The sequence below is a fragment of the Halichoeres trimaculatus genome, unplaced genomic scaffold (genome assembly GCF_033239565.1).
Source record: "Halichoeres trimaculatus isolate MK-OKI-2021-1 unplaced genomic scaffold, fHalTri1.1 fHalTri1_scaffold_23, whole genome shotgun sequence".
Classification (NCBI taxonomy): domain Eukaryota; kingdom Metazoa; phylum Chordata; class Actinopteri; order Labriformes; family Labridae; genus Halichoeres; species Halichoeres trimaculatus.
Genome location: NW_027437201.1, coordinates 142,501 through 247,500, shown reverse-complemented (window position 1 = coordinate 247,500; position 105,000 = coordinate 142,501). Strand labels below are relative to the sequence as shown.

Here is a 105,000-nt window from a genome sequence, read left to right as displayed (position 1 = left end):
AGAAAAAAAGACATAAAAGTTGCTGAGACCTCTTTTTCAATGACCTGGTGCTGGTGCTAGTTCCAGGCCATGGACTTTCACAGACTTCCACAGACCAAACTCTGGCTCCAGGTGCTCTTTGCTGGGCCTGAGCTAATGGTGCATTCCATTTGAACTCAGAATTTCAGAGTTCCTAGTGGGAACGCCCAAGGTCAGAATTTCTATCCTGAAAGTCAGAGCATCCACACCGCCCCTGACTTCCCGGTAGGAAATTCCAACTCTAGGGGTAAACAATTATTAGGCTCCTATTTGACTAGTGTTTGTTGCAATAAATCAGCTCTATACATAGTATAATTTGATGTTTATATACAGAAATACTGCTGGAAAACTTAAATTTGAAAATTACTTCATTCTCACCCTGACTTCCCAGTTCAGAGTAAAAATGGTACACACCATAAGCGTGTGTGCGTGCGTGTGTGCGTGCGTGCGTGCGTGTGTGTGTGTGTGTGTGTGTGTGTGTGTGTGTGTGTGTTGTGTCCAACTAAGCACTAGCACTAGCACCAACACCAAACAAGCAGTGGTAGGAAGGGGGTACGTGTGGTTCATTGGTTTATCGTATAAACATTCTCATTGTCATATCCTCTAAATTATCAGGATCAGTACCACATGTACCACACATATGGTCACATCCTATAATTATTCCAGATCAATAACATATATGGTCACATCCTCAAATTACTCAGGATCAAAACCATATATGGCCACATACCGTTTTAAATATTTGGGATCCTAACAGAGATTTTAACCAGATGACATTGATAACATGACCTACCATAGATCACAGCACTAGTATGTCATATTGAACTAACTGCCTGGTGTGCATATGCTTTTGAATTTGTGTTTGTGTGTGTGTATAGGAAAGAGAGAGAGAGTATCTGTGTGAGTGTGTTTGTGTGTGCGTGTGTGTTTGTGTGAGGGTGTATTTAAAGGGTCAGTCCTCCTAAGTGATTTGATGTAATGAATGGTATGGAAACACTGTCGCTGTTTCTCTTTTCCTTCTTTTCTGAGCAGGATGTGAACTTTGAACTGTCCCTGAGCAATAAAAGTCTTCATGTAAACATGTAAATGATGGGGAAGGGGGAAGTGTAATTATGTAAAATAAAACTTGAATTCTGAAAAATTATGTTTTTTTGCTGTTCTTCATCGGGGGAGCTGATTATATTGTTGGTTAATGGGTCCATTCCCTTAGTTCATTTTTTTCCCTTTAGCAAAACAATGAACCTCATACTGCTCCTCAAGGCATCACTATTGGTGTGTGAATATGAGGGTGGATGTGTGTGTCCTGACTGTTATTGTGTGTGAGAATGTGAGGTTAAATTAGACAATCCTCCTAATGTTTAATATGGAAAAGCTGTTGTTGACTCTTTTCCGTTTTCTCTTGAGAAGGGAGGGAACTTTGTATCGCAATAAAAGCATTCACACAGTGTGCAAGAAAGTAGCTCAAAAGTCCCACAGAGGGCCACAGCAGCCTCTGACCTTGTGTGTTAGATGTGGTGCTGGGAAAGGTGGGTGGAGTAAGAGATGATGCTAAAATTAAGGTAAGTATGGCAACTGATGTTACCAATGACTCTAACTGCCATTTCAACCGTACACGGGGTACCAGTTACTCTGACTATTCAAACATCCACTGGTTACCAATAGGATTGGGCATCGAGCATCGAACATCGATTGGAACCAGGAGTATCTTTCCGATTCTCCCGGACTCGTCCAAATGTTTTAATTTCGATTCCAAGTTTCGATTCCTAGTCCGATGACCGGGTGAAGAAACCACTGAACACCAACAAAGAAGAATCCTCTGGAAGTATTTAGGTTAGCGCAACAATGGACAGTGTACGGCGACAATTGAAAGTGTGGCTTCATTTCACTAAAACAAATGACAAGTCGGCTCAGTGCAACACTTATATCATGCACAGGAGGGTGTACGACAAATATGATCAAACACCTCCGGGTTCATGGTGTACAATTAACAGAGTGCCCCGTCTTTGACGCGCTGCGCCGGCCCTCCTCCACATCCTCCCCCCCCGGCTCCGACCCTCAGCCGAGTACAGCACTCCAGTCCAAAGCCGGTAAGTAAAATAATAAAATATGTCTAATGTCAACGCCCACAGGTAATAAGTTCTAATCGACCTGGTCAACTCAATGCAAATAACCCAGCTAACGTTAGCCCATGTATTTTTTCTTAGACAAACGAGCTGAGAATGCTAACGTTAGCCAGGGAGCTAACGAGACTCCACATTGTGCTACTCCCACCCCATTCACTATCCCAACCAAGGGAAAAATGACGGTGCAACAAATAGAAGAGTGCCACAGGAAGGTCACGGCTTACATTGTGAAGAAACTGCATCCCTTTTCAGATGTGGAATCACCAACATTTAGGTTAGTTTTGCACTAATGATTGAGCTAAGCAAAGTGATACTGAGCTTAAGTTACACTAACAGAGGCATAATATATTTGTGCTTGTTTGCAGGGACATGGTGAAAACCCTGAACCCCAAATACACACCACCTTCCCGAGACTGCTTGTCAAATAAATTAATTCCATCTTGGTACAAAGTTGAGAAGGTCAACGTAATAACAGAGCACAGTGAGGTCAGCTCCATTGCACTCACATGTGATGGCTGGAGCAGCATAACACAGGACCATTATCTCACCATCACAGCACACTATATTGTGAGGGGCAAAGTGCAGCAAAAAGTACTTAAAACAAAAGCTGTTTACAAAGCACAGATTGGCTGTGTTGTGGCAGAGGAAATCAGTGATGTTCTGTCAGAGTTTGGCTGATAAAATTGCAGCAATCACTGGAGACAATGCTGCCAATATGGATGTAGCTATTAAGCACCTGCAGTTTGTGAAATTATGCTGTTTTGCCCACACACTTGATCTAGCAGCACAAAGTCTGTACTCCCTAAATGCAGTCAGTCAGTGGGTGGCCAAAGTCTGAAGCATTGTCGTGTGGATGAAGAGGTGCTTGATGGTGTAACCGGCAGCCTTTTGGTCCCCTCTGGGCTTCCATAGGCTTTGTTATCATGCAGCCTGTGATGGTGCCTCCCTTCTACCTAATTAGGCACAGGTGTTTTCCAATATAAGCAGCCCTGTGCTGATACACAGCAGGCTGCAGATCTTGGTTGGGACTCACTCTGGCTTTGTGAACTGTTTTTTTCTGGGTATCTAGTGTTCTTTGTGACAGACGTGGGGTAAGTGCATGCTTTGATGCATGTGGTGACTGCTTGTTGTGGCAATATCACCTTACATTTGCCTTTGTTATTATAGATCCTGGTCCTGAGTAGCTGGAGCTGACTCACACTTGTTGCTGTCTTTTAAGGTACCCCAATCATGTTTTGTGTTGATTTTAAAATGTTGTAGTGAGCAGTGATTTAACCTTTTTTTTATTGGATATCTTTATAGGCTGACTGCCACTGCTGCTTTGTTTAGGTTTTGCTTTGTTTAGGTTTTGCTTTGTTTGGGCTTTGTTTTTCTTAGTTTGTTTGAGTGTTACTTTCTAAGCTTTAGTTGTAGTTAGGTTTTGGTTTGCTCTATTGCTCGCTTTGGTTTTTTAAAGTTATCAGTTGGTCTGATTATTTTCTTTTTCTTTGTTAAACTATCTCTTAACCTTGTTGTCTTTCTGTTTGAGTATTGCAGATCGAGTGGTTCGTGGTCTGACCGTCTTGAGGCTGTCCGCGGGTGTAAGCCTCACCACCTGCACCTCACTACCCCCATTAATTGTGTGTGAGTGGTTGTTGGCACTTTTTTTTCATTTTCTCACTGAGCACATTTTTCTTTTTCCTTAGTTGCTGTGTTTGAGTGAATGCAGGGCTTTTGGGCACGTGGGAATGGTAAGTCCTCTGCACCCCTTTTTTTTAGTCACAAGCGATCATATCGAAAGAAACTTAACCCTTAGTCTGCAATATTCCCTTTAATGATTGTGTTTGACATTAATTTGGTAGCGTTGTCATTTTACATTCTTTCTATTTTTAAAACAAGAGATTAAAATAAATATTTTTCTACAGCTTGAAATTATTTATTGCCCATTCTTCATATTTCTTTTTTTTAAATAAAGCAAATTATTTGAACATCAGTTTTTGTCTCTGTCTCTGATTATCTTGCTGCCAATTTGCTGTTCCTCCAAATTATCTTTGGAATTTTACTTTTGGGATGGTTTAAAGACGTTGTTTTTTTTCATTAGTTAAATGAAATAATTATTAAACCTGGCCCTCGGTTACAATGGCAAAGGTGGTTCTCCGAGAGAAGCAAAAACTTCTACGTAAGACATATGAAGTTCATTTAGTTTAACCGTTGCACATTGATATTAACATAATGATTTTATATTTCTCATGTTATTATGTAATATTATTAGTTTAGTTTAGTTTATTTCGGTCACATCAACATGAATCTCACCCACAAACACCAAAGTGAGAAGTGACACAGCAAACAAGTGTTACGTTTGTGCTTACCCGCATTAACCCCATACAATCAACAAAATAAAGCAAACTAACAAAACAAGACCGAAAAAGGTGTAGGTCGAAGCCTTTGCTTATTTTGCCTACCCTTTTCAAATTCATAATTTGCTCAGCTTCCTTTTGGTTGATGTGAAACAATCAGAAATTCACATGTATCTCATATCTGAGCTCATTTTTTACTCACATTATAGTTCTGTACTTTACAATCATTTTTTGTTTAAGAAACTTTTTGAACCTACCATGTGTTTGACATTCTTTCATTTCTCTGTCTAATCCATTCCACAGACTAACTCCATACACTGAAACACATCTTAGTTTAACATTTGTCCTGCTCTTTGTTTTTGTGAACATACAACTCCCCCTCAGTTCATACTCACACACTCTAATCTGGAACAATCTCTGGATACAGTCTGGCAACATTTTATGGTATGCCTTGTACATCAGTGAAGCTATCCTCAGATCCACAAGTTCACAGAATTTTAGAGCTTGCAGCTTTATAAATAATTTGTGTGTTGGTTTACAGTAATCAGCCCGGTTAATGAGCCTGATTACTTTCTTTTGAAGCAAAAAGATTGGATTTGTGATCGTTTTATATGTTCTTCCCCAAACTTCCACACAGTAATGTATGGAAGTATGAAAGAACAATACAACATATACAGTGAATCTGAGTTAATAATATCTTTGGTTTTATACAATATTGCAGCTGACTTTGATATTTTGGTTTTAATGTGATTAGCATGAGGTTTCCAACACAGTTTGTGGTCTATAATCACTCCTAAGAACTTATTCTCAAAAACACGCTCTATTTCCATGCCATCCATCATAAATTTTACCCTTGTATTATTTTTACAATTTCCAAATATCATGTATTTAGTTTTACTTACATTTAAAGATAATTTATTGATACTAAACCATCTTGCCAAGGCACTTAATTCTTTCACCACTGTACCCATAAGATGATCCAGGTTCTTACCAGAGTAAAACAGGTTGGTGTCATCAGCAAACAGAATAGAATTAAACAATTTTGACACATTACAAATATCATTGATATACAATATAAACAATTTAGGACCCAACACCGATCCCTGTGGAACCCTACATGTGACCTGTAGCATGTCAGACTTATTATTGTTTATTTGTACATACTGATGTCTGATATTATAGAATAGAATAGAATAGAATAGAATAGAATAGAATAGAATAGAATAGAATAGAAAATACTTTATTTATCCCCGAGGGGAAATTCAGGAGTCACCGCAGCATTTAAGAAAACAAAAGTAAGAAAGAGTATAGAAAGTGCAAAAAGGTCCTTAAGAAATTAGATGACGACACTCGTCCACCACTCTCCAGCCCAGCCAGTCTCCACCTCCACAGAGTCCAGGACTGAGCCTCCCCAGCAGTCTGTTCAGTCTCTGTCTCCTGGATCCTGTCTGCTCATAGCAGGCGAAGCTCCTCCAATGTGGCGCCAGCGTCCGATGTCAGCACCTTCAGCCACGTCTGTGAACAGCACGATGCTGCTGGGTTAGCATGGCTAGCTCGTCCATCCCACGGAGCTAGATCCCACGTTCCCAGCAACGATGGATGGAAGGACAGGTCCACGTCGTCACCTCCCAGCTCACATCCGGGAACAAGCACGTCGTCCTCACCTCCTCCTCCTCAGCTCGAGGGAAATCATCAAGCCCTACACTAGTTAGCATTGACATACTCTCCAGACAAACACAGGAGAAAAGTAGTAAAAAATATCGCTGAAGTCACAAAAAGTTTGGTGTCCGTGACCAACAGTGAACCATACAAATTAATGATCCACTCCAAATACAAAGATAAGGAAAAAGAGACGAAAAAAATTACAAGAAACGGACAAAGACGAGAGAGCTGCTGCAACAGGCAGCTACTTGGGCAGCGCCTAGCAACGGAATTACATTATTATTATTATTATCATATTTCTAATTTTCATGAAATGAGAAGTGCTGTAGTATTTAGGTCCAATTTAAATACAAGTATTGTTAGTCTCCTGGGATGAAAAGCATCTGCCAAATGACTTCAAATTAATGTTTTTATTTTTTATCAGAGCTGCCCTGACACTCACTCATCCTTGATGTGAGAACATGCAGGAACTCTCTGTACCTAATGATAGAGAGAGTCACAGAGCAGTACCCTGCAATTCAAGCAGCCAGCTTGGATCAGCGACTGAGAAAAAATATGGAAAGGGACAGGTAGAGATAGATGAGCTTAGACCCCCAAAAATACCAAAACACACTAAATATGAATTCAAAGAACAGTACAAGGGTGAATACATTGCATCATTGAATTGATTCTTGACTTACTACTACTACTACTATAGCTATGACTATTAGACTACGGCATACTGTAGGGAGTGCATAGCATATGCTAGCAATCTTTAACACTATTCTGTGTTCTTAATATTTTTTCATGCAGGCTTGCTCGTCTGGGAGGATTTTCAGAGGACTGAAGACTTCATCAATCTCACGAAAGTTCTCTACACATCAACACTCTGCGTGTCTTCAGAAAAAAGCACCACATGTGGACACCCATTCTCGACAAGCTCCAGGCACATCTGACTGTGAAAGAAGGAGACACAGTGTTTGTATCCAACCTTAAAAAACAGGTTTGGGCAAACCTATCGAAGCGCTACCAGGTAAGTGACTGAGGCAGGCAGCTGTAAAGAAGTTTGTGAAGATTATTAATATCTTTAATCCTGTGGCTTGTTAAAACGTTCAGAGAATATGTTTTGCAAAATGATGAGACCAGGCACTTTCTCCAAGTGGTCACTGTGTGGGATAAACTTAAAGTGAATGATGATGACACCGCCTGGGACCAGATCCAGAGGAAGCTGATTGAACAAGTGAAATGTCATTCATGCACAACTGTCTTTTTCAGCTATTAAAAACAGCTATTAGATTAAATAATCTAAATATTAGTTGGGTTCTTTGTTGTCAACAGAGGAAGACTGTGGAGTTGATGGGGGTGTCATGCAGTTGGAGAAAAGGCCTGAGAATGAGGCAGAGGAGGAGAGTGAGAAGGAAGAGAAGGAGAGTGTAAGTGTAGATCGCTGATGTTTTCTAAGTTCTCAATCTTAATAATGGTCATTGCTTAACTGGTAACTTTTTCCTTTTCAGTGACAATACTGATGAACCTTGTGTTTTTTTAGCAACCACCTCCCTGCAAGTTGTCAAAGAAGACTCCACTGGAGGAACTGTTTGCTGAGGATGAGGCACAGAGCTTAGTGTCACAGCAGAGCCCCATGACCATAAAGAAACGTGTGGAGAGAGCTGCAGATGTACAAGGACGTTCCACCGGCCACTATGTCTGAGGACCCTGCTGCATGGTGGTGGAACCAACGAAAGACTTATCCTTTGCTCTCAGATCTGGCTTTCTCACATTTATGTGTTCAAGCTTCTTCCGCGCCCAGTGAAAGCGTGTTCTCCACTGCAGGAGACACCATCTGCCCAGAACGCTCGAGAATACTACCTGAGAAGGCAGATATGATCATATTTCTCAACAAGAACTGTTTTTAGACTGTACCTGCTGCTAATGTGGGCTGGGTTGTACTGGTTGTTTTGTATTGTTCCTTTTTGATATTCTGCACCAGGTAAGCCCATCAGCAGGAGCACAGTAATATGTTTACATACCTGCAGCATCAGAAACTCAAGATAAGTGAAAATGTGGTTCCATCATGAGTTTTTCAAAAATAAAGCTCTGTTGTGAAAAGTGAACCCCTGTGGAAAGATTTTTTTTTTCAGTTCAGATGTGTATATAAAATCAGCCCTATGAGCAATTCATAGTATTAGTGGAGCAGATAAGTGAAAAAATCGTTCACATGATGATGCAAGCATGAAATTTGGTACAGATACTCTCTAAGGGACACTCTTTTGAATTGAAACGTGAGACATGCCAAAATTCAAGATGGCGGCCATTTTTAAAGATGGACGCCTTTTCTATCAGACGATTCTTATTTCAAAAGTTCTATTGGTGATGCAAGCATGAAATTTGGTACAGATACTCTCTAAGTGAGACTCTTTTGAAACAAAATGTTAGACATGCCAAAATTCAAGGTGGCGGCCATTTTTAAAGATGGCCGCCATTTTGTTGAACAGTTGTTATTTTAATATATTTCTATTGGTGATGCAAGCATGAATTTTAGCTCATACACTCTCTAACACTCACGAAAATTTTAATTTAGACACCCCAAAATACAAATTGGTGACCATTTTTCATGATCGGGGCCATTTTATTCAAGATGGCTACCATTTCAGTTGAACGCTCAGTATTCCAACTCAAACTCAAACTGTGATGCAAATGTAAAATTTGGCACAACTACTCTTTAAGGGACACAAAAACTATGCTAGACATACAAAAATTGAAGATTGCCGCCATTTTTCAAGATGGCCTCCATTTTGTTTTAAAAGCTCTGTTTTCAAGAACATTAATAATAATGACAATACTAATAATTTAATGGTAAAAACAATAATTACATGAATGCTAAAAAGAATACATGAAAAGATGTTAAATAATAATAACAATTGTTATTACTATTAAAATAATTTTAAGAAGAAAAATATTAATAACCTGAAAAAATTATATATGTTTTATGCTACAGAGGTAAGAGAATTAAAATACAGGCACTTATTTTGCAGAGAATTTTTTTTTTTTTTATCAAACAGCTTAAGTTGGAAGGTGCAAATGTTTCAGGTTGGGGTTCACCTGCACAGCTCTGTGCAGCTGCAAGTGTGAATAGAAGAGTAAGCAGCCAGCTCGAGTCTTTGGTATGGCTCAGTCTTTGTGAAGTTATCTTTTCTTTCTGTGTATCTCTCTGTCCCCCTCTCTCTCTTGCTCTTAAAAAATATATATATATATATATATATATATATATATATATATATATATATATATATATATATATATATATATATATATATGAAAGCATACAAAGCAAAAAAAAACAAAAAAAAAAAAAACAAAGCCTCCCTTGTGACTGTTACCTTGTTACGGTAAGGGAGCTTGTGTACTCTGATGAACTCTGTGAGCTATGCCGTTAGGGGGCAGTTCTGGCAGGTTTAACCAATTCGGACAGGTCAAGGGTAAGGAGTTAGACAAAACACAGTCAAATAAACACTCTAGCTCTCAGTTTTGAAGTTTCGAGTGGCTGTAAATGGTTCCTTGTAAATGGGACCTCACGAGCACTCTTAACACCAGTTTTCTAGTACGGTGGTGGTTATCCTGAAAAATGACAACCATTTTGAACATTCAAGTGTCGAATGTCCTTGTTCAAATGAGTGGCTCAGAAGGAGTATTTGTGCCATCTTTTAAGCTTGCATCACCATTAGAACCATTGAAAAAAGGTGCATACAATAAAAATAGCAGCCATCTTGAAATTTTGTTGTGTCTCACGTTTTGTTTCAAAAGAGTGTCCCTCAGAGAGTATCTGTAACAAATTTCATGCTTGCATCACCATTAGAACTTTTGAAATAAGAATCGTCTGATAGAAATGGCGGCTATCTATAAAAATGGCCGCCATCTTGAAATTGTGTCGTGTCTAACATTTTGTTTCAAAAGAGTGACCCTTAGAGAGTATCTGTACCAAATTTCATGCTTGCATCACCATTAGAACTTTTGAAATAAGAATCGTTTGATAGAAATGGCGTCCATCTTTAAAAATGGCCGCCATCTTGAATTTTGGTGTGTCTAACGTTTTAATACAAAAGAGTAACCCTTAGAGAGTATCTGTACCAAATTTCATGCTTGCATCACCATTTGAACGATTCTCTTGAAATTTTACAGTTGTCTGCTCCACTATATAGTTCATAGAAAGTGGTGAGTTCATAGCATTAAAATTCATGGTGAAGTACAGACTATTACTCAGAATCGAGAATCGATAGGAACCGGAACCGGAACCGGAACCGGAATCGGAACCGGAATCGGAACAGGAATCGTTCAAATTCAAGTGATGCCCAAACCTAGTTACCCACGACCCTGTGTCATTCTACAACTTTCCACAGGTTACCAAATACCTTGACTTTTCAACCACCTAATGATTACCAATGACTCTGATTCTACAACTTCCCACAGGTTTCCAGTGATCCTAACTCTTCAACCATCAGCAGGTCACTGATGACGATAAATCTTAATCTATCCTCAGTCAACCAATAGCTCTATCTGACTCTTCAACCATCCACAGGTTACAAATCCATAGGTTACCACTTGCTCTATCTGACTCTTCAGCTATCCCCATTTAATCAATGAATCTGTCTGACTCTTTAAACACCCACAGATCACTGATGACTCTGTATAAAACTTAAACCATCTACCTTTTTCCAGCTTTGTCTCCTGGCCAAAGTTAAAATATTTTTAAATCACCACAACCTTGAAATGGCCATCCATGCTCTTATAAGCTGAACACCTGCCTTAGGACAACGGATGAAATCTAGCTATTGTGCTAATTCCGGCATATTTACAATGGCGTGTTTAGCGAAATTGTTGATTGATGTGCAGTGTCCTACTCAAATAAATGAATAAATAAAATAAATAAATAAATAAGCTCGAGACTTGATTATTGCAATGCTCTCTATGTTGGTGTCTCCCAGGCTTCTCTTGGTCGCCTCCAGCTGGTGCAAAATGCTGCGGCCCGTCTTTTAACTAGCACTAAAAGACGAGAGCACATCACTCCTGTTCTTAAATACACCAAACTTTTTGTGGCTTCGGCAACATTTTTTATTACTTTTCTCCTGTGTTTGTCTGGAGATCCTACATGTAACCATGGCTGCATTGTTTACATGCAAAATTAGCTGTTAGCAGCCTGTAGCATGTCAATGCTAACTAGTGTAGGGCTTGATGATTTCCCTCGAGCTGAGGAGGAGGAGGTGAGGACGACGTGCTGGTTCTCGGATGTGAGCTGGGAGGCGATGACGTGGATCTATCCTTCCATCCATCGTTGTTGGGAACGTGGGCTTATCTAGCCCCGGGGGATGGACGAGCTAGCCGTGGCTGACGGAGCTGACATCGGACGCCAGCCCCACATTGGAGGAGCTTCGCCTGCTGTGGGCAGACAGGATCCAGGAAACAGAGACTGAACAGACTTCTGGGGAGGCTCAGTCCTGGACCCTGTGGAGGTGGAGACTGGCTGGGCTGGAAAGTGGTGGACGGGATGTCGTCATCTAATTTCTTAAGGACCTTTTTGCATTTCTATACTATTTCTTACTTTTGTTTTCTTAAATGCTGCAGTGACTCCTGAATTTCCCCTCGGGGATAAATAAAGTATTTTCTATTCTATTCTATTCTATTCTATTCTAAATCACTTCACTGGCTTCCCGTCCAGTACAGGATTGATTTTATTCCAATAACTCTAAAACTTAAATGTTTAACAGGTTAATAACTGCTCTCTCTGACTCTTCAACTATCCAAACAATACCAATGACTCTGAAACTTAAACTTTCTGAAGGTGTCCAATTGCTCTGTCCGACTCTTCAGCTATCCATACATTCCCAATGACTTTGGCTGACTCTTTAACCATCTACAAGCAACCAATAAACCTGTATGACCCCTGAACCATCCACAAGTCCCCAGTAACTATGTCTGACTCTAACAATTCATAGTTAACCACCATCTCTTTCTAACTTTTCAACAATCCACAGGTTAAAAACAAGTCTGTCTGACACTCGAACCATCTACAGGTTACCAATTATGCCGCGGCCACACCAAACGCGAACACGCGGATTTACTCGCGCGAATGGCCTGTCACGCACCGCGTGAACGCCCGAGTCTCGCTGCTGGACTTTTTTGACAAGCTGAGGCGCGAACACGCGAATGCGCGGTACTGCGCATGCGGAGTAGAGAGCTCGTTCATTTAAAGACCGAAAGTCCAAAAGAGCATCTGAAAAACAATGAGCTGTGGTTTCCAAAGCATGACAGGAGAGTGTGTGAAAGCTTTGGAGATCACAATCAAGGCCTGCTGCCTCTCCCTGGCAATCCACCAGCCCTGCTTGGCTGTTCCCTGCGATCTCATCCCCGATCCCCCGAACCTCCGACCCCCCGTACCCCCGACCACCCGAACCCCCAACCCATGTTCCCGGAGGTCTCCCTGGGGATAATGAAGGGGTGGAGGAAAGAGAGGAGCACAGAGAACTTCCATCTTTTCCCTCGCTCTGCCCCTGCCCCACTCCTCCCTCCTCTCTATCAGGCTTAAAACTCCGCTGAGGAAAACACAGTCGGACTCAGTGATAGCCCGTGCAGGCAGATCCAGCTGGGAACGAATGTTTTCAGAACTTACATTCAAAACCTGTCTCCTCAGAGACTTTCAACCAAGCCTGCTCCTGTTTTTTCCGGTCTCTGTAGAGTACACACGTCGTATCGTATAACTCTGGATGATGACACACCACACAGATTGTTTTCTCCTCCATCCTCCAGCAGAGTTGGAGCCGGAGCAGGCGGCAGTTGCCCCCCAACGTCGTCAAAACAATGACGTCGTGGGGGAATATTTTGAACTCGAGCGAATTCGCGTCTACCGCCCAAACGCGTGAACGCTCCAAACGCGCCGCGCCAAACGCACGAATCGCGCCGCCCGAGGCGAATCGGCGGCTAAACGCGTCTTTGCATTGACTTTGTATGTAATCGCGCCGCAAATTCGCGTTTGGTGTGGCCGCACCATTACACTGTCTAACTCTTCAGCCATCCATGGATAACCAAATGCTCTATCTGACTGTTCAGCTATCCTCAGATTACAAATGACTGTATGTGACACTTTAATCATCCGCATGAAACCAGTTACTCATTGACATCCTTCAACCATCCACAGGTTTACAGTAAGTCTGACTTTTCAACCATTTACAAGTAACCAATTACTCTGTCTGACTCTTTCACCATCCACAGTAAACTAATGACTCTGAAACTGTACCCTTCTACCAAGTGCTATATCTGACTCTTCGGCTATTTAAAGGTTACTATTGACACTGTCTGACTCTTGTATCATCTACAGGTAACCAATAAATCTGTATGACCCTTAAACCATGTATGGGTTCCAAATGACAATGATTGACCATTCATCCAAGCACAGGTAACCAATGACTTTTTCTGGCTCTTCAAACACCCAAATGTTGGCAATGACTCTTCAACACTTCAACAATAAACAGGTTCCCAATGACTTTCAAACTTCAACCATCCACTTGTGACCAATGATTCTGTGTGACTCTTTAACCATCCACAAGTAACTAACGACCCTTCACAACCTTTCAACCATCCACAGGTTACAAATATCTATGTTTCACAATTCAACTATCTACAGGTTACCAATGACTCTGGTACTCAAACCATTAACAGGTGACCAATTGTGCTCTCTGACACTGCAGCCATCCACAGGTTACCAATGACTCTGTCTGACTCTTCAGCCATCAGCAGGCTATCAATGACTCTGGCCAACCTGTGATGTTTGCCTTTTTAGTTCCTGTTTTGTTCACCTCTGGAGGCTGTTTTTGTGGAGTTTTCTGTCTTCCTCACAGAGTGGTGTGTGGTTTCCTGCTGCACAGGCTCTCTCCTGCACTCACACCCGTTCCAGATCACCACAATCACCACATTGCACCTACGCTCTGCTGTGAGAGGGATCCAGTGCCAGATTATCCCAACTCCTGCATTGGTATATGGTCGACTTGCCAAGCGTTCTTCAGAGATTTTGCAAGTTTCTTGTTTTGATCACCTAAGACTCATTCTCTTGTGTTTTCCCTTTTCCAGTGCCTCCACAAGCCTCCTTACAACTGCCCACCCTCTGTTATGCTCTCTTGACCGATATTCACCTCAAGCCACACAGTTCACCCCAGCGGATTGACTCCCCTGGACCTCTTCCCCTGCCTAACAATAAATTTCCCTTAAATGGCTTTCTCTGTCTCTAAGTTACTTTGTCTGAGTCTACAACCATTCACATGTTGAAATGACTCTGTTTGACACTATGGGCTCTAATTTTGTAGACCAGGTGCAAGCGCAGGTGCACCTGCCCTGTGCCGGCCTTCGCCGCGCAGGGCGTGACAGGCGCACTTTGCAAGTTTCCTGCAGTGCCAAGAGAGGCACAGTCAAGGCGCAGAGGAGTGCACGCCTCCCTCCGCGCAAATGGCAGAGAGGGAGGAGAAAAGCCGTCAGTGGGTTTAACACAGCCGATCGCTGTCTTCACCAATCAAATAAGCGCCTCTCCTCTCCTCGCCTTTAAATGCCCTGCGGCTGAGGCGCAGCGTCTGATTGGTCGGAGTGATCCCCAGCACCGCGGAAATAGTGCTGGTAGCGGAGACGGTCAGAGCCACTGTCCCTGCAGCAGGAGAATGGACAGCGGGGCGCATCGGAGGACACGAAGCACGTCACCTTGTGGGCCAGCTCCCGGGACAGATGTAATCTGTTCCTTTGTCATTTATTGGAGTACAAAATGAAGAGACAGTTACACAGCTGGCTTATCCATTCAGAATACTTTTGATCCACCTGCACTCCTGGTTTGTTATCCCCAAATAGCAGAACCTTTGGTGATATACTGTATACTCTCCTGGTGTCTCCGCCTCATCCTCCTCACAATAATGTACTCCATCTTTTTAGATCACGTTAAAAATAAAGACTTAAACACAGAAATATGGGAAATCACGGGTAAATCCTGAGTGATATACATTTATTTGATCTCTTTTTACTTCGCCTGTTCTCTCCCTCTATAAGTTGAATTAAATGAAATGAGAGAAGCCAAAAATATATTCAGTATTAGATGTTAAGGCTGTTTATTGTTTAATTGTAAGATGTGCATCAAACTCCCAGCTGCCGTCAGGTTAACTTTCCATTATGACAAACGGCTTTAATCTGACATCAGATGTGACGGGACAGTTAATATAGATACAAATGTATATGCTGGTTCAGACGGTTACATTAAATAGCGATTGCTGTGATTGTTTACTACATTACAATGTGCATGACACTCTGGAAACCTGCCTCTGAGGCTTTGTTGACTTGTGCGCAAAGCGGTGCGCCTGTCACCAAATTACAGCTGTGGAGAGTGCGCACCGCTTTGCGCCGAGAATAGACCAGGTTGGAGCTGGCGAGCTTTCAGTGCACTTTCTGGACTGTTTTTGGCACGAAATTGTCACTGCGCCAACATGAATCTGCTGACACCTCCCCCTGGTGCGCCATCAACTCCCCCTGGCATGCCGTCACGCCCATCTCTGCGCAGACGGTCTACCAAACTCTCAAATTGGCAGTGCACGGCGGTGTGCCGCATGAAATTAACACTGAGCAGGGTGCGCCAGGCTTGCGCCCCGTGTGCTGCGCCACGATATTAGAGCCCTAAATGTTTAAACAGAAATTTCTGGGTTGAGTCTCGCCCGACATACACAAGTTCCCAGCAAGGAAGGAACATTCCCACAACTTTTGCAATCATTTCCTAAAAGTTTATTTATATGTATTGTTAAAAGAACATTTAAAGAGTGTTTATCATTTAATATAAAATTGAAAGGAAAAACATTTTGGGTGCAAAATTCTGTGAATGTCTTGCGGACACATTTTTGAAGAAACATATAATAGAATATTACACTATAAAACATTTTTACAATGTTAATCTGTAACAAGGGAAAAATGCTCAAAGCAACATTCAAAAAATGTTATAGGGATGTACTTTAGGCATCACTTTAGGTAAGAAATTTCTACTCAGCCACGTCCTTACGGTTTTGTGGCATAGTTCAAGATTAGATAAGCGGCTGGTTTTTTCTGGCTCCATTGACAAGTAAAGCTGAGTATCATCTGCAAAGCAGTGAAATTTTATGGAATGTTTCCTCATTATAGTGCCAAGAGGAAGCATATACAAGATGAAAAGAACTAAACCATGCACTGAACCTCGAGGAACTCCATACTGCACCCTGGTGTGCAAAGAAGCTATATTGTTCACATGGACGAAATTATGTCGATTTGCAAGATACGACCCCAAGCCAAGCCATAAAGCAGTTCCTGCAGTACCAAGAAGACACTCTAATCTGCAGAAGGATGTGATGATCTCTCCCCATCTTTGTCAAACATTTAAACCGTTTCACACCTTACAAGCACCATATCTCTAACTTCAGTTCATTATAGTTTCAAAGTGTAAGTTCATATAATATAATATAATATAATATAATTTAATATAATATGCCAGTTTAATAAATCTGAATGAATTATTTAATTGGAACCAAAATTATGTGACTACACAAAGTTTGGTTTAAACTAAAATGTTCTGTTCAACTTTACCTGATTGAGATTTCCCCCTTTTTGCATTCAAATTTTAAAAATCAAACTAAAAGGTCTGCTTGAATCATTATACTGACGCCATTTTATGCATCAAAGGGTTGGATTTAACATTAATATAGTGATCTAGAGGAGAAACCAGAATATTGAGTTATATATCGTGTATCAAGGTATAGCCAAACAAATACCGACATATTAGATTTTGGCCATATCATGCAGCCCTAATTCATACCTTAAGGGATGTTTCTTATGATGCAGGCCTTCGCTCCTTTCAGGATCTGAAAGACTGTTATGACCTGCCAGGCTGATTTTCTTTTTCTGTCTTTTCTGCTTAGGGCAGCTCTCAAGGCCTATGGAGTGCCATGGGGCCAACCACTGAAGCAACACCCCTTTTACAAACTTGCAATGAGCAGAAAAATCTCCAGGGAGCTGCTCTTAGACAAACAGTGGAGAAGTGATGCTCCAGGACTTAGACCTGATTTTGATTGGGAGTAGGTCTGGTCTGATATTTTGTTGACTTCAAGTAATCTAAATCACCAACAAATTCACCTAAATTTTGCAAATAGAACTTATGTGACCCTACAAAGACTGCGCTTAAAGCTATGGTCTACGACTTGGAAGCTTGGTAATTATCAATAACACTGTTTTTGAGTCCGTTACAGTCTGATCTAGGCAATATAAAAGCAAAAAGAAAGAAAAAAAGTCCATTCAGTACATCAGCTGCAAAACGGCATAATTGCCTAAACCGAACCGCCATTCCCCTCATTTCAGATTTGTGCGCGAGTCCATCCAATCCCTGGTCTCCCCTGCTCCGCACCATCCCGCCCAACCCGCCCAACCCGCCTCGTCCTTTCCCACTACTCCTCTCACATCAGTGAGCTGCACAGCTACTGAAGCTGTTACTGTTGCCTTCCACAGCGAATGGAAGAAAAAAAAAAACAGTTGTGAGGAAAAGGCTGAAGCAAGGAAGAATTATGAGCGATACAGGTGCCAACAGAGACTGAATATTGGAGAAATGTACGACAGGTGGAAAAAGCTGCAGAGGGATTGGAGACTGAAGACTGACGCTGTGACAGCCAAATTTCTTTTGAACAGGTAAATTACTTTGTGTACTACAGTGGAAAGTGTCAGCTGAATAACTCTGGTTAGTCTGTGCCTATACTGGCTAATGACTGAACATTGCTGGTTGGAACAGGTCGGCTCTGTCAATGGATTTTAGCATAAGTTAGCCACACATCTTTAGCATTGTAAACTGAGCTGGTAAAAACACGCTGAGAAAGGTAAAGCCTTGCCCCACAGTCAGCTCTGCCCTGATCAGCTTGCAGTGGCAACGTCAGACCCGCTTTGCCCCGCTTATTTATGGTTTTGATCACGCTGGTCCAACTGAAAAAGCTACCACCATGTGTTACAAGGGGGATGACTGTCGTGTTTGTTACTTTCAGTTTTTCAGCCTTTTGAACTGCCGGCCGGCTTCTTGCTCTGTCAGATGGGGGTGTAAGGAGGCGAGGTAAGGCGATACGAGCTGGGAGAGCGTTTTTCAAATGTGTCTCATCGGCCAAACTGGCTGTTTCAGATCGTAGAACATAGATGTAATGGGTCTAGTGTCTGGCCACCAGTGCGCCTTGTGTTCCCTCCGGGCTCCTGGTACATTTCTTCACATGTTTTGGTTATGCCCACCTGTTACTAGTTTTTGGAATCGTGTGTGTTCTCACCTGTCAAATAGATTTTCTATGACAATTCCAGTGTCAATATCTACTTTACTCCTGAAAGATTTCTCTCAGTTCTCAACATCTGAGCAGCAGAAAAGGCTTATTTTTGCTGGCCTTACTGCAGCTTGGAAATTAGTAGCTATGAGATGGAAACACCCTGATAAGCTGTCAGTGAACAACTGGATCCTCACACTTCTTGACATAATTTACTTGGAGTTGTCCACTGCACGTGTGGTTGGAGTCAAGGAATCCAAGATTGAGCTGTGTGCCACCGTGGCAGGAAAACTAAAGGAGCAAATCTAGCCACCTAAGTTGCTAGTAGCTCTTGGTTCTTGGGGGGCCTGGGGTGGGAATTTCATGTGTTGCGTTTTTCTTTTTATTAATATAATTATTACTATTGTTATTATTTTTAATATTATTGTTGTTGTTATTACTATTTTTTCACATTGTTGTTCCTCTCACTTCACTGCCTTTTTTTTATGTCTCTCATTAGTTTTTGTATTTGGTGTTTGTTATTAAAATGTACTGCCTTTTTCAGAGGTTAGAAAATAAAATAAAAATTTGATCACTGGGATTTGGCCATCCTTTGAGGGTTCTACCCCAGTTGCAAGTAACATGTTACTAATTTTATCTCTAATCTTTAATATCTTATCTTTACAAAAGCTCATTAAGTCCTTACTGCTGAGCGGTAGAGGAATGCATGACTCAGTAGAGCTATGACTGTTTGACATCATGGCCTCGGTGCTGAAAAGAAATTTAGGATATTTTTGTTATTTAGGGACGAGTAATAATTAGTGTGCATGTAATAGGTACCGGGCTGGTGCCAAGTAGACAGATAATATCATTCTGTAAAAGAGTAATTGATCACAGACACAGTTTAACGTATTTTTCGTCTCAGCCTTGCTTGACATAATTCATTCTGTTTTTCACAGTAAAATAAACCATGTGTCTCAGTCCAAAAACATTACCTTCACAACAAACAGAACAAATCAGATTCACCACAATGTCAGGTTCTCACACAACCCACAGTATCATGAAATTGTGAATCATGAAATCACGTTCTCAAGCTTCCTTATGTCATTTAGGTTACTGCTTTTCATCATTTTTAACTTAAAACATGAGCTTATGGCTTTAACACTCTTTTTTTAACATTCTCAAAGAGTTTTAAACCTTTTTTAAACCCATAACCTGTTTTAACATATTTTAAGTACTCTTTACATTTTATCTTGAAACATATTTTTAACAATCACTTTTACTGTTTTTACCAATCTCAGAAAACTACAAAGCGTCACATTTACACATCAGAAAATACGTACAGTATTAACTAAAATGTACTGGAGCCCAAACTTAAAATAAAGACAAGCATGACTTTGAAAAAGTATACTGCGGCGCCATTTTCTAACAATTGCGGTACAACTGAAATCTAAAAGATCTGTTTTACTCTCACATACACGGCACAGATTCATACAACATTCTCTTTCATAAGCTAATTTTTTTCATACTTCACACACAGAAAAATTAAGGTAAAACTTTGTACCCAAAAGGTACTTTTATCAAGGATGTACCCTGCAAGTACAAAGATGGTCCTTAAGGTGATTTACTATGGACCTTTATTTAATTTCAGAGGTACAAAATCACAGCTCAGAGCAAATGGTACAAAATTGTACCAGTAGGAGTCAGTGTTCCGTGGGGTGTGTCCCCGCAGACAACAGAAAAGGCGCCAGAAGAAGTAAAATGGCGGACCGTCCGGCTTTACGGAGCTTGTCCACCAAAGAGCTAATTGGACAAATATCTGCGGCTGGGATCAAAATTAACGAAGAAGAGGCGAACAAATTCAGGGGTAAGTGATCTATTACATTTCTGTTTCGGGCCAAATTCAATTAACATTCATTTAGAGTTTAAGGATATAGTATTTTGTTCTTGAGTATTTTCGCAGCACCTTCCCCAAAGCCCCTTTCAGCTCAGCTAAACGTAGAGCTCGCTAAATTCACTTGAACTAGAAGCTCCATTTCTGGCTTTTGTGATTCAGCTTTAAATTTGTATAAGCTTCTGTAAGCGTTAAGCCTTAGTATTAAATGGTGACTTTGCTTTTTTCACTGTATGGACAGATAATTAATGTGAATTTGAAATTTTCTAAGTTAAACAAGCCCCGCAGAATGGGCTCTTTTACACATAACAAGCAAAATTTAACTGAAATATTATCATGTGTCTATTATTGGGCACTGTCCAAACTGTGTTGGGCACGCTATATTGCTAACGAGAGATACTGTTTTAAGCCGAGCTATTTTGACTGTGGGAAAGCAGGATGTGCTTGTGACATTATGTTGCTTTGGTGTGTACAGAAAGTGAACTGGGGTTGTGTGAGCGCGGAGACAAGCAGTCCAGGCGATATTGTACTATTTTCTGCTTAGCAGGCAAGGTGGGTGTTTTATGTTTATGCTGAAGGCCCACTTATTTGGCTGGTAAGCTGCACTGTTTTGTCCCGTGAGGCCGTGGCGTATTTAGCATATAGCGACCTAGCCCCGCGCGATAGCGGAGTGGGGGGGGGGGGGCGTTCGAAGGTGCAGACGTTGGGGGGCTGCACGGCGTGCGGCACACGTTCTCCAACACTGCTGTCCCCCATCCCCCGTTCCAGCAGCGTGACTGTTTGGAAGGTAGCTCCGGCTAGCTCCAGCCCAAATTAAGCACTGGCTGAGACTGAGAATTTGGGCAGCATTTATTGTTCCATGCGGTATTTATTTAGTGACTGACACAGTATGGCTGCCGTTTTGCCCCCTTTTTTCCGTGTGGATGTTCGCACAGTGTGATTTTTTTTTTCCAGCGTCTTTGACGCTGCGTGCCCCCCAATGAACTCCGGCTTCTGTGAGAGCCTCGTTAAAACCGAGCAGCTTACCAGCCACACTGCAATGCACATTATTTAATTATTGTGTTCTTAATCTGCCTATGTGTGCCTGTGTAACATTTCTTAGAAAATGATGTCGATGGAGAGACGGTGGATTGTGGACTGACAGAAGGCATGGTTGCATATCTCTTTGACGGTTCATTCAAAAAGCAAGTCAAGTTTCAGCAGTTCGTGCGCCAATACAAGGAAGGTGAGATCATTACCTTGGAGCCAGTGTCAGTGGAAGTCTACAGTCCGGCTACAGCTACAGCAGAGCTCCAATGTCTACCATCAACTGATACAAGGCAAGTGCTTCACCTTAAAGCTGAGATAAATTTTTCGGTGTTTTGTTACGTCACTCAATGTTCATGAAATGCTTCTGCAGGGCAACTTAAGCTTTAAAAAATATATATACATATATATATATATATATATATATATATATATATATATATATATATATATATATATATATATATATATATATATATATATATCTTAGCATAAATGTCAACAGGGCACTGTTAGGGATAGGAAGGGAGGTTTCAATATTTGAATTATTGATTGGTTTGCTGTTATATACCCAAAGTTAAGAAATGGTAACTTGTTTTTGTCTTTTTGCATTTCAGTGGAGAGGCGGCTCACAAGAAACTTCCAATTGTGACTTTCATCCCAATATTTCCCAAAGATGTCCAGATGAAACTGGATGCAAAAGAACCATGTCACAGAGTCCCCAAACTCCGCAACAACATAATAAGAGCATTGTACGAAATGATGGCAGAAAACACTCTGTAAGTAATTTTTCTTTACTATCTTTATGCTATTGTTGTACTACTTGTGTTGAAAAAAAACTGTCTTTGAAATAGGTATCCAACCAATGCAGAGTATACTCAAATTGCCAAGGCACTGATCGTGAAACACCCTTTCCTTAGAGACATGGAGGGGAATGGTTATGTAGGCATTTCTTGTTGTTGGCCAGCATAAATGTAATATTAACATAATATGTTATATTGCAAGTACAAAGACTTTGGTTACTTGATCTTTATTCGCTCGAATAGCCTAATAATCAAATGTCTCCTATATAATTTTCCTAGCACACCTGGCACATGTCCTTAAAGCGAAAATTTAAAGCGGAACGTGCACCACTTGTCAGTGACACTGAAGTCAGAAAACTGAAGGAGAAGTTTGGCCATACAAAGCAATCCAAAGCTACCCGTGTATCTCCAAGTGTGTCTCTTAAGCTGTCAAGTCAACCAGTTGTAAGCGCATTTCCATATATGCAGTGTATTAAGTCATTATTGGCCACTGACTGAGCAGCATCTTTTTTTTTTTTTTTTACCAAAAGACATATGTATTGGAGAGGATTCAACATCTGTGGAAGCCCATGTTGCTGTTCTACAGAGTGAGTTTCGGAAGATGTGTCCAGACATGACCACTGTCAAAGACCGCATGGTACGAACATTCTCCTGGAGACGACGTGAAATTTTGGAGGGGATGCCAGTAGAGGACGTTCTCAACAAATATCCTTTCTTAAAGATGCCATCCATTGTAAGTACAGCAAAACACTTGAACGTCATTTAGGCATGGGGCAATGATGTTTTTTTCCCTGATTACTGTCAAATAAACAGACTTTGAAAAAAACTTAATTACATCAGCCAATCTTCAAGAAATATAAAATATTACATTTAGAGAGTAAAGATTAGGTTAAAATAATCTAGAGTTTACCCACCTGGCCCTGCCCTGATGTACTTCCATTTGATTTGAAGTAAGTATCTGTGCCAAATCGAGTTCTACAGTTTGATTATGTCATATTAGAGAGGGCAGGACAAAATGCTGCTTGAATGAAGGCACAATTTTTTTAAATAAATCTCTAAACAGAAAATTGACCAATGTTGAACCTGATTATTATTTCTAAGGTATTTGGCCTCTGTAGCGCCTGGGAAAAAATAACATTCTTTGTAGTAATTCTTTCCACAATTTTCATGTTTTCTGTTAACTGTGTTTATAGGGATTCTTTAGATTAACCACTAGGTGGCAACATAGGCCCATTGTTAGAGCCAAAGCCCAAAATACTGAAGAGCATTTTTAGTGCCTGTGCAAGTAGATGAAGGTGATTGCGTGTGGCTTCTGGAAAAATGTTCCTTGTCGCTCTGCCTGCCCGCTGTGTTATAAACTCATTTTCAACACCATTGACGTTGCCTGCTGGATGGTGTAACACCTCCAAGCCTGCCATCTTATGGCACTTGTATCAAACACACGTTTCTGAACATTGTCACCACTTCTACACATGATTGTTGTAAAATAACTTTACCTTAATTTAAATAGAACATTCTTTGTTGTTTCATTTGGATAGGTCCAGTAGCACACAGCAGAATTCTTAACAGTCCATCACCTCAGTTTTAAACTATAGACTCTTTAAAATGTTGTGATTGAATGTGAATACGACCTATTGTTTTTTCTTCATTGTGCCAAAAATGATTGATTATTGTCCCATCCCAAATATCAGTGCATTTTTCAATGTAGCTTTAACCTATAGTTGCTTTTAACAATACCTAATGTAATGTGTTTATGTATATTCTACAGTGCATTGATGAGGTTGACAGAATTCATCCTTCAGCATTTGCCTTTGGTCATCGCTTCAGAGAAGGCTTTGCTAGTGTCTTGTAGGGGTGTAAATCACCAGTTTCATGACGATACGATACGATATCGATATTCTGGACAACGATACGATACTTGGCGATATCATAAAGTCTACCACGATACGATACGATACGATGCGATATAGTGGCCTTCGATCAATTTTAGAAGATATTTATGGACACATTCAACACCATCAGTTACATCAAAGTCATCTAAACCAAGAAAAAATACAAAGCAATTTTGATGCTTTGACAATTTTATTGCTGAAACATTTCAACAAACATTTTTTTTAACAAAAAGAAAATAGACCTGTTTCACTGTTATGTGCCACATTTTTCATGTCATCAGTTAACATTAAGGGTCACTTGCTAGTTGCAGTTATAAAGATAACTAATATACCATTCACCACCTTCAATTTATAAGTTTCTACAAAGGTGCTGTGCTCAGTAGTTATTGAGGGGTATTAAACCCTGCATTTTTTACATTCAACAGAACAAAATGTGAACAAAAAGCAGGAGTTCCTGTAAACAGTCACTCACTTTTACTGTCTTATGAACAATATTTTTTTGGCATTAACAAGTTTTAGAACTCAGGAATAAACCAAGGTTTATAGTTGACCAGTACTGAGAAGAAAGAAATGCAATACTTAAACCATATCCTGTGTTTGATGAGAACGTGTTGCCTTCAAGCAAAACATAGCATGTGATCTTGACAACAGTCAATCATGTCTCTCACTCATCTTCTTTGGGAGGTTTTTCTTTAAAAAAACCAACTGGTCAACATGTTCAGGAGACAAAACACTGCGTTCTGAACGGACAATGTCCCCTGCAGTGCTGAAAACACGCTCAGAAGGTACACTTGTACCAGGAATGCATAGGTATGTTTTGGCAAGGTTTGCCAGGAGAGGGAGCTCAGTCTGGTGACTTTTCCACCACTCTAACACATTACCTCCCAAGATCAAAGATGAAGAGTCCTTATACTTAGCAACTTCAACACCTGCTCGCTCTCTGGAAGTCCTGACAGCCTGGCTTGAGTCCATCTTGCAGAAGGTGTCACCAAAGAGATCTGCAAGTGCTTTTGACTTCTTGGAAACAGGAACATAATCTAAAAATGACAGGATTTCAAAATTTAAGTGAACAAATCTACCATGTGCACATAAAACATTTGATAGCTGACTCCAATTAATGATTTACTTGTCTAAATATTAAGTAAGTGACATTTTTCACAAAAAGAAAAACTCCTGTACACAAACCTTCAGTGGCTTGAGCCTGGGATGCAATCGGCGAGTCAGATGGAGCATCAGCAGTCTGGTCCCCTGATGAGTGAGGAGGTGTGTTCTCAACCTGCGCAACTGTGTCATTGCCTTTCTGTAGATTCAAAATAAAAAAAAAACACACACACGATAGCAGCTGGTAAGCATTTCAAAACTTAACAGAGCAATTCAATTTATCATTTATATTTACATTTATACAACTTAACTAAAAATAGAAAAAATAGTCTCTTACTTTCTTGTCCCAAAGCTCTGCAGCCTCATGTATGAGACACTGATATGTTGCATCTCTCTCCTCCTCGCTTAGGAAAGGCAGCTTCTTGAACCTTGCATCTAAGGCGGACGCATTGTGCAGGACTTGTTTCACATCAAGATAACGCTGTTTAAGCTCCCCAGCCATAGTCAGCTTCAGCTCTTTCAGTAAAGGGGAGTCCTCCTCTGATATGTTTTTTTTTCCTTTCTCTTTTTTGCATTTGAGGAATCGACTTGAGGGCTGGACTCCTCCTTTTACCATCAATCTTCAGAGAAAAGATTGAACACTTCATCACTTTGGGAGAAGTTTCCTACTTGTCCTACATTGCTGACTAGTAGATCTTGTTCAAATATGGGAATGGGAAAGGAAAATTGACAAGAAACAGAAATTATGTGGGCTGTTTTAAATTTTTTTAAAAGGGTTTCAGTTGTAATTTTGCTTATGGCCACATGGTCGCATTTTTTTTTTTGAAACCATTTATTTTCATTGTCATTTTAATTTACAGAGGAAAAAAAAGAGAAAATATAATGATAATACAAAAATAAAATAGATAAATAATAATAAGAATAATAAAAGAAAATAACATACAGGCCATGACCAGATTCCTCTTAGTTTCAGGAAAGGGTCTTCGTAAGATATAAATACAGATTAGTCAGTGAGACCTCTTAAATTTTCTGCATATTTAAAGCATAAGAACCATAAATAGTTCATTTAAAGTACTTATAAAAATGTAAATAAAGCAGATTTTATGTTTTTGTGGGATGTTTGCTGCCATCTGGTGGCCAAAATTTCATAATTACAGCTTTGCAATCGCAGAACATTTCACTAAGGGCTCAATTTGTTTTGTTTTTAACTTGATGCATGTGGAGAAGAGCGTGTTTTTGTTTTTATTTTCTTGGTCAGGATGTAGATTAAAAGAATCTTGATGCTCAATAAACTTTGGAAAGTTTCACAAAAAAAAAAAAACACACACAAAAAAACTATTTTAAAGAAACTTAGGCTATAAGGTGGGTGTAAATAAATTGGTAAATTATTGTAATTTATGTAGTGCTGCCACCCAGTATTTTTTAAAAATCTTCTTAATCACACTTATTTCTAATGTCATAATGATATTCATAATCACCTACTTAAATGCTCCAATATTGAGCATTTGAAAACAAATTAATGAACAAAATTCAAATAGCCCTGTGAAATGAAAATTGATAGTTTAATTTAGGTTTAGGCCTGTGTTTCATAACAACTTGATGTAGTAACTACCTCCTATGGCTTGTGAGTGTGAGCTGATGGATAAAATGCTAGCTCAGTGTGTACATTGTTTGCGCTGATAGCTCTATGGACACAAGAGTGTGCAGGCCGAGGAACAAAGGAAGCCATGCATGCTCCTAAAAGTATTACTGAGATCAAACGAAAAGTGATGCAAACAATTTGCAAAAATTCAATATAAATGCATTAAATGTTTTTTATTTATCACATTCTGTAAGACCATAATTTTGATATATATTTATGTCATATTGCTGCTTGGTTACCATATATGTTTGTTTTTTTCTTCTTCATTTTATAGAGGGATGCTGCTACACCCTATCCAACCATTCAACTGATGGACAATGACTGGAAAATGGTGATGACCAGTGCTGCTGCCAATGTGGTGAAAGTAGATGGCGCAGATGTGTGCCAGTGCAATGGTCTTGATGAAGCCTTCATAACCGCCTTGAGTATGTACTTTGTCTTCAACATTGCATACCCACCACACCTGAAAAACACCCTGACCTTTCTTCAGAGGCGCATTGTCAACATTGTCGAAGAGGGAGACAAGACTCTCCCAATAACTGTACTCAGAATCATCAACCATCTGTGTTAGATCGTCATGGCTCCATTATACCAGTGTCCCAAATGCATGCGAAGGACCTTTACTCTTGTTAAGTTCATTCAGCATGTTGGACTTGTTCATGCTCACGAACCAGGTTGTAGCATCACTTGTGGTATCAGTGAGTGCCAGTCAACTTTTTCCCAGTTCCATTCTTTTAGAAAATATGTGTACAGGAAACAAAGATGCCCTGTCTTTTGGTCCTCTAACACTGAGGCTCACCCTGAGGATGCCAATGTAGAGCAACAAAACTTGTTACCTGATCAGCAAGATTCTGAGGTAGACCCAAGTGCTGCTGATCCTCAAATAGTTGAGCCAAATTTAGACAGACTACTGGAGGACTTCAGAGATAATCTGTTCAAATTTGTTCTTAAATGCAGAGAGAATAACCTTTTACATATGTCAGTTCAACAAGAGATTACAGATGATGTCCAATTTCTCCTTTGCTTTTTCAAAGAAAACTATGATTCTTTTATCTCTTATCACCTTGAAAAAAGTGGTTTTGATATTTCAACGTGTCCTGAACTACAGCAAGTTTTACAGTCTCCTGATTTCTTTGATAAAGCCTGTGAGGCAGTTCGTTCCCCATACATGATTAAAGAACACTGCAAGACCAAGATGGGCTATACAGAACCTGTGCACTATGCATTGAAAGTAGGGCTGCAACTAACGATTATTTTTAGTGTCGACTAATCTATCAATTATTTTTTTGATTAGTCGATTAATCACGATTATTATGAGTTTCAACCTAATTTGGCCTTTAAAATGTGCAGACCTTTATAATTCAACCTGTGTGTTACATTTTCACTGCATTTACCCAGAGTTAGGTTCTCTCCTCTGATTGGTCAGCCCTGTGTCATTTTTGTTTGTTTGTTTGTCTTTATTTCATTCATGATGACATAAAAAATATAAGTACTAGGCTATACAAAAAAAAGGCTAAATCTCAAAATGAATGAAGCAGGTAAAAGGGAAATGAAGTTGTTGTACGCAGTGTTGGACAGACCGCTTATTAGTGACTTTGGGCTTGTTTTCTAATGTTTATTTTCTTATTGGGGCTTGCTTTGCCCTCTGTATGATCCCGTCTGACTCTCTCCCAGCTCTCCATAACAACGCGTTTAGTTTCGTTTCCCTACATGCGCTACTTCCACTTCGCTCATGCGCACTCCGCCCCTCCTCCTCCCCGCTGAGTGTTACCGGTGCAGTGTGAGCTTGCGAGTGAGAGATCCATCAGATAAGTGTCCTCTCTTTTCAAAAGTTAGGGGAGTTTTGACACTAGTTTGTGACTCAGACCCTGAAAAACTGTCTCTCTGTAACAGAGAGTGAAGGAGACTCTCTAAATCACGTTAGCAGACGCTAAACTCCGGGAGCTGTCAGGCTGTCCAAGCCGGTGATGCAGAGCCTCCGTCAGCGCATAGCGCTCTCTGGAAGTGGAGATTTGTCCTCATCAAGATTCCTCACATATGAACTTAGTGATCTTTACCCATAAAAGTATCCAATAACACAGCACCTCATGCTGTGAACTAAAGTTACAAATGAGTATTACCCTCTGGTATTTGATTTCACCATGTGACAACGACAATAAAAACAATAATACGACGCGTCGACTATTAAAATTTGCGTCAATGATTTTTTTTCGTCGACGTAGTCGATTATGTCGACTAATCGTTGCAGCCCTAATTGAAAGACTCCAGTGGAAAAACAATAGGGACCTATTCCTATGTTCCTATATCAGAAGTTTTACAAAAGTACTGTTCTCATGAAGATGTCTGGGACCAAATACTATCTGAAATAAATGAAGACCAAGATCAAGACACTCTAACAGACTATAAAGATGCTCTCTATTTTAAGGAACATGTTTTTTTTCAAGGAGCATCCAAATGCTTTAAGGCTTCATTTATATGAAGATGAATTTGAATGTGTCAATCCTTTAGGATCAAAGAAAACCAAATATAAGTTGTGTGCCTTTTATTACAGTGTTGGAAACTTAAGTGGGAAGCATCGATCTCAGCTTAAGCATATTCACTTAGCTTTGCTAGTTCGTTATTCTCATGTCAAACAGTTTGGTATGGAAGTCATATTGACTCCAATGATGGACGACTTAAAACAGCTGTCTACAGAGAGCTTGATTATAAATGCCTGTGGGAGAGAGGACAAAGTTTATGCTGCTTTAGCGACATTTTCAGGTGACAATCTGTCAGCTCACATGATTGGTGGCTTTCGCATGTGCTTTAACTCTGGTCGGATTTGTCGTTACTGTATGGCAATCCATTCAGAAATTAATCACAAATTCCAAGAAGACAGCTTTGTTCTAAGAACAAGTGAAGTTAATGAATACCATCTCCAATGTGTCACTCAAAATGCTGAAAACGCAGCTTTGTATGGTGTATGCTGCAGAAGTCCATTTGCTTCACTAGGTTATTTTGATGTGACCAAGTCTTTGCCCCCAGACATAATGCATGATCTGTTGGAGGGAGTTTTTCCACTGACAATGAAACATGTCCTCATTGAAGCATGTAAACAAAACCATAAAAGCATAACTGAGCTAAATGAAGAGCTTCAAAGATTCTGTGTTGGGCAGAATGACAAGGCCAGTAAGCCTGTGATGATCTCTGAACAGGTTCTCAAAAATAAAGGGATTGTAGGAACAGCTGCCCAAAAATGGTGTCTTTTCCGATTACTACCTTTTATAATGGGACACCGTGTTCCTCCAGGTAGCAGATACTGGCATGTGTTTTTGACATGTAAAGAGATTGCAGACATTGTTTTGGCAGATAAAGTAAGGAAAGATGAATTACCTTCTCTAGAACTGCTTGTACACACATTTCTTTCTGAGATGACAGAGGTTTTTGGAACTGTGTTAACACCTAAATGCCATTACCTTGTACACTATGCAAGACTTATGTGGATGTATGGGCCTCTTCGTTCTCTTTGGTGTATGCGTTTCGAAGGTAAACATCAGTACTTCAAGAGTCTGATGAACAACTGTCGAAATTTCAGAAACATAACAGTAACGCTGAGCACTCGTCACCAGCTTAAACAGTGTTGGGAATTTTCACCTAGTAACATCTTAGGTGATTTTGAAAAGGTTCCTGGAAGAAGCATCAGCACACCAATATTGTCTCTACCCATTTGCCTTCAAACTACTCTAAAAGAAAGTGGCAACTATAGCAGTTTGGAAGGGAAAGTCATTCAGCGTGTGTCTGAAGTGACATTAGACAATATCAAGTATGCTGTCAGAGATGTGTTAACACTAGATCTTGTGCATGAGGAAAAAATTCCAGTTTTTGGACAGATTAAATACATTCTTAACATCGATACTATGTGGTATCTTTGCAGTAAGGTTTTGCATCCTTTGTCCTTTGACTTGCATTTCCATGCATATCGTGTCAAAGTAGACAGTGAGCGGATTTTGCTAAAACCTGGAGACGAAAAGGACCATACATCACTTGACACATACACTGTTGATGATAATTTGTATGTTGGGTTAAGATGTTCTTTATAAATGTTTGTGCGCATTTTTATATGTGTATATGTAATAGAGACAACTGGTTCCTCTTCAACCTGCTAATAAGCTAGTAACACATTGTCAGGCTTCAGTTCTATTCCATACAGGGAAGTTTTTACAAAATTCCAGTAATGAAATGCCAAACAAAAGGAAATTTTTTCATGTTCAATTCATTTTGATGAATAAATATATTTTTGTGAATTTACGGGTTTGTTTTTGTCTCTTCAAGGTACAAATTGCCTTGTCGCTCCAGCTGTACCTTAGTAGGTACATAATTGGCCCCTTTTTAATTGGTACGGTTTTGTACCTGTACATAAAGGTACATATTTGTCACTAGAGGTACAAAAATGTTATTTTAAAGGTACAAACAATAAGGTACAATAATGTTCCTGTGTTCAGAGGTACAATGTTGTACTCCACTAGGGTACTGCTGGAGCGACAACTCTCCCGTACCCTTTTAGGTCCATTCCTGTTCCTCTATTTTTTAGTGTGCACCTTTAAAGGGGAAATTGATCACAGCCAAAGTTTAATGTCTTTGCATGTGAGCCTCCCTTGACAGATTGAAGCATGTTGACTTGAAAAGCCAAAGCAACTGCTGCACAATACTGCCTCCGACTGGTGAATTGCAGAAAACTACTGTCTGATCAGATAATGTGGAAAAAAAAAAAAAGATAAACCCTCACAACAGATAGCGTATGCCTGACACATTAGCATATACATTTCACATGTAAACATTAAAGAAATATCACAATTGTGACAACACAATGGTGGCGTCACACGCGCAATCCGAAAGCCTTCCTATATTCATTTAGACTAATTTTTTTTAAAGGAGAGCAGGACTCGTTTCTTTTAGTTCTTTCTAATTTCCTGGACTTTTGTTCAAGATCAGCTTTGAGCATTGTACTAAGGAGCTGAACTCTGTCATCCAAGAGTCCTCTGTCTAAGCGAAGTATTCGAATCAAGGATGGCTTGAAGAGAACCTGTGGTATCGGCAACAAGTTGATCAAGCTGAGAGGGAGCACAAGAGCTCTCTGCAAAGGTAGAGCAAGACTCTGAATACAAGGCAGCTGGAATAGCTTTCTTGAAAATGGCCACGGCTGTGTCAGACAAGTTCCTAGACAAGATATTTTTATTTGCTGGTGTCAAGTTCAAAAGCAAGAATTCAAAAGTTGTAAAGAAATCATCCATCAGAAGAGGATTCTGCAGTGAGACTTGCCAAGATGACAGGTTCTGCACCATGTGCAAGAACAAGATCCAAGGTGGGGTTAAAGCAAAGAGTAGGATGGTTCACAAACTGTATGAAAATGAAATAATCCAGTAATGACATGAAGGCAATACAAAGAATATCATCAACAACGTCCGTGTGTGTGTGTGTGTGTGTGTGTGTGTGTGTGTGTGTGTGTGTGTGTGTGTGTATGTGTGTGTGTGTGTGTGTGTGTGTGTGTGTGTGTGTGTGTGTGTGTGTGTGTGTGAGTATGGCTTGGCTGTTTAGGCATAATAAATAAACACATGTGTTTGTCCCTCAACCTCAATCAGTATACACAGCTGTGTAGTTACCATGATGATGATGATGATGTCACAATGGGTGATGATTGTCAATGGAACTTTGAAACTCCTTTGTGTCACTTGAGCTAAAGCAGGAGTATTGGGTTAGACGTGGGTCCAAAAACCCTGCATTTATGCTAAAACCCTTAGAAGAAAAATGATAACATCATGAGAATCCGGAGACTCTAATGAACACGACGATGTGTTCCCTAAGTTGGTAGAGTGAGAAATGAGGATAGACAGCAATCTAAAATTGTAGTTATGAATGGAGCTGAAAGTAAAAATAGGTCAGAACATAACATTACACGCAGATTGCAGGCACATGAGGTTTTGTCTCACATTTGGGTACTTTTTTGGCAAAAAAGTACAATCTTTTGCTAAAATACTCCCTTTGTAAGAAGCAGGAGAAGTCATGGAATGTTTCATTGTATTTTCTATAATGAAGATTTTGGAAGTTATGACAATTTGTTCAAGAAAGTTGTAACGTTCCAGCAGCAGCCTGTCTCACTCTAGCTGAAGAGGTTCCGCACTCCAAGAGTTGAGGTTTCAGGGCAAAAACTGAAAAGTTCACGTTGCTTTAAAGGCAGGGTTGGCAGTCCATCTTGCATTAGTTTGAATGTAGCATCTTGTCAGGACTCCTCCTTGCCCCTCCTCCCCCTCCCCTTGGGGCTCCTTCAAAGCAACGCCCCCGCTCACAGGCACGAGTGCCGCTGATTCGCGATTATGATTGTGAATGACTGAAAGACGGACTCGGCACATCATTTTATGTTTTGCACTACGTAGAGTCAAGTCTCAGAGGTAAGGAAACATCAAAACGTTAAAACGTAAAGCTAAAAAAACAATAAACAAACGTGGCTTTTGTTTGTACCCGCAACTGTCATGCTACAATTGTCCACTTTTACCTGTGACATGATATCAGGAGTAAAGCTATAACACAAATAGTACATGTACATTTTCTCTAGGACTTAACAAATATCACAGGTTTTTTTTTTTTTTTTGCTTGTCAGAGCCCCTATGGTGAGAGTTTATTAGACTCTGATCCGGACTACAGCCCAGAGCCAAATACCCCATCAGGTCAGAAGGGACATGCCCGAGGTCGAGTGAGAGGGGCAGTACTTAGAAGCAGGGGAACAGATCAAGAAAAGAAAGCCTCCGTCTTTATTTTCTTGCTCAGTTTAGCTGGAGGAGCGGAAACGAGCAATCGAGGTATAGTTTGCTTCTCCGCCATTCTGCAGCGCTGCTCCTTCCTTCTCAGCTCGGCCACACGCACTGAATCATGTGCACGCCAGTGAAATGTACGCGCAGGAGGCGGGCAGATTGGTTTACAAAAAAGGTGTCCCTGGAAGACGATTGGTAGGTGTTTTCCCTGTTTTACTCCTGCTGTAGATAGCAGATATTTTCCGCTCTACTTTATAAACACATCATGTATTTCTTGCCATCGGTACATACAGATCACTTTAACCAGCATAACAAAAAGTGTATCTAAATCAAACTACCAATTATACCTTTAACAGTGAAATCTCAAAATCTGTAAAAGATATGTAAAAGTTAGGTCAAACCTAAAGAGCCGAAAGATGTGTGAACGTTTTTAATCAAAAAAAGAGTATGTAAGTCAAAGTATGTTGACGTTTCAGCATCTCAAAGTAAGTGGAAATTTTGAGGGGACAGTCAAAGATTCCCATTCATTTCTTATGAGACATTTTCCGCCATTTTTTTTCAAATAACTTGGCCAAAACTTTGTGAATTAGTGATAAAAGTCATAGCACACCATTCTTGATCAAGCTGCACGTTTTGATGTATAATTTGTGAGGGTTTTCTCAAAGCCCTAGGAGGAGTAGCAAGCCAAAATTTTGTCCTGAAGATGAAGAACCTGAAAAAAAAAGAGACCAACCGAAGAGCATTAGCTTGCATTGCTGCATTCAAAGCAATCTTTTTTTGTCACAGACCATATGCTGTGAATGCATTGCAGCATTCACAGTAGTTACTGAAGATATTTCTGAAAATAATTCAAACATGGGAATGAATGATGAATGACAGGCAGGAGGCAGGTGAGGACATGCAACCACAGACAACAGAGGTCACAAATGCTGAAAAACCCACTAACTCACAAGAAGTATGAAAGAGTCCGGTAATTAATGGAAAAGGGCCAAGAGCTGCACAATAAGGAAAAAAAAAATAGCACGTTGTTTCAGTGTGAGCTATTGGAAGTGGAAGACAACAGCTAAAGATGCCAGGAAAGCAATAAGTGGATTATGCGCTAGCAGCCTGCTTCAAGAACATGTCATGAAGTATAAAAGGCCTTAGAGGTTCTGAGCACCATTTATGAAGAGCTGAAAGAAAATGACATACCTGACCACAATGTGCAATGTCTAGTTGTCACCTGTGAAGCTGTAACAAAATCAATTGTCAAAGCAGCTGAAGGAAGATGTGGTGTTAATTAAAGTGCTACTCTCACAGTTCTCATATTAAATTTGTGTTTATTGTAACCATGTGAGAATGTGTGTGTGTGCTGATGTGAAACATGGGTGATGCAGCTGCAGGCTTTGAGTTGAAGGGGGATAGAACAGAAAGTATCTTGGGAGGAGACAACAATTCTGATAAGGCAGCACGATAGTGTGTGATGTGTGTGCATTTAACCTTTCTTTGTTAGGAAAACCCTGGACAAGGCTGGGAAATGAGAGGAGACATCATTGGCTCACCCCAAAGATGACAACATTTCAGATCAGTAACTGAATGTCTAGAATAGGTGGATCTTCAACTACGTAAGGGTTCAAGGAAGAGAAAACCGGGTTCTGTACCTGAAGAAAGAGTCCGAGACTTGTATCAGGGCTGTTCGGGAGAGTTGAAGAAGAACCCAGAGCTCTGTCGCAACTGAGAACTTCGATGCGTCCTGGTCATCTTCTCTGATCAACGAACATGCTGGGAATGGTGAAAAGGTAATTTAAATAATTGAAAGTCACAGAATTAGGACTTTGCTTTAAGTGACAAATAATATCTACAGAGTACCCTCTGTGTTTGAAAAGGGGGCAGTCAGGGAACATAACTGAGCACACAGTTACAGAGTAAGGGAAAAAAGTAAAATTTTTATTTGGAGATAAATTTGAAATATGGTTTCCTTTCAGCACAAAGGCTTAAGAACAAGATAATAGGGACTTGGAGTCCATAATCAAGTCTACAGCTTCAGACAAGATAAGTATTTGCCCACACCATACATGATTCTACATATTGTCTCTATGCAAATCAGAGACCACACCAAGCAAGCCATCTGCTTGACTTGGCAACAGACAGGAAGCTACAGCAGAAGTTGCTGCAAATGAAGCCACTCTAGAAGTTCTGTTAGAGCAAGAATGCCATATTGAAGAACTTCAGAGACTCAAAACTGAAGCTGCAGAAAGACAAAAAGTGGTAGAAGCCCAAAAGAGAGAATTAGAGAGATTGGAGACAATCAAGAAACTTAACGCTGCCATGGCAAGACAGCAAGTCTATGAGCAGAGTGAATGTTCTGATAAAGACATAAATCAGCTTCTCCATCAACCTGTCATTTTTAAGGAGAGAGAAGTCGTCAAACACAAAGACAATACAGCGGATCCTGTCAGAGCCCTTACAGAATCCATCAGTGCGAGCTGCCTTCCTATCCCAGAGCCTTCAGTCTTCACTGGTGACCCGCTAAAGTTCAATGAGTGGAGAGTTTCCTTTCAGACTCTTATCGATAGGAAAAATATTTCAGCTGAAGAAAAGATCTCTGAAAGTATGTAAGTGGAGCCGCCAAGGAGCCCATAGAGAGCTACTTCTTGCTAGGCACAGAGTCAGCCTACCATGCAGCATGGACTATCCTTAAAGAGAGATATGGCAATCAATTTCTCATAGCAAAGGCCTTCAGACAAGCTCGATGGATGGCCAAAGGTAACTTTGAAGGGCAGTGTTGAACTTCAAGAACTTGCTGACTTCCTTCGCAGTTGTAAACCGCCATGTCTCAGATTAAAGGTCTTGAAGTACTTATTGAGTGCAGTGAGAATAAGCAAATCCTCATTAAACTTCCAGACTGGTTGTCCTCAAGATCTAACAGGAGGGTCATAGAAGTCCAAGAAAAGGATTGCATGTTTCTCAGCTTCAGTGAGTTTTTCCAGTCTCTTACATGCAAAGTCAAAATTACTTGAAACCCAATAACTTCCCTCCATTTTAAAGCCAATTGAGGGTGAGAAGATGAAAGCTTTAAAGATCAGAGGAGCTGGAGCAAAGGTGCTGGCAACAAATTTAGATGAGAAACCCGTTGCCACAAGTTGAGTGTTTTGTGAGAAGAAAGGTCATAATCTACACAAGTGTCACAAATTCATGAATAAAATAATCTCTGAAAGAGTAAAGTTTGTGCAGGAGAAAAGGCTGCGCTTTGGATGCCTTAAGTCTGGATATTGCTCCAAAGACTGTGGAAACAGACAAATCTGCAGTAAGTGTGAGGAAAAAACATCCAACTTGTCTCCATGATGATCACTCCAAAGAAAAAAAGAGGTCAAAGAGACCCGAAAGAGTGAACAACACTAACATAAAGACAGGACCTAAAGACAGATGGACATGTGCATGTGCACAAGAAAACAGAAAAAAACAACAAATGAGGCAACATCCAATCGAGTTATTAAGGGTGTCAGAGGCATACATACATGAGCAATTATTCCTGTGTGGGTTTCAACTCTGAGTGAACCAGAAAGTGAAGTTCTTGTGTACACACTCCTTAAAAGACAGAGCGACACAACCATAGGCTGTATATAGAGTGGACAGCGTGGCTCCGCCATTTATCATTGTATGGTTTTGACAGTGGGGAACCTTCAGGAACTTCTAGGCCTTCAGAGAAGGCCTTAAAAAATCTGGACCAAAAAATATACGTATCATATATCTATATAAATATATATAATTTCTCATTTAGTTGAATAAAATACATTTAATACACCATGTAAGTTTTGAAATTAAGTGTACTGCAAAGTTCACTTCAGCAATGAAAGGGTTACTGTCTTGAAACACGTTATTTCTATCGGAGCCCGGTTTGCTGGCTCATTAAGTGGTTAGGACTTCACGAAGGCCAGGCTGTGTTTTGGTTTGGAGAGAGACAGGACAATTGACCAATCACGATTTGATTTTTTGGGGGGCGGGACAAAAACAGAAGAGTATAGGCCTTCGTGAAGTCCGAACAGTGGGCAGAGCGGTGAGAGCGGTGAGAGGAATGGCAGAAGACGAGAGCGAAGTTGTGGCTAGCTTGTTAGCATTTTTTCAGCGTGTGCGAGTAAAAATTTCATCTGGTCGTGCGAGTGCTTATGTCTTAATACTCCATCTATCACGGGCACTGTGTAAGACATTGTGGTTTGAATTCTCCCTCTCTTTCACTGGCTCAGTCAGTTTCCTCCATCTGAACTCTCCCCTGTTCTAGAGAGTGCTGTCGCGTCCATGTGCATCACACACCGAAGACAGACAGAACTTCACAACGACACAAGTTTCACTATTTTAGAGTCAGCCTTCTAACTATATGATTCCCGCCGCTCTAGACTCTCCTGATTGAAGAGGATGCTGCGTTAGAGCAGAGCTACGTTAGTTTAACTCACAACATGTCATGTCAACACCAAAAAAAAAAGTTAGAACAAAGCTAAGGCTCTGATCAACTCTCCATCAAGTGCAGCACCCTTATCTGTCTCTGTCTCCGAGGTCTCCTGCAGCGTCTTTGGATCAAACCAACTAAGAGGGAGGGGGTGGATGGTTTTTGAGTTTTCGATATAACGCCCAAGTACAGGACTTGATTCACTTTTAAAAAAATATTAGCGATCACAGGAGGATACTTAAAGTTGGGGGACAATCAGGAGAAATCACAAGCCAGGAGAACAGCCAGAGAAGGGGTTTAAAAAATGGGAGACTCCCTCCATATTCAGGAGTGTTGGCAGCCTGCCAGTACTCTCGATGGGTAAAAGTAACGAGTTTATGTATGACACAGATTGACAAAGATAAAAACTAAAGACATTTTCTTCATCATTTTAGGTTATTCTAGTAAGTTTTGTAAACTCACTTAATAATGTTAGTCATTGATTTATGTAAAGCCTCTTATTTATTTTTATTTTATTTATTCAATGAAAATGTTTTTTGTTAACTACTTTTTTCCGCGATGATTTCTTTTCTGGGCTGTGAGGGCTGAGGTGAAGGCCCAGCTGTAGTACTCACGGTTCGCCACTGGGTTTTGAAGCCAAAATACCACCGTCTCAGGCGCCGCCATCGTAGCAGTTTGGAGCCAGATTCTGCACAGTAGTAGGGGCGTCGGTGGCGCAGTTTTGGATAGTGCGCTTGGTCAGTGATCAGAAGGTTGCAAGTTCAAGCCCAGCTATGGGCGACACATGGCTATGTATCCTTGCGCAAGACACTGAACCCCAAGTTCAGTTCTCCCACTGCTGCGTCAGTGGTGTGTAAATGGGCAGGAAAGGGCATGAATGTGTTAGGTATACTGGTTGATAACTAACAAAGCTATTCTGTACTATCAGTGACTGAATGTGAGAGCGAATGGGTAAGTGTGACTTGCGGTGTAAAGCAGCTTTGAGTCGTCCATGACTAGAAAAGTGCTATATAAGCTCAAGTCTATTTATCATTTACCATTTACAGTAGAAACGATGAGGGATTCTGGGAGAATATGAGGGGAGCTGGGTGACAAAAATAATATATATTTTTTTTCTTTCGAGAGTCTAATCACTTCCTGACTCTACCTCCCAACAGATTTTACAATTCCCGATACACACGATAATAGCAGCTGTCAATCATCGCCAAACGTTACACAAAGCCTCGTTTTTAACCTTGAATAACTAATGAAAACAAAACTTTTCAGAAAAAAGAGGACTTGGATACAAGACAGCCAAACAATATCTTCAAATCACCACAACAATCGAACGTGAGAAACATTTCTACGAGGTGTAATAATTTTTTTTTAAGTTTGACCACAGCCCATCTGGAATGGCTGTGATTTTGGTCTGCTAATTGGCTATGACTGTCCCCAGGCTCTCAACTAGGCGAGTTGTGTCAGGCAAAGAAAATCAGCCCTTTGCACAGAAAACTGACACTGGCTGGAGTGTTGTCGGCTATGGAAAACATGTCTCAACTATGGAGATGAGATCGGAGTTAGTCATCAGGTTATTGTAAAGTAAGTGACACCAGGTCTCCAGTCCTCCTTTGTTCTCCCAAGTGAAGTGCATTATGTCATATCTGTATAGTTTTATTCTTGGCTGCACATTATGTCATGCTTTTATTTTGAAACCACTAACCCTTGTCTCTGTTTTAGATGTGTTCCTGTCTGCCCTGCCCTGTTTGGTCACACCTGCTCCCTGATTGTTCCTCCCCACCTGTTTCCCATTACCCTCATTACCTCTTGTATTTAACCTTATGTCTCTCACTAGCCACATATACATGGACCCAAATATTCCGCTTGCATTCAGTTTATTTGCTCAAACAGAAAGAATTTAACCTTTGTATACACCTCATTCAGAAAGAAAAGTGCCAATCTGAATGGACATTTAATCGGTTTCACAGGGGTGGAATATTCCTTTCCCCAAACCGATTGAGGTATCATGTATCCACTCAAATGGAAAGTTGTCAGGGTGCGTTCTTTCAGCGCATGCTCAGATATGACGTAAGATGCAACTAGAGACGTTCCTCAATTCTAAAAATGGCGGCGAGCAGTCAGCACTGGAGAAAAGTTTGTTTTTGGTCCAAACTTTGAAGAACTGAACATAATTTCAAGACTGGATGGATACGGTGAAAAAAAAAACCTGTTGTCCTCCATCTTTGATAAATTACGTGATGTTTACATTTTTCTGCGCATGCCCCATTGAGTTTTCTTTTTGATTACAGCGGAGCATGTAGACCAGAGATTGGAATATTCCTTTCCATGTATACTATTGTTTTCGGAAAAGTCATTCAGAAAGATTCCATTCGGAAAGACGAAAAATTCCTCATGCAAACGTGGCTACTGTCTTGTTGCCAGTTCATCGCACTTCTCAGTCTTCGTCCCAGCCTTCTTTCACAGCCATAGTTATTGTCTTGCCGTGTACCGAATCCTGCCTGCCTTTTTGAATCTCGCTTTTTATCTCACGTCTGTCTGTACCTCTGCCAGATTTCTACCAGCAGTAAAATAAATACAAATAATTATGTGGCTCATGTATGGTTGACAGAGGTGAATCCTGGCACTAAATCAAGGTGACCATATTTTGATTTCCAAAAAGAGGACAACGGCACTGGCCTCGAGGCACAAATTCAGACAGGCTTCTTATATTCTTAATATTTTCACTGCCCCGTGGTTACTCCCGTCTGTGGAAACACCACAGTACCGGATTTTTTTGAGTGTTTCATGAGTGACTTCAACAGAATGGGGGGCTATTACACCTAGAGATGGGTACCGAATCAGGTACTTCAAAAGGTACCGACCGAATTCTGTCAAAAGTACCGAGTACCGATTCATGTAAAATCAAAAGGTACCACGTTTGGGTACCTGAACACATCCTTGTGACTGTGAGGTAGTGAAAGAATAGTCGATTTTCCATGATGGACATGAACACAGCATTGCAAGGGTATATACTGAAGGATATATATTTTAAATTGAAAAAAAAATATATAATATTGTTAGAGAAATTGATATTTTTTACCACATAACTACAAAAAAGTACCGAAAATTTGTAGCGTTGAGCACTGGTACCGATTGCCAGGTACCGGGCATCGGTGCCAGCACTCCTAAACTTTTTAGCAAGGTCAGAGCCAGGAAATGTCTTTTTTTAGCAAGGCACTGGTGCAATCCATGGACCTGTAGCTGTTGTGGTGTTTTACAGTATGAAATGCCATTGTCATGTCATGATTTTCGGTGTCCATGTGAGCTTTGAGATCTCCAGCACCTTTATTGGACACTGAGACATACATGCCAGCTTTGCACACGGTTCACTCCGCCTCCCACTTGTCCCGATCGGGAGGGTATGCCGGAAATTTTTTTTTGCAGTTCATCTGTGAAGCTGCATACGCTTAGGCATCTTCCGTGCAATACAGCTCCGCTGTCTAAACAGCCCCGTCTTCTCCGCTCTCCGTCTATGTCTCTCTCTCTCCTTCTCTCTGATCCTCTCACTCTCTATGTGTGTGTGCACGCTCAGAGCAGACCTGCCCACAAGGCAGCCTCTCGGTAAGTGATGCGCATAATAGTATTGTCTGCAAGCGCCGGTCAATTTACGGACGCACGTAATGGTCCTATGAAAATCAGTGAACACCGGACATTTTCGTGAATTTATTAAACCCGCCCGGACACCCCGGACAGGACGTAAAAAGTGGACATATGTCTGGGCAAAAGAGGACGCTTGGTCACCCTAACTAAATTATAAAAATAATAATAATTATTACAACAATAACATAGTAAATTTATATGGAGCACAACAAAGTTTTTAAACTTTTAAACTTTAAATTTATATTTCAAAATGAAAATACAACAGTACAAAAATATGCAATCACTCAAATGCTATTGTGGGTGTGTGTGCGAAATACTACTGTGAACAGTACACATATCAACAGTACAAAAGTGTACAGTACAACACAGTTAACTAGAACTGGGTTTAGTGAAATGTTATTGAAATGTAGTTTCAATTCAGTCTGCCTTAACTGCCAGCTTCAGCTCTCTTTCCCTCAGCATTTTGTTGCCGTTGTCGTCTTCCTCCATCTCTAGCACCAGCCAACTGAAGGACTTTAACCATCAGGACCTCCACCTCCTTGTTTGAGACTGTGGCTGTTACAGGGTTTCGTCTAACAGCTTCTTCAGAACAGAGAATAGTTGGGTCATTTTGTAGCGAAACGTGACCGCGGTGAGCGAAGGTCCGTTTCTCAATGGATTTGTCATCTAGGAGGGCTAAAAAACAAATTTAGCCGGGGTGTATTTTTTGAAATGGTGGGGAAAATTTTTCAGAGGCCATGATCCAAAATGGCTGTCATGGTAATGATCTCTTTAAAGGCTCAACCTACAATGATGGACAATACATGTTTTCAGACCATAATTTTGTTGAGAAATACATATTTCAGGGTTACATAATGATTTGACCTTATTTGAACCTTCAAATTCAAGATGGCTGCAACTTTTGGTGTTTTTTTAGGGTATTTTGGGGGAGTTTTTGCTGTTTTTGGGGCATATTTTTTTCAGTATTGTTACAGAGTCTCTATAGGGTTATAATGGAAGCTCTGCTCATGATGAGTTGAATAATATGCAGTTAAAGTTCACAGAAATAACATCTGTTGTCAATGAAGTAGATGTTTATGTGTAAACAACCATTGTTGATTGACCATTTCCCATTAAAAAGGACTATGCAGAAATGACTTTTCAGGTCTATATCACAATATTTTTGGCTTTATTAAATTCTTTTGCAGTTTCAGACCAATAGAAATAAATAGATTCCTTTATTTCGCTCCCATTTAAATGAATGGAGATTTATCATCACCATGGAAACCACTGGAGCAAAGACACATGTGTGATGTCACAAGGAAAACGCAGGCTGTTTTCAAATTTACCTACTACATACTGTGTATGAAAGTAGTGTGTAGTAGGCACTGCATACTGCATACCACACTTGAATGTAGTTTGTACTTTTACTGTTCTGTTAAGTTTATCATGTAGTGAAGCGGAAAAAGGATTTTTTTAAAAAAAAAATTATATGATTTATTTTTCAAACTTAATTTTGATTGTACAAAACAAACTATGAGTAGCTGACATGTTGACATTTCAGTTATTAATCTGTAAAAATATTGCCAGAAGCAGCATTTTGTATGAAACAGCCAGTTGTGGAGAATACTTATTATTTCGGAGAGGAATTACTTATTTCGTAATGGAGTACGCTGGCCTATTAGGGTCACTTAAAAGCAAAAAACACATCAAGGATAATATCACACACACAATTCAGTATTAAGGATGAGGTGAAGCGGGTAAATTTAGGGTGGTGGAAATATAGAGGTAAAATACCGAATGTAACAGTAAAATGTCAAACTATACTTGGCAGTGGTTTACACTATTAATGCTGCAGTCTGGCCGTTACAAACTGTTAATAGAAAAACAACAACAGACCTTTTCAGAATCAGAATCAGAATCGCCTTTATTCGCCAAGTATTTTCAAGAATACAAGGTATTGGACTCCGGTTTAAACTGCATTCTCTCAGTACAATTGTTGTGAATAGAAAGACCCTAAGAGAAACACTGAATATTACAAAATGTCAAAAAAAAAAAAAAATAGAGCTTAAGTAGTAGAGAAAAATTATAATTATTACAATATTAGATAAAGAACTTTGTACAGAGTAGAAAAAAAATAAATACACAATTTGAGTTAAAAAAGTTTTTAGAAGTTATCACACACTATTGCGGGTTGAAAACGTAAAGATAACAAGTAGAGACTCTTATATTTGTATATTTTTCTGCTCTGATTGTTAAAGCCTCGCTCTCAGTCATTTTCAATTCAGGTGCTTTGCCTGCAACAGTAGGCGAAGCAGACTGGTCTAATGTATACTGTGAATTGTTTCCCGAATCAGTTCGTCATCTGGGTATTTTTTTTGCATACTGCAACTTTGCTTTTGTTTGTATACTGTATACTATATGCTACATTTTGGGGAAATCAGTAGGCACTGCTAGTATAGAAGGTGAATTCAAAAATGGCTGCAGTGTTCTCCTGCTTGTTTACATGAAAAAAACTATGATGATTGGAAGGGACATTCCTTTTCCCTTGTGATATCATTATTTCTTCAAGCAAAAGTTCTCAGGTCTCAGCATCTCAACATTCAGTCATTTGCACCTTGTCGTGGTAAGGAAGCTTGAGTACCTCAGTGAACCTTAAGAGCTATGCCAGCTGGAGGAAACTCCAAGCAGGTTTTAATGTGTAATAACCTGTAAAAAGGTCTGCTGTTGTTTTTCCATTAACGGTTTGTAACGGCCAGACTGCGGCATTATTAGTGTAAACCACTGCCAAGTATAGTATGACATTTTACTGTTACGTTCTGTATTTCACCTCTACATTTCCACCACCTTAAATTTTCCTGCTTCACCTCATCCTTAATACTGAATTGTGTGTGTGATGTTTATCCTTGATGTTTTTTTTTCTTTTAAGTGACCCTAATAGGCCGCTGTGCACCATCACGAAATGATAATTAATTACTCTCCAAAATAAAAAGTATTTTCCACAACTGGCTGTTTCATATAAAATGCTGCTTCTGGCAATATTTTTACAGATGAATAACTAAAATGTCAACATGTCAGCTACTCATAGTTTGTTTGGTGCAATCAAAATTAAGTTTAAAAAATAAATCGTATAAAAATTTTTTTTACAAAATCCTTTTTCCGCTTCACTACATAATAAACCTAACAGAACAGTCAAAGTACAAACTACATTCAAGTGTAGTAGGCAGTATGCAGTGCCTACTACATACTACTTTCATACACAGTATGTAGTAGGTAAATTTGAAAACAGCCTGCGTTTTCCTTGTGACATCACACATATGTCTTTGCGCCACTGGTTTCCATGGTGATGATAAATCTCCATTCATTTAAATGGGAGCGAAATAAAGGAATCTATTCATTTCTATTGGTCTGAAACTGCAAAAGAATTTAATAAAGCCAAAAATATTGTGATATAGACCTGAAAAATCATTTCTGCAAAGTCCTTTTTAATGGGAAATGGTCAATCAACAAGGGTTGTTTACACATAAACATCTACTTCATTGACAACAGATGTTATTTCTGTAAACTTTAACTGCATATTATTCAACTCATCATGAGCAGAGCTTCCATTATAACCCTATAGAGACTCTGTAACAATACTGAAAAAAATATGCCCCAAAAACTCCCCCAAAATACCCTAAAAAAACACCAAAAGTTGCAGCCATCTTGAATTTGAAGGTTCAAATAAGGTCAAATCATTATGTTACCCTGAAATATGTATTTCTCAACAAAATTATGGTCTGAAAACATGTATTGTCCATCATTGTAGGTTGAGCCTTTAAAGAGATCATTACCATGACAGCCATTTTGGATCATGGCCTCTGAAAAATTTTCCCCACCATTTCAAAAAATACACCCTGGCTAAATTTGTTTTTTAGCCCTCCTAGATGACAAATCCATTGAGAAACGGACCTTCGCTCACCGCGGTCACGTTTTTCTCCAAAATGACCCAACTAGAATGTTAGAAAGAACAGTGTTAGTATAGCTTTTGATATAATGTAATGCCCTGCAAATTTTCGAACTCACATAAAGTGAGTATACAGAAAGAAATATAATTTTTTTAAATTCCGATTTCTTACCAATAATGATGGTCTTCAAAAGTCAGTGCTGGAGGGGGATTTTGTTATTTACTCCCCTCCAGTTCATCTGCTTGGCAACATGGTTCGATATTGTGGTCTTCATTATTCTCTACACTGTGTCTTTTAGATTGAATCCCCCAATCAATCCCAGGTAGGAAATCTAAACATATATATGTATAAATCAATAAGTATGTATTGATAAAATGACAAAGTCACACTATCACTGATGGAAAAAGACTTCCCCCACCATGACCCCCGGGGCACCCACCCTCAGTCAAAAGGGAAAAGACTGAAAAATCATGCACTAAAACTATAGCGTTCGCAGCTAATATCTATGGACTGGTGCTGTGTTAGCAGCGCAGTGATGTTGTACTGCTGTTTTTATATTATAAACCACATTTATTACAGTCAGACATTGGAGTTAAAGTTTAATCAAGTGCTTTCATCCAAAAAGCAGCAGGCTTTGCTCTACTTTACTGACTTAAAGGCCCTCAACAAACTTCTATGCAATTTGTAAATGGTAAATGGACTTGAGCTTATATAGAATAGTGGGGCATCCCGGCCCTCACCCCTCAACAGAGGCACCCACCCCCCCTGGAAGTTCAGTCAATTTTATTTTCCATATAGCGCCGGATCATAGCCGAAGTATTTTAGAGTTCCCTCTCTCATAAATCAGTTATATACCTTGTTTAATCAAACAGACTAAATAGCCATTTGTTTTTTTAACTAATTTTCATGATGGAATGTCGTTTTTACACCGTTTGGTTCACATTTCTCCTCACTGAACTTCACTGTGCACAAAAGCACATGATCTTTAGAGCAAATTCCGCTCCAACATGTTCACAGACACAGAAACATGTGCACGCATCAACACAATCAGATAATTAGCCTAGTCCTTATAGCAAAGAGAGAAAAAATATATCTGCTAACGCTCACTGTGTAGATGCAACCCTCAGTCTATATATATATATATATATATATATATATATATATATATATATATATATATATATATATATATAGTAACATGAACACTAAATTTGTATAACACAAACTGTGATGCTGTTAAATCTCTAAAATGTTGATTGACTGGCTCAAGTCATCATGTTGTCAGGAAAGTAAAGTTGTTCTCTCAGCGTGTCCGCGCGCGTTTGTGTGCGCTTGTGCGTCCGGTGGACTGCGGGTCAACAAAGCCTGCTCTATGCCGCCTAAAGAGGAAATGGCGTCAATCCGCCATTGCTGCTCAATGCTTCTTCTTCCTCTCTTTCTCTCTCCCTCTCTCTCGCTCTCTCTCTCTCGCTCTCTCTCTCGCTCTCTCTCTCACACACACACACACACACACACACACACATAAGGGCGCGCGCATGACGTAGGCACTGCAAGAACACATTGAGCTCTTCCGGTCGTGTCTCCTTACAGGTTTATTTGTTTTTGTTTTTAAGTTAACAAAAACGTAGATCCAGTAGGGAAATGTGGGTCGGCACTAGTTTTGTGCTGGAGTCATAGTCCGTATTCCTCCGCTTGTGTGTTTGAGTGTGTTGGAGCAGAAGGACCCGGATGGAGTGTCATGGCCGCCATGGCTGTGTTCCTCAGAGAGGAGGAGGAAGAAGAAGAAGAAGACTGAAGAGCTGTATGTGTGTATGTGAGTGTGTGAGAGATAATGTGTGTGTTAGTGTGTGATGAAGACTAACCTTTACAGAGCTGAGTGTGTATGAGCTCCAGCTTTGATGTCCACAGCTAACCGGAGAAGCAACTTGTTCACACTTCAGGTGAGAATTTACTTTAACTTTGAGCGTGTTTCCTTCATCACGGTGTGGGAAACACGCTCATTAAACTACACACACACACACACACACACACACACACACACACACACACACACAGAGAGAGAGAGAGAGAGAGAGAGAGAGAGAGAAAGAGATAGAGGGAGCATGAACAGAACCAGAGCTTTTTTTATAGATATATATAAACTGTCGGACGGCAGTTCAACAGGACCAAATCCGAGTTTGATTTAACTCTCGTTACTTTGAGTGTGTGTGAGGCGTTTACTGACACCGTGTTTAAACTTCACACACACGGCTTTCAGGATGGAGAGTTGTGGACACCAACTCTACTCTTCATTGTGCCTGAACGTGTCGGGCTGTTAGTCCCATTAATGACCCGGTGTGTGTCCAGTGTTAACTGTGCTTAGGAACGGCCGTTAGCGTCCTCTTGGCTTTTTTTCTGTGCGAGTCCTCTCTGCTAACTTTCCCTCAGCAACCTCATGTGTTTGTGTATGTGTTCTCTGCAGCTGTTTACCTGTGCAGGTGTTAGCTCCATGCTTACTTCAGAGGTCATTCAGTCTTGGTGTGTTTACTGTCACCCAACCCTGCCTGCTTTAGATTAACATAATATTTAGGTTTCTACAATTACACTTGATCAGGAATTAGTATAAAATTAAACACTGTTTTATTTACTATAAGTGAATTAAATGATGTAAATTAGGTTTTATCCTTGGAGCAAATCTTGCTTTATGAAGTTACCGTCGATCAAACATGAAATTATGACAGCCATTTCTTCCTCCAACATGTCCTCTGCTGTGAAGACAGCAGACAGAGCAGTCTGTGAAACACACTGTCCCTGGTAATGAATATGGGTGGTTGACGTGACACTCCATTTTTGTGTCCTTTGTGACAAATATATATAATAATTTGTAATACTTAATTAAAACCCTATTTTTTCTATACAGTATAAAGTTCCAAAATAAGTACAATTGTAGTTTATGAGCTTTAAAATTCAAATATGAAAATATTTTGTTGTAAACATGACATTTGTCCACCGGTGTGACTGTCGGGAGTAACATTCCTCCTCTCAAAAGCACTGTTAAAAATATGTCTAAATACCACGAAATATCTGAATACATATTACAGTAGTGTTAACTTAGTGAAACTGAAGGTTACAAGTCTTAAGGTGATCATTTAGAAAAATTATGACACGTAACATTTTGTTCTCAAAACTTGTGTCCACCTGGTGTGACCCCATTCTGTAGATATAAAACAGTCATTAATTTGGGCACCCTTTTAGTGAGAGGGGTCCTGCCTAATCCAGGAAGTACAATAGACATCACTGGAGCACATAAACTACAGACAAGATGAGTTCTGTCTCAGATATTCTCATAATTTTACTATTTCCATGCATTGTCAGATTTGGGCTCCGTGGTGTTGTCCTTTGGTGTGACGCAATTTAAGTATTGATCCAAAAAATTTTAAAAATGTATATTGATTGACTACTGAAAACAATGTAAACTTTACACTGCTAGCCAGGATTGAAGATTGTCTCTCATATAATTAGCCCACAAACTGTCCTTGATCTTGAAAATGTCCACCGGTGTGACACAAGATATAGGACAGTTTGTGGGCAGTTTGTGACAGGTTCTATGACGGAGTTCAAACAACACTCAACATAGGGTAACTTTAGGTCATTTGCACAGATTAATCTTAAAATAGTCTCAATTTTTTTTCAGTTCTGGATTAAACAAAGCCAATCACAAGAGGGTGGATAAGAGCTACTCCAGGACCAGCCAAGTTGAAGTTCATATTAATCCCGTAAAGAGGCAGATTTAACTTTAGCTTAGTACCCTAAGTTCCCCTTACTTTGTGAAAGGGAGCACACAAATGGTTTGGGAGCATTTGGAATATCTAAATGAAAACCAATATCTGCTGCAGGGGTCAGCCAGCCAGACACTTGTGAATCGGAGTAATCTATTGAATCAGTTTAATGATTCTTCTTCTACAAAAAAAATTGAGCTTGAAGTTAAAACTTTATTTAAATAGTTTGTTAATGACTTTGAAAATCAAAAAAAATATCATTTTGTTCGGGCATACAGCGCTTTTTGTCCAATGGTGTGACGGAATGTCCTGTGGTGTGACAAATTGAAATATGAGTGGAAAAGGCACTTTAATGCACACATTCATGTAAAAAGTTCTGAATAGCTTAATAATGATAATATCACTATGCACACATGAGGATGAATTGAAGATTAATTATAATGAATATAACCCAACCAATTCGGTGAAATCCCTGCCTTTACGTTGTATGATAGGGTAAAAACATAATTTAATTTTTTTTTTGGTTACTTTTTATGTGGAAATATAATCAGTGCAAATTGATAAGGATTGTGCATATTTGTCTTGTCTGGCAAATAATCTCTGAATTAAATATCAATACAAAAAAGCTTGTCACAGCGGTGGACAACTTTTAGGACTACAATGCAAAAAAGGGTAAAAAAAAATCTAAAATAAATAAGGAATTGGTAATGAACACATTCAATTTTGAGTGACTCACATATAGAGCAATACAATTATGTGTCACTTGACATATATTTTGGAAATCAATTTTTTCCCACTTTGGATTTGACTAAACGTCACTCACCCATATAAAGCATTATAGAAGAAACCAATGGGGTGATAAAGATAAATAATGAGGTCTTAATAATTTTTTAAGGTGTAATTATTCCTCTCTTAGTGCAGTCAAAATGATGTGTATATAACATGTCCCATATGTTAGTCTCTAGCCCTCTACTGTGTATGTATTTAAACTATAGTCCGTATAAAACATTGCCACCGTCTTTGGGACGTCACCTGTTTGTTTCTGAAGCAGAGTTCTGAAGCCCATCTTTAACAGGAGGGTACAATAGAAATGCTGAACTCAGGCTAGCTGTTTTTTTGTTGTTGTTTTTTTTGGGTAAGGATGAGGTTAAGAGGCAGGCCTTCAGTCTATTCACAAAACTTTTATATTTAAGGGGGAAAAAACATTTTAAAAAGTTCATCCCTGCTCAGTGTGTGCTGATAGGGAAAAGATCTAGGGAAAATATGGGTATACCCTGTTTTCAAAAAGATGACAATACCACATGTTTTTAGTACCAATACTCCAAGGCAAATCTTTTTAAACCAGGGACATTTTGACTTATCTTATTTTCTTACTTTCTTACTTATCTTACTTTCGTTGCTAGGCGCTACCCAAGTAGCTGCCTGTTGCAGCAGCTCTCTCGTCTTTTTCCGTTTCTTGTAATTTTTTTGTCTCTTTTTCGTAATCTTTGTATTGGGAGTGGATCATCACTTTGTATGGTTCATTGTCGGTCACGGACACCAAACTTTTTGTGGCTTCGGCGATATTTTTTACTACTTTTCTCCTGTGTTTGTCTGGAGATCCTACATGTAACCATGGCTGCATTGTTTACATGCAAAATTAGCTGTTAGCAGCCTGTAGCATGTCAATGCTAACTAGTGTAGGGCTTGATGATTTCCCTCGAGCTGAGGAGGAGGAGGTGAGGACGACGTGCTGGTTCTCGGATGTGAGCTGGGAGGTGACGACGTGGACCTGTCCTTCCATCCATCGTTGTTGGGAACGTGGGATCTAGCCCCGGGGGATGGACGAGCTAGCTGTGCTAACCCAGCGGCATCGTGCTGTTCACGGACGTGGCTGACGGAGCTGACATCGGAAGCCGGCCCCACATTGGAGGAGCTTCGTCTGCTGTGAGCAGACAGGATCCAGGAGACAGAGACTGAACAGACTGCTGGGGAGGCTCAGTCCTGGACCCTGTGGAGGTGGAGACTGGCTGGGCCGGAGAGTGGTGGACGAGTGGTGGACGGGATGTCGTCATCTAATTTCTTATGGACTTTTTTTGCACTTTCTATACTCTTTCTTACTTTTGTTTTCTTAAATGCTGCGGTGACTCCTGAATTTCCCCTCGGGGATAAATAAAGTATTTTCTATTCTATTCTATTCTATTCTATTTTGAGTCAGGCAACTTGTGAGCCTGCAGCCAATGAGCTGGGGCCTTTTCTCTCTGGAGTGGATGGAGACTATCTCCCTTTCCAAAGCATGTGCGTTGTTGTGAAGTTGGACGTTAAGCCAGTATTACACGCGTTTATCATTTGAGCTCTGCTCTGTCTGTTTTTGGTCCGATACAGCTATGTATGTGGATCTCAATTATTTGATCTCACGCCGATTCGCTCACTGTCTGACTTATTCAGCTGCATGTAAATGTACTGACTGTGTTACAGACAAAGCTTCAAGTTCCAATTCTTCTGTGAACCAAGCGGCAACCTTCGGTCTAAGGATATGAGCTAATGCGGAAGTGCTAAAATCTGCTGTTTCTGGAGTGTTCGCTTGAATTTTGGATTAAACGTAGCGCAAATCCCCGTGCAGCATACTGCAATGTATGTAAAAAGGAGATTGCAGTGGAAGCTATGGGCGAGTCGGCACTCGCCAGCCACATGAGAGGTACCCTGTTAGCCCTACACGTTAATTAGCCAATTAGCCTGCTACCTGTTGAAGCTAACCACCTTGTTATAAAATAACTGCGGTCGGGCGGTGACAAGTTTTGTCTACAAATACCGGGTCGTGCCTGGACTGAGCATACGGCTGCGGCGGAGTGGGAGGCTCGCCCTGTACATACGAAGGAATGAAACGGCGTTTCTCATTAAGACCCGGCACAGACGAACAACGGTCATGTGATAACCTGCCCCGAGCATCAAACCATTAAGGTTAGATGGCTTGTTTGTGCTAAAGCCGCGCTACCGGCTTGGTTTATTATAAGCGTCTGAGATGTGGCTATCCAACTCATTGTTTGAGAATAATAGAAAACCATAGAATTCGATACGAAAAAAGTAGGGCTGGGTTTAAAAAAATCGATTCTCAAAAAAAAAACGATCCTTATTTTCAAAATTTGACATCGATTCATAAAGTCCAAGGATCGATCTTTTAATCAAAAGAAAATATTCCCTCTCTTGGCCGGATTTCAGTTTCGGACTGCAGGTGCTCCACACAGAATATTCAGTTCCTGCAAGTCAGAGTGGAATATATAGTCATACCCTATCTGTGTATAACTCACAGCGAGTTTTTGTAAGGTTATATGTAGTAGATATCATCCCAAGATGCATCTGGATCAGCGCGTCTCCTCACGCTCTCCTTCATTTGGAGATCATAACTTTGGCATGCAGCAGTCTTAGCGTAACAGATTTTACTAAGCGTTAGTTATGTTTGATCAGAACTGCAGAGAGACAGCGTCAAACCACCTGTTTCAGTGTTTTTGTCCTGCTGCAACATGACGTCTGTGTCCGATTATGAGAAAACGCTGTCAATCATCCTCATCAGCTGACGCTTGCGCGAGCTGCTGCTAATGTGCTCGCGCTAAATGATGAGCTCCATGTGTTAAACGCTGGTGTTTTTGGGTGGTTGTTTGTTACAAGGTGTTCAGATTAATTCTGAAGGTCTGAACTGGAGATATGACTTCACTGTTTGTCTTCAGACTGATCCACTGAGAGCTGTCAGCTGCTTCAATAACATACACGGTGTTGGGAAGGGTGCGTTTCATTTGTTCTCCCAGTCTGCCCTGTTTGTGGACCATCTACTGTGGAAGGATGTTGTTTTCACAAAGGAGGGAGCTGCATTAAAAAATTTGTTGTGATATTATAAATATAATATAAATCCTCATAATGCTCCTAATACTCTTAGTTTCAAAGATAATGATACCAGTTTCGTCAGCAAGTGATGAGAATCCGTTTTTTGAGAAGTAGTAAAAAGACAAGAATCAGGAAAAAAATGCAGGTTTTTTTGTAAATGCGAGATTTCTCTGTGAAATTGTGAACAAATGTGCTGTTAAACACAAAACAATGAAATTGCCATTTTGTGTGCGCATCAATTTCTTAACATTATGAAATTAACAACCGCTCACAGTACTTGAAAAGTTTGAAAATTGACCTTGAGGTTCCTTGAAAATTACTTGAATTTGACCATGAAAAATCTGTATGAACCTTGGAGATCATAACTTTGGCATACAGCCATCCTAGTGTGGCAAACTTTATTTAACGTTAGTTATGCTTGATTAGAACTACAGAAAGGCAGCGTAAAACAACCTTTTTAGTGTGTTTGTTCTGCTTCATCATGACATCTTCGTGGGAGTATGAGAAAACGCTGTCAATCATCCTCATCAGCTGATGCTCGTGCGAGCTACAGCTAATGTGCTCAAGCTAAATGATAACCTCTATCGTGTTAGATGCTGGTGTTTTTTTAACTAGTGGTTTTTTGTTACAAGGAGTTCAGTTTAATTCTGAGGGTCTGAACAGGAGATGTGACTTCACTGTCTCTCCTCAGACTGATCCACTGAGTGCTGTCAGTTGCTTCATAAACACACACAGTGTTGGGAAGGGTGTGTTTAATTTGTTCTCTAATTTGTTGTTTTCACAAAGAAGAGAAGTGTATTATGTATTTTGCTGTAAAACAATAAATATAATTATATAGCTGCAAGCAGCAATATCGGGCCTGAGCCCCTCGGCAAACGTGTCCCCGCTCGGGCATGTCCCGGTCACCACAAGTGCTCAAAAGCCATGTGTATGGATGAGGTTTGGTCCTGGCAGCAAGCATACATGCTTAATTGGAATCATAGCTCAAATTATCTGTGTCCAATATGTGGAGCTGTATATTACTGTGATGCATGTGGAGAGCAATCCAGAGTAGGAGTGAGTGTGTAAAATTGGGAGCAAATGTTAAAATAAATGTTAATAACAATATTACAGTGGGGAACCTTCAGGGACTTCTAGGCCTTCAGAGAAGGCCTTAAAAAATCTGGACCAAAAAATATACGTATCATAATCTATATATATATAAATATATATATTCTCATTTAGTTGAATACATTTAATACATCATGTAAGTTTTGAAATTAAGTGTACTGCAAAGTTCACTTCAGCAATGAAAGGGTTACTGTCTTGAAACATGTTATCTCTACAGGAGCCCGGTTTGCTGGCTCATTAAGTGGTTAGGACTTCACGAAGGCCAGGCTGTGTGTTTTGGTTTGGAGGGAGACAGGCAAATTGACCAATCACGATTTGATTTTTTGGGGGGCGGGACAAAAACAGAAGAGCTTAGGCCTTCGTGAAGTCCGAACAGTGGGCAGAGCGGTGAGAGCGGTGAGAGGAATGGCAGAAGACGAGAACAAAGTTGTGGCTAGCTTGTTAGCATTTTTTCAGCGTGTGCGAGTAAAAATTTCATCTGGTCGTGCGAGTGCTTATGTCTTAATACTCCATCTATCACGGGCACTGTGTAAGACATTGTGGTTTGAATTCTCCCTCTCTTTCACTGGCTCAGTCAGTTTCTTCCATCTGAAGCGTCTTTGGATCAAACCAACTAAGAGGGAGGGGGTAGATGGTTTTTGAGTTTTCGATATAACGTCCAAGTAGAGGACTTGATTCACTTTTAAAAAAATATTAGCGATCACAGGAGCATACTTTAAATGGGGGGGGGGGCAATCGGGAGAAATCACAAGCCAGGAGAACAGCCAGAGAAGGGGTTTAAAAAATGGGAGACTCCCTCCATATTCAGGAGTGTTGGCAGCCTGCCAGTACTCTCGATGGGTAAAAGTAACGAGTTTATGTATGACACAGATTGACAAAGATAAAAACTAAAGACATTTTCTTCATCATTTTAGGTTATTTTAGTAAGTTTTGTAAACTCACTTAATAATGTTAGTCATTGTTTTATGTAAAGCCTCTTATTTATTTTTATTTTATTTATTCAATGAAAATGTTTTTTGTTAACTACTTTTTTCCACGATGATTTCTTTTCTGGGCTGTGAGGGCTGAGGTGAAGGCCCAGCTGTAGTACTCACGGTTCGCCACTGCAATATTATCATGCATTTCCAGAGGGTGGTGCTATTGCATTAGCAGAGATTGAAGGTTGGGTCAATGACTTGACTCCCCCTTTTTTTGTCTGTTGAAAAAACACTCAAAATACATAAAAAGAAAGCATGTAAGTCTTGAACATTTCCCATATACAGAACCACTGTAGGTCCTCCAAAAATCTTAGTTATAAGTAATTTTTCTGCTATCTGAAGTGTCAAAACATCATGTGGGGCGACCACCCGGCCTTGACTTCTATTCGGACAACTGGTTTAAAATCACTTTAAATCCATTTAAATATATCCCTTTGCCTATTTGGCATAATTTCTAACATGTTTTGCGTTCATCACAGAAATTATGAGCCATTTGCCCATACACTTCCATCATAATATACAAACTAATTTTTTCTCAAGATTTTCATTTTATGAAATACCATCCAGGGCAACCATCAAGAAAACAAAATTTTGGGACTTTTATCTTGAAACTACCTCAAGGACAAGTTATGGCATCAGCCAGACAAATCTCAAGGATCCAGGGAAACAACTTGAAGGTTGCTAAGCCTTTTTTATCTATGCAAATAAATCTATCTTTTAGCTGCCTCTATGTAGTGAACACTTTTGGGTATCATGTGGGGCGAAACTGGGAATTATATGTTTAATCTGCAAATTGGTATTCTAATGATAAATTTGTGAGGGACATGTCATAACAAGAATTAGTTTGGTTTCTTTAGCTGACTGTTGGCCTGTTATATTTAAGTACACTTGAAAACATCACTTGGGATGACCGAGTATCATGTGTGGCGCCCACTGCTGAGGGTTTTAAATGATAGATTTATGTCCTGTATTCGTAGTTTCAGTGTATTTTTATTGTATGAAAGATTCATATAAATAAAGTCCATTGTCAATGCATAACTCTTGGTATACTTTAACATCTTTCTTTTAAATACAGATACCCATGGGACTGAAGATGATAGATAAATCAACATCATGACCAGGCCTAGTGGTCAGAAGCAGTACTGCAACCTACTCTGGTTCAGATTCCCCACATATACTGCTGCACACATGTCTCTGTGAGTGTGCTGAAGCGAGGGCCCGTTGCTACTTGCGGCTTTAATTAGGACCCAAGCCCCTAGCTGAAAAAAATTACAGTTACTTTAAAGCTATATGCCTGAAAACTATCATGCCAAGACCTACAAAAAAGTTTCTAATTTGAGATGGTGAAATCAAACAAGAAGTTTGTTCATTTGAGTTAAATGCCCATATTTGATGATTTTGACAGTACGTATTTGAATGAACTTCCAAAATGAACTTCCGTCCCAATTATCTTTTCAGATCATCAGCAGAGTTTGTATGTGACTAGACACAGTGAGGATGAAAAGTTATTGCAGGATTTTCCATAACTCTAAGGCCGTTACCAGGAACGACCACCAAAGCTGGCAGTTTTTCAGCAACATGCAAACCTTAATAACTCTTATGTACAATGTTGGATCTGGCCACAATGCACACAAAGGCTCAGTGTCACAGAACATAAATACATTATGCTGCTTTCAGCTTAAAGTAAAATACATTATGCTGCTTTCAGCTTAAAGTACAGCTCCCTCCTTTGTCAAGAAGTCGTATTTACTGTGTGATTAAAAGTTTCTTCCTTTTTTTATGTATTATTTTCAATTGTGCTTTGAAATTTCTTTCAGGCCTTCATTAAGCATCTTTGTTCAGGTCATGTTCTGTAGTCAAAGGGTGAGGCTATGATGCTATGTCAAACTCTGATGTCTGGCAAAGAACCAGGAAAACATAGAAGCTCCTTGATATAAGGTCCAATCTGCTTCAAATTTCACAATATATGATCAGTGTTCACCTACCAACACATCTACAAGTTCTGTTATTTCTACTCTTATAGCTCCACTCTCTGGAAATGCATGATAGTCACAGCAACACCTAGTGGTCAGAAGCAGTACTGCAACTTACTCTCTATTTAAAATACCCCTTGCTGTGGGGGCAAGACTTCATCTTCATGTTTTTTTTAATGAGGCAGATCTTATCACTGCTTCTGGCTTTAACACCTGCATAATAGCTGTAAAATACATATATGTATATACAGTCGCGTTTCCACCAAGCAGACCGGTTTGGTTCGTCTCGGTACGGCGCCCATTTTGCGGCGTTTCCACTGACTTATCCCGGGACAGATCCCCAAAAACCGAAACAAGCTGGCCTACTTTTTGGAACCCTTCCGTATGGGTGCCAGACTGAATCAATCCGCTCTCGGAAGGTGGAGCAACACACCACAGACCATTGATTGGTCAAAAAAATCGTCACTTACCCCGACAGCGGCTGCATTTCTCCTGGCCGCACACAGTCTTCTCTGAAACAAAGCTGGATGGTTCTTTGTATCAAAGAGCTACATGCCAATCACAGAGAGGACAAGACATGTCTTCCATTTATGCTCTTTGTTTACTGTGTCAAGATTTTCTTCTTTGTTGGAATGAATAGCGGGGTAAGCTGCTACGGCGTCACGCTATTGTTTAACAGCTGTGGCTTTTGTCATTCGGCTTACACGCCGCCAACCACGAGAGGGCACAGTTTGCTGTGGAAACGCAAGCGGGATCAGGCTTAACTGTACCAAACCGTCCCAAAGCGTACTGAGCTGACCCGAACTGCTTGGTGGTAACGCAGCTTTCCTGTAAATATAGTACATGTACTAATACATGTTTATATATGTGTGATTATAGAATATATGTGTGATTATATAATATATTTTCGATCTGTGATATTTTCATCATTTTGGGCAACCATCTGTCATATGGGGTAGCCAACAATTGGCATAACTGTACTAAATTCAAAACTAAATATTCATCAGTTTTGGCACGAACATCAAACAATAATATACTATGGTTCAGTGGATATTATCTGTAAACATTTTAAATCAGTTTTATATGTTTTAGAGAAAAAATGGCTATCGTAATTGTATTATGAGAGAGACATTACCATTATAGGATAATTTTACTAAATCATGGTTTTCAAAAAATAAAAAGCTACACAAGCCTGTCCTTCTTGAACTGTTTATTTAAATACTGATACTTGTTCAAATTTTAGTAATATTGAAGAAATATATTAATTTTGAGATCAATCACAGTCGCCCCAAATGACTTTTTTTTGAAGGTTGTGTCTTTTAATTCAACTTAAAACATACTAAAATCTCTTAATTTGTGTTTTTGCATAAATGCATGTGTACTCTACATTCCAAATGTTTGATCAATGGCCAAATATATCCTTATTTTTAGTTTTTTAAAATTGGCCTATTGAAAAGCCTTATTGGTCAATGACCCGGTTATAGAATTGTTGGGAGATGGACTTTCATTGTGTCTGTGAAGTTTGAAGGAAATTTGACCTTATACAACTGAGTTACTATTACTTCCTGCTTTCTTTCGACATTTGCGAGATGAAGATAGTGGCATAGACACACCCTTGTGCTTCAGGACATGATTTGTTATGCTTTATGAAGGCTTGAGAGACATTTGTGAGTAGAGTTAAAAAGAAAATTTAAAAAAATGAAGGAGCTTTTGATCACAGAGTAAAAGACATGACTTCCTGTTCACAGTAGGTCCCGTTTGGGTTGGTGTGAAACCAAAATTGAACTCTGGTGCGCACCAAACTGGTGCGGCCAGAGGAGGTGATCTTGGTTCGGCTCTGGCCGCACTCTGGTGCGCACCAGCTGTGGTGTGAAAGCAGGCTGCACTCTGGTGCGATGCAACTGTCAGGCGAACTCTGCGAGTTTGTCATTAGAGGGCTTCCGTGGAGTTTTGTTTGTGATGCAGGACAGCTGCGCACTCCAACATCCTTAACTACCCTTTAGAGGTCGACCGATATGGGTTTTTTAGGGGCCGATGCCGATGCCGACACTTTCCGAATTTGGGCAGCCGATGCCGCTTTGCATAGCCGATTTTGCCAATTTGATATTCAGGCCGATTTTTTAATAAATATATATATATATTTATCACATTTTTGTGAAACGCAGCAATTTCTGAGCAACTAAAAGAAATCTATCACAAGAAGTCGTGTCCAGTCCTCTGAACATTTATTAAGCCTTCAAAACAATGAAATATTTTGAGTAAACACACAATGTAACCAGTCGTAAACATTCACACGCTTTTTAAAGTGTCGAAAGAGAAATTTAAACTTCTTAATGTAATTTGAACAAAAGTAGTCAGAAACAAGGCTGTAAAAAAAGCCATACTCAAGTTAACTTATAGTGCAAATATGTTACATTTTAAAATGTAGATATAAACAAAATTTAACAAAGTAAACTGAAAAGAGAAGTGTTTGAGCTTAAATAACTATGTATATAAAAATAAATACTCAATAAAAATTGTAACTTTGAACCTTAATAAACTACTGCAAATATCAAACCACAAGTAAACAACTGTAAAATACAAGTAGCTTACAATACACACATACTTGTAAACACAACTTCAGTGCAAAAATGTGCAAAGAACATGACTCTTCCTGAGTGTTACTTTTAATAATGCCATTTCAAAAGAGGTAGGTTATGGTGCAAGAAGCAGAGTTTTTCTGCATTTTCTCCAGTGAGTCTGGATCTTTTGGCAGTGTAGATATTTCCTACCTCACTGGATACCTGCTCACTGGGGACAGAAGAAGGAGGTGCAGAAAGGAACTTTTGGGCTATTGGAGCCAGAAGATGGAAGCGAGTGGTATGTTGCTTCCACCATTTCAGTGGGTGTCCAGTCTTTCGGTCAATTAAGGGCTCTCGTTGGTATTGCTCGAGCTGGCAAGCAATGTCTTTTCCTGAATTATCTTCGGTTGGAGGTGTTTGTGGGCTTAGCATGCTAGCGTACATTTGGTCCAATACTCCAGGCTGGAATCTGTTGCCCTCCTTCTCCCCGTCGTCGTCGTTGTCCTCCTCCTCCTCCTCCTCCTTATCAGCCACTCGTCTCTTCTTGGGCTGTGATGCTTTCTCTGTGGACAGACATAAATGTAAAATAATGAAGCAATATATTTACAGTTTACTTCGGTAAATACCTGTCTTTGGATTGCATACATACCACTGACTGATGATGCTTGTTGTTCACTGTCTGTAGACCATGACGCATTTTCTTCCTGAATCCACCTCAATGCCTTGTCGAGCGTTTGTGCTCATTTCTGCATCGTCCTTTTTAATGAGAAATGGGTAATCAACAATGGCTGTTTACACATTGGCCTCGGCTAAATTTGTTTTTTAGCCCTCCTAGATGACAAATCCATTGAGAAACGGACCTTCGCTCACCGCGGTCACATTTCGCTCCAAAATGACCCAACTAACAGGCTTACATGATTAAACTCACATACAGGACACACAGGCTGTGTCCAAAATCACTCCCTATTCACTATATTATGTACCTTTACAGTGCACTATATAGTGAATACACCATTTTATAGTGCTGTTCGAAATCAGAGTGAGCATGGTTGTACACTATGGGTGCGTTTCCAAGCTCTAAAGTTTCATTCGACCTTCCTCCACTTGTGTCGTTCACTTGTGTCTTTGTCCCTCCCACCAGAGATGCATGAGAGAGATGCAAGGAAATGAAGAGAGGAGAAAGGAATGGAGGAGTTTCAGTTTAAGAGCAATGGGACTAGGGGTGTGCCATATCATATTATCTACAATAATACCGGTATACATTCTTGGACAACATAAATTTGTCATCTCGTGATATTTACAGTGCAGTGGTGTGTGACCGTCCCTGCTGTGTTCAAAACAACAATGGCCAAGAGCGAAGGCAGCACTGCAGCATCGACTTCGTCTTCACGTGAGGACTTAGTGCCAAAAAGTGGAGCTACCTCAGTTGTGTGGCGGTGGTTTGGCTACCAAAGGTCAGACACACAACAAAATATGTTACTATGCAAAATATGCCGGGGAACTGTAAGTGTGAAGGGTGGCAACACCACAAACATGTTCCACCACCTTAAATGGTAATGGTAAATGGACCAGTACTTATATAGCGCTTTTCTAGTCTCTCAAACCACTCAAAGTGCTTTACACTGCTCGTCTCTCATTTACCCACACATATCACATTCACACACTAATGGTGGATTTCCTATGGAAACCATCAGTTTTTATCGTATCATTTTAACATTCACACCCATCCACACACCACTGACTAACAGTGGGAGCAATTCGGGGTTCAGTGTCTTGCCCAAGGACACTTTGGCATGTGACTGCAGGAGCTGGAATCAAATCCCCGACCTTCCAATTGAGAGGCGACTACTCTACCACTGAGCCACAGCTGCCTTAAACAGAAGCATACGGCCAAATACAACCAGGCTATGAAGGCACGTGAGGAGGACGCGAAAGCAGCGAGTAAAAAGCAAAAGCAGCGAAGTAAAAGTGAACACATGGCTCAACCGCATATTGCTGAAGCACTCGCCAGCAGCACTCCCTATGATAGAAAAAGCAGACAGTGGCAGGACATCACGAAGGCGGTTACATACTGTTTGGCCAAAGACACGTTGCCAATTCAAACTGTAGAAAAAGAGGGCTTTAAACACTTAGTGAACAAACTTAACCCAAGATACACAATCCCAGGGAGAAACTATTATTCGAAAACATCTTTGCCTGCAATGTACAAAACATGCCGCAACAGACTGTCTGCTATGTTATCATCGGTGGAGTTTTTTGCCTCCATGACGTACATGTGGTCGAGCCGAATGTCCCTACATCAGCCAGACAGTTCATAACATAGGAAATGACTGGAAGCTGCACAACTCCATCATGCTTTGGACATTATCTCCACACTGTTATTGGTAAGTTTCATACACCTTTTAACCCCCTGAGACCCAAGTTTTTTGTTTTTTTTTCTTCGTGCTATTTGGGATGAGTAAAATCTACTAAGTATAGTTACTGAACTTGATTATGCTTTCAGTTTTATTTGTTAGTTATTGGTTATGAGTTATTTGTGTTACTGTTTTTTTTTGTGTGTATACTGTTATTATTCACTGAAATGGACGTTTTATCGGACTATCATCACAAGATGACATGCAGTGCCCCTGAATGTGACTAATTGGTCAAAGTTTTAATGAATGAAGTATCTTGGCTCTGAGAAGCAGAAATTTCCACATTTGTGGCTGCAGGGTCTCAGGAGGTGAAAACAAACTTTTTCAATTATTATTATTTTTGTTTTAAGTAAGACCAAATCTTAAAATCAACATCTTCTGTATATCTCTCTATATCTGTATATCTATGATATCTCTCTCCCTCTTTGTGTGTGTGTGTTTGTGTTTGTGTCTGTGCCAATGTATGTCTGTCTGTCTGTCTATATGTCTATCTGTCTGTGTCTGTGGTTGTAGTTGTGTGAGAGAAAGAGGAGAGAGAATGAGTGTGATAGAGAGGAGTGTGAAGACCCAAGGATTGAAAGAGCAGTAGGAGTTGGAAAGAATATTGTGGCTGCCTTTGCACACAGCTGGAAGCGGCAGCAGGCTCTCCGTGATTCTCAAGTAGAAATGGGCCTACCTCAGCACAAACTGATTACAGAATCGCCCACAAGATGGGGATCAAGACAAAAGATGATCCAGTGGCTGCTGGTACAGGAAAAAGCCATCACCCAAGTCTTGGCTGCTGAGAGGTCAACCAGACATCTGGTGCTAACTTGACAAAAGGTTCTTGATTCTGTGAGCAAGGCTCTTGGTCCTCTCCTTGAATTCACTGATGCATTATCGGCTGAAGACTATGTCACCATCTCGTGTGTGAAGCCTGTTCTTCGGTTATTTAATAATAACTAGTGGTGGGACTTGATTAAAAAAAATTAATCGAATTAATTATGCCATTTGCAATTAATTAATTGTAATTAATCACATTTTAATTACAACAATATTCAACATTAGAAGCAACACTTTTCAATTCAAACAGATTTTGGTAGAAGACTAAATCATTGAATATTCTCATAAGCAAGTTTAAACAACAAAATCCTGTTTATTTTGGTCAGAAGATGTTTTTTTGAGGACACTACTTTCAAATACAGTCATCAGCCGTAATGTGGTAAATAGTGCTGTCAGGAGATTAAAAAAATAATCTAATTATTTACAGGATTTGTAATTAATTGATCTAATTACTCACATTTTAATCTTATATCTGCTTAAGGTCCCCACATAAAGAATTTGAATTCTCAGGCATTACAAAATAATAGTCTATGACTAATGAGTGAATGAATATATTCAAATGAATACACAAAAAAGAGAAGATTTGTAAATCCTTTTTTTTTTCATTAATTACAATGTCCGTGTTCCCTGCCATTGACATTCGATTACTGTTTACTGCGTCTATAGAAGTAAATTATATTTTTCAGCAGGAGGCGGGGTCTGGTGGAGCTTGTCAATCAAAATCCTGCTCATAAACTACTGTGGGTGACAGCGGTGTGCTCTTTGGATGACAGCTCAGCCTGGATATGAGGAGAAATATGCGATGACAGAGACATAGAGAGACGCTGCAAGTCAGAAAAGTTCAGGCAGCTCACGCTCCAACTGAGGATGTGTTGCTGTAGCTCAGAGAGAAAGAGTGGCGCCATCGTGAGAAAAGACGACGGAGATCTCCGTCGTCTTTTCTCACGATGGGGAACGTTGGGAGAACTAAACATCTAACCAACACAGTATGTTTAGAGAACGTAATGCAAACTTTCTATGGGCACGTATGGGCAACCTGAAATCAAACCCAAAGACACCCTTCCGGGAACATCAGAGCTTTTGTTCCTAGAACATTCTGGGAACGAAAAATTGTTGGTAGGGGATCATGGAGAGGAGCAAAGGATGAGCGCCCGAGATGAACGCGATCAAAATAGTTTAATTTTTCTGTTTTTTGGACCAAAAACAGAGGGACATAAAAGAAGATAGTCCACTCTTCTTAAGTATCTTTGGTGTTTACATAGTCATAGCAAACATTATTATTTGGGTCTTAAAAGATCATTCAAGATGCGCTGAAAATGGCCGGTAGCTAATGAGTTAATCTTGCGTTGATTTTTATAACGCGTTAATGTGCGGTGTAATTAATTTATCTAATTAACGCGTTAAAGTCACAGCCCTAATAATAACATATTACTGGCAAAGGAGGCTGACACAGACCTCACAAAGACCATCAAGAAGTCAGTACTGGATTTCTTGAATAACAGTTCTGTAGAAGCTGAAACTGAAGAGTTGATCAATCTGGCAACTCTGCTTGATCCACGCTTCCATGCTGAATACATGAGTGAACGTGAGAGCAAAGTCGTCCAAGCCAGAGCTCTTTCTCAGCTGGAATCCATTCTGGCTGAGCAAAGTCACACAGCTGCATCTGACATCTGTCCTGAAAGAGGAGGTGAAACCCCCCTGTTACACTCTGCCTCCAAAAGACCAAAGAAGACCCTTGGAAGCTTTTTTAAGGGCACAGCGACAGTGAAGACAACCATGTCTGAGAGAGAGAAAATCGCAGCTGAGCTACACAGCTTCCTGAACTGTCCCCTGGCAGACAGCAAGAGTGATCCCCTTTCATGGTGGAAACTGCATGAGGTAAACTTTCCTCTGATCAGCCGACTAGCCAAGAAGTACCTCTGCATCCCTGCTACCAGTACTGCCTCTGAGAGACTGTTCAGCACTGGAGGGGTTGTTGTAACTTGCCAAAGATCAGCTCTTAAAGCAAAATCTGTGAATATGCTGGTGTTCTTGATAAAGAATTGGAATTTGTAACTGTCTTATGACTGCAAGCTGGATGGCTAGAAGTACTTGTATGATTCCAGCATATACATTTAACGCGCACCGTTTCATAGTTTACCCATTTTAAGTTGACATCAGAATTATGCACTGACATCCTACCTCTTTGGATTTTTCTACTGCTTGGCAGCTGTTTTGAAGAAAAAATATTTTATTCTTAAAAGCAGTTTTTACATTTTGACTTTTGAAGGTGTGTGTGTGTTCTTAGGTTTAGTTTATATTTATTCTTAAAAGTATGCTTTTTTTAGTCATTGTTTAGGTACTGTTGCACTATTTTATTACTATGTTTACATTTCAAGCTTGTGTAGTTGCAGAAAGTGATTGGAAAAGTGGCTTCCATAAATACATGTGCAAAAATAATGCTGTTGTTCAAAAGCAGCAACCACTAATACTATGTTGTTCACCCCCCCCCCCCCCCCCCCCCCCCACTTCATCATAATTATCATTATCCCAAATTTTCTTAAAATATAGTGACATAATTGTAAGGCTATATCGCCCACTCCGAAGCGTCACATGAAGCAACGGGTTTCATTGATGACGGCATCAGCTGATCACCTCTGGATCATCTGTCAGTCAGCTCTAACAGCTGTTTGTGTGTCTGTACATGTGCGCTGTAATAACTCTAATAAAACATTAACAGTAACAGAGCTCTGTCTGTTCCTTTAACCTGTTTTTCAAACACATTCACATGAAGAAAACCTGCTCTTTTAAACAACAGAGTGGGATGAGGGGGAGACAAAACCTGGAAGCTTTCTGGGAAATACTGTCCGAAGCCAAGACATACAAGGCATCAAAATGTAGGTAATCTTGTCCTGCTTCTGACAAAATGTTCTGTTAAGCAAAAGGATGGAGCACCTAATCACAAAATAGCCAACTGTCAGGAAAAGTGAAAAAAAAAACAGCCCCATGTACTTCAATGTTATTATCTGAGGGTCTTTGTCAGAGTATGGAGAATCACTGATTTGTGTCTCGCCGTCATGGCCACATTTCTGGGTCTGTTGAAATGCAACAAACATGAACAGCTTCCTCAGGGTCTCAGGACGCTCACAGTTGTTTTTCTGATCCCCTTTTCTGTTTTGTTAAAATTGAAGGCAAGTTGAGACCATTGTTTCAGTGGGAATGTGTTGGGAATCAACAGGCTCCAACCAGCACTGTGATGGCAGTTGGTAAACAATGATCACCATGGCAACATCTGGCTTCAGATGAGCCTTAGCTGACATGATTAAAAGCCCACACAGGACACACAGTATAATGGTACGGCCACAACAAACGCGAATTTGCGGCGTGATTACATACAAAGTCAATGTAAAGACACGTTTAGACGCCGATTCGCCTCGGGCAGCGCATTTGGGGCATTTGGCACGGCGCGTTTGGAGCGTTCGCGCGTTTGGGCGGTAGACGTGAATTCGCTCCAGTTCAAAATATTGAACTTTTGATGGGAATTCGCATGAAGGCTTGCCGTGGCCACCAATCAGCGATGCCATTCCTCCACGACGTTATTGATATGATGACATTGGGGGGCAACCGCCGCCTGCTCCAGCTCCAACTCCGCCAGAGGATGGAGGAGAAAACAATCTGTGTGGTGTGTCATCATCCAGAGTTATACGATATGACGTGTGTACTCTACAGAGACTGGAAAAAAAGGAGCAGGCTTGGTTGAAAGTCGCTGAGGAGATAGGTTTTGAATGTAAGTTCTGTAAACATCTGTTTTGAATGTAAGTTCTGTAAACATTCGTTTCTAGCTGGATTTGCCTGCACTGAGTCTGACTGTGTTTTCCTCAGTGGAGTTTTGAGCCTGATAGAGAGGAGGAAAGAGCGGGGCAGGGGCAGAGCCAGGGAAAAGATGGAAGTTCTCTGCGGTCCTCTCTTTCCTCGACCCCTTCATTATCCCTAGGGAGACCTCCGGGAACATGGGTTGGGGGTTCGGGTGGTCGGAGGTCTGAGGTTCGGGGGATCGAGGATGAGATCGTAGGGAACAGCCAGGCAGGGCTGGTGGATTACCAGGGAGAGGCAGCAGGTATTGATTGTGATCTCCAAAGCTTTCACACACTCTCCTGTCATGCTCTTGAAACCTCAGCTCATTGTTTTTCAGATTCTCTTTTGGGCTTTGGGTCTTTAAATGAACGAGCTCTCTACTCCGCATGCGCAGTACCGCGCTAACGCGTGTTTGCCTCTCAGCTTGTCAAAATAGTCCAGCGTCGAGACTCGGGCGTTCACGCGCGTGACAGGCGATTCGCGCGAATAAATTCGCAAGTTCGCGTTTGGTGTGGCAGTGGCATAACACTTTAACAGCATTTTACAGATTAGACTGTCATTTCCCCTCAGTCAGGTTATTATTTCCATAAATGTTCTTTAATATTTAATTCATTCCTTTAATTTTTGAATAGATGCATCCATTTTAACTTTACATTCGTTTATCTATTCCATTGATTCATCCATTCATTTCCTTTCATCCAATAGTTCATGGCAGGCTGATTCCGCGTTCTGTATTGGCAGTTGAGTGCAAGCTTTTCAGGACTTCTTTCAAAAAATGTCAAACATATCTGCAGTCATTGATTTTCAGCACGAGCAGTTCAGCGCAAGATTTTGAAGACTCCAACCATTTTTAGACACATCTTCAGTCAATCATGTTAAGCATACTGCAATAGCAGCTTAGCGCAAGATGCTTTAGCATTCTGCATTAGCAGCTCAGCGCAAGATGCTTCAGCATTCTGCATTCACAGCTCAATTTCTTCAGAAATTGCTTTTCTAGTTCTTCTTCAGCTTCTTTTCTTCTTCTTCTGCCCATTTTTTTTTTGGACCGCTACCCCCTGTACAAACCTCAAACGATTTTCACCTTTCAAAGTTCAAAACCGGTGTCTCATTTAGGACAAGGGGGCTACAACTTTTCACGACCTTTTCACAAATACTTTCAAAGATATTGGTCCTTTTCTGTTTCATTGACAAAGCGTTGAGTGAGCTAGACCACAACAACAGCTACAACAGCTTTACAGCAGTAGAAAGTAACCATGAAGGGACGTATTACTGCAAAGAGTGATAAAAAACAAAGGCTATAATTTGTGATTTCAGTGGCTGAACAAGAGTCTGTATTTACAAACATTCCAACCTCTCATGGACCTGTCAGCTGCTCTGACTCCCTGTATGTGTGTGTGTGTGTGTGTGTGTGTGTGTGTGTGTGTGTGTGTGTGTGTGTGTGTGTGTGTGTGTGTGTGTGTGTGTGTGTGTGCGTGCGTGCGTGCATGTATTTGAGTTGGATAGTAAAGAAATATTCTTCAGTGTTTTTCAGCACACCCCTACCCTACTTTTGAACATTTCCCTTTTTTTTGAGTGAAATGGATGGATCATGATTCGTGAATGAGGGAGACAGGACGCTGATGGGCAGTCCATCGGAAAGAGCACACACTGCATGGACATTAATATTTCAGGAGTTTGACTGTTGTTGTTTGACATGTATCTGTTTATATTTTAGTGTATCACTCAGTTGAATCCTTGTGTTACAGGTATCTGCAGGTTCACAGCTATGGAAGAAGAACTGGGTTTACCTCAGGACTCAGCCAGATGTAACCTGTCAGCAGCAGAGGATGAGAAGGAAAAGGTGGTGGACTTTGTGTATAAGCACTTCAGAGGAATGACAGATGGCTCGCTCTTCAGCTCCGTGGAACAATCCCCTTTGAAGGATCATGGTGTTTCCACCAGGAGAGACAGACCATCCCCAAACAAAGGTCACTGCAAGATCCAGCAGGGGGCAGTGTTCTCTGGGAAGATTCTAAGTTTTGAATGCTCTGTGTGTAAAGATGGTTTCACGTACAGCCCCAACGATCTCCTGAAACACTTCCAAGCGGCTCATAAAGGAACACTCCCCACGTACCCATGTGACTTGTGTGGCTTTTTTACAAACGAGTTTCCTGCTCTACAGCGCCATCGGATCCAGCACAGGAACACGCTGGTTACGTGTGAGCTCTGCAATGATGATGTTCAGTACTCTCTGCTCCTGCTTACCAGACACTACATCATGTGTCACAGTCTGAACGGACAGTTTCACTGTGACTGGTGTCAGTTTACAACAATGGATGCAGGTACATTTGTCCAGCACATCCATCATCACAACGAGAGCCACTGGAAGTGTACAAAATGCAGACACATCAGCTTAAGTGAAGAGGATCACCAGAAACATATGAAAGCTCATTCGGGGACTTTCCCCTTCACTTGCCAGATCTGTGGATTCGGATCAGCAAGGAGTGAGTACCTGAAAAAACACACATCAGCTGTTCACAAAGAGGAGGCTGACAGAAGAAACTCCTGGAAGTCCATAGAGGACACCATCAGTCCAGCAAATTCATCAGCATGCTTCAAACTTCTGCTCAAGAAGAGTGAATCACAGGAGAATTACAGGGTGTCTAAACTGAACTGTCTCTCTGGGACTGTATCCAACCAAAATGGCCATGTAATCAAACCAGAGCTATCCTTAGAGGAGACCCACCACTTTGTAGATGTTGCTCAAAAGGACAAAACCTGGTGCAGAGGCCTTCATAAAACAGAGCAGTCAGACTGTGAAGGCTCTGCAGGTTCTGAAACAGCTACTCACAGCAGCCCAAACGGGCTGACTGTCCTGATGGTGAAGAACAAAATCTCTCTTCCTCCAAACTGTACCACCAAAGTCATGGGATTCAAGATGGTGGAAGGTAAAAAACATTTGGTTCTCAAGGTGATACCAACATCCAAGCAGGACCTGCCCACCCAGAGTGGTCCATCTGCACCAAATCCTGTGTCGGACAAAAGTAAACTTGATGTGGATAATGGGGAGGGGTCTCACTGCAAGAGCTCAAATCCATGCTGCTTCTCTGTTTCACCCAAAAATAGATTGTGTGCACAGATGCATCAAGATGAGATTATGACAGTTAAAGTTAAGATTGAGGAGGAAGAAACCTCTGTTTGCAGCCTGGATTACACCCCCCATAGAGACATTGTTAGGGGACTACCTGAACCATCTCTGAGCAGTTTGTCTACCCGAGCAGATTGGTTTTATCCCACCGCAAATGAGTTTGACCATAGTCACCTGAGTCAGACTGCTTGCTCAGAAAAAAGCTTGTCTGATTGTAGCTCAGGCCCTGGCACAGTCTGCAGTAGCTCAGGAACGTGTTCAGGTGAGGTCACTGGTTTATCAACACCTTTAAAAGTGTCTCAAAAAAACGTTTCCAAACAACCTGTAGAAGACTGTGGAGCTGCAGATAAGTCTTCACTGTTCACAGCTGCAGACCAACACAGATTTAAGTCCTCTAACACTTCAGAAAAGGAAGACCAGTCCTGTCAAAGCCCTCCTGAAAATGATTGTCCTGATTTTTGTAGGACTGACATTCAACATAAAAATGACCAAAAAAAGCTTTCAGCAGACCTTCTGCCTCAGTTAGAGTCTGCTCCGCTCTCTTCAAGTCAGGGCAGAGAGAGTGTCCTGAGCTCTCAAAACTGCACCAAACACTCTTCTCCAAATCAAGAGGTATTTTCTTTTCACAATTACTCAAAGGAGTTATTCAGCTCCTACTCCACCCGGATCTTTGACCCTTCGTCTGAACCGCCATCAGACAAACACTGTGTTAGTGAGTTAACACAGTTCAGCTTAAACTTAGCAGAATCTCCAGAGCTCACTCAGAGTACTAGGGGAGACTGTAGTCTAGAAAAGAATCAGGAGATTGTTAAGAGGGTGGCAGATAGTGACAGTGAGGCTAATGCGTGCATAGCTGATGATATTTCTTCAGGAGATGAAAACCCAGAGTCAGTCCTTCAGGACTTCAATATCATCAAGATTGAGGACGAGATTGTTCCCATTTCCAAAACCCAGCCAGACACAAAGAGTAGTTCCAATTCTTCCGGTCTTTTTGTGGAAAACCATTCAGATGCTACAATGACCCAGCAGCCTAAAAAAGGTGGGGTTGTATCTTCAAATACAGCCCTAGATTCCTTAAAACAAACAAGAACAACTTTACGAATTCTCCAGCTGCCTGAACGTAAGCAGCCGGTCTTTCTCAAGACTACCGAGAATCGTTATGCCCTGCCAGTTCAGGTCAAGACTAGTCCTGGTTTCAAACTCATAACCAATTCTACGAATCCTCGAATCAATATATCTTTCATGACCCCAGGGTCAGAAAGGTCATTGAATCCAGCCAGCCCAACCCTTTGTACCAACAGCGGGAGGAGTTCACCACTTCCAAAGGCAACAACTTCTGAAAAAGGTAGTGCACTGTTTTCTGCTGTCCAGCCAGGCTTTAACAACACTTCCAGCCCCTACTTTCTCAACACCCCAGGTTTCAAGGGTCCTGTGCTCCTCTCAAGCACACCACATAACACATCTACAGAAACAGCTAACAAGACACAGCCAACCTGCTACTTAGTACAGAGGTCTGTGCAATTTGGTCAGACTCCCAGTACTACTGGCCTCAGATTGGCAAGTGCTCAAATCCCCCTGAACTCGCAACCAGTCCTCGCCATGCCCATGAACTCCTCAGTCAAACCCAGCCATCTGCAGGCTAGTCGACAGGCCTTCTTGCTCCGATACATCTCTCCTCCGAAATCAAACCTTTGCCTGAACAACCAGGAAGGAAAGACTGGTGCTGCACACGTTCAGACCAACAAAAGCGCTGGAAACAAAGTCATTTTTAAAATCGTCACTCCCACTGGAAGCCTTCTTACAAGTGGAGCTCCCACCTCAAGCAGTCAGCCTTTGTTTTTGGCCACCAGACCTCAATCACAGTGTTTTCTGGTTTCATCCAACAAAGCTAATGGAAATGCTCCAACCACAATAAAGAAACTAATCGCTTTACAAAACAGTTCACAGAGAGAGTTCAAGGAATCCTGCGTTTCCTCTGCTCAGGTGAACAATGAAGTACCACAGTGTGATTTAGAGAAACCCATCCTTAGCCCTAGGCCAATACGGCCCCCAAGCCAAAGGACAAAACGCAGGAAAGCATTGTTTGATGAACTTCCAGAAACAGTGCACAAAGCTAGAAGACTCGCGCATAAAGCAGTTAATGATAGAGAGAGCTCTGTATTGTGGAGGCCTCTGTCCAAAGACTTCGAGAGGACGCTGAGACTGGTCCCGTTAAGTTCCTTACAGCAGGTCAAATGCCCCCGCAGATACCAACCTGTGGTGGTGCTTAACCATCCGGATGCTGAGATACCTGAAGTGACCAGAATTATGAAAGTGGTCCACAGGCACAGAGGTGCTGTCACTAAGGTGTCCCTGTCTCAAAAAACTGTTCAAGCACTGTCTGAACTCAGCCCTCCAGACAGGACAACCCCCATCAAGCCCTGCTCGTCTCACAGTGGTGATCAAACAGCCCGGCCAGTTCAGAGTTCTGTTAGAGAACGATTCCTCCTGAAAATGAAGTTGAGAAAAAAGAGCAGAAGAAAATATGAGGTTGTAGACCCTTCATCAGGGTGCTGTCAGGAGGCCATGGTGTTTACTTGCTGGTTCTGTGGTAGGCTTTTTAATAGCCAAGAGGACTGGATTGGCCATGGTCAGAGACACCTCATGGAGGCCACAAGAGACTGGAATAAACTGTTCTGACAGTTCCCGTGGGAGGTTTTATGGAACAGATGGTTGTAGTTGTATATTTTTATACTGACTTTCAACTCTACGATTGCTATATTTCAGTTCCTGTAAATATATATTCTTAAGTGATTCATAGTTTATCTTTCATAGGTGCTTATTCTTGTAAAAATGGACAGACTTAATGTTCACGGGTCAGAGCTATCTGTGAAGAACACTGTATTATAAAGAGCATGGGGGGCTGAGCATGTTCAGCCCAGGTCGAATGCAGAGTCAGATTCAATAACTCAGGTGATTTGTATTAATATCTTTTTCTGATGAAAACCCTGCTTGAAGGGACTTTTACAACTCCACATGAGGACAGGTCACAGTTTTTCTTTACGTGTGTTGGTGCTCCTGATAAAGTCAGGTTCTGATCCAAATAATTCCTTTTTTACTGCATTTTAAAGGAACTTTAACTGTACACTACAGTCAGGAGGATGAGTTTACAGCTGTCTGTTAGCATGATGTCTTCTTCTATGCTTGAGTCACAGCCAGAGTAGATTTTACTGGAACAGCTTTATCAGCTCAGAGTTAAACACGCAGTTTTATAAAACAAGTACCAGGACGTCTGCCTGCTGTCTGTGTTACGTAAACTTTGTTTTAAGACTGTGTGGTCAGACAGAACTGTTGGTACATGTCCACTCTGAGGCTGTCTGTCTTTTGTTGTCTGTCTCAGATTTTGTCTCATCCTTTGTCTCACCCTGTGAACCTGTGAGGCTCATTAAAAGAAGTTAAAGACTGCTTATTTCCAATTTTAATCCGTCTAATCATCAATAAACAATTTGTTTCTTTTATCTGGGTGATGCAGGTCTCCAAAGACAGTGTCTTCAAACGTCTCTCCAAAACACGTTTCAGGTGATTTATTATCCCTGAAAAAATGAAAAAGTCTGAAAAACTGTCTGCATTTGGAAGAGTTTGGAGGAAAGGAATTTAAAGGACTAAAATGTTCTTAAAAGAATAATAAATGATAAAAAATTTCCCTCTACAGAAACACTGACAACCTCTTTGACAAAAAGATCACCCAACCAAATCAAAGTAGCCCTTTGTTGATAAGTGTCATGTTGATGTCTATTCACACGAAAAGTTACTTTTTCATTTGATTTAAGTTTGTCTGAAAGAGTTTTTTGATTGAAGTTTCCCGTCTTGTGTGTTTCTATAAAGTCTGAAACTTAGAGCTCTGAATGTGACCTGTGTTTGAACTTGTCATAACCTTTAATTAAATCTCTGTTTAACTGTGACCTGTTGCTATTATCAGCCTTTTGTGCTTCTTATACTTTTTAATGATTGGGATTTCATTTTCCATGTGCCCATAAACATGCGTTTGTGACTTTATGGTTCATGATCATTGTATTAAAGAACAAATGTTAAATGAATATTTTGTGTCCCTAGATATGCAGCAATGACACAAACATGCTTTAAGGGCTCTAAACAGCTACTGCCTGCTTACTATTCATAAAAAAAGAAAAAAAAGTGTTTTATTGTCCATCAGGTTAACCCTCTGTGATTGTTCCTCCTTAGAACACACTATGTTTTAAAGGTAAAGAGTTTCCTATGACAGAAACATGATAAATGTCATCAGTCATGTTAACATCCATTTTACCAGAGAATGAACCTCACACTGACTTTGCACTAAAACTAAAGCAAATACTGTTCCACATTAGAGAAGTAATTCAGTGTGAGTGTTCAAAAACCTGTTAAGCTGGGCTAACCATGTGATCACTCTTACTGATCTTAGTGTTACTTTCAGATTAGTTTCAGTTTGGTTTTCTCAGCTTAAAACTCACTGAGCTGATCTTTTACAAAAGCTTGCGGTTTTCTTTATTCAATTCTTTCTCTAAGGTTTTATTTTCTTTATTTCATAAGACTCTTTTTTAACCTCCATTCAGTCCATTAAGAGTCAAATTAATGAGTCTTATCTCTGCTCAGATTACAGGAGCTATGCTCTAAATGCTCACAGGTATTTGGGTTTTCTGGGTTTGGAGCACCTCAATGATGTGAAGACCTTTATGTCAATCAATCGGTCGATCACTGAATCTTTTTTGATGAAGTATCACAACAAATGATTCCTATTGGTAATAATAATTGTGTGTGTGTTTAACTCTTGGTTTGACATTTAAGCTGAGCTGGTGCTGTTTTAATTTCAGAAGCTGCTTAAATTCTCCTTTAAATTGGGTGGTGCAGCCATAAAGATAATATTCAGCTGCATGAAACAAAGGTCTTTTTATTCACTCAAATGCCCAAAGAGCCCAAAAGCAACAAAGGAAAAATAGTGTATATTTAAATCTCAAATGTCTGTCTTGGAAATAAATGTCCCAAGAACTGGTTCATCCAGACATGCACATAAAATGCAGTGCAAAGAAAGACGTTTGGAAAAGAGCTCATTTAATCCCACAATATCTGTCCTTTCTTTGTAATACTGTAATCTTCCACATGAGGGCAGCAGCAAGTCAGCTATCTCTGCCCCACACCTGAGTGTAACCTGGGTCACACAAACAAACGAGAGGTGTGCTCTGGTGGAAACCTAGTCCCAGTCAGGGGATGACCGGGTTGGACTGAGGACAGACTGGATCCAGAGGAAACAGTAATGGATGTTTTGGCAAGGGTCAGTTTGTAATGAAGCTTCAGTAACGTGCAAAAGTTAGAGTCAGTCTCAAAGCTGTCGTATGTTCTAACATCATTTAAAAAAATCATTCATTGTCAAACTGAACTCAGTTTAATTTTTAGGATCAGTAAAGATACTTTTTTTTCTGATATAATTGCTGTGAATGCGCAATGCATTCACAGCATATGTTCTTCCATGCACGGAATTCTTTATTATTGCTGTGAATGCAGCATATATTCTTCTGAGTCCAAATTCTTTATTATGTTGAATGCTGATTCTGCATTTCAACATTATACGTAATTTACATTAAATTATACATCAAAATGTGCAGCTTCATTGGAAATTGTGTGCTATGACTTTTTTCACTAGTTCACAAAATTTTGGCAGAGTTATTTGCGAAAAACGGCAAAAAAATGTCTCATAAGGAATGAATGGGAATCTAGGGCTCTCTCTCCCGAATTCCCGCTATCTTTGAGATGCTAAAACTTCAGCATACTTCCTCTTACAAACTCAAATTTTGCTTTAAAATGTAAAAATATCTTCTGGCTTTTCAGTTTTGAACTATCTTTTACAAATTTTTACAGTTTTTGAGATTTTACTTTCAAGCAACATAAGCTTTTCAGGTTTTGCCCTCCAACTTCTGCTCCTAGAGCGCGGCACTTCTTCAGCTAGAGTGAAGCAGGCCACTGCTGAGATATTACATCTGCCTCGAACAAATTGTCATAACTTTCGAAATCTTCACAGTAGAAAAATAAAGAAACACATTAAAACATTTCCTGACTTCTCCTGCTTCTTACAAAGAGAGTATTTTGGAAAAAAAAAAATGTACTGTTTTGCCAAAAAATCTCCACGTGATAAAAAACCTCATGTGCTTCTTATCTGGGTTTAAAGGTCCCATATTATGCAACTTTTCAACAAGTTCAAACAGGTCTCAGAGATCCCAGGACAGTCAATTTAAAAAATAAATTGCCTCAAAATCCATTTATTTCTTGGACTTCAGCCACTCAGCAAATCCCCTCTCCCGAGCGCTACTGTGAACGAACTGTTTCTGTGGGCGTAGCTCTAAATGACAATGAGCTGCCCTGTCCTTCACAACTTCTTTGGACGATGGTTTGGTTTTTGCTCAGGTAACATGCTGCAGCATAAATGCAGGGTTTTTGGATCCACGTCTAACCCAGTACTCCTTCTTTAGATCAATGGACACAAAGGTTTTACAAAGTTCCATTTACACATTGCATCCATTCTCTCTGTCCCTCTCTCTCTCTCCTCTCTCTACCTGGCATAACTCTCAAGTTATGTTATTTTTTTCCTTCTTTTTTTTTCGTTGCTAGGCGCTGCCCAAGTAGCTGCCTGTTGCAGCAGCTCTCTCTTCTTTGTCTGTTTCCTGTAGATTTTCGTCTCTTTTTGGTCATCTTTGTATTTGGAGTGGATCATTACTTTGTATGGTTCATTGTTGATCATGGACACCAAACTTTTTGTGGCTTCAGCAATATTTTTACTACTTTCCTCCTGTGTTTGTCTGGAGATCCTACGTGTAACCATGGCTGCATTGTTTACATGTGAAATTAGCTGTTAGTAGCCTGTAGCATGTCAATGCTAACTAGTGTAGGGCTTGATGATTTCCAAGGTGAGGAGGAGGAGGTGAGGACGAAGTGCTGGTTCTTGGTGTGAGCTGGGAGGTGACGACGTGGACCTGTTCTTCCATTCATCGTTGTTGGGAACGTGGGATCTATCTTCGGTGGGATGGACGAGCTAGCCGTGCTAGCCCAGCAACAGAGGGGCTGCTGGAGGGCAGAGTGGCATCGTGCTGTTCACGGATGTGGCTGACGGAGCTGACATCGGACACCGGCGCCACATTGGAGGAGCTTTGCCTGTTGTGAGCAGACAGGATCCAGGAGACAGAGACTGAACAGACTGCTGGGAAGGCTCAGTCCTGGACCCTGTGGAGGTGGAGACTGGCTGGGCTGGAGAGTGGTTGACAGGCTGTCATCACCTATTTTCTTGTGGAGCTTTTTGCACTTTCTATACACATTTGTTTTCTTAAATGCTGCTGTGACTCCTGAATTTTCCCTTGGGGATAAATAAAGTATTTTCAATCCAATTCAATTTTCAATTCAATTCAATTTGTTTGAGAAAGCTGCAACCTGACATCAGCAGCCTCTCTCACTCTAGCTAAGTGCTTCTCAATTATTTTCTGTTACGCCCCCCTTAGGAAGAAAAAAGCTATTTGTGCCCCCCACCCACTCCCCACGGCAACTATAAATAATAGCATTTTTCTATAAAATTGTTATAAGTTCACCTCAACACAACATTGTATCCTTGTTAACATTAAATAAAACAAAGTGAGAAGGAGCTCTCTCTCTGCACAGATGACGCCATGACTCCCGTTCTCGTGAGACTGGTGTGTGAATTAACATGGCGGCTACCGGTACCGGCTTCTGAATCAAAACAAAACTCTAGTAAATCTCAAACTTAAATAGTAAATTTGAACAGCCCCCACCCCAAAAAAACGCTGCTCGAAATCCCGAAAATGGCTAACCCTGGAACAGCTGGAGGAATTCATAGACAGGTACTACTACCGAAGGCGCAAAATAGGTAGGAGAGAAAAATTATCTTCTGCTGCGTCTGCCAAAAGCCTCTGATCTCCAGAATCCTCGCTAAACTCATCGCTGGCTTCCCACTCGGACTCTCCAACTTAAACAGAAGTCCTGTCGAACAACATAGAGTTTAGTGATACGTTGATTGCCATAGATAACCCTTTCTCGATGCCTACATAGCTCTCGTTGAGGTTTTGCACAAAGAATTTCAAGAGTTAAGGATAAGCCAACAATTCTGTCATGAACAAATAACTCAACTTAACACCGAAAACAAGCAACTTAAAACCGCTGTCCACACTCTCACAGCTGACATGACAACTATTAATAAGGTAAACAAAGAACTAAAAGAGACTGTGTTAGAGCTTCAAGGATGCTCCATGCGTGACAACTTAATATTTTCTGACATCCATGAATCCACAACGAACAACCCGACTGAGTCTGTAAAAGCACTAAAAACTTTATGGCGACCAAGTTAAAAATCCTGAACGATACGTTGAAACAAATAACTTTCCATCGCGTCCACCGTCTCGGTGCAGCCAAAAACTCCAACAACCAGCCATCATCGCCAAATTTGAACATTTAAAACACAAAGAGTTTGTTAAAAAACAAGGCATACACCTGAAAGGTACCAACTACGGCATAAATGATTAGTACCCTAAAGAGATCCTGGCCCGTCGTAAAATCCTACTGCCCATCAGTAAAGAACATCTCGCAAAACAGCGGAGAGCAGTAATAGCCGTAGATAAACTGTACATTGATGGCCAGCTGCTCCGAAATCCTTAACTGACCCCCTGTGGTTATTCTGAGTTTCACACTCCGTATTGTACTGGTAATTACTTAATGAATTAATTAAATGCACACCCTCACCAGTCTCACTCCCACGCGTCAAACTTTCTTTTCTCTTTTGTGCACTTTGATATTGTTGGAAATTGTTTGTTTTATTTGTTTGTTTTCTTATGTTTGTTCACAACTTTTTATGTAAAAGGGAGGGTTTAACTAATATATTTAACATGCAGGTCTCCATAATGATTGAAACTGTAATTTTCGCTGTATGACATCAGTCGACATAATAACTTGGAATGGTTCTCAAACAAAAAGGACTAGAATGTTAAACCACTTGACTCATCTAAATGCAGACATATGCTTATTACAGGAAATCCATCTAACCCTACTTACTTACAACAATCATAGGGGGCGCCAGGGGGGGGCATGGGGGTGCTTCAGCACCCCCGAAAAAGTCCACAGCATCCACCAAAATGTATTTTTAAACAGTTGAATATTAAAATTATTTAATTTCAAATTTGTGTCATTATTTGGTGATCATTTCTTTAATATCATATTTATTAATAGGCAAATGATTGGCAAGCTGACTTGTCACCTTACGTTATTGGGTTCCTGAACGCAGCACCTGTGACATCACATGCTTTGAACGGATGGCTTTAGTGGTGGGCGCCGGGCGGTTTGTTTGAGGAAAAGCATGGACCGTTACTTGGTCAGGTGGCCTGTTGTCGTACAGGAGGGTCAACAAAACAGGAATGTGGATGTTAAACGAAATCTGGAGCCACAGACACAGTCGAACTCGGAGCCAGAGGAAGAAGACGGCCCCGGGGACATTGTTATCAAAGACGAGCTTGGTGGAGATGATGAGGACAACATTGAAAACAACACGGCAGCTCTAGGTGTTGTTGATACCCTGGATGTCAGCCAGCAACCCAATGAATGTCCAATTCTGAAATCATATCCATTGGAAACGTTTGGAAATCAGAAAAGGAGCATCCACCAACGCTGGTACGAGGAGTATGTCTGCCTGGAGTACAGTGTCGCCAAACATGCAGCCCTTTGTTTTGCCTGCCGGCATTTCTTACAGCTTGGTCATGGACATCATTCTGAGCCAGCATTCACTGTCATTGGCTTTAGGAATTGGAGAAAAGCTACAGGCAAGTTCAAAGGGCATACTGAAAGTGGGGGGCACAAGTTTTCAATGGAGGTGGGGTGCGAATTCAGAACGAAGCAGGACAGTGGCTCAAAAATATCAGACTTGCTTGATGTAGGGCATGCAAAACTTGTGCAAGAAAATTGCCAATACATGAAGGCAGTGGTGGAGAGTTTGTGCTACACAGCCTGTCAGGGCATTGCACAGAGGGGCCACGCTGAGGATGAGGAGTCAACCAACAGGGAGAACTTTGTTGAACTGCTGCATTTAATAAGCATGTTTGACAGAACAGTTGCCAAAAGAATTGCCAGCAACCCATCCAATGCTAATATACACACCATGACATTCAGAATGATATTTTTTCTGTGATGGCAAATATGCTAAGAAAAGAAATAAGTGACGAAGTGAAGGAGGCAGAGTATTTCGCGCTTACGGTAGATAAGAGTGAAGATGTCAGTAAAAAAAGAGCAGATTTCAATCGTGGTTTGCTATCTGAATGGCAGGACTGTGCACAAGGAATTCCTACATTTTGCGGCTGCTGATGGATTGGATGCAGATTCCCTGCTAAACAGTATCAAAAGTGCGCTCCGTCTGTGCTACATTCATGTCAATGCATGTATTGGGCAGTGTTATGACAGCGCAGCGGTCATGTCGGGATGTCACCATGGTGTGCAACAGAGGCTCCGTGAAGAGGTACCACAAAGACTGTACATTCACTGCCATGCTCACAGACTTAATCTGGTGTTGGTGGACTGTGTACACAACATGAAAACTGCAGCTGAGTTTTTCAAAACAGTGCAAATGCTGTATAACTTTTTCTCTCGGTCTGTTGTTCATGTTCTGTTTTTAAAGAAGCAGAAAGAGTATGAACCAACAGCGCAGCGCTTAGAGTTAAAGAGATCGTCTGACACACGCTGGTCGTGCCAGTATTCTGCACTGTGTGCCATCCAGAAGACGTTGCCATCCATCCGAGCTACCCTGCAAGACATCATCAGCCAGCCAAAGGGACGTAGGAATGCTAAAGCAAGGGCTTTATCTACTATCATAGACGAGACGTTTGTCTTGCACCTAACTCTTTTTGAAGATCTGTTCAAACTGACCAAAAACATGGCTGATCACTTGCAGTCCCCAAATCTTGATCTAGCTTCAGCAGGAGACCTGGCCCAGTCTGTAATCAGTGCCATCTCTGCAAAACGCACTGAGGCTGCATGGGAAAATGTTAAGGAGCAAAGGAGCTGAGTCTTAAAGTGATACTCTGGGATGGAACAAGTTCGGTCCTATCAAAAGGTTTAGGGCAGAAATTACCCCTACAGCAGTGTTTTTGTGCAGCAGAAGACCAGGGCGCACGCACCAAAGACCCCCTCCCTGCTCCTCTGCCGGTTTCCTATGCATTCAGACGGGGCCAATTTTTACTTGACCAAAAACACAAATATACGGACTCCCACCGAAAAAAATTGATATCGGTCTGCATTCATGCTTTATTTAGAGAATTTTCAGCGCGTTACTTTCACACAAAAACACTGCTTAACTAGAAAAGCAATTTCTGAAGAAATTGCGCTGTGAATGCAGAATGCTGAAGCAGCTTGCGCTGAACTGCTAATGCAGAATGCTGAACATGATTGACTGAAGGTATGTCTGAAAATGGCTGAATGAAGTGTTAAAGAGCTTGCACTGAAATGCTAAAGCAGAAGCTGAACATGAATGACTGAAGATTTGTCTGAAAATGGTTGAATGAAGTCATGCAAGGCTTGCACTGAAATGCTAATGCAGAGTGCTGAACATGAATGCCTGAAGATTTGTCTTAAAATGGTTGAATGAAGTCTTGAAAAGCTTGTGCTCAACTGCTAATGTAGAATGCTGAACATGAATGACTGAGGATATGTCTGAAAATTGTTTTAAGAACTCCTGAAAAGCTTGCGCTCAACTGCTAATGCAGAATGCTGAATTAGCCTGCCATGAACTCTTGGATGAAAGGAAATGAATGGACAAATAAATGGAATGGATGAATGAATTTAAAGTTGAAATGGTTGCGTCTATTCAAAAATTAAAGGAATGAATTAAATTTTAAAGAACATTTATGGAAATAAAGACCTGACTGAGAGAAAATACAAGTCAGATATCTTAAAGCGGTTAAAATGTAATCTTGTGTGTCCTGTGTGTGAGTTTTTCAACCATGTAAGCCTGTAGGCTGAGGCCCATCTGAAGCCAGATGTTGCCATGGTGATCATTGTTTACCAACTGCCATCAGAGAGCTGGTGGAGTCTGTTGGTTCCCAACACATTCCCTTTGAAATCAGGGTGTAAAGGTGCTTGCAATTCTGACAAAAAGAATGATCATGAAGCATGAATCAGTGTAATCTAAAATTGGATCTAAAAGTTTGAATGGCTGAATCAATTCAAGAATTAAAGGAAGGAATTTAAATTTAAAGAAAAAAAATAGGAAAAATCATGAAAACCTGTCTGCTGAGGCTTATCTGAAGCCAGATTTTGCATTGGTGATGACTGATAAATAAACACACACATGCATGTCTTTGTTCCTGAATGTTTTGATGAGTTACTATAAACAGCGGCGTGAGATGAAACGTTTTCACGGAGACCTGCTCGTTAAGGGTGCAGGTGCAGAACTTTGCCCTTGTTTCTGTCATCTTCTGAAGATTTTTTGGCAAAGCAAGAGTCCAAATCTCCTGTCACCTTGCCAAAACCGTGAGGGCTAGAATAAAAATGAACACACCGTTGGAATCCTGAGACCCAGAGGAAGCTGTCCGTCTAGTTTCATGCATGAAGGTCAAGAAACGGACCCATGAGAGTGATAGATAGATGAGGGAAATTTGACTGATCTCTGAGAAAACCCCTCAGGAATTAACATGGAGGTATATTGGGGTTTTTTTTGGACTTGTCATGACAGTTGGCCATTTTGTGAAAAAGTGCTCCATCCTATTGCTTTAAAAATCACTTTGTCAGAAGCAGGACAAGCCTACCTCCATTTTGACATATAATATGCCTATGTGGGGCAAAAATTGTGACCAAAAGAGCAGTTTACCCAGAAATTTTCCAGGTTTTGTTTCCCCCTTTCCCCACTCTGTCGTTTGAATCTCCCACTCTAAGCTGAAACATTCCGTCCAATACACACCAGTGTTAAACGGCTCGAAGAGCTGAAATGCTTCATGACCTTTGAAGGGTCATTATGAAGTAACTATGAATGCTAGGAAACATTTGAAACCCACTGACTGAAGCAAAAAGATAGCTGAATATTTTGAAGTTTGAATGGAGTTTGTAGCTGAATGTATGACTGAATGAGGAGGGTTTGAAGCAGGCTGAAAAAATGTCCTGAAGGGAGAAAATTTTGAAAATTCCGCATTCATCTCTATGGGACCAAAATTTCATAAATCGTTGAATATCTCGGAAAGTATTTGTGAAAAGTTTCTGAAGAGTCATAGCCCAATGAACCCCACTGAGACACACGTTTTGAAGATCGAACGGTGAACATGGGTTGAAGTTTGTAGAAGTTTTAGCGGTCCAAAAAAACGGCCGGAATAAGAAGAAATTTTTTTGACACAGAAGAACATATGCTGTGAATGCATTACTGCATTTACAGCAACTAGAAAAGCAATTTCTGAAGAAATTGCTCTGTGAATGCAGAATGCTGAAGCAACTTGCGCTGAACTGCTAATGCAGAATGCAGAAGATGAATGACTGAAGATTTGTCTGAAAAAAGTTTGAATAAAGTCCCGAAAAGCTTGCGCTGAACTGCCAATGCAGAATGCCAAAGGAGCATGTTGTGAACTCTTGGATGAAAGGAAATTAATGAATTCAGAATATGAATGGTTGAATCTCTGAATGACTTGATAAATTATGAATTTATGAAACGAATGAAACACTGAAGTCATGTCTGAAAATGGTTAAATGAATTTTTTTTAAATTAATGCTAAATAAGCCTGTCTTGAACTCTTGGATGAACAGAAGTAATGAATGAACGGATGAAGAGACGTGAATTAGGGGGAAATAAAATAAGGGACAATAGACGTCAGGCTATCAAAGTAATTACCTTTTTTAGTCGTGTATTCACTTCTTATTCTCATTGTTTTTAATTTTCTTGTCATTTCTATATCTTCCTTTTTCTTATTTCCTCTTACCTCTGGTCCCTGTGGTCTCAGTTCATCTTGATGAGTTGTTCTGCTGCCTGGGTTGTTGTGTCCTGCCTTTGAGTTTTTTATATATTTGCTGTACATTTTGGTGTTTGTACACCATGATCAAGATTTTATTCTTGGACTTGTCAGTTGTTGGTTGTCATTTTAATTCTTTTTTTTTTTTTTTACTTCGCCTGTCAAAAACTTTGTAAACCAACATTTTTTAAAGGTGCTGTAAAAATAAAGTCATTATTAATATTATCATCAACTGCTTGTAGAAAATGATGAGCTGCTTGTAGCAAACAAAATAGCACAATAGTTTAAAGATTGCAGATAAAATGTTGCTTAACTGAACCTCAAGGTCTAAAAATCGAATAAAATCACCCAAAGTATAGCATGTTATGCAATGCATACAAGAAGGGCAAATCAGAGCTGGTACATGAATTCATTTATTGTAGCAGAAAATGTATCAAAAGGAACAGTGCAGATATACACACTGCATATAGACAGCTTTTAGATGCTTTTTAAGCTTTCAATTCCACTGTGAATAATAGATGAGACAATCTTCAAAATGTATCAGTATTATGCAAAGCTTACTGATAGATTCAACAAGTTATTTTTGTTGTGCATTTGTCTAAAAAGTGAGAGACCAAAGAGTCTTTAGCTGGATGTTATGAAATCAAATCATAAGGTCTCATTTGAAGTGCCAGGCACCATCAGCCTTGGACCCTCTGAGCATGTCAGGAAAAACTCCCAAAAACCTTTCTTGAGGGAAAAAAGGAAGAAACCTTTGGGTGGGTCAAGTCTCAGAGGGATCCCCCACCAGGACGGCCGAGCATGCAGAAGTTAGCTGGTAGGCACTGCCTCTGGGATCCTTGGGGATCTGTAATGCATTGAGGTGAAAGATAAGCTATAACACCAGTCATGTCACCAGTTATGATGACACAAACATCATTTATGTGTTTTATAAGTGATTAACAGTTAAACACAGTCACATACCAGGTAGAGAATCCAGAGGCCTCTGAGGTTGAGTGACGCTGCGTAACGTGGAGGTGAAAGGCTTTAGTGAAGCATTACCGAGGTCTCCCATCTTCTTTGTTGCTCATGAAAGATACTGGTGCACAATCAAAATAAATATGTGATGTAAAATCAACATAGTGCTTTGATTTCTTCACATGGGGGAAAGTAAAACAATCATTTCAACTTTAAATATTTAAATTCAACAACATCTCTCTTCTTAGATACATTAACTATAACACTCACTCAAAACAGTCATGTCGTCAGCTCCTCGGTTCAAGATGACTTGTGATGGCATGTGTCATCCTCTTCCTCTCTGTGGGCCAACTAATAGGGGGAGAAAACAGAAATGAATGCAAATAAGTTGCATACCCAGCACAGATTCAGATATTCTTAAAGAGCTCCATGTGGCCTCTTCGTGACGTGATTCCAGAGGAGCTCCATTCAGCCTCTTCTGTTGACCTGATGAATGAGAGAGAGAAATAAAAAAGGTTGGCACAAACATGCAGCTACAGAAAACAACTTGAATTTGCAAGTACGGTCAGCATGCCACACTTCTGTGCTCAACCTTGGTTCATCCCTGATGTCAAAACAGTGTAACAGCCGGCATCATGACAGTGTTCATCTGGTTCTCCTACCCCAGGTCTCAGCTTCATTGTAGCCCCGTTTAAATGACCAGTTGGAGAAAAAGATAACATTGATTAGAAATCCAGATGGTCAGACTTAACTGTAGCACTAAAAATGGCAAAAGACAAAATTTACATACAAGGCCCAGGTACAATGAATTAAAAAAATGCATTTTTCTTATTAGCTGTGTAAATGCAATTTAGTTAAAATTTAACAGGGTCCATACAGTATATGCTTTACTACCATGGATGGTTTTGCATTACTTTATAGGTGGCTGTAAAAACTAATTTGTGAGTAATCTTTTGTGAAGTTCTTTCTCTTTTTTGCTTGCAGCCATCCCTCCATCCCTCCCTCCCTTCCCAGTCATTTTATGGCTGGAGCAGCCAGGCCAAGATGTTGAAGTCTGGCTGCAAGGGATAACTGACCTACATCACAATTACAGTATTGAGTCTATTGAATTGGTTTTCATTGTTTTAAGAAATGTATTGGGGGAAAAGTTCAGCAGCTTTTAAAGTGTAAAGACTTGAAATTTCATAATCATATGCTGTAAAATTGATATTTTTAAATGCAGTCATTTAAGACAATTAGTAGTAGTTTTAAGAAAGATTAGATTTGCAAGTTATATGTGCAACATTTAAGGGGTTAATACACAGTATACAGGATTGTGGTAACTGTAGTAGGTTTGTACAACGCCAGAATGGACACAACACTGTGGTCGAGAGATGAATATGAGGTCTAACAGAGTAGTCTTGTCTGTGGTAGCAGTGTTGATGAGTTGCTCATATCCTTTGGAGTGAAAGAGTTCAAGGATTGGCTTGTATGCCCTGGACAAAAGATCTTCATTGAAATCTCCACATACCAAAATGGGATGATGGTCCATGATTTCAAGCGCATCAAGTAAGCTCTGCAGGTTTGACAAAAATGAGAGCGTAGAATAGCCAGGAGGTTTGTACACCGCTGCAATCGTTGCAGGGAATGGAGCTTCAAGCTTGATAACTGTGAACTCAATATCAGTTGCATTTTGTATGTACTGCCTCTCTGTAGCATGGATATGATTTTTCACATAAATAGCTACTCCTCTGCCATTTTTGTTTGTCACGTCGGGGTAGTTTGTGTAGCACACGTTTCTATTGCTTTTGAACTTGTTGTAGCCATCTAAATGGAGACTTTCAGAAACAAAGGAGCCTCTTAAGTGAGTTTCTGTGAGGCACAAGACATCTGCAAGATGTAATTCATGGTGACTTTTGATGTCAGCGATGTGAGATGGAAGTCCCTCTGTGTTGTGATGGACAACAGTGAGTGTAACTGCTCCGTTTAACCTCTTTGTGGCATGAAGTAGTGGCATCACATGTTCAAGAGAAGCTTCTGTCATGGCAGCAAGAGCGACATTGATTTCAGGGTTGGCGTATATCTTTTCCTTGTCAATATCCAGAATATGCAGTCCACTGAGAGAAGTCACTCTACTGAGAGCTACGTAGGCCATGCCAGGTTCAAAGATGCATTTCAGTGATACAGCAGCTGAGGAAGTTGACATACCTTGAACTTTGTGTATTGTACATGCAAATGCAAGCCTGATGGGAAACTGTCTGCGCACCAAGCCATTTTGCTTCAGATTCTCCTCCTCTCTGTCAATGTAAACAATATTATCTGTGTTGACTGCATTTCCATTGTTGAGTTGTAGAACAAGCTTATCAACATGAGATGAACCAGCTTTTGTCACGATTTCTTTCACATTTCACAATATGTGCAAAAGTCCCATTGCAAAGGCCAGAAAGGACATTGATGTTTCTGGTTAGCATGACATGTGCCCCAATGGCTACTTGGATAGAGTCAGGCAGCTCTTTTTTGGTCCCTGGAAATGGTACAGCTCGTATCTCCATTCTTCCTGTTTGAGGATCTTTCTTGTAGTCATCTGCATTTATTGTTATGATCTCTGAGTGGAACAGTTCTAATGATGCAGAGTTGTGTTCATCGACCTGTTTGTTGGTGGCATAAATATGGAGTATGTCCTTTGGACAGTGGGCCTGATCAGTGACGGCATGTGAAAGTAGGGATCTGTCTCCCTGTGACAATGGTTCAGACTTTTCTTTGACACGGATCCTGTTTAGCATTTCAGCAAAAGGGACGTCATCTTTCTGCCGCATAATTTCAGTGAGTGTTATCATCTGAAAACTGTCTCGCCAGAGGTCAATCTGAGTCGGATCATACACACATAGGGGTTTAGACTGTCTTACAGGAGGCAGCTGGTAGAAATCTCCAACAGCAAGAACTGACATTCCACCAAATGGTTTCTGAGTTCCTTTGATTTGTTTCAGTCTCTCATCTACATAGGCAAAGAGAGGTTTGGCCATGGAAACCGCGTCCATAATCAAGATTTCAGCATTGGACAGCTCTGCTCTCACTTCATCCAGTTTGTTACCAAGGCCTTGGAAGCTTTCAGGCTTCTTGGAAGCTTGAGGAGAAAGTGCAATGTTGTACCTGAGATGTTAAATGCAGCAGTGCCAGTAAATGCAGATAACAGGACAGTGGGTTTTGATAATTCTGCTTCTTCTGCAGTTTTAGGAAGTCTACTCAAGGTTTTGGATGCTTCAGCATGGATGCACTTGATAGGGTGAGACTTACCGGTACCAGCTCCACCATTAATGTAAAAGAAGAACTGTTCTGGGTTCAAACCACAGACACGCTTCAAGCACCAGTCTCGAATGTTGTAGAATACACAAGCTTGCTTTTGGTTCATGTTCTGATACATCTGGCGTAACAGTGGGGGATCTATGTTGGGGGTCTCTCTGGTTATTGCAATCTCTGAACTTGTGACTGCCCTCACATTAAAATCTGGCACATTTTCTTGAATATTTTCATCACCAGGTTCTCTGGCCTGACGTTCATCAATACACTCCAACCTTTCCACTTCACTTTCAGGAGCAAGGTTACACCACTCATTTATCATGCCACCATTTTCTTCAAACTCTTGTATGGCATTTTCAATCTCTTCTCTGTGCTTCTCATATTACTCTCTGTTTCGACTGACAATCTGCCTGACAGGCTCGGGATGCTCTGAACCAGGTAGCTGAACACAAGCAAAGTCATGGAAGGACTGGTTTGTTGGGAAGTTCCTTGTCTTAAGCTGGTCATCTGATCGATGAGGGAGATAGAGTTTCAGTAATGTTCGATGAAATTCCTCAGGATTCTTTTCCTGTGAAAAGCAACAATATCTGATGATGGCATGTTTCTCATTTGATCTCCTCTGAACATATCCCATCTCATTCAGCAGGGGAAATGCTTTTTTGCTTTTAGTTTGTTTGCCATAAACTACTCTGCAGGTCGAAGCAAAATCAGCCAGACACATTGACTCAAACTCAGGTGTCTCAGGTCGGCATTTGTATTTATCAGGTAAACCACTCATCCATATGTTGTCAGAGTCTGGAGTTTTGTTTTCGAGGAACGACATTGGGTAACTCATTCTGAGTGCGTTTTCATCCGTCTGAACAAATACAACACTTTGTGTACACTGTTTCATGTGTAAACCACATGCACGAGCCACAAACTCCTGGGCACTCACTTCTCTCTTTTTAGAGTAGGCCTGCATGATTTGCTTCATTTCGTCACTTTCGTTGACATTTTCCTGACTGGAGTTTTGTATCACTGTTTTGAGGTACTCGCTCAAGCCATGTTCAGCCTTGCTGATGTAGCTGCAGATGTAGGCAACACAGGAGTAAGGGTTTAAGATGAACTGAATATCCATGTTTGCATCCCAGGCTTCAAGAAGAGAAGGATTGTAGTTATTCACCCAGCAGTCTTGTGGGCCACGCTTCAGGATCACTTCTGTGGATCTGAATGTCAAATGCAGACATTGTAGTACTCATCAACAGTGAGATCGCAGAGGGCCAAAATCTGTTCTAAACTCAGAGCAATTTGCAGGTTCATGAGGCAACCTTTTCAGTGCAGTGAGTTTCGTTGTTGCTGCTGCTTCTTTCTCTGGGTCATTACAACCTTCAGGTCTAACTATCATGGTGTTTGGGGTAGGTTGTTTTGGAAATCCAAAGCGGCATTTAGCACCAAGGTATTTGACACAAGTCTTGGAATGGTTTCTGCTGTGCATCTGAACTTCAGTCACTTTCTTGTACAGTTCAGGTTGTGTGTTCTGGTCCGGCAGCTCAGCGGTGATGTACTTTGAAACAAATTCACACACTTTTTGATCAGAGTCTTCTTCAAACACAGGTGCTCCTTTCACCCATATGAGACTGTGTATGTGAGGACTTCCTCTGTACTGGAATTCCAACTGCCAAAAGTAGTCAACCACTTCACCGATTGGTTTTGCAGGGGACAGGATCACATCTCTGAAAAGTGCTTCAACCCTTTTGTCAAACAAACACATTGTGGTTACAGGATTGCTTCTCAATATGTCACATTTAGAGGACCAGTCAAGCTCATCAAAGTTTACTTGTTCGCCTTGTTGGGTCTTGATTATTGTAACAACCTCTTTCCAACGCATTTCAGCAGCAGAAAAAGTACAGAAGAAGGGAGGACTTCCAATTTGTCTGAACATAGCAAAGAGCTCTTTGGTGGTTTTTGACCAATAAGCAGGGGTGCCTCTCAGTGGCATCATGAATCGAGTTGCATCTCTATTACGCACCAGTCTTTCAACCTCTTTTTTTGTCTTGTAACATGGCATTGTTGAGTCTGCGACCATCTCGAGTAAAAGGTTTACCTTTACGCAACTGTATTCTCATGCTGGATGTGGCCAGATGTATTTCTGTGACAAACTGACCAAAGAACAAGTAGTTTGAATCTCTAGCAAAACGATCATCAGCACAGAAAAGCCTTGTTTTGAAATAACTGCAAGGTGTTAGTTTTATACGTCTGTCTTCATCCAGTGTGTTTTTGCCAGTTGGGAACTGAACAGGAAAAGCCATTGCTTCAAGTTTGGGTGTTTTGAAAAAGCTAACTGGTTTGTTACCTTCAGCAGGAGTAACAGAGCAGATATTGTCACTGAAACTTAATACCTCCTCAGAAACATCGGTTGGTTGAAGACATGATTCAAGCACAACGCCGCCATTAGGTTCATCACCTTCCTGCAGCATGGTGTCTGACTGCTGCTGTGACTGTTGGTCATCCCATGACTGACTGTCAGAAATCTGTTCATCATTTTCAGGCACGTTTTCAGCATTGTTAAGCACATCATTCTCAAAACTGTCAATCTCCATCATATCTTCCTCATTATAATCACCATCATCCATTTTTTCTTCATCTGTGTCATCGTCCCCCTCATCAGGAAGTGTTGGGTCACACAATTCTGCATCTTCCCTGATTGTTACATCCACATATTGTGGGTGAATATCTTTTAGTGTAAGCAGGGCCCTCACAAGTTTAGGCCAAGTTACAGTTTGGAACATCTGATGACCTTTGTAGCACAATCATCGCTTTAGCTTTACTCGCATGACTTGAGATTCACTTCTGAGTCGGGGTAAGGCATTGACAGTACGTTGGACTTCAGATGGGACACATACTACATTACCATGAATGGCCCTTTGTTGACCTTTAGGAAGTGGGATTATTTTAGCAAATGTTACACATTTTGAAATGAGATGCCTCTCCAGTAGATTTAAATCATGCAGTTCAGGGGGAATATCTGAAAGCTCTAAGTTATTGGCCATGGCAAGAGACGGCATGCTACCTCTGATAAGGTGATCATGGCAAGTATAACAGATCCACTCTCTCTTTCTCTCATCTGGTACAGTGCACAGTTGAGAACTTTGGCATTCATTATCACACACATGGACATATTGCCCTGTAAGGCAAGTTCTAGCAACGTGTGGTTCTTTCACATATTTTGACCTATTGCAGGGTCTCAATTGGTTTGGAAACAAAGCTCTGTGGCACATTGTACAGACATGAGTTGGCCCGTTGCGTATTTGTGACTTGAAAACCTTAATAGCTTCTCTGATCAAACTGTCATCCCTGGGGTTCGTATGTCTAGTTATGCGTCTGTACTTTCGTCTTATTTTCATGGCACACAGTATGTTACTTGGCTTTCTCATTAAAAGGGATTTGTTTCTCATGAGCTGTCTCATGATGTCTTTATGTTTAGATCTAAATTTGGGATCGTTTGCATAACGTTTGGTGATGTAATCCTTTTTACTCTGCCTGGAATGGGCATTAGAGTGATGTCGGTTGATCATATAAGAGATCTTTTTCTCCTTAAAAGCAGCATCTTCTCTGTAACGGTTGTTTATACAAGATTTCTTCATCTCCTTAAAAACATCATCTTTATTGTAAAGGTTGTTTACATAACACTTTTTCATCTCCTTAAAAGCAGCATCTTCTCTGTAACAGTTGTTCACACAGGACTTCTTCATCTCCTTAAAAGCAGCATCTTCTCTGTAACGGTTGTTTACACAGGATTTCTTCATCTCCTTAAAAACATCATCTTTATTGTAAAGGTTGTTTACATAACACTTTTTCATCTCCTTTAAAACATCATCTTCATAGTAACAGTTGTTTACATAACACTTTTTCATTTGCCGAAATTCCGAATCTTCCTGATAGCGGGTTTTGGTCTTGAGGACCTTTCTTTCCCTAAACTCAGCATTTTCTGTGTAATGTTTGGTTGCATTTTTTTTTTCTGTCTTGCAACATGCGGGTCTTGTGCATAGTTTTCTCTTGCTTTGATGTTTTTTTTCATTTTTCTAATTTCAGATCTTGTAATGCTTGCAGCAGCTGAAGCTTCTTTCTTGTCCAAGGCTATAAGACACCTTTTTAGCTTTTTCTTTATTTGCTTGGATTTTTTTGAGAAATGTTTTTCATGTTGGTTGATTTGTTGTGGTGTGACTGTGATAAAGTTAGGATTTTCCTCCTTTCTGGATAAATCTACATTAGCCACATTAGAGTCTCCACGTGCCAAATCATTAGGAGTTGAGAGTTCGTTTACTGTGTGAAAAAGTACAGGCATCAGCTCAAATTGTGTGAGTGGACCAGTCCCCAACATTTGGAACAGTTTGATAATTTTTGCAATCAGTTCATTTAAGTACGTGAATATTAACATGACAGCAGTGCCACTACCACCTGGGCCATGAGGTAAGCCATTGCGACGTCTAGAGTGTGGATCAAAAAAGCCATACCTTCCTTGATGGTCTCGGAAAACAGCAATGCACACAGAACTCATTATCAGCAAGGCGTAGTTCACCTCTGATGACAAACACTCAAGGCTCTCGGCAAGGCTGGGGACTGGGTTGTCATCACGGTCAGTGGAAGCTGCAAAGAAACTATATATCGATTCACATTTTGTCATGACGTGATGCTATGAGAAGCCCAAAACAACCTCTGGAATTTCTTCTGTGTCTAAAAATGTGTTAACTCTATGCCCATCTGAATCAACTGACTCAGAGTGAGTCCATACATTGCATGGCCTCTATCTAAAACAAGATCAAGGTCTGTGCTTTGAAGATGCTGCAACTCATGCAAGAAAGCTAGAAATGCTGCAGAATTACAGGTGCACTGACTGTTTTTGGAATCAGCATATTTGTGATGTCTTTGACTGCGGGATGCTAACACATATGAAACAGTAGCATTTGAAGGCTCAGGAAAATTACTGTCTCTGCTGTTGTTGTTGTTGAGATCAAAACTCACCAGTTTTTCAGGTTGCACAGAGTGTTCAGACTCACCAAACTTTTGCCAGCGCACTTTTTGAGCTGTAGATCTTTTACCTTTTCTCAGCATGGTAACTGCTGATCCTGCTGGAATGGGAGTCAAGTTGTTTTGTCAGTTGTGTCAGTTGTGTCAGTTTTGTAAAGGTTTATTTCAGTCAGCCAACAAAGGCAATGGTTGTCTTAAAAGGTCTTGTCAAAGGTTTATCTGAAGGGTTTATCTGAATGGTTCTTTCTCAAAGGTTTTTCTTTCTCAAAGATTTTCAAAGATTTTTCTTTCTCAAAGGTTGAGAAGAGGTTGGCTGGACAATGTCACAAGCCACAGGGTGAAATACAGTCTGAAAGAAGTAAGAGACAATAGGTGGATCAGGACAGAGGATAGGGGCGTTTGGGGTTGGGTGGAGAAATGAAGTCTTCTGGAGCACAAACTGAAAGAAAGAAAAATGTTGTTAATATCACTAAAATCATTATTCAGTCAGTAAATTTCAATACATATGTGAAGCAGTCTCATCGTAAACATGTACAAACCAATTACTGCAGCTAAACCACACAGAGTCCCCTCAGTATAAATTACATGTAGCTACAGCAATTGTGCATTTATCAAAATGTATTGATAACAATATATTAAATTCAAATGTCTGAATTTATAATAAACTTATTGCATAAGTATCAGTGTTTCAAAGCTGCAGTTAATCTTCAGAGCACAATTTTCCCTTCTGACAAGGAATATAATTAGCTCATTTAAGCCAACCAGATTTCAAGGGAATCCTACTGATCCAGATCACCAGTGATCCTCACACAGACACTGAATCTCTCTCTCACAAAAAAAAACCAAAACAAAAAAAAAAACAATAGAAATCAAAAGACTAACTTTGGAAGGGTCCTTTAAATTCAGCTTTGATTCAGCTCTACGCTGCCATGTATTTCTACAGTTTTCATTTCATTTAGCAGATGCTTTTGTCCAAAGTGACGTACAACACAAGCAAGAATTTAGACAGAAGGAAAACCTTGTTAGTGCGACAACAGTGCTACAAGTTATTCCGCTGCAGATGCTGCTATTAAATGCAGGATTTTTTTTAAATTAAAAATGTAGAATAATCTAGGAAACAAACTACAATTAATTGCTGCAACAATATACGTCAAAGATAAACAACATTCAGTAATTCAATAAGAGCTGGGTCTAAGGCCTTCTGACTCATTGTACTCCTGAGGACAAAGTGGAGAAGGGTCAGATTAAGTTCTTAAGTGTTTCCTGAACAGTACATATACATTAATTAATTTTGCATTGCCATTTCCCCTCATCTCTTGAGTTAAAAGCCATGACTTATTCAGCTCAAGATACACTTAATTTCAGTTGTTATCAACTGACAAACAGTTATTTAGTATATATATATATATATATATATATATATATATATATATATATATATATATATATATATATATATATATATATGTTAGATATATATTAGATATATAGTTGTTCAGTTTGTCATGTCAAAATGTACATAAGAAATAAACAAACAGTCTTTGTTGCTGTCAGTTGCTTCGTCAAACAGTAAGGCAAAACGTTTGTCTTTGAGTTTATCAACCAGCTGTTCTTGAAGATCGTTAGTAGTGTCATCTTTGCATCTGGCGACAGTGTTATTTGACAGAGGGATAGTTTTTAGTTTTCAGCACTTGCGTCATCCAGCATGACAGAGACCATGTCTAATGCTGCAGGCAGTATCAGCTCCACTGCTATGGTGTGGGTTTTTTTGCACTGAGCAATTTGGTATGCCACCTTATACGATGCTAACAGCATCGCTGGTTTACTGATGTAGCTTTCACAAAGCGGTATGATGGCAATATTCAGCATGTTTTCCTCTTTTTTTCCTTGTCTCCCATTGTAATCACAGTGAAGCCAAGCGCTACATATGCTTCGTCATATTTCCTCGTCTTAGCTTTCGGGTGACTTTCTTTTGTCTCATTATCTCTTTTGTCTCATCTCTCTCCGCCTTTCTTTTTCATCCCTGTTAAAAATTTCTTCATGTTGTCTCTTAAGGGTTCATTTACCACTTCATATCTCCTGCTCGGTGCAAAATAAACCCGACACCATAGAGCTAATACTCCCTGTGCACACTCTGACAATGAGAGCGCTGCCAACTACTGTCGAGGATCTGCAATTACATTTTATTCTAGTGCGGTAAAAAAAGCATGTTCCCCAGGATCACACCCCCCCCCCCCCCCCCCCCCCCCCCCGGCAGCGCACTGTGCCCCCCCCCAGAGGGGCGGGCCCCACTATTTGAGAAACCTGCTCTAGATGAAGAAGTTCTGCACTCTAGGAGCTGAGGTGTCAGGGGTAAAACTTTAAGGTTTATGTTGCTTAGACAGTAAAAACTCAAGAACTATACGATATCAAAAAAGTAAAATCATACCCCAAGAGCCGATAAATCAGTCAACATTTTAATATGCCGAAGTCTTGTCATGTCAAAGTTAGGCGAAATTTGGGGAAGAGAGAGGCTCCTAGGTTCCCATTTAGTCCTTATGAGACATTTTCAACGTTTTTTTTGCAAATAAGTCAGCCAAAATTTCATGAAATAGTGAAAAAAGTCATAGCACACCGGTCCCAGAGAATCCACATGTTTTGATGTACAATTTGTCGGGGTTTTCTCAAAATTGTAGGACGAGTAGCGAATCAAAATTTTGGCAGATGAAGAAAAAACTAGACAATTTCCACGGAAATAGTGAGAGGGGCCCGGGTAGCCGGGATTTTTGCATTCATGAAATAGTTCAGAAACACCACTGTCACCAGACCTTGTTTTGGACTGACACAGCCAAACACTTCTTAACATTTCTATTTTCTGATTAAACAGGTGTGAAAATTACCTCATGCATGATGAAGCCTGCTTCGCACACACACTTTTATATTTTTACCATTCTAGCCCAAAAATAGTATGTCACAAATATACACCTACAAGTCAAGAGACATGTGGGAGAGTGGCTGGTTGCAATGTCAATGCCAATGTCAGCTTTATTTGTATAGCACATTTAAACAGCCAGCAGCCTACCAAAGTGCTTTACAGTAGAAAAGGCAGACATGATAAAAACAATTAAACAATAAAATTAATAAAACCAAAAAATAAAAGTAATAAAAATAAATCAATAAGAAAAAGGACAGTACAGTTCAAATATACATACTGCTCAGTAAACCAATAAAAGTCCTAAATAAAAGTGGCTATACTCCACCAAAGGCCAAGGTGAGCAAGTATGTCTTCAGCTGTGTTTTAAAGGTAGAGAGGCTGTTCGCAGTCCGCACATGTACAGGTAGTGTGTTCCACAGTTTGGGAGCCACAACAGAGAAGGCTCGATTTCTTTTGGTTTTTAGAGAGGATCAAGGAACTTTGAGGACCATCTGGCTTCCATTCAGAGACTTAAAAAACAAATAAAAAAATCTTAAAATCAAGCCTGAACCTTACTGGAAGCCAGTGAAGGGAGGAGAGTACTGGAGTTATGTGATCCCTGTTCTTTGTCCCAGTCAGGAGACGAGCAGCCGCATTTTGGACAGTCTGCAGGCGATTACGCAGAGAGTGCTCAATACCAACATACAGGGCATTACAATAATCCAAGCGAGATGAGATGAACGCATGAATGACTTTCTCAAAGCCTTTCTGGTCCAGATAGGGTTTAACCTTGGCTAGGACTCTCAGCTGATAAAAGCTGGACTTAACAACAGCACTAATCTGCTTGTCGAGTTTGAATGCGCCATCAATTATAACCCCAAGATTCCTGGCTTGGGACCCAATACAAGGGACTAGTGGGCCAAGGGAGCTAGCAATGGGCTGGACCAAATCAGGGCGACCAAACAGGACAACTTCCATTTTACTTTCATTTAATTTCAAGAAGTTCAGATCCATCAAACTCTTGATATCAACCAAGCAGTTGTGCAAGCACTGAAGAGCATCAGTGGCTGGGACCTTCAATGGCAAACAGACTTGCACATCACCGGCGAAACAATGAAAGGGAATCCCATATTTCCTAAAAATCGACCCCAAAGGTTGCAAGTATAAGGAGAAGAGCAACGGGCCCAGAACACATCCTTGAGGGACCCCGCATGTCAGAGGAGCCACAGAGGGAGAAAACTGGCCCATATGGACTGAGAAAGACCTTTCAGGCAGGTATGATCTAAACCAGCTTAAGGCAGTGCCCTTAATGCCTATACAGTGCTCATGGCATGACAGGAAGAGTGAGTGATCCACTGAGTCAAACGCTGCTGTCAGGTCAAGAAGGATTAAAATGGCACAGTTCCCTGAGTCAAGACTTATCAACAGGTCATTAAAAACCTTTAAAATGGCGGTTTCAGTGCTGTGAAGAGGCTTAAAACCAGACTATAACACTTCACAAACATATGCCCTTAGAAAGTATTCTTGGAGTTGATTTAAAACAATTTTCTCTAAAACCTTGGAAATAAAAGGGAGTTTGGAGATCAGCCTAAAATTAGATACAACCAAGGGGTCTAAGTTTTTCTTTTTTAAAATAGGCTACACTGTGGCATGTTTAAAGGAGGACGGAACACAACCAGACTTGAGACAACAACTAATAAGAAGCAGAATAAAAGACTGAACTGAGCTAAAAACCTCTTTAAACAAACTACATGGAGTGCTATCAGATGGGGTGTTTGCAGGACATAAGTGCCCCACTATTTCAGTCAGTGTGGAAAGAGAAACAGGCTCAAACTGATGAAAGACAGCTGAGCTTGCAATGGAGACTGAAGGGTCCTAAACTGACTGAGGGAGCGGGAGCCTGAGAGCATCTTATGGACCAAAAACTGCAGAAAATCCTCACACATAGAAGAAGAAGGCTCGACACAAACAGCTGTACCAGGATTTACAAGTGAATCAAATACATTGAAAAGAACCTGCAGTTTTTTCCCATTTGCAGAGGCAAGTGAGGAAAGATTTTTGCAGTTTTTGCAGCTTTTACAGCCTTCTGATAGGTAAGCAGGGAGTCACGAAAGAGATCACAGTAAATTTGCAATTTGTCCATCTTCCACCTTCTCTCCGCCTGTATGCGTGTCTTAGCGCACGAGTGGATTCATTTTGCCATGGCTCAGTCTGTGGCTTCATACATTTAATTGTCAGGTGAGCAATGGTGTCCAAGATCTCAGCACAAAGTGAATCAAACATTTTAAAATAATGATAGGTAGCAAAGCCCAAACCCCCAATAAGTGCATGAGAACTTGTTGAAGTACCTGTGATTGCGTTTAAGGGGTGAGCCCGCAAGCTAGTTCAGGCAGTCAACTAGAGCAGCACTGCTATGCACATACCACGTGTCTCACACATCATAACCATCTTGCAATCAAACTCTCTCAATCGGGCGGTCTATTTAAACCGGGAGTCTCTCATCCCTCTCTGCCTGTCAATGCCTTGGCTGCCCTGCGTTTGTAATGCTGCATGTTTCTTTGCTGCTCGTGATTTTACCTTCTGGCTGCGAAGGTCGCGGTGTCGCTCGCCGTTTCTGATTCAAGGGTGAGTCTCGACTTTAAGGGCTTTCAGACGTTGATTTTATTCCTGAAACCCAGGCTCGGTCGGCGAAGTTTGCTCCATGAATGAATCGTCCTTCTACATTACCAGCAAATGACTTGCTCCTTATTCTTTGGGGAATAATTCCTGCAGGTAATCTCGTTGTGCCTTTAACTGCCTTCATAACTGAATAAGTTAAAAGTCTGCCATGGGTCTGTCATTCAAAGGATGCAGGTCTAAGCCCCTCAGCCAACACTCTCCTGCTGTGTATAATTACTCTTTACTTATTTAATGCATTTTTATATATTTATTTATTGTCGTATCAGAGCTAACACGGGGGTTGTGCAAGATGTAGTTACTTTATCATTTAATATGCTTATTAACTTTGCTCTTATTGGCTTTGACATTGTATTGGTAAAGATTACGTTGCGTTGGTTCTGCAGGTTCTTGAGAATTGTGATCCAGGTCTGTAAAACTTTTACAATGGCAGAATCTATAGGGCTTTGGGCGTTTTAAAACCTGCTTGCAGTTTATCCTTGATACAGTGAGGAATTTGTAACTCTGCCATGATATCATTCTCATCTATGGTGGCTCTTTCTTTGAGCACCTCAATCTTTCAGCCAAGATGTCATGTACATTCAGAGATCTGAGTTAGGGTATCTGCAAGGTATTAAAGCTTTTAATCATAAAATCCAATAATTTGAATTTAAGATCTTAAATGTCTTAAATCCTCTTTTTTCATAAAATGCCTGAATATGAATGCTAAGAGCTGAAATGTATGACATTTTCTCTAAACAAATAAATAAAGAAATAAAAGATAAAAAGCAGTTTATCTGAGCAGCAAGGCAATTCAGTGACAGTTAAACTACATAAATAAATAAATAATTAATAATAAATAAATTTATGACTTATAATATATATATTTAAAATAAATAAATTAAATAAATAGATATAAGAAATAATGGATATAAGATATAAGAAATATGCTATACCTTCTATAAAGGTATAGAAGTAAAATAATAATAATAATATTATTAATAATAATAATAATAATAATAATAATAATAATAATAATAATAATAATAATAGTTATAATAAATAAATAAATAAAATAGATAAAGAAATAATGGAATAACAAAGTTATAGAAGTATAAATAATGATAGAAATAAAATAATAATAGTTATAATAATAATAGTTTAATGATGATAATAATCAAACAAAAAGGCATATATTCAGTGTTTTATTGCAATGCATTCAGTTGTTTTTTATTGATTGAGAGAGGTCATGCAGTTATGACCAATTCTCAGAGTTTCATTGCTGCTCCTGTGCATGGGAGTGCTGCGGTCTTTTCACATCTGCCAGTGCATTTATGTCTGACTGTGAGACCGGAAGAAAAAATAAATAAAAATAATAATAATAATAAATAAAATAAAATAAAATAAAATAAAAACAAATGAAAATGAATAAACAAATAAATAAATAAATAAATAAATAAGAATTAAAATAATAATGAATATAACATTACAGAAAAAAAAAATCAATGCGTTGCAAATGATAATTCATTAACAGATGAATGTTGTGGAAACATCTAATTTCTGGTCATCAGCCAGGGAAGTCCTTTAAAATGTTAAGAAGAATCTTAATCTGACTCTTCTTTCAATCCGTGCTCTGAATCTGTCATGTCCTACGTCTTCTTTTGCCAGTGGATATATGAATTGGGTTTTAAGTTATATTTATTGTGGCATTAAAAAGAAATAATTAAAAAAATAAAAAATAAAAACAAAAAATAATACTCATGACAATTAGGAATATGATAAAATAAATATTAATAATAGTAATTTATTTATTAGTAGATAACGAATGAATGAACACAGGATGATAATAATACACAATAATGTTCAGGTTATGTTCAAGCTAGTTCAGGCAGTCAACTCGAACAGCACTGCTATGCACATACCACGTGTCTCACACGTCATAACCATCTTGCAATCACACTCTCTCAATTGGGCGGTCTATTTAAACCGGGAGTCTCTCATCCCTCTTTGCCTGTCAATGCCTTGGCTGCCCTGCGTTTGTAATGCTGCATGTTTCTTTGCCCCCACCACCCCAGCAACCACCTGCAGGCTCCGGGGGGATTATGTTCAATATTTTTTGCCCATCACTCCTCAATGTCACCATGTTAATTTATTGTGAGGGGTGATGAAGCTGGAGCCTGGACGGCAAACATAAAATATATTTGCTGCTAAATAAACAATTCAAACGTGAGTTGTCTGACTGAAGTCTGTGAGGGAGAGAGAGGGAGAGCGGTAAGAGAGAAGAGAGAGGGAGAGAGAGCGGTAGGGAGGGGCAGTATTGTGAGGGAAGGGAGTTTATATTAGTGTGTGTGTGTGTATGTGTGTGTGGGTGTATATACACTTTGATAACTATACTTTTCTAGCTCCAAAGCAATACGCCACAAACATAAACTGTATAGCGTGACTCTGTCATTTACCATTGTACAGTTTTGAAGCCAAAATACCTCCGTCACAGGTGCCGCCTTTGGCAGCAGTTGTGTAGCCAGAGTCTGCGCAGTAGAGACTGTTAGGGATTCTAGGAGAATCTGAGTGGATCCAGGTGACAAAACTATTTTTTTTTCTTTCACAAATCTAATCACTTCTTGACTGTATGTCCTGACATATTTTACAATCCCTGAAAAAGAATATACATGAGAACGGCAGCTGTCAGTCATCGTAAAACATTACATAAAACCTTGTTTGTAACACGTCATAACTAATGGAAATTTAACTGTTCAGAAAAAAGAAGACTTGAATACAAGGCAGCAAAATGACATCTACAAAATCCCGTACCTGTGAGGGAGAAGGGAGAGAGTAAGATAAAAGAGAAAGAGACAAAGAGAATTGAGAGGGGGGGGGGGTCATATGTGTGTATGTGTGTGTGTGTGTGTGTGTGTGTGTGTGTGTGTGTGTGTGTGTGTGTGTGTGTGTGTGTGTAAGGGTTGGCTGTATGTGTGTACAGGTGTGTGTGTGTGTGTGTGTGTGTGTGTGTGTGTGTGTGTGTGTGTGTGTGTGTGTGTGTGTGTGTGTGTATGGGTTGGCTGTATGTGTGTACATGTTTGCGTGTGTGTGTGTGTTTGTGTGTGTGTGTGTGTGTATGGGTTGGCTGTATGTGTGTACATGTTTGCGTGTGTGTGTGTGTGTGTGTGTGTGTGTGTGTGTGCGTGTGTGCGTGTGTGTGTGTGTGTGAGTGTGAGTTGGCTGTTTAGGCATAATAAACAAACACATGTGTTTCTCTGTCCTTCAATGACCTCATCAGTCAGTATACACAGCTGTGTGGTTACCGTGGTGATTATGATGTCATAATAGGCGTGATGTGTCAGTCAAACTTTGGAACCCCTTTGTGTCCATTGATTTAAAGCAGGAGTATTGGGCTAGACCAGGGGCGGAGTGGGATTCATTTTCAGCCCTGGAATTTCATACCTCAGACCGGTCCACTTTATATCATGATCTTTTGTATTTAAATAATGTAATTATAACTTTACATGTTAAGAGCGCTGATTAGAAAAAAAAAAATGTATATCCTGTGACTGAGTGCGAGCAAAGTAGTCAAAACTATCAACAGACTCATCTTCATCTGTCTTATCCCTAACTTGTGGTTCAGGGTTCTGCTGCTGCTGCTGAGCTGCTGTCTCTGAAATCAGTCTCGGAGTAGACTCTGCTCTCCCTTTCACACTTCCTCCAGGTTCCATAAACTCACCTAAACCTGTGCAATAAGAATCAATGATAATAAACAATAATATTTTGTTCAGTGGCAGAATATGCAGGTCTATTGCATCTCACATTCATCTTATTCATTTTCAATTGTGTGCTTTGTTTCCATCTTACTTTTAATGATAAAAAGGGCCACTACTAATATTTGGGCACAGACAGTGATTATATTAGAACTGATGCTTGCTTGTTCACACACTCTGTTACAACAGCTCACCTGTTTCTCCAGAACTGACAGCAGCAATCCCTTCCTCATCCCTGTCCCCTGTGTCTTCCTCTGACATTAAATCACATTTTTTTAAAAAAGTCAATAGTTAGCCTTCTGGTCAATTCAAGTCAATTTCATTATTGTAGTGCTGAATCATCAGGCATCAATTCTCTCAGGGCAATTTTCATATAGAGTAGGTCTACACTATACGCTGATATTAATTCTAATATTCACTCAGTGAACAATCCTACCTGCTCACTCTGCTAATAGCTGGTTGGTGCTGCTGCATCTCGCTTCTGAAGGGCTACAAGACAAAGTTTCCCCAGTTATGTGGTGCCGTCTCATCACATGATACAAGCTGCATTTTATCCAACATCTTGCCTTACCAGTTTCATTGCCATTCTCTGCTGTTTCAAACTGCGAGCCCGTTGACGTTTTATTTTTCTTTTAAATATGCTATTTTTGCATTCTGCAGCGTCATTTTGCAGCATCATTTTCCAGCGTCATTTTCCAGCGCTTTCCTCTTTTTAATTCTAAGCTTCTCAGTGCCACCCTTGCTCTTTTGAGCCACCTGGCTGGCAGTAGCTACGAGCTGGCTCATTGGGTGCAGGAGGGCGATCTACAAATGTAGTTCGGAATGAAGCTGACAAAAAAAAAAAGTCCGAGAATAACATCGCTTCAGATTACAGAAAAACAAGGGTTTCTCTCACACTGGAGTGTTTTTTGGCAAACCGTACAATTTTTTTGGTAAAATACTCCCTTTGTGAGAAGCAGAAGTCAGGAAACGTTTTAATGTATTTTTTTTATTTTTTAGTGTGTAGATTTTGGATGTCATGACAATTCATTTGAGAAAGCTGCAACATGTCATGAGCAGTCTCTCTCACTCTAGCTAAAGAAGTTCCGCACTCTAGGAGCTGAGGTTTCAGGGAAAAAACTGAAAATTTTATTTTGCCTGAACAGTAAAATCTCAAAAACTGTAAAAGATATCTTAAAGTAAAGTCATACCCATACAGCTGTAAGATTAGTGAACATTTTAAAGCATAAAATGGTGCCTGTAAGTGGAAGTTTGCCAAAGTCTTAGCGTCTTAAAGTTTGTGGAAATTTTGGGTAGAGAAAGAGAGACTCCTGGGTTCCCATTCATTCCTTATGAGATATTTTCGCCTTTTTTGCAAATAACTCAGCCAAAAGTGCTGAATCAGCATTTCAACATAATACATTTTTTGACACAGAAGAACATATGCCGTGAATGCATTACTGCATATACAGCAATATATTTTTTTTTCACAGAACAACATAAAAGAGGCAAATGATAAAGCAATAAGGGCTCGGGGCTTTGCCAAGAGCCCCTCTCCTCCATAGATTGCCATGGAGGAGAGGGGAACTGAAGAGCACTGCTTCTCCATAGCTTGCCGCATCTTGTACTTAAGGGCGTTGCAACGAGCCACTCTCCCCCATGTCTCATGACATGTATGTGTATTTTTATGCCATATTTTTGGGGGACTAGAATAGTTAAATTATGACAGTGTGTGCGTGAAGCCCTTGACTGTGTATGAGGTAATTTGACACCTGTCAAATCAGTAATAAGAAATGTTTGGAAGTGTTTCGCAACGTCAGTCCAAAACATGTGTGTGTGATGCAACAAAAGTCTTCGTCTCGCTAACAATGACGTAAAGGCTAAAACTATCAGCTGCTGAAAGGTAAATTGGTTATGTTCTTGAGTTGTACCAACTATTGCTATAAAGGGACAGTTTTTAATGGTCATGCCTAATACTTTGGACAGAATTCTAAAATAATTCTGCCAGACGTTGTTCTCCAGAAAGCTTCCAGGTTTTGTCTCCCCCTCTCCCGACTCTGTTGTTTGAATTTCCACTCTAAGCTGAAACATTTCGTCCAATATACGCCAATGTTAAATGGCCCAAAAAGCTGGACTTCCGGCGTAGCAAGCGATGGCATAGGACACGAGCATGACAAGCTCCTGCAGAATTTGCTAATATCCAACATTTGGGCGGTCATATAGTCTTTTCTTACAGAAAACTCTGGCATATACATTATCATTTTGCTGTGGCTGGCATGAACTGTCGAAATGCCCCCCAAAATAAGCAAAGGAGGACATACGACATAAACTTTTTTTTTTTTTTTTTAATTAATTAATTAATTTATTTATATTTTCTTTCTTTTTTTTTTCCCTTGTCCTGTTCAGCATCACGACAACAGAATTATGGTCTGGCTGCCGTATTGTGCAGAACACATTTGCTTTTCCAAAGGGAGCCGTTAGTGTATAGTGTCTTGAGTGTTA

The 105,000-nt window shown here is 40.3% G+C and overlaps 2 protein-coding genes and 2 long non-coding RNA genes across 5 annotated transcripts in view; 2 read left to right on the top strand and 2 right to left on the bottom strand.

The window, feature by feature from the left end:
• The window catches only part of fmn2b (formin 2b), a 56,624-nt gene extending 55,462 nt beyond the window's left edge, over window positions 1-1,162 (top strand). For both annotated transcript variants that reach the window (XM_074663271.1, XM_074663270.1), the window contains exon 19: window positions 1-1,162. This exon is cut by the window's left edge and continues 200 nt beyond it. The gene's annotated coding sequence lies outside the window, so the exon portion shown is untranslated.
• Window positions 1,163-24,562: 23,400 nt separating this feature from the next.
• Window positions 24,563-26,031, bottom strand: LOC141785550 (uncharacterized). The gene is made up of 3 exons (XR_012597535.1): window positions 25,474-26,031; window positions 25,221-25,335; window positions 24,563-25,072 (listed from the first exon to the last, which is right to left on the bottom strand). It is a non-coding gene; the product is annotated as an uncharacterized LOC141785550 (long non-coding RNA).
• Window positions 26,032-34,141: 8,110 nt separating this feature from the next.
• Window positions 34,142-47,548, bottom strand: LOC141785123 (uncharacterized). Its single transcript, XR_012597504.1, has 4 exons — window positions 47,411-47,548; window positions 35,204-35,324; window positions 34,755-34,793; window positions 34,142-34,275 (listed from the first exon to the last, which is right to left on the bottom strand). It is a non-coding gene; the product is annotated as an uncharacterized LOC141785123 (long non-coding RNA).
• On the top strand, window positions 47,073-77,274 carry LOC141785121 (zinc finger protein 518A). The gene is made up of 2 exons (XM_074663273.1): window positions 47,073-47,488; window positions 68,601-77,274. Exon 2 carries the CDS (start codon window positions 68,621-68,623, stop codon window positions 72,659-72,661), a length of 4,041 nt encoding a protein of 1,346 aa, XP_074519374.1. The 5' UTR covers window positions 47,073-47,488; window positions 68,601-68,620; the 3' UTR covers window positions 72,662-77,274.
• The last annotated feature ends 27,726 nt before the right edge of the window (window positions 77,275-105,000 follow it).

Coding starts and splice junctions, on each gene's coding strand:
- LOC141785121 (XM_074663273.1), top strand. CDS start 68,621: ATGGAAGAAGAACTGGGTTTACCTCAGGACTCAGCCAGATGTAACCTG.